Source organism: Vulpes lagopus, chromosome 10 (genome assembly GCF_018345385.1).
Source record: "Vulpes lagopus strain Blue_001 chromosome 10, ASM1834538v1, whole genome shotgun sequence".
Taxonomy (NCBI): domain Eukaryota; kingdom Metazoa; phylum Chordata; class Mammalia; order Carnivora; family Canidae; genus Vulpes; species Vulpes lagopus.
In genome coordinates, this window is record NC_054833.1 from 30,568,360 (window position 1) to 30,712,538 (window position 144,179).

Consider the following 144,179-nt stretch of genomic DNA (forward strand, 5'->3'; position numbering starts at 1 on the left):
AAAGGCTCTGGGTTTTTTAACTTGTGTCTGTCTAAACAATGAAAGTGTGATTTATACCATTTGTCAAAGCAGTGAAACAGCTTTGACATCTAAAACCTCATCTGAAAGCTGAAAAATTCAGAGAGGCTAAGTGGTCCTGTTCCTCTTACTAACCCCTGATGTACACAGTATAAGATAAGAAGAGGCTGTTGGCAGAAAAACCTCAGAGAAAGACAGAGTCCTATTTATAGTTCAGCAGTTGTATCCCTTTCACTCAATGAAAAATGGCATCCAATTATCAGGAAAGGAACTGGAAGAGACCAATCAAGAATTCAAGACATGGAAGCTTCCACACGTGACCAAGAAAACTCCTTAGCCCCTCAGACCTCAGAATTACTATGAAGCCAGAGGAGAGCGGCTTTGGAGAACAAATGCCTTTGAGCGTCAGGCCTGGAAGGTCAAAGAATATGGTAGATATTTGTTATTTGGGGCCACCCAGAATCCAAATACTCTCAAACTAGGGGAAGAAATCTCAAGTTAGGTGGAAGATAGGCCTCCGTCTTATGGAAGCCAAAGCAGCTACATGGTTCCTCTTCGCCCTTCCCTGACAGCTAGAGAAAGGACATGTGACCTAAGTGTGGCCAGTCAGAAGCTTCCACACAGAATTTAAAAGTCCAGGGTCAGTTAGAGATTATCAGGAGGCCGTTCTTGCGATGGCATGTTTTAGGGGCAGTAGTGTCCAAAAGTGTGATATCAGAAGCAGCCCCCTAAGTCCACTGCTTCCGTGGTGGGACTTTGGCAGAGTCTTGCCTTTCTTGCTGTGTGCCCCAAACTGATTTCACTAGCCTTCCGTAGATTTCAAGAACTACCATACTACTTAGCCATAAAGAAGGATAAGATCCTGCCTTTGGCAACAACATGGACGGACCTAAGAAGGTATTATGCTAAGTGAAATAAGTCAGAAAGAGAAAGACAAATACCATATGATTTCACTCATATGTGGAATCTAAAAAACAAAACAAATGAATCAACAGACAAATAAACAAAAAGCAGAATCCAACCTATAAATACAAAGAACAAGCTGGTGGTTGCCAGAGGGAAGGAGTGTGGGAGGATGGGCACAAGGGGTGGGAGAGGATGGGCACAATGGGAGCCACAGGCTTCCAGTCATAGAATGACTAAGTCATGGGAATAAAAGGCAAAACATTGGGAGTATAGTCAATGGTGACAGATGGTAGCTGTACGTGTAGTGAGCATAGCTTATTGAGTCGCTGTTGTACACTTGAAACTGATGTCACATTGTGAGTCATATACTCATTAAAACAAACAGCTACCTGATATTGTTCCAATAAATTTATTTTCTGCCTAGGTTAGTCAGGTTGTCTTCTTCTCATTATGACCAAGAACCTCACTAATGCCGAATTATAACAGGAAATACATCGGAAAAGACTCCCCTGTTGGCTTTGAGTTGCCCATCTAAGCCCATCTAAGCCCATCAAGTGCCCTTTTCCCTGGGGATGTTCATCATGTCCTCTCTGGGCAGTAAGCAGGTAACTGAGAAAACTTATATTTGTATTGGCTTCACACGTCTCCTGGGACTCTGCTCCTAACACACAACTCAAGTTCTGCCCTCTGGGAGAGGACATGCTCACACTCATTGCACACTCATGGATGACCTTGTGTCATTTGGTGTCCTCTTTTCTTATTCCCTTTATTCCAAAGCTATTTTCAGCAAATATCTGGGAGATGTAAGTGTACTCACAGGGAAGGGCCTGAGGAAGGAAGTAGAAGGGAAAGCCTTCTACCAGTTTTCACCATGGCCATCTGGTCAAGGCCTCTCCACTCCAAACCGTTTGCTGTGCCCCATGCATAATTTTGTTGTTTCTTTCCTCAAGACCTTGTTCAGGAGAGAAATCTCCCTCTAAATTCTTTTTTTTCTCTTTTTGTCCAAATTCCTGTTCAAAATCCCCTTCTTCCATGGAACCTGGCTCCAGAAATCAGGAGCTGCATAGGTCTCTAGATGCATCATGATGCATGGTGCATTTTTTTCTCCTTTACCAGGAATTTCTCACCTGCTCTCCATGGACCCAAACCCAAAAATCTCCACCTGACTAGCTCAAGTATCACCAACTCCAGGAAGTATTTGCTGACCCCTCCAGGGTGTATTAGAAGCTTCTTCACTCCCCAAACACCCAAGCATACTTCCATCGTGACACTTACCACATGTGTCCTACCCTACTTATGTGTCTGTCTTCCTGGGCAGATCTTGAGCCTTTTGGCAGCTGACACTTTGTCTTACTCATCTTCTTACACCAATACTTGGTGTGGTACTTGGCATGTAGTATGTATTCAATAAATGTTTGTTGAATGAATGAATGAGGGAGGGAGGGAGTACTGGGATCCAACCCCAAATCTGAACTTACTCTGCCCCTGACGCCTCCTGTATCAAAAAAGTAAATGCAGAATGTTCACAAAGGTCACTTCTAGCCCCAATATCTTGGGAATCATTAAACTTTTCCCTCATGAATCCTGTGAACCACAGTAATAGTCATTGCTAATATTTACTGAACAGTCAGCAGGCCATCCACATTGCCCAGCACCGTGTAGGGTCATCTCATTCGAGCCTAGCCAAAGCCTAAGCATGCTTCTGGTATGTTCATGTAGGATCTGTACAGTAACCAAGTGCCTGGAGAAACACAGCAAAAACTGGGAAACTGGCGTCCCTCTGCCTGCAAACTTCCCCTTCAGCTGGACAGATGGGCCAGAGAGCAGGGCTCACAGGACGCTAAACCCAGGTGACTAAGAGAGGGCTGAACACATGTATGGAGCAACTAGAAAAGGAGACAGCCAAGGAACGGGAAAAGAAGGGGGCCAAGCAATTGGATGTGGTTTTCTTGGCAGAAGAGAAACAAGCCAGGGGAGAAATTGGAAGGTCACAATTGTTAAACGCTTCCCTGTGAATCCTCAAAACCCCATGAGCAAAGCACTGTCATTCTTTACTGAGAGGAAGACTAAGGCCTACAGAAGTCAAGGAAACCATCAGGGCCCTGCTAAATGGAAGCAGAGTCCAAAAACTCAGGTCTGTTTGATCATCGAGGTGGGCTCATTCTTACCCAAGATGGTAAAGGTTTGACCTTAGGGAACCGTCTCTAGAGCAAATGCTCAGAGCTCTGTCTTAGAGGTTCCTTCCAGCCTGTTCTCCCAAAGGAAGCAATTAAAACCCCACAACCAGTCACAGCACAGCTGACAATTTCCAAGGGGCTTCTAATGTTATCTAGGCTAACCTACCAAGGTGGATTACCACGAAGGCAAAGAGAAGAGCTTAACTTTGGAATCTAAGAACTTGAATGCCAGGCCCCCATTAACTCTTTGTTGGTTGGTGATCTTGGGGCTTTGGAAACTGTAAAGATTAAACAAATACTAGATACTGTCATTATGGATGCTCTGAGAACCCTGGCCTTACTCTACAGTCAGGTACGATCTAGCCCTGGATGTTGGTCCCTTCAAGCATACCAACGCCTTCAAAACAGGACAGCACGTCTCAGCTAAGCCTGATACAACCTCTCCGAGGCTCCCTGGTCTGTTTATTTGTCCTACGCATCTGTTTAGTTAGAGAAACACAGCAAAAACTGAGAGACTGGCGTCCCTCTGCTTGCAAACCTCCCCTTCAGCGGGACAGATGGGCCAGAGAGCAGGGCTCACAGGACGCCGAACAAGATGCAGATGGCCAGCTGACCCAGGCAGGCAGCTCCACGTGCCGGGGGTTGAGCAATGTCAGAGACAGCTCCTTCAACGCCCCCTCACCATTGCTGTGCTGACCCCTCTGGCAAAGAGCTGATGGCTGGGATGGGCATGACGGCTGGGAAATAAACCAGCCCCAATCCTCCCCCACCACCCCCCTTCCCACACTGGCTTGATGCAGCACTGTTGTCATCAGAAGCGCCTGGAGCCTGGACTACAGACAGCCAATAGGGACCTTGCATGGATCTGGGGGGCCTTGACACTGCCGTCTATGACGTGGAGTAAGAGGGCTTGGGCTGGGTAGTCCAGATGTGCTCCGGCCTCCTGTACCTAGCCTGGGCAGACCTGAATGAGGTGCTTGGCTCTCACTCACTCCCATACCCTGGGAAGTTTGGATTCTTTACTTGGAATACCTTCCGCCCTGCACTCCCCACCCCCCAACACAGACGCAGACACAATCTCCGAACAGCACTCTTGCCAAGACAACTTGTTCTCTGGGAAGCCTGTCTAATTCCCAGGGGCAAAGTTAAATATTCTCATTTCTAACCTCCTATTGCACCCTGTACGGACCTCTACTGAGAGGCTGCATGGTGGGGTAATTAAGAAATAGACCCTAGAGGAAGATTGCTTGGGTTCAAGCCCAGCTATGCCACGAACTGGCATAAAGTTGTTGCAGGGATTGTTGAGTAGGGCTGAAGGGCAAAAGCAGAGTACTTGTAGGTGCATCTATACCATGATACACATCTGTATCCAAATGCACCGTATCCAAAGTGTATGTGTATATACATATATACGTGATATGTGTGTATATATATACACTACGTGGTATGCATGTATATATGTACACACACAATAGCACGCATGTATGTGCATACATATATATGTATGCTTATACTTTTGATTTGCTATTTATAGTTATATGACTTATATAATATATTATATATATTAATAATAAATATAATAAAATATAATAACAAATTAATGTTATTATTAGTTTATTATTAATAATATCAGCTAGCGTATTATATCCTAATACATCCATGATATACTATTCGTATTCTCCAGGACAAAGAATATGACATCATAGCATCATCTATGTATCAGTCTGAGCAGGGACCATGACCTCGATTTGACCTCATCCGTAAGCCAGGGTTTGGAACATAGTAGGTACTCAAGAACCAATTGATGAATGAATAGAAAACAAAACACTGTGGTTGCCTACCCCAACATATATACTATCAACTGAAGCTAAAAAAATCCAACTCACCACCCACTCCTCCAGAATCTTTTTAATTTCCCAGCAGAATCTCAAGTGGAACGTTCCAGTGGAGGCCTGGCTTTAATTTTAAGAGATAAAGAGAGCCAAGTGCTAGAGAAATGCGTTATCCCAGTTTTCAAGCCCATTTCTCCTTAATCCCCCAAGACTCCCACTCCTGCCTTCCCTCCCCAGCCCCTCCCAGGCTACACCCCGTGCCGTCCTGTCCTCCACCCCTGGGCGGCCCTCCTTTCCCACACAGTTGTGACACCACCGCCTGCTCTCAGGGATACAGAGGAAACCGGCTACCTCAGAGGCCAGGCAGGCTGGTGCCATTCCCACAGCCATCATCCATGGCCTTCAACACCAACCAGCTCTGCTGGAAGCAGCCCAAATGCCTCCAACGCAGAGAGTGACATCCAAACCAGAGCCTCCCGTGGCCTGCAAGGCTAGAAAGACCACACACAGCAGGACGTGCACACCCCCACCCTAGGGCCTCGCTCCCCACCCAGGCCTCACACAGACACCCACCTCACACTCTGTGCTACACACAAAAGCCCCTCTCGGGGGTATCCTGCTGCCTCTACCCCTAGACAAAAACAACGCCATTAAGTACACAGCTCACTTGACCCTGTCTCTTCCCTGAGTCTGCAGAACCTCCTGTCCATCTGACATCACAATCAAATGCATTACAGTAGGGCAGAAAGGAGAGCAGGAGCCCTAAGCAGAAATGTCACCTTCAGGGGCACCAGAGTGGTGAGGGCCATCGAGCTCTTGGCTTCGGCTCAGGTCGTGACCTCATAGTCATAAGATGGAGCCTGGAGTCAGGTTCCAGGCTCAACGAGGAGTCAGCTTGTGATTCTCTCTCCCTCGCTTTCTGCCCACCCTCCCAAAATAAATAAATAAAATCTTTGTTAAAAAATCACTTTCAGTCGTATAACCTCATAGAAAGACATGAAATTTAAATGAGCACTGAATGTCAGGTCCAACCCACACTAGGCAGTGAAAAAATCACTAGTATCCCTTTCTTTTGTTGTTGTTGTTGTTTGTTTGGCCAGAAGAATGGGGTTTTCGATAGCAGTAATCTGACAGTGTACCTTGGGAAGCTTCCACGGTCTCTCTTCCCACCCTTGCATTGCCTCAGAGCAGCTCCTCCTTGGTTTATCTTACTACAGACTTCTAAGTAAACTTTAGTTTGAAGAAAGAATATGATAGCTAAAAACTGATGTTCATGCAGCTCCTGTATCTCACTTCTTTGGTATATCCAACTGTAGGGGTTCAACCTGGATGAAGTCTCAGCGCCTCCTCTTCCCCTCCCCTCCAACCCTCTCTATGCGCGCGTGCGCGCACACACACACACACACACACACCACCCCTCCCAAGCCAATGCTTATTTGTTCTTGGCTAGGAAAGGGCTACTTTCCTAGGCTTAAATGGCAAAGAAGGCCAAGGTGGCCAGCAGTCTTTGCTCCGGGACCAATAGTTCCTCTGGGAAGCATGCCTGTACTTCCTGCATCAGGCTCCTACCTCAGCTGCAATGCGGCCTTCTGCAGCCTCCTCGGACCCTGAGGTCACTTCTTCCTTTGGGTTCCTATAAGCCCAGAACTCCATGTTGGGAAATGAGGCCGGAGGGTAGAACAGATGCAAACTTGAGGATATTATTGGGAAATAAAGGAATCTGTGGAGTAAACACTCCACTGTTTTCAAGTTTGTGTTCCCACAAAAACTCAGTGTTAGGGAAGAGGATGCATCTGACTTTCTGTAAGTTGTCATCAAATGCCACCACATGCATGACCCAGCACTTGTAGTCAGACGGGATAAAAAAGAATGACTTCCTGTCTACCAGCATCCAACCATCTCCCTGGAGACATAAGACCACGTCTGCCCTCGGGAAGGCACGTGCCAACCCGAAGCAGCACGTAATCAATGCCAAAGGAAGGAAGGAAGGAACTCAAGAGGACAGACGGAGAACCCAGGAAGTCTCCATGGAGAGATGGGACTCCAGTAGGGTCTTAAGCGCTCGGGCCAGAGAAAAGGGTGGATGGAAAGCATTTCAGAAGACAGAGAGTAACCTGGGGGAGGTGAGAGTGGAAATGAGCAGGAAGTGTGTGGAGGATGCTCAGTAGAACGGCAGAGCCACATCTGGGCCGGGCTGAGAAGAAGCGCCAGCATCAAGAGCGGCTACTGTGTAGGTTATTTATGTCAGGCACCTTGTTGATGGATTTATATAAACCATGTCTCACTATTCCTAGTCGTCCTGGGAGGTAAGTAGTGTGGTCTCAGTTTTATAGAGGAGGAGGGTGAGCTCAGAGAGCTTAAGTCACTTGCCCAAGGCCCCATCCCCACCTCCTTTCCTCAAAGACTGAGCTTTCTCTTCTTGAATCAACGAGTTCTTTGGCCCCAACCTTCATAGTTTCTACAACAGCTGGAGGAGTGTTTGCTCCTACTCAATCCGGAAAGCTTGTGAGGGCAGATTTGATGCTAAAATTCCTCTTAATTGTTTCCCCACAGCACATACCACCTTTAACAAAGCTAGTGATTTCTTCATTCATTCCATTCACTATAGTGAATACAGTAAACTGGTGACCTGAAAGAAATAGATGTTTAAAGTCTTGAATTTCAATTAACCACTGACTTAATCAAACCAAAGCTCTCCAAGAAAGTGTCAGGTGGAACTCTGTCTGGCTCAGTACAGCTCTGCTGAACTGAAACTGAATTAAATAAATGGCCCTGAGCTGCACAGAGGAGATGGGAACCTATCCATGTGCAAGGCATCTGCAGAGCCTTCATTTGATCTAATCTGAATGCCAATCTACATGGGGATTACTGTTCTCCCCCTGTGAAGAACCCCTCTGGCTCAGAGAAGCTAAGTAATTGATGTAAAATCACACAGCTAGGATGGAGCTCAGATGCAAACCTGGGATTTTGTCTGGTTTCAGGGCCTGGGTGGCTGCCACTAGAAAAATCATACTTCATATAAGGCCTACATCCCCGAGCTGCCGAAGTGGGGAGGAGGAGGAGAAAATATCCAGAGAGAGCAACTGCTCTCAGCTTATCCCCCTTCAGAGAAGCTACTGGCCATACTCCACCTCTTGGGGGGACCTTCCCAAAACATCCGTGCTCTGAGGGCTTTAGGCACCACAGAAAGACAGAGGAAATGTGAGCCCTCCTGGAAAGAGCCTTGTCCCCTGCAGTTCAGAAGATTACTCGAGACACCTCAGGTACCCACAGTACCCACCCCCTCTAGGCATTGCCCTCACCCACAGCAACATGCTCAGAAAATGGGGACAGAAGAGCCTGAGACCTTGGGCAGCACAGTCCATAAGCATTAAGGAAAAGCTGAGCTTGCTGGCAGGCAACCACGGGGAGCTTGGCCGTGCTTCCCTTAGCAGCTCAAATCCCAGCCCTGGACGCTGGGCCCCGGGAGGCGTAGGAAGAACAGCAACGCATGGCAGATATTTTCCTGAAATTCCTGGGAAGCACTGGGACAGGGGGAAGTTTAGTGTGTTTTTCTCCCCAGTTCTGGTTACAGCACTCAATGTGGCAGCCCAGTCACCCCACCCCCAAGTCAACAGCAGCATGGGCGGTGGGGGTAGGCAGTGAGAGGCTGCAGGGAACCCCGGCAGGTCCGCTCGCTCTGCTCTCAGCTCACCACCTCCTCATCTGCAAGTGCAAACTTGGGGCTGAGCTAAAGGCCAAGGAACCGTGTAAAATTTGTCATCCACGCATCCCAAATTTGTGTCCTCTTTCGAACACAAGGAGGCATCATTAATAATTATGCTGGGACAACAGATGTAAACCATAACTGGGGCAACGGGAGCATTTGGCCCCCTGGTTATAGGGCTCAGGGCAGTCTGTGTGTGGGGCTAGCTACACAGGGACTTTGCGTTTTAAGGGAAATCAGTTGATTTCAATTGCAGGCAGAGTTTTCCCAAAGATTATTAGAACCCCTGAGATTTTCAGCTCCTTCTCCTCTCTGGTGTAAAGGTTTGTAGTCAGGGAAAGCAGGTAGGAGGGAATTAAAGACACTGATTAGAAACTAAAAAATAGATTGTGGCAATTGTCCTATTATTGGCAACTCGGTTACACTGGAGCCGTTTCCCCTGCCCTGGATGGTTCCGAGTTAGCATTGACTGAAAGTGGGACTTGCAGCAGTTTTGTTGAGGCAAATGTAGACCAGAGGCCATTGCTCATGAGGGCTGTCGCAGAGGAGCCCTGGGATACCAGCTTGTCCTTCACTCCACATCCAACTCTTCCCCTGAACGTTGGCCCTGCCCTCCATCGGGGCCCCCAGGCCATCACCAGGGGCTTGGCTTGCCTGCCACCTCCTGCTTTGTGGAGCCATTAGGCAACTCAGCTTCTCAAATTGATTGACTGTATCTCCAACTCTGCCCAGGACCTCCCACATCACATGAGGACTCATTCCTATAAGAAATCTCTGCTCCGAGCAAACCAAGAACAGACTCTTAACTGTAAAGAACAAACCGGTGGTTATTGGAGGGGAGGTGGGTAGTGAGATGGGCTCAATGGGTGACGGGGATTAAGAAGGGCCCTTGTGATGAGCATTGGATGTTGCATATAAGTGATGAATCGCTAAATTCTACACCTGAAACTAATATTACACTATATATTAACTAACTGGAATTTAGATTAAAAATTGGAGAAAAAAGAAAAAAGTCTTTTCTCCCATAAGTCATAGTGGACCTGGTTAAACCCCATGTGACACATATCTCAAGAGAGATGTCTTTAAACATCTGAGCAGATGCAGGCAAATAATGTGCAAAGGCATCCTGGCCTGCTGCTATCCACACACACACCAGTGACTCCAAGGAGGGCTCAATGAGGAGAACCGGGAGGTAGAGGCAATGGAGCCCGGCCTGGTTCCAGTTCTGCCAACTAATAACTACCTTGGGCAAGTGGGTAACTCCTGTATCTCCATTTTCTCCTCTGTACTTTCTCTCACTCTGCTCCACCAAAAGGCAGACACACAGAACTGGACATTACTGCCCCCTCTGTCCCCATACTTCACCTCTGTGACTCTCCGCGCTGGCCCCAAAACCCACATCCAAGGAGCAGTGGTGGGAAAGAAGAATTAGCAAAGCCAAACTAGGCTGGGTAGGAAGAGGAGGCAGTGAGAAGCGCAGGCGAGGAGGAGGCACAAGGGAGTGTCTGTGAGGAGAGAGGTGTCCTCAGGTGGCCTTCCTCAAGCTGCCTGGCTGGGTGGCTTTCAAGGGATGGATTTCAGAGCAGAGTGTCACTTTTCAAGATGTCCATCTCACACAGGGCCAGCATCTGTGCGCCGTTGTGGTTTTGGTGAGCTGACTCACTGTCCACCCCCCTCGCCCTTACTGGCCCCTGCTTCTCCGGCCCTGCTGAAAGATGAGTGGTCAGGCTGCCCAGATGTCATCTCTTCTCCACGTGAGCACTGACACCTCAGATCAATGCATCTTTTTTTCAGAACTCAGCCTGAACTGCACCCTGCATTTTGCTAAATAGGGACAAAGACTCTGCGGGCCTCCTAAGAGCTGGTGATCTGAACATTCAGACACGCAGCAGGGCTTCCGAGGCTGTTTGGGAGCTTGGCAAATGGGATCCTCAGCAGGTCTGCTGGTTTGGCAGTGAAGAAGCAGGACCTCCATTCGTTCCAGACCCGAGTAGGTAGGGGATAGGGAGAAGATGTCCAAAGGTAGAGTCCTCAATGAGCAGATTCGGGAAGTCGATGTTGGGGTCCCTCGGTGTCCCCAGAAGGTAATCCTTTCATCAGATGCTTCAATCTCTGCAACACAAGACTCTTCCTGCACCACTCACTGAGAGACCACACTCATGAACAGATGCCCAGAGAGCAACGGGAGTTGTGGCCACACGTGTACCCACAAACCAAGCTCGACAGGCTCTCTCTCTTTTTTTAAAAAAAGATTTTATTTATTTATTTATTCATGAGAGACACAGAGAGAAAGAGAGGTAGACATAGGCAGAGGAAGAAGCAGGCTCCGTGCAGGAAGCCCGATGTGGGACTTGATCCCGGGACTCCAGGGATCAATGAGCAAACGCTCAACCACTGAGCCATCCAGGCGTCCCTAGACAGGCTCTCTACCAGATTCTGGTATTTAGGTTCTGAGACTGATCTGAGGATGATTAAAGAAATAAAGGGATTTGCCTCATGCCTACTTTGAAACTTGAGAGATCTACACTCCACAACAACTTGGTACTTGGCAATCCGAGTGCCTGCAATCTGTTTAGGACTCAGCATCTGAAAGTTTTCTTACCTAACCTTTCATTGGCCCAGCCTAAAGCCAATCAACCCTCTGCTTCAGCCCTGGAATCTGGTACCCTCCCCCCCCCCCCCCCCCCGCCAACCCTTCAGAGAGATGCCCCATTCCAGGATTGGTCATAACCAGTGGTTGTCAAAGTAGGGCTCCCAGGCCAATAGCATCAGCATTACCTGGGAACCTGTTAGAAATGCAAGTTATTGGCCCTCACTCCCAATCCACTGAAATCAGAAATTCTGCAGGTAGGCCCAATAATCTGTTTTCAAAGCCATCCAGGCTTAAGGAACCACTGGTCTAGGCTTGTGATCTTCTCTCCCTGTGTCAGGGCCAGAATAAGAGGGCAGGTTCTAGAGGCAAGGAGGCCAGGTAGAGTCCCAGGACCCTGCCACACCAGAGGTAAGCAGCCATTACCTGGAGGTAAGGTCCTTTTGCTCTCTGATGGTCTAATAGGGAGCCTGGCTTTCCCCAGGCAGCAGAAGTCCAGGAGTCTGTCCCTCCATGAGCCTAATCTCTCCCCAGATGAGTCTGACCATATGTCACTGCAAACATCGCAGCTTGCTCTACCACAAAGCAGATGTTCCTAAGAGCTCAGCCGTTTGGACAGAGTTAATGGGCAGCCACAAATCATCAGCTGGAGCCAAGGGGAGGCTGCAGGGGAGATGAGGCCACTTGGCTTGAGCTCCAGCATGAGAACTAGGTGTGTGCCTCATTTGAGCCAATATGCAGGGCATCAGCCAAATGGGAAGGTCAGGCAGGGCTCCTCCCTGTGCCAGCTCAGAGCTCAGACTGCACTGACTCTCACTACTGGAGAGATCTCAAGCCAGGAAGGATGGGATCCCAACTGGCCAGGGTCGTATCCAACTGCTTCAGTGGGCAGTATAGAAAGGGCACCATGCCTACTCCTTTCGTCCCCCTTCTTTCCTCTCCCCACATGGTCCTCCACAAAGTGCCTCACCAAAAGCATGAGTTAAGAAAAGGGCTAGGCAGGGAAGGGAGTCTAGACAAAAGATAAGCCTAAGAAGTTCCAGGATACGGGGGAGAAGCCAAGGGAGGCAGCAGCCTGAAGGGGAGCCTTCTCCAACCTTACCATCAATCTTCCCAATTGCAATCTCCCTCAGCTCTGAGCTGAGCCTGATACCAGACACCTCACTGTCCTCTATGCTGAGGCTCCCCCGGGGCAGAGCCACCAGTGCTGAGCCCTGGTCATTATCCACCAATCATGCTGAAGGCTGTGAGCCAAGCCAGCACACCAGAACTCATGCCCTCCTCTCTTCATGTCCATATTCTTCTCCACCCATGCCCATGGTGGATGGCCACTTAGATCTGAGTCTCCATCTGTGAGAGCCCCCTACTGTATCTGGGCTCAACACTGGAAACCAGTTCTACTCTTTTGGGACCATTTATCTAAAAGTGGGGGTGGGGGGTTGAAGAATAAGGTAAACTTCCAAGAGGGGTATGTAGGACAACCATACCCAGTCATTTGTCAGGAGGACAAGGGGAAGAAATCAGTTGGGATTTGGCAGATAGGGAGTGTAACTAAAATTAAAAAGATTTAAATTCTGGGTCTATTAAATGTGTAAAAGGATGCTAAAACTACAGTTTGTGAAGAAGAATCCTCATCATAAAGACTAGTACCATCATGAATGTGAGATCGATCGGGATGTGTGGACCTCACACAGTTAATGTTCCAGAAGAAATTGCACCACTCTGGGAGCCTTGGGCAGATCAATGCTATAGAAAGAGAATAGAAAAAATGAAATAAAATAAAATAAAATAAAATAAAATAAAATAAAATAAAATAAAATAAAATAAAATAAAGTAAAATAAAGTAAAGTAAAATAAAATAAAATAAAATAAAATAAAATAAAATAAAATAGAAAAAAAGAAAAGAAAAGAAAGAGAATAGAGGGTTAGGAACCCTCAATAGAGGGTTGTGAGAAAAGGTGGAAGAAGAAAGTTCCATGGAGAGAGCTGAGGATGAGCTGTCTCACCCCTATGCCATTTGCGGTTACCTTTCAACCTCAAGGCTAGTGAGATGAGGTTTCTAGGGGATTCCTCAGAATACAGTCAGTGTTTCCTGCTACTACAAGAAGATAAGAGATCTCATGTGTGAATCACTCCTAAGAAAGTAAAGATGCTGTGGCTTAGGTAGATAGAGCTATGTGATCTATTCCTGGAGAATGTTCCACGTATGCTTGAAAAGAATGCGTGTTTTACGGCTGTTGCATGGAATGTTCTGTATGTTAGATCCATCTTCTCTAACAAGTAGTTTAAATCTGATATTTCCTTATTGATTTTATCTCTATCCATTGTTTTTTTTGTTTACTTGGGTTGTTTTTAGTTTTTGTTTAAATTCCAGTTAGATGAAAAATAAATAAATAAAAAATAAAAATAAATTCCAGTTAGATGATACATAGTGTAATATTAGTTTCCGGTGTACAATTTAGTTTGCTTCAACACTTCCATACAACACCGGTACTCATCACAAGTACCCTCCTTGCTCCCCATCATCTATTTAACCCATTCCTCCGTGTACTTCCCTCTGATAACCATTAGTTTGTTCTCTATAGTTAAGAGTGTTTCTTGATTTGCCTCTCTCTCTTTTTTTTCCTCCTTTGCTTGTTTGTTTTTTAAATTCCACATAGGAAGGGCATCTGGGTGGCTCAGTGGTTGAGTATCTGCTTTTGGCTCTGGTTGTGATACTGGGGTCCTGGGATCGAGTCCCACATTGAGCTCCCCAGAGGGAGACTGCTTCTCCCTCTCCCTATGTCTCTGCTTCTCTCTGTGTCTCTCACGAATAAATAAATAAAATCTTTTTTTAAAATTCCACATAGGGGGATCCCTGGGTGGCGCAGCGGTTTGGCGCTTGCCTTTGGCCCAGGGCGCGATCCTGGAGACCCGGGATCGAATCCCACGTCGGGCTCCGGGTGCGTGGAGCCTGCTTGTTCCTCTGCCTGTGTCTCTGCCTCTCTCTCTCTCTCTCTCTGTGACTATCATACATAAATAAATTAAAAAAAAAAATTTAAAAAAAAAAATTCCACATAGGAGTGAAATCATATGATATTTGTCTTTCTCTGAATGATTTATTTCACTTAGTGTAACACTTTCTGATTCCATCCATGTCATTGAAAATGGCAAGATTTCATTCTCTTTTATGGCTGAGGAATATTACTCTGTGCGTGTGTGTGCGCGCGCGCACCCCACATCTTCCTTGTCTACTCATCAGTTAATGGACACTTGGGCTGCTTCCATAATTTGATTATTGTAGATAATGCTGCTACAAATATCCATGCATGTATCCTTTGAAATTGGTATTTTTGTATTCTCTAGGTAAATACCTACTAGTGCAACTGCTGGATCACAGGGTAGTTTTATGTTTTACTTTTTGAGGAGACTCCATACTGCTTCCAGAGTGGCTACACCAGTTTGCATTCCTACCAACGGCACAAAAGGGTTCCCTTTTCTCCACATCCTCACCAAGCCTATTGTTTCTTGGGTTGTTGATTTTAGCCGTTCTGATGGGTGTGAGGTGATAGTTCATTGTAGTTCTGAACTGCATTTCCCTAATGATCAGTGACGTTGAGCATCTTTTCTTGTGTCTGTTGGCCATCTGTGTGTCTTCTTTGGAAAACTGTATATTCATGTCTTCTGCCCATTTTTATTTGGATTATTCATTCTTGGGGTGTTGAGTTTTAGAAGTTCTTTATATGTTTTAGATATTAACCTTTTATCTGATATATCTTTTGCAAATATCTTCTCCCATTCTGTAGGCTGCCTTTCAGTTTTGTTGACTGTTTCCTTTGCTGTGCAGAAGCTTTTTATTTTGATAAAGTCTAATAGTTTATTTTTGCTTCTGTTTCCCTTGCCTCAGGAGACATATCTACAAAGAAGTTGCTGCAAGCCGATCTCAAAGTGGTTACTGCCTGTGTTCTCCTCTACAGTGTGTAGGGTTTCAGGTCTCACATTTAGGTATTTAATGCATTTTGAATTTATTTTTGCATGTGGTGTGAGAAAGTGGTCCAGTTTCATTATTTTGCACGTGGCTGTCCAGTTTTCCCAACACCATTTGTTGGGAAAGAGACATCTTTTTCCCATTGGATATTCTTTCCTGTCTTATCAAAGACTAATTGGCCATGTAGTTGTGGGTTCATTTCTGGGTTTTCTGTTTTGTTCTGTCGATCTATGTGTCGATTTTTGTGCCAGTATCATACTAGTGTCATCACTATAGTTTTGTAATACAACTTCAAGTCTGGAATTGTGATGCGTCCAGCTTTGCTTTTCTTTTTCAAGATTGCTTTAGCTTTTCAGGGTCTTCTGTGGTTCCAATACAACTTTTAGGATTCTTAGTTCTAGCTCTGTGAAAAATACTGTTGATATTTTGATAGAGATTGCATTAAATGTGTGCATTGCTTTGGGCAGTATAGAAATTTTAATACCATTTGTTCTTCCAATCCATGAGGATAGAATGTCTTTCCATTTCTTTGTGTGGAAGATCTATCCATTGTTGAAAGTGGGGTATTGAAGCCCCTCCTATAATATGTTTCTCCCTTTGTATCTGTTAATATTTGTTCTATTTAAGTGTTCCAATGTTTGATGCATAAATACTTGTAGTTTTTATGTTCACTTGAAGAATTGATCCCTTTATCATTATATAATGACCTTCTTTGACTCTTTTGACAGTTTTTGATTTAAAGTCTATTTGTATGAGTATAGCTATCCCTGTTCTCTTGTGTTTTCCATTTGTATGGAACATCCCTTCACTTTCAGTCTATATGTGCCCTTAAAGCTGAAGTGAGTCTCCTGTAGGCAGAATATAGCTGGCTCATTTTTTTAATCCATTCAGCTACTCTAGGTCTTTTCATTGGAGAATTAATCCATTTACATTTAAAGTAATTTTTTATTTTTATGGACTTATTACTACCATGTTGTGCATTGTTTTCTCGCTGTTTTGTAGTTCCTCTGTTCCTATCTTCCTATCTTGCTCTCTTCTTTTGTGGCCTAATGATTTTCTGTGATGATATGCTTTGATTCCTTTCTCTTTATCTTTTGTGTATCTACTATAGATTCTCATTTTGTAGTTACCATAACGTTTATATAAAACATCTGTGTTTTAAGCCCATAAAAACTATTTACCTTTACCAGTGAGTTTTATATTTTTACATGTTTTCATGTTACTAACTAGCATCCTTTTGTTTCAACTTAAAGAAATCTCTTCAACATTTATTGTAAGGCCAATCTAGTGACAATGAACTCTGTCAGCTTTTGTTTATCTGGGAAACTCTTTACCTTTCTTTCAATTCTGAAGGACAAAACTTCTATTGAATTATTGTATTCTTAATCTCCATGATTTTGGTTTGGGACATTTCAGTATTTTTTATCTCTTTTGAAATTCTCAGTTTGTTCCTTCATTACTCTCCTGACTTCAGTGAGCATCTTTATTACCATTAAATTGTACTCTACATAAAGCAAATCACTTATCTCCATTTCATTAAGGTCAGTTGATTTTCTTCTTTTGTCTGAAACATATTCCCCTGTTTCTTCATTTTCCTTGACTCTCTGTGCATTAGCTAAAACAGCCACCTTTCTCAGTCTTGCCAGATTAGTCTCATGTGGGAGATGAACCTCATCAATCACTCATACCTGGGCTCTTGGTTGCCTCCAAACCTTTGTGAGTGCCCAACCTACTATCTCTGTTCTTAGTCCCAGTAGATGTGCAAGTGTGAGAAATTCCCATAGACCCGTTCAGATTCCCAGGGCACTACTAATTACCTGCCCCTTCAGATCTGCAGTGTGGATTCATTAGAAACCCAACTTTCAGGCAGCAGCTGGGAAGCAAAACCAGGGTGTTAGATGTGCAGTCTAGCCTCTATGAGGAAGAAATTGGGAACTGGGTGTTTTTGCCTACTCACTCTGTGCTGAGCCAGAGGGAATAGTCATTGAGAATGTTTATGTACCCAAATAGAACCACCTCTTTGTTTTGTGTGGTCTCAGGAGATATTTTTTTTTAATATCAAGCCCCATTGACTCTCAGAGCTAGGTGATTTGGGATCCAGTCCCTTGGATAGCAACTATACTAGTTGAAGTGCTGGATATGCTGACAAGCTCCCTCCAGAGACAATCTAGATACTTGTTTTTATTGTTGGAGTGAACTGAGGGGAGACTGTGAGGAATTTACACACTTTCTGGCTCCCAGGAGGATCCTAGTTTATGGTATGTCTCAGCCTTTTTTATGTAACATTTAACATTATATTTTCTCAGGCAGCCCCAGGTGTTTCTGAATTTCTTTCAGAGGTAATTGATCCATGTGTGGTTGTCTACTCAGTCTATCTGTGGGAAAAAATCAGGAGCCTCCTACGTTACCAAACTGGTGACATCAGAGGTAGTTGCGTGGAAATCAAATCTCTTTCCCACAGATTGTCAGGGCAAGTGTGCAATATCTCTCCCAAGTATAGAGATATTAGCTTGAGAGAGAAAGAGGCAAATTAGGGCTGTCTTGTAAATGCTGTCAAGAAGTTTCACCTAATTGAAAGAGGGGCCCTGGCCTCAAAAAGATAGAGATCAATTCAGGGGTCTGTAGGACTTGAAAGCAACCACCTACATGAGGCTTTAAGTCTGGAAACATAGGCAAATAGAAATAACAAATATTACCTTACAGTACATAGCATGTTCAGTGACATCACATGATACCCTCAGTGTGATGAGGTACCCTCCCCCATTTGCAGGTGTATTGTGCAAAATTTCAGTGGATATTTTCCATTTTCATCTATTACTTTATGCTGATTTTTTGCTTCAAATTATTTATGGTTTTGATTTTCATTGAATAAATCTATGCTTTTTGCATACCCCAAAGGAATAATTGGAAAGATTCAATATTTTAAGAAAAAGAAAATAATATTGTCTAGGTTTCCTTTTTTTATGGTCTCTGTAGATTAAAAACACAGCCACTGGGTCAAGGGGTCTGCAGAGGGAGTGGTGCTGGGAATGTAGAAGAACCCACCAAAGTGCCCACAAGTAGAGAGTGCTCTACACACCACAAGCACTGAGCCACTTTGGGATATTTCCGGTCAACAAGGACCTTTCCTATGTCTTCTTACTGCTTTTTTCACCACTCTCCCCCACCCTCCCATCCACTGTGGGAACAGAAACCAACCAGGAGTTGAGGGAGGAAGATAAAAAGAAAGGGCTGGAAAAATAAAGAACCAAGCAAATACCTTACTTCCCTCCCACCGCCAGCTACAGGGGGAATCCTACCTGAAGCTCACTTGAGCCAAGAGTGTAGGAGACTTAACATTAAATCCAGTTCAAAATGATTACTGTCTTTGCTTAGATATTGCAATTTCTGAATTGATGCTGTTATAGACTTCATGTGTTGGTAAGATATACCTGCTAAGCATTTCCTTCTAAGGCAATGTAAGATTACACCAGCTGAATAATTTTTAAGAGAAAATTAAAAGTTGTATTTTGATCATGTCATGAGTTGTGAATTTTTATAGAGTATTTGTTATATTGTGGCCATTTTCCTTGTAATATCTAATATAATCCTCACAACAGCGACCCTATGAGTCTGAGTGTTATCTTCACTTCACAGCTGAGGAAGTTGAAACTAAAAGAGGTTAAGAAATTTTTCCAAAGATGCCCAAGTACAAGTGGAGAAGCTGAAACTGATCTAACATGTCTCCAATTCCAAAGCCCTTGCCTTTGATCATTTCAAGTTAGACACATTCTTTCTGCCTGTAGGTTCATCATAGTTTCTAAAATGTAGGTGTGGGAATCAGGGAGCCCCTACATGTTTGTTTGCATATCACCAAATTCCTTAGACCTCTAAATTTTGAACCCTCTTTGATAACCAGCCATTACCTTCCCTGCAGTCCAAGCTGCTTCCCCAGTAGAAGCAGGCCCCACACAGGCAACAGCATTAAAAGTGAGCTTTCAGTTCCAGCCAGGAACAGAGATGTGACGTATGAAGGGTGTTCCTTTTTTTTCTTCACCACATACTTTGGAGTTACAACTGCACTTTAAAGAGAATGTCAGATTGGTGGAGTTGGTTAAGGTCCAAGATAAATGTTAGATGTTTGTTTTTAAACCAGGCCTCCTGAGCTAAAAAAAACCAGTAAGCTTATGACAGGGAAAAATCTCCTTTTACGGGCATTCACAGGCACAATGACAGAGCTCCTCAGACTGAGGAAGATTTTCTTTTCTTTTTTTTATTAAGATTTTATTTATTTATTCATGAAGGATACAGAGAGACAAAGGCAGAGACATAAGCAGAGGGAGAAGCAGGCTCCAGGCAGGGACTCGATCCGGAGACCGCAGATCACACCCTGAGCCAGGGCTCAACCGTTGAGCCACCCAGGCATCCCAAGATTTTCTTTTCTGGTCTAGAGACTCAGTGGTACAAAGTCAGGTATGAGTTCAAAGGATCTGATCAAACTTTAAAGAAAATCCAAGTTCTTATGAAGTACACAGACAGGATGAACCCCCTGTAAAGGAGAGGACTTGCCTTAGTTTAGAAACCAGAAAAAGGAAAGAGATGACCCTGAAGCCCTGGACTTAATCCTTGACTGTAAGAACTGTTCCCCAGTACCCTCCTGGGTCAGGGGAGTCCCGAAAGGCACCAACAACCACATCAATTAAGATTCTAGCCAAACCACATAACTCTTACAGTCAACAATCCATCAATAAGCCAATAACCTGCCAGGCCTCCCAGACAGAAGAACTTGGCAATTAGCATTTCAGTAGGATCTGTGAAATCAAGTGCAGGTTCAGAACCCAGCCCTGCACTCACCATCTGTGTGACCTTTGGTAAACTGCTTGCCAAGCCCCAGTTTTCTGATCTGTAAATTCAGGGTTATACCAATGCCCATACAAAGGGTGACTGTGAGGGTTAAATTACATGATATTTGTAAAACAGCTTCCATAGTTCCTGGCTTTAAATCTTTTTATTCCCCCTGGTTTTAAATCTTAATGTTAAGTGTTAAATACATTTTCACTAATAAAGTATGAAAAATTAAATTTAAAAAATTATAAAAGCTACTTTTCCCCAGGATCCCAGTCTGCAGTTTAAAAAATTGTGATGACTTTTGTGAGGCTCAGAAGGAGGGTTAAATTTTCCATTTGTGTGAAGAGGAGTAGATAAAGTTTTCCCTATGCCTTCCATCATGTACAACTAAAAGCCTTGAACAGAATATATAAAACAAACATAAAAAGACTCTGACAGGTAGAAGGCAGACAAGATAGGAACCTAGGGAACCAGAGACAACAGAGTGGTGAGTTCCCTGGGCTTATTTTTTGCCTAACATATACCAGACTTGGAGCTAAAGATAGTGGCAAACAGATCAGAAGACAGACAAACTCCCAACAAAAGCCTTTTCTCTCTTTGGCCAAAGAACCAGGAAAAAGAAGCCAAGCAAGACACAAAACTTGCGGACAATCACTGCTTTACTCTAGCCAGATGTCACAGAAAAAAGCTGTAGCCCCACCCTAACTCTGCCAGCATAGACTCAATGGGGAGTTACTTTTCACCATCTCATTTGGCTGTAGAAAGACACCCTCAATGTCTCTGCATGGATTGTTACAAAGGTCAATAAGAGAGCCAGGAGCTTTACCCTCCACTGGGAAGTAACAAATACCTTCCCTCAAGGTGTAAGTGGAGACCAATGGGGAACTAGACTTCAAGCCCACATGGAAATAAGGAAGTGTCCCTCAATCCTGTGTCAGAGGAAATTTAGTGGAAAGTCAGGAATCACTGTCACCCACCTGTAATGTAACCAACACATCTCCCTTCCCTAGTGTCAGTGGAAGCCACATGGGAAATAGGAATTAGGTACTCCTACACCTGTCAGTCAGGAGATTTCAGTGAAGACCTAGTAAGGAGCCAGAAACCCCACCCCCTAGTCCAGCAGTAATGAAGAGTCTCACTTAGATGTCATTGGAGGTCAAGTGAGGGGCCCAGATACCTATTCTCACCTGACAAAGCAAGGTGTCCTTCCTCTGCTAGAACAGTGACTTAAAAAATAAAAGCTAAAATAGAAGGATTGGTTTTTTTTTTTTTTTAAGATTTTTATTTATTTATTCATGAGCGACGCAGAGAGAGAGGCAGAAACTTAGCAGAGAGAAGCAGGCTCCCTGCAGGGAGCCTGATGTGGGACTCGATCCCAGGACCCCAGAATCATGACCTGAGCCAAAGGCAGACATTCAGCCACTGAGCCATCCAGGTGCACCCTCCCCCCTTTTTTAAAGATTTTAAAATAGAAAGTTTAAACAATAACCAGAATCTCATAACATAATGTGCACAAAATGTGCACATTTCAACTGAAAAATCCCTCAATATACCAAGAACCAAGAAAATAATTTGAACGAAAAAAAGACAATCAATAAACATATACACCAATATAATAGAGATTGTAGTATTATCTGACAAAGACTTTAAACAGCCATCATAAAAATGATTTCATTTATAAGCATGCTTGAGACAAGTGAAAAAAAAGTCTCAGCAAAAGAAAGAAAAAGAACCAAATGGAAATTTTAGAACTGAAAAATACAATAACTCAAATAAACAATTAGTGGGCACAATAGCATAATAAAGAGGACAAAGAAAAGAATTAGTGAACCTGAAAATAAGACAATTAAAAATACCCAATATTAACAACAGAGAAAAAAATAAACTGAAAAAATATGAACAGAGCTTCAGGGACATGTGAGATTGTAACAACAAAAATTTAACATTGAAGTCATCAGAATCCTGAAAAGAGAGGAGAAAGAGTCAGTGCTGAAAGTATACTTGAAGAAATAATACCTGAAAATTTCTCAAATTTAGTAAAAATTTGAAAAAAATATAGAGACTCAAGAACCTGAGCAAAGACCCAAAGAAACCCACACCAACACACAACATAGAAAAACTTCTGAAAATAAAACTGAAGAAAAACTTCTAGAAGACAGAAGTGAAGCCTGGGTGGGGGGTGGGGGTGGCAATTGAAATGACAGTGGATTTCTCACCAGAACATGAATGCCATGAGAAGATGGCAAAATAAATTTCAAGTGCTAAACGAAAATAATTATCCCAGAAATGGACCTTCAACTCTATGGTCAACTAATCATTGACAAAGCAGGAAAGAATATCTAATGGAAAAAGTCTCTTCAACAAATGGTCTTGTGAAAATTGGACAGCCACATGCAGAAGAATGAAACTGGACCATTTTCTTATATCATACACAAAAATAAACTCAAAATGGATGAAAGACCTAAATGTGAGAACAGGAATCCATAAAAATCCTAGAGGAGGACAACAGGTAGCAACCTCTCTGACCCTTTTGCAAAACACCTCAGGTGGAAATTTTTTGCAAAACACCTCTCCAAAGGCAAGGAAAACAAAAGCAAAAATGAACTATCAGGACTTCATCAAGATAAAAAGCTTTTTGCACAACAAAGAAAATAGTCAACAAAACCAAAAGACAACCTACAGAATGGGAGAAGCTGTTTGCAAATGTGTTATCAGATAAAGAGCTAGTATACAAAATCTGTAAAGAATCTATCAAATCAACACCCAAAAAAAACCCAAAAAATCCAGTCAAGAAATGGGCAGAAGACATGAACAAGAAAGAACTAGAGAGTATTATGCTAAGCCAAATAAGTCAACCAGAGAAAGAAAAATACCATATGATTTCATTCATATGTGGAATTTAAGAAACAAAACAGAGGATCATAGGGGAAGGAAGGAAAAAATAAAATAAGACAAAATCAGAGAAGGAGACAAACCATAAGAGATGCTGAACTCTAGAAAACAAACTGAGTATTGCTGGAGGGGAGGTTGGGGGGGGGGGTGTGATAACTGAGTGATGGGCATTAAGAAGGGCATGTGACATAATGAGCCCTGGGTGTTGTATGCAACTGGTGAATCACTGACCTCTAAATAATATACTATATGTTAATTAATTGAATTTAAATTCATTAAAATTATATTTAAATTAATAAAAAAGAAAAGAATTGTCAACCCAGAATTCCTTATGTAGCAAAACTACCCTTCTGAAAAGAAAAGACATACCATGCTCATGATTGGAAGACTCAATATAGTGAGCATGTTAATTCTCCTCTAATTTATCTACAGATTAACATAATTCATATCAAATACCATCAAGGATTTTTGTAGCTATAGACAAGCTTATTTTAAAATTTATATGGAGGGATCCCTGGGTGGCGCAGCGGTTTGGCGCCTGCCTTTGGCCCAGGGCGCGATCCTGGAGACCCAGGATCGAATCCCACATCAGGCTCCCCGTGCATGGAGCCTGCTTCTCCCTCTGCCTATGTCTCTGCCTCTCTCTCTCTCTCTCTCTCTCTCTCTCTGTGACTATCATAAAAAATAAATAAAATAAAATAAAATAAAATAAAATAATAAAATTTATATGGAAAGGCAAAAGAACTAGAATACTTAGAAGAAATTTTGGGAAAGAAGAATCAACAAGGGGATGACATTATATAGACACAGCAATAAAGACTGAGTATTGTCAGAGGGAAAAACATATAGACAAGTGGAACAGAATAGAGAACCAGATCCACACAAATATGTCCAGCTAATTACCGAAAAAGTTGCAAAAACAATTCGTGGAAGAAAAGATAACTTTTTCAACTAATGGACCTGGAATAACTGGACACCCAGAGGCAACAAAATGAACTTCAATCCAAGTCTCACACCTTATAAAAATTCACTCAGAATGGATCATGGACTTAAAATATAAAAGTACCAAAAATATATATATATATAAAAGTACCAACAACCAAGTGTTGCATAGTGACAGGTGGTAACTACATTTATTGTGGTGAGCACTGCATAATGTGTAAAATTGTTGATGTAGTATGTAGTATACCTGAAACTAGTATATTTAACATCAAATAAACTTTAATTTAAAAATAAATAAACAAAAATACGAATATTTGTTTAATCAAAAACAATTCACTCAGACTGGATCGTGGACTTCAGTATAAAAACCTATAAAATTTATTCTGAAAAAATAGGAGAGAAATCTTTGGGATCTAGGGCTAGACAAAGAATTCCCAAACTTGACACAAAAATTGCAATCCACAAAAGGAAAAATGATAAATTGGATTTCATCAAAATTAAAAACATTTGCTCTGCAAAAGACCTTATCAAGAGTTCTACAGACTGGGAGAAAATATTTTCAAACCACATATCTGGCAGAGGACTAGTATCTAAAATATAAAATGAACACTCATAATTCAGTCAAAAAATAAACAATCCAATTAAAAAATGGGCAAAAGACATGAAAAGACATATGCAAGGAGGATATAAGGATGACAAATAAGCACATGAAAAAAAGTTCAATGTGATTAACCATTAACAGAAATGCAAATTAAAGCCATGAGACATCACTACATACCTACCAGAACGGCTAAAATTTTTTAAAGTGGTAAGGAGAAACGAGATCATTCACACATTACTGGTGGGAATAGAAGATGGTACGGCCACTTGGGAAAACAGTTTGGCAGTTTCATAAAGAAGTAAGAGTGCAACTACCATTTGATCCAGCAATTGCACTCCTGGGCATTTGTCCTATAGAAATTAAGACATTTTCACACACAAAAATACTAAACATGAACGTTTACAGTAGCTTTATTCATTACAGCCCAAAACTTGAACCAGCCCAGATAACTTTCAACAGATGAATGGTTAAACAAATGTGGCACATCCATACTATGGACTACTACTCGGAAGTGAACAGTAACAAAGTACGGATGTGCAACACCCTGGATGAATCCCCAGAGAATTATGCTGACTGATAAAAAGCCAAGCCTGACTTCAGGTTTTCGGTCTGGCATGTAAGGAGCTTAGAAGTCATACTCTATCCTAACAACAAGTAAAAAGCTTAAAGACATGAAAAATCAGCAACTCTTCTAAGAATAATGAGTTCACAGAACGAATTGCTGCTTCCAAAATTTGAGGAACAGACAAGTACAGAGAATTACAACTTAGGAGAACAGAAACTCACAAGCAAAAAAACTCTGTGGGAATCAGTACTGAGGCAGGAATATCTAAACTGTAATTCCAAATTGCTAGAAGCTCTTTGTGAACAAGTGTAAGAGCCAACAACTCCAGGACAACTCCCATGCCCTTGTGAGTTTTACCCCCAGGTTCTCACAGTGAATGTTAGAGAAAAATCCCCTTGTGCTTCCAGCAGAGGCAGGAGAAAAGGACCCATTTTGAAGTCCACGAGAGCATTCTTCTTAAGAAAACCTGTCCTCAAAGGTAACTATTTTACTAGAGCCTAAACTATGGAGGGTTTGGGGGTATTTTTTTAGCTTAATCCACATGAAGGAAGAAAAATACTCAATTCCAGATCACTCTAGCCTTCCATGTAGAAGGGAAGTACCCAACCCGAGTCCCTTCTAGATATCTTACCACCTAAGGGAGTGAAAACAACTGAGAAACATGTGTAAAGTTCACATTCCAGGGGCATAGACTCACTAGAAAACAGAGTTCTAATCATATGACTATAGAAAGCTTTGCTCCCCCCATACTTTACCACATTAGTAAAGGCCTATTTACTACAGTTCCTTTTGCCCAGTACATCATGTTCAGCTATCAAGAAAAAAATCATAAGGCTTACTAAAAGGCAGAAAGCACAGTATGAAAAATCAAGGCAAACATCAGAACCAAACTCAAACATGACAGGGGTATTAGAACTACTGGGAATTTAAAACAACTACAGTGGTTCCCCTTATCCATGGGGGACACATTCCAAAATTCCCAATGGATTCTTGAAATTACAGATACTATTGAATGCTATATATACTGTTTTTCCTATATATACATACCTATGATAAAGCTTAATTTATAAATTAGGCACAGTAAGAGAAAACTATAACTAATAATAAGATAGAACAATTATTAAAAATATACTGTAATAAAAGTTATGTGAATGTGCTCTCTCAAAATATCTTATTGTACTCTAACTTATGCTTCTACTTCTTGTGATGATGTGAGATGATAAAATGCCTACATAATGACATGAAGTGAGATGAATGACGTAGGCATTGTGACATAGTGTCAGGCTACCATTGACCTTCTGACAATACATCAGAAGGAGGAGCATCTGCTTCCAGACCACAGTTGACCTTGAGTAACTAAAACCACAGTTATCCTCGAGTGGATAAGGGTGGGGGAGGGGACTACTATATGATTAATAAGTTAAGACAACTTAACTAAAATAGACAGCATGCATAAACAGATGGGCAATGTAAACAGAGAGATGGAAATTCTAAGGAAGAACCAAAAAGTAATGCAATAAATCAAAAACACTGTAACAGAAATGAAGAATGTCTTCAGTGAAGTCAGTAGCAGACTAGATATGGCTAAGGAAAAAAAATCTCTGAGCTTGAGGATATCTCAATAGAAATTTCCAAAACCGAAAAGAAAAAAGAAAAAACACTGAAAAAAAAAAAACCAGAATATCCAAGAACTGTAGGACAACTGCAAAAGTGTAACATACATGTAATAGAAATACCAAAAGGAAAATAAAGGAACAGAAGAAATATTTAAAGCAACAATAGTAACTCAGAATTTCCCCCCAAATTAATGATGCCAAACACCAGAACTATAAAGCCCAGAGAATACCAACTAGCATAATTATAAAAATAAACAAACAAAAGACACTTAGGCATATCATATTCAAGTGCATAAAATTAAAATAAATTAAATAAATAATAAAAGTAAATAAAATTAAAATAAAGACAAGACCAACATATAAAAGACAATAACATATATTATAGATATTAATCCAACTATGTCAATAGTCACTTTAAATGTCAATGGTCTAAATATATTAAAAGACAGATTGTTACAGTGAATCAAAAAACAAAATCCAAAAAAAATTTTAATTAAATTAAAAAAAAATCCAACTATATGTTGCCTACAAGAAACCCACTTTAAATATAAAGACCATATATACTTAAAGTAAATGAATTTTAAAAATCATGCTGATTTAAAAATCAAAAGAAAGTGAGAGTAGCTATATTAATTTTAGACAGATTGGACTTGAGAGCAATAAAAGTAATAAGGGATTAAGAGGGCCATTACAGAAGGAAAACTGCCAAACTCATTCTATGAGGACATCACGACCTTGATCCCAAAACCAGAAAACGACTCCACCAAAAAGAATTACAGATCAGTATCTCTGATGAACATGGATGCAAAAATTCTCACCAAGATACTAGCTAATAGGACCCAACAGTACATTAAAAGGATTATTCAGCATAATCAAGTGGGATTTATTCCTGTGCTGCAAGGGTGCCTCAACATCCACAAGTCAATCAGTGTGATGCACCACATTAATAAAAGAAAGAACAAGAACCATATGATCCTCTCAATAGATGCAGAAAAAGCATTTGACAAAATACAACACTCTTTCTTGATAAAACTCTCTGCAGTGTACGGGAAAGAAGGAACATACCTCAATACCATAAAAGTCATATATGAAAAACCCACAGCAAATATCATCCTCAATGGGGAAAAACTGAGAGCTTTTCCCCTTAGATCAGGAACACAACAGGAATGTCCATTCTCACCCCTATTGTTCAACATAGTACTGGAAGTCTTAGCCTCAGCAATCAGACAACAAAAATAAATAAAAGACATTCAAATTGGCAAAGAAGTCAAATGCTCACTCTTTGCAGATGACATGATATTCTCTGTAGAAAACCTAAAAGACTCCACCCCAAAATTGTTAGAACTGATATAGGAATTCAGCCAAATGCAAGATATAAAATCAATGCACAGATGTCATTTGCATTTCTATTCACTAACAATGAAGCAGAAGACAGAGAAATCAAGAAATTGATCCCAATCACAATTGCACCAGAAACCATAGATACCTAGGCATAAACCTAACCAGAGAAGTAAAGGATCTGTACACTGAAAACTATAGAACATATTATGAAAAAAAATGAGAAAGTCACAAAGAAATGGAAAAACATTCCATGCTCATGGATTGGAAGGACAAATATTTTTAAAATGTCTGTGTTACCCAAAGCAATCTACACATTCAGTGCAAAATACCATCAACATTTTTTATAGAGCTGGAACAAACAATCCTAAAATGTATATGGAACAAGGAAAGACCCCGAATAGCCAAAGTAATGCTGAAAAAGAAAACCAAAACTAGAGACATCACAATACCTGACTTCAAGCTATATTGCAACAAAGCTGTGATCAAGACAGTATGGTACTGGCACAAAAACAGACACATAGATCAATGGAACAGAATAGAGAACCCAGAAATGGACCTTCAATTCTATGGTCAACTCATCTTCAACAAAGCAGGAAAGAATATCCGCTGGATAAAGACAGTCTCTTCAACAAATGGTGTTGCAAAAATTGGAACGCCACATGCAGAAGAATGAAACTGGACCATTTTCCTACATCATACACAAAAATAAAATTGGATAAAAGACCTAAGTGTGAGAACAGGAATCCACCAAAATCCTAGAGGAGAACAACAGGTAGCAAACTCGTTGACCTTGGTTGCAACAATTTTTTGCAAGACACATCTCCAAAGGCAAGAGAAACAAAAGCAAAAATGAACTATCAGGACTTAATCAAGATAAAAAGCTCTTTGCACAGCAAAGGAAACAGTCAACAAAACCAAAAGACAATGTACAGAATGGGAGAAGCTATTTGCAAATGTCTTATCAGATAAAGGGCTAGTATACAAAATCTATAAAGAACCTATCAAATAAAAAAAATCCATTTAAAAAAATGAGGAGAATACATGTACAGACAGACATTTCTTCAAAGAAGACATACAAATGGCTAATAGACACATGAAAAAATGATCCACATCACTTGGCATCAGGGAAATACAAATCAAAACCACAATGAGATGTCACCTCCCACAGGTCAGAATGGCTACAATTATCAACTCAGAAAACAACAAATGTTGGCAAGGATGTAAAGAAAGGGGAGCCCTCTTACACTGCTAGTGGTAATGAAAGCTCATGTAGCCACTCTGGAAAACAGTATGGAGGTTCCTCAAAAAGTTAAAAATAGAACTACCCTGTGACCCAGCAATTGCAATACTAGGTATTTATCCAAATGATACAAACTTAGTGATCCAAGGGGCACCTGCACCCCAATGTTTATAGCAGCAATGCCCATATTAACCAATGGATTGAGCCCAGACATCCACTAACAGATGAATGGATAAAGATGTGAGACAGACAGACAGACAGATAGATAGATAATGGAATATTGCTCAGCCATCAAAAATGAAATCTTGTCATTTACAATGATGTGAATAGAACTAGAGGGTATTACGCTGAGTGAAATAAGTCAACCAGAGAAAGACAAATACCATATGATTTCACTCATATGTGGAATTTAAGAAACAAGGATTATAGGGGAAGGGAGGAAAAATTAAAATAAGACAAAATCAGAGAGGGAGACAAACTATAAGAGAGGCTGAACTTTAGAAAACTAACTGAGGGTTGCTGGACAGGAGGTGTGTGCAGAGAAGGGATAAATGAGTCATGGGTATTAAGGAGGGCACTTGAAGTAATAAGCACTGGGTGTTGTATGCATCTGATGAATCACTAAATTTTACCTCTGAAACTAATAATATGTTAATTTAATTGAAATTAAGTTAAAAAAAATTAAAAGAGGGCCATTACATATATATAGGAGTTAATTCTCCAAGACATAACAATCTTTAAGGTGTATGAACCTACAGAGTATCAAACCATGTGAGGCAAAAACTGATAGAACTGAAAGGAGAAATAGAATCCACTATTATAATTGGAGATTTCAATATCCCTCTATCAGAAACTGACAGATACAGAAGACAAGAAATCAGTAGGGACAAAGTTGAACTCAAAAACACCATCAATAAACTGAAAACAATTGACATCTATAGACTACTTCATTCAATAATGGAACACAGATTTTTCTCAAGAACACACATTCTTATCTAGTTCATGTGGAATAGTCACCATGAAAGATCACACTCTGGGCCATAAAACAAACTGTAACAAATTTAAAAGAATAGGAATCAAGCACTATCTGCTCTCAGACCACAATAGAATTAAACTAGAAATGAGTAACAAAAAGATGGCTGGAAAACTCCAAATTATTTGGAGATTAAACAAAGCATTTCTAAGTTATACATGAATCAAAGAAGAAATCTCAAGATAATTTTTTAGACATTTTGAATTAAATGAAAATGAAATTTGTGGGATACAGGGAAAACCGTGCTTAGAGAGAAATTCATAGAATTGAATGTACATATTAGAAAAAAAGATTTAAAATCATAAATCAAACCTGTACCTTAGGAAACTAGAAAAAGGAAAGCAAATAAACCTAAAATAAACAGATGAAAGCAGAGATCAATGAAATTAGTAAGAGGAAATTAATAGAGAAAATCAATAAAGCCAAAAGCTGGTTCTGTGAAAAGAGCAGTGAAATTGATAAGCCTCTAGCCAGGCTAACTAAGAAAAAAAGGGGAGGCCTGGGTGGCTCAGTCGGTTAAGCATCTGCCTTCAGCTCAGGTCATGATCTCAGGATCCTGGATCAAGCCCCATATGGGACTCCCTGCTGAGCTTCTTTCTCTCACTCCTGCTTGTGCTCACGCTCTCTCTCTCTCTCTCTATCTCTCTCTCTCAGTCTCTCTCAAATAAATAAAATCTCTAAAGAAAAAAGAAAAAAAAGGAGAGGACATACAAATGAATGGGGGACATCACTACAGATCTAATAATCAATAAAAGGACAATAAAGGAATATAACGAGCAACTCTATGCCCACAACTTCAATAACCTAAATGAAATGGACCAAATTCCCTGAGCGACAAAATCTGTCAAAATTCACACAAGAAGAAATGGACAACCTAAGTAGGGTTATATCTATTAAAGAAATTGTTATCAATAATTATCTCCCAAAAGAGAAAGTACCAAACCTAGATGTGTTCACTGGTTAATTCTACCAAAGGAAGAAATTATATCAATTCTCTGAAATCTCTTCCAAAAGATAGAACCAGAGGTAATAGTAGCTCATTCCATGACATTAGCTTTACCCTAATACCAACACCAAAGATATTATAAGAAAACTGAAAATCAGTATCTCTCATTAACTTAGATGCAAAAATCCTCAATAAAATATTAGCACATAGGGCAGCCCCGGTGGCTCAGCGGTTTAGTGCCACCGTCAGCCCTGGGGTGTGATCCTGGAGACCCGGGATCAAGTCCCATATCAGGCTTCCTGCATGAAGCCTGCTTCTCCCTCCCTCTGCCTGTGTCTCTGCCTCTGTGTGTGTGTGTGTGTGTGTGTGTGTGTGTGTGTGTGTCTCTCATGAATAAATAAACAAAATCTTTAAAAAATATATTAGCAAAAATATATATATATATATTAGCAAATATAATCCAACAATGTATAAAAAGACACACCACAATTAAGCAGTATTTATCCCAGATATGCAAGCCTGGTTCAATATTTGAAATCAATTAAATATAATCCATCACATCAACAGACATATCTGATAAATGACTAATATCTAAAATATGCAAAGAACCCTAAAACTCAACAATAATAAATTGAACAACCCAATTTTAAAATGGACAAAAGACCCAAACAGACAGCTCACCAAAGAAGATATACAGATGGAAAATAAACATATGAAAAGACGTTCCACATCATATGTCATTAGGGAAATGTAAGTTAAAACAATGACATACCGCTACTTGCCTGTTAGAATGACCAAAATCGAAAACACAGACAACACCAAATGCTGGTGAGGATGTGGAGCAACAAGAGCTCTCATTCACTGCTGATGGGAATGCACAAGTATACAGCCACTTTGGAAGACAATCTGGCAGTTTCTTTCAAAACTAAACATGCTTTACCATATGAACCAGCGTTACACTCCTTGGTATTTACCAAATAAGTCGAAAACTAGGCCCACACAATAGCAGCTTTATTCATAATTGCCAAAGCTGGGAAGCAACTAAGATGTCCTTCAGTAGGTGAATGAATATATAAACTGGTACATGCAGACACTGGATATTAGTCAGCATTGAAAAGAATGAGCTATCGAGCCATGAAAACATATAAAGGAGACTTAAATGCATATTACTAAGTGAAAAAAGCTAATCTGAAAATGTTACATGTTATAGGATTCCAACCATATGACATTATGGAAAAGGAGAACTATGGGGACAATAAAAAGATCGGTGGTTGCTAGGAGCTAGTGGGGAGGGAGCGGGGAATGAATAGATGGAGCCCGGAGGATTTCAGAGCAGTGAAACTGTTCTGTGTGTTATCGTTATAATGGTGTATCCATGTTATTATACTTTTTGTCAAAACCCATAGAATATACAATACCCTAATGTAAGCTATGGACTTTATATGATAATGATGTTTTAATGCAGACTCATTGATTGTAACAAAGGTACCACTCTAGTGTGGAATTTTGATGGTGAGGGAGATTGGGGATATATGGGAAATCTCTGCACCTTCTGCTCAGATTTGCTGTAAACCTAATATTGCTCTTTGAAAGGCCTTTTTTTTTTTTTAACTACATTCTCCAATTATAAATACAGCTCTAACTTGTTGCAAAAATATTAATGGCAAAAAAATTATTGGTTTGGTTTTCTTTTTTTATTGAAGTATAGTTGACACACAAAAAGTCTATTTTTCTAAAATCTATCTCAATTTTTTTAATACTACTACCAGACAACCCAGCAGTTGCACCTCTTAGCATTTATCCCAGAGAAATAAAGACATGTCACACAAAAACCTATACACAGATGTCTATAGCGGTGTTTTTCATTATAGCCAAGAAACTTGAAACAGCCCAGATGCCCCTCAGTGGGTGAAGGTTAAACTGCTGAGCCACACCATGGAAGGTTACTCTGTAAGCAAAAGTAATAAGCTCTTGATAAGTGGAATAATACACGGGACAAGGAAACTGAAAGGTTACATATTGTGTGATTCCATCTGTATATAGAAATGGGAGACAGGTTAGTGGTTGCCAGTGGTGAAGGAGGCGAGGGAGTGAGAGGGAAGTCACTATAAAAGAGCAACATGAAGATAGCACTGATAGAAATGTTCTGTGTCACTCTCAATATCCTGGTTGTGACATTATACTCTAGCTTTGCAAGATGTTACCTTTGGGGGACCTGAGTAAAGAATATCTGGGCTCTCTGTATAATTTCTTATAATTGCATGTAAATCTATAGAGTTATTCCAAATTTTAATTCAAAACATCACAAAAGGAGAGCTGGAGAGATCCAGAAATGGAACCAACATACAGCACCCTAAAGTCATGGTGGCAGGGAAACGCAAAATGCCGTGTGGAGGTGTTACGAACCACAAGCCACCAATGCTACGTGACCTTCCCTTCCCCTGTCCAAAGAACCGTATGAAGCCTGTTCTCCCTCAAGGCTGTGAGAAGCTTTGGGGGGAGGGGTGGATGGTACAAACGATTGCTTTTAAAGGAGGCAGACAAAGAATATGTTCTATGTCAATTCAGAGGAAGGGCAGACATCTGTGGGCTACAGGCACCAGTGTGCCAAGGTGTCTAATGTGAGGTCAGCTTTGAAAAATGAGCACCAGCTATGGAAGTGGGGAAAGGGGGAGAGGACGGGAAATGAACTTGACACCCTGGTGGAACCATGGATCCCAGACAGAGTGGCTTCCTGGGGCATGCCCGGCCCAGCACCAGCTGTCTCTAAACCTCAAGCCATTTCTACCCTAAGTTAGCTCAAAATAATGTTTTGTCCTTTGCAAATAAAAAAAAGTACTGGCCCAGATATCAAAGCTTGGGCCTGGCATGTAAACACAATTAACTAAATGGTTGTCACTAAGAACATACTGAATCTGGCCTTCAGTTGCCCTCAAGCCACAGGACCAGCTTCAAGACAGGGAGGCAGTGGTACGATTACGACCGTAGTCACTTCTGCGTGATGCGAAGAAATCGCCTTCCTCTTTCTGTACTGATTTCATCCTCTATAAAACAGGAATGATAGCAAGTATAAGGTTCGTATATCGATGCCCATAAGTTCCCTCCCCCTCAAGAATCAATGTGAACGCCAACTATGTACACGCACAAAGTCTGTCCTCACTCATCTTCACATACCTTCTCCCTCCTCTCAACTCCTATGAACTTTATTTGAAACACGCTCATAACTTTTTATTTTGTGTTATAATTAGATGAACATTCTGATAGTCCCTATTAAGTTATAAATTCCCTAAGGAATTTGTTTGTTGTATCTTTGATATGATGCAGATAAAGTGGGCAGTGAATATTTGTTGAAAGAATTCATCAAGGACAAATTGAGACAATATGCTCAAGATATGAGGAAGCCTTTTTCAAAGTATAAACCATAGATTACAAAATGTAAATGCACTGCATATATATATATGTGTATATATATATATGTGTGTGTATATATATATATGTGTGTGTATATATATATATATATATATATGGTCAATTTACACAGCTGCTTTGGGCTGGGGGGTCAGTGGGGGCTGGTTATATATATATACAGATAGATAGATAGATAGATAGATAGATAGATAGATAGATGTAGATAGTCTGGTTATCCCTTCCCAACCACTTACTAATTTTGTGGTCTGGACCTAGTACCTTAACGTCCTTGGGCCTCTCACAAAGCCAGGCTCTATGGACAAGGATCATGGGGAAGGTGCAGTTGCATTCTGTTTGCTTTGTTTTTAATTTCTACCACTCCTGATTGCAAAGTAACGAAAATGAAATTTGGATACAATAAAACCCCTGTTCCCTAGGCATATAAAGATAAAAGTGAGAAATCGGAAATCATATAGAGGAAATGGGGGAAGATAAGTTCAATGGAACCACAGGTGACTATAGGTCACTGCAATTAGGCTCTACATTTAGTGCTAAGCTTCCTGGTAGCCAAGGCAAAAAGCAAAACACAATAACGTTCTTAGTTTGCTCTGTCAGAAAAAAAAAAAATCACACAGATAACAGGAAAGACAAACCCTTTCCCGGAGCAGCCTTTTGCAAGAATTATGGTGTAATTCCTTTTAAAAGTCTGATGAATAACATTGTGGGTGACATCTTCAGCTGCCCCCTCCCTGAACCACAAGGTTGCAGGAGAGCCTCAAATCCAGAGAGGCCCTGCTTCTGGGAGAGGATCGGCAAGGGCTCCAGTAAAGAACCAGCCCCCACTGACCCCCCAGCCCAAAGCAGCTGTGTAAATTGACCAGTCACATCATTATTTAATACTGTCTGATTGGGTGTAGGAAAATGCCTGCCTAAAACAACTATTTTCCATTTGGCATAAGGTTGGGCTGTTCACTCGACAATTATTTGCCATTGGATTAACTCTCTAGTAAAACAGATCATCTCTCCTGAGTGTAAAGCAAACGCCATGATAATAGCACTGGTTTCCTGTTTACTGTGGCAGAAAGGCGTGGACCAAATGCATCTAGAAAGTCATCAATTGTTTGCAAGTTAAAGGGAAGAAAGTTGCAAAAAGAGAGAGAGCTAGGGAAGTGGGAGGCTGAGGACCCAGCCACACAGCCAGGGCTTTTTGAATCTGGGTGATGGTGTACCTGGACTCCCCTTGCTCTATTCTCTCTGCTTTTATGTGTTTGAAAACACCCATATTTTTTCTTTAAAAAAAAAAAATTAAGCCTAAGAGCATTGCAACTGATACTGCAAGATCCTGGCTATGAAAAGTGATTTGAACAGGATGGTAAAGCAGGACCCAGGGGTTACCAACTATTTGCTGCCGCCATGTGACTCATCAGCTCCAGGAGGCTCCCAGCAGCTTTCTTGAGTTTACACACTGGCCTTGTCTCAGTCCTGGCTGAAGGCACCCGAGGACCCAGTGGACTTTGAATGCTTCTAGAAGCATCTCAAACAATGAGCTGTTTGTTCCCATCTGTGGCTAGGCCTTGGAGAGCTGGTCTCAACTCCCCTCAATGCTTGCAACAAGCAACTCCGACCCTCCATGGAGGTTGGGAGGGGGAAGTGGGGCACTAGCCCTGCCTGGAGGGGGTAGGGAGAGCGGGGTGTTGGCCCCCGGGGCTGGTGGCTGTGGGATGGGAAGAAGAAGAAGAAGAAGAAAGGAGCAGAAACCCAAGGAAGGGAGGGATAACTTTCCTGTCAACTCAAGACCTCTCCACCTGCAGGCCTGCCGAAGCTTCAGAATCCAGAGGAGTGGCCCACAGAGAAGGAGCGTGAAGCAGCAGAGCCGGAAACAGCAGAGGCTTCAAGGGCTGGAGGTAAATGGTTGCAACCTGGGGGCTTTGGCAGCACTTGTTGGTAAACTGTTGTGACCTGGGAGTGAGAAGCTCCGTAGAAGTGGGTGAACTCTGGGCAGCCTCCTCTTGCAGAGCCTGAAGCAGAGCCCGGAGTCTGGGTTCTCTGATACAATCTCAGGCCTACGGATTAGCCCAAGGAGGGAGTGTGGCAGGCAGCTACGAGGGCAGGCAACTAAGAGGGAAGTTCTGATCTGACCCCTCTGAACTCAGCAACCCTTGCTCCTGAGCAGCAGCCAGCTTCGCTCATCCTCCCTTTGAAGAAAGCAGAAAAAGAAAGTGCTTTGATTTTCCTAAAACAAACACTATGTTGAGTAAAGAGATAAGCCCAGCCTTGGGTTGGCTCAGGCTCCCCTGTGCAAGGGAAGTCACACTTCATATTTCCAACATGAAAGCCCAAGAAGGGCTGGGCTTAGTGCTGGCTGAAAGCTGGAGAGGCCACCAGCCCCACTTTGCTTCTGCAGAGAGGCCTATTAGGCCAAGGGGAAGTCTGCTGTGATCCAGCAATGGTGGTAACTAAGGGCACATTTCTCTGGCCGCTGGGCCTGAAGATCCAGAGCCAACAAGATCCATCAAGGAAAGAGCCAGCTCTGTCCAACAGGGACCTTGGTGGCTAGTGGTCAAGGAGGGACCACCTCCCAACCCTGGGGGGTTGGAAAAGGGACCTTGTTGGGAGAGGGACATTTTCCATGGAGAATTTGCCTGAGTAACACAAGATGGGAGACAGGGAGCAACATTTGTGGCCCCAGGGCAACAGGAGGACTCCCCGTCCTTCCATAACAAAGTGCTCCCAACTGCTCTCTGCATTCACAGTTCCATGCGTTCTTGGGGTGATAGTAAGAACAGCCAGGCACTCAGTGTTCTAAGTGCTTTTCACATGTTATCTCACTTAGCCTCACTTAATTTGTTCACTCAGCAAACCTAGCAGGCAGGTACTATCATCATCTCCATTTACAGATAAGGACACCAAAGCACAGGGAGCAGCAACAATTGCCAAGGTCACACCTAGTTCATAAGGAGCGAACTGGGCTTAGAACCTGGATCTTTGGTTCTGAAGCCTGAGCTAAATTATTATACCTCAGTTGTCTCTCACCACCACCACCAGCTGCAGGGCTTCCCCCAGGCCCTCTTAGACCACCACCCCACCCCCCACCCCCAGGTGTGATTCCCACCCTCAAGCCACTCACTTGAACTTCCTGGTTGCTTGTTTCCATTGATGACTGGTGTCACACCTGCAGGCAATGTTCACTTGCCCCAGTCGGTTGCTCAGCCCTCTCAGCTCAGCTACATGGACCTCTGCTATATAGCCCTCAGGCCATACTCCTCCCAAATCCAGAGTTTCTGACACAAAGGCTATAAGTATATATTCCTCTCTCTCTCTCTCTCTCTCTCTCTCTCTCACAAAGAAGCCAAATCCACATGACTTCCCTCAAAAGAAAGAGTGGGGGGCGGGGGGGGGGGAGAAGAAATGAACTGTTTTCCCTTTCTAGCCCAAATATTCTTTTTATTTTTTGTCAGGTTGACCTTGATAAGCCAATCTCTTCTGATTAAATGGAGGAGCCTGATGGCAACAGGCTCTGGTGTACACAGTGAGCAGATGCAGTCAGGATGGGCACACTCCCTAAGTACAAAGAATCTGGGGCGGGGATCCCTGGGTGGCGCAGCGGTTTGGCGCCTGCCTTTGGCCCAGGGCGCGATCCTGGAGACCCAGGATCGAATCCCACGTCGGGCTCCCGGTGCATGGGGCCTGCTTCTCCCTCTGCCTATGTCTCTGCCTCTCTCTCTATCTCTCTGTGACTATCATAAATAAATAAAAAAAAAAAAAAGAAAAAAAAAAGAATCTGGGGCATCTTAAGACCAAGAGAGCAAAGCCCCAGTGCCAGAACATCACGGTCACCATCTACTGAAAATGACCACAGTAGACTTGACCATGGACTGGCCAATAGGGGACCAACAAAATTGTATTCCAAGGCACAGGGGCAGGGGACAAGAATCTGCAGGAACCTCTCAGAAATAATCCATTCTACATGAAGGAAGTGCCAAAAGCCAGTCTTGTTAGGTTGGGACAATGATCTATGAAGCTATAACTTATCTCTGTGGTACAGCCATAGTCAAAGAAGATCTTAAAAACCAAAAAGAAATATTGAAAAGGAAATTTGTTAGCTCTTCCTACTTCCCTGCCCCCTTGTTGGGGAGATGGCACCCAGCAATCATAGGTATTTTTATCTACTTCTAGAGATATCCAGAATGAGCTGGAATATGCATGACGTAGTGACACTTCTTTTAAGTAATTTTCCCTGAATTTATTCTTCTTGAACTGCCTTCTAAATGTACTTTTCTAGAAAAAAAAAATAAATAAATGTACTTTTCTAAAGAGATTTTATTGCAAAAGAGAGGTTAAATAATAACAAGAATTGTTGTCACATATAGAATTCTTTCCTCCTTAGCCGGTCACAAGACTCCTGTGACTTTGGGTTGTTTTGCAGATGAAGCCACGTCTGCCTATTGTTAGGTTACTCACAGGCCGGCATTAACCTAACTACCTTTGTTCCTCTGCAGATTTTAGCATGGCACCTTTCATATGCAGTAGACTCTCTATTCAACTGGACCAGATTCAATTAACAGCATGCTAGAATTACTATCCTAGCATCTTTACGCCAAGTTGCAATGAGAGTGTTTTTTTTTTTACCATAGGAATAAAAGTAGCCAATATCTATTGGTCTTAATAGGTACCAAGCACTGAGCCTAATGTTTTATATTCATTGTCTAATGTGACTGTCATAAAAATCTTATTATATTCCCCCATTACAAATAAAGCTCCAAAGATGTAGAGAAGCTGTTACAAAGGGGCAAAGCCAGAATTTGAACCTATATTCAAATCATGAATCAAATAATCTGACTGTAGAGTGTGTGTTCTTTATATTTAAGCTAATACCAAAAATTTATTAAAAATTAATGAGGTTCAAACAATAGATAAATGGGAAAAAAATTCTCCCATAATCCATTCCTGCATAGCTACACCCCCTTCCTCACAAAGTCTACCTCTTTCTTACAAATTTCCACTGTTAAATATCTTATGTAAATCCTCCCAAAAAACATATGCACATATGTATCATATATACATTATTTATTTTCAAAATGGAATCATACTCATTATACTGATCTTCAATATTACTTTTCACAATAGTAGATACTTTTCCATATGAGTACATGTAGCCTGTTACAGGCTAAAAATTGTTTCCCCCAAAATTCATGTCGAAGTCCTAACCCCCAGTACCTCCAAAGGTCACTGTATTTAGAAATAGGAGTGATTAAGTTAAAATGTGGTCACTAGGGTCCCTAATCCAATATGCCGGGTGTCTTTATAAAGAGAAGAAAACAGGACACAGATTTGTACAGAAGAAAGACCCTGTGAAGGCACAAGGATAATAGTTCCAAGCCTTGAAGGGAAGCCTCAGAAGAAACCAAACCTACCAAATCCTTAAACTTGAACTTCTAGCCTCTGGAATTGTGAGAAAACTGCTTAAGACACCCCGTCTGTGGTACCTGTAATGGCAGCCCTAGTACACTAATACATAGTTTTATCATAGTTAAAAGCTGCCACGTAGAATTCCATTTTTTTAAATAGATTTGCTTGAGAGGGGGAGAGGGGCAGAGGGAGAGAGCATCCCAAGCAGACTCTGAGCTGAGCATGGAGCCCGATGCAGCACTCAACCTCACAACCGTGAAAACACGACCTGAACCAAAACCAAGAGTTGGATACCTGACTGCATCACCCAGGTTCCCCATGATTAGAATTCCATTTTATAAGTGTATCATAATTGGTTTAAATAGTTCCCTTTTTGATAGGCATCTAAGGCCTTCCTTCCTTCCTTCCTTCCTTCTTTCCTTCCCTCCCTCCCTCCCTCCCTCCCTCCCTCCCTCCCTTCCTTCCTTCCTTCTTTCTTCTTTTCCCCTTTCAATTACAAATAGTGCTGTAACTAACACTTCTACATATACTCTTGCACATTTATAAATGTGTGTTTCTATAGCTTAGTATCAACCAAGAAAAGTTCTCATATCAGATAAGAATCATACTTTATAAGCCCATATATATTGCCTGGAGGCTTTGAGTTTTACACACATAGAGTCTGTTAAATAATTCCTCTAGTTTTGTTGTTTTGTTTTTTGATACTAAACTGGCTTCCTGCTCTCCCTTCTATGCTGCCTGTTTCATTTTTTTTAATTTTTGACCTTTATCCTAGAGAGGGAGCTAAAAAAGAAAAGAAAAAAGTCATGTGCTTATCTTCAGAAAATGACAAAAACCCCTCAACCTTATGGAAGTCAGACAGCCTGTTCTGTCTCTAGCTTCTATTTGGGCTCTTCATCCTTAAACTTACAGAGACCACATTAAAGCATTTGGAATGCCCTGTGACCCTAATGGCCAATATGGCTATCCTTGCTAAGTCCTTCCAGGAATCGTTGTGTGTAGAGAAAGGCAGCAGTGGTGTTGGAGAATTCGCCATAGTTGGGTTCAAAGAGTTCAACACATCAGTGCAGAGACTCATTTCTGGCACAAAGACATGAGTCTTCTAGCCTCTCCTCTTTCTGTTACTTTAAAAAAAAAAAAAAGTCAATGCCATATGACTTCAGAATGCTCTTGCCCTGTTTAGAAACCAGACTCACCATTGCCATGGCTTAGCGTAAAAGTCCAACTTTCCGGGCAGGAATTCAAGCCCTCCACAGTCTGGGTCTTATCTGCTTTTAGCCACCATAGCTTTCTGGCATAGTGCCTCTGCTTCAAGACAGCTTCTTCACTACCCTGCAGAGGTCACGGTTCTCCCTGCCTGATACCTATACTCAGGTTAATTATACGGTGTCTCCATTAGACCGTGAGCTCTCTGAGTGCAGATTCTGTCTTGTATTCCATATTCCATTTCATATTCCATATTCTATATTCAGTATGCCTGGATTCAAGTGATAAAATGATAAATACTGAAAAAGGAAGGGGAGGAGAAAAAGGATAGGAAGGACACAGTGCCTAGTCAAGGAGACGACCTTCCAACGCACCCACACTCACCATCTCCCAGCCATCTCCAGCTTCTACATTCAACCTGTGCCTTCCTTTTTTTTTCTTAAGATTTTATTTATTTATTCATGAGAGAGACAGAGAGAGAGGCAGAGACACAGGCAGAGGGAGAAGCAGGCTCCACACAGGGAGCCTGACATGGGACTCGATCCCGGGTCTCCAGGATCATGCCCTGGGCTGAAGGCAACACCAAACTGCTTAGCCACCAGGGCTGCCCAACCTGTGCCTTCCTTGTCCAGCTCAACTCCTCCTCTTCTACAAAACTTTCTGGACTACTCTGCACTATTTATTTATTTCCTGAATATATGCATAATCCCCCTGGACTGGATGATAGGCCCTTTAAGGGCAAGGACCATTCTTGGGCTTCTTCCTTATATGCCACAGCTCCAAGCACACACTGCAATACAAAGATTTTGGACTGAACTGAAAACACTGTCTGACAATTAGTTCATTCTCTTCTGATGCTTGGGAAAGCAGCTGAGACAGGAACTTGGTTGTTGAAAAATTCTGTGCGATCAGAGGTCCAGGAAGAATCATTTTCATTATTTCTAGCCCTAAAACCTATCAAGCTAGCTGTTACTTACCAACATTGGTTTTCTTTTTCTTTTTCTTTCTTTAAGATTTTACTTATTTGAGAGAGAGAGAGAGAGCTTGAGCAGAAGGGTGGGGGAGAGGTAGAGGGAGAAGCAGATTCCCCATTGAGCAGAGAGGCTGATGAAGGTTCTATCCCAGGCCCCTGAGATCATGACCTGAGCCAAAGGCAGACGTTTAACTAACTGAGCCAGTGAGGCACTCTTTTCAGCAGTACTTTTTTATTTTATTTTATTTTATTTTATTTTATTTTATTTTATTTTATTTTATTTTATTTATTATTTAAATTCAATTTGCCAATATATAGTATAAAACTCAGTGCTCATCCCATCAAGTACCCTCCTCAGTGCCCATCACCCCATCACCCCATCTCTCTACCCACCTCCCCTTTCGCAACCCTTTGTTCCCCAGAGTTAGGAGTCTCTCACGATTTATCTCCCTCCTAATTTTTCCCACTCAGTTCCCCTCCTTTCCCTTATAATCCCTTTCACTATTTCTTATATTCTGCATATGAGTGAAACCATATGATGACTGTCCTCCAATTGACTTATTTCACTCAGCATAATACCCTCCAGTTCCATCCACATCAAAGCAAATAGTGGGTATCCATCTTTTCTGAGGCTGCGTAATATTCCATTGTGTATTTCTTTATCCATTCATCTGTCGAAGGATATCGTGGCTCCTTTCACAGTTTGGCTATTGTGGACATTGCTGCTATGAACATTGGGGTGCAAGTGTCCCAGCATTTCACTACATCAGTATCTTTGGGGCAAATACCCAGTAGTGCAATTGCTGGGTCATAGGGTAACTCTATTTTTAACTTCTTGAAGAGCCTCCACACTGTTTTCCAGAGTGGCTGTACCAGTTTGCATTCCCACCAACAGTGCAAGAGGATTCCCTTTTTCCACATCCTCTCCAACATTTGTTGTTTCCTGTCTTGTTAATTTTAGCCATTTTCACTGGTGTGAAATTCATGTGGTATCTCATGGACTTTCTTCACAGAGTTGGAATAAATAATCTTAATATTTGTATGGAATCAGAAAGGACCCTGAATAGCCAGAGGAATATTGAAAAAAGAAAAACAATACTGGGGCATCACAATGCAAGATTTTAAGCTGTATTACAAAGCTGTGATCATCAAGACAGTATGATACTGGCACAAAAACAGACACATAGATCAATGGAAAAGAATAGAGAACCCAGAAATGGGCACTCAACTCTATGATCACCTAATATTCGACAAAGCATATCCACTGGAAAGAGGATAGTCTCTTCAATAAATGGTGCTGGGAAAATTGGACAGCCACATGCAGAAGAATGAAACTAGACCATCCCCTTACAGCATACACAAAGATAAACTCAAAATGGTTGAAAGATCTAAATGTGAGACAAGAATCCATCAAAATCCTAGAGGAGAACACAGGCAACACTTTTTTTAACTTGGCCATAGCAACTTCTTGCAAGATACATCTATGAAGACAAAAAATAACTATTGGGACTTCATCCAGATAAAAAGCTTCAGAACAGCAAAAGAAACAGTCAACAAAACTAAAAGAAGCCTACAGAATGGGAGAAGATATTTGCAAATGACGTATCAGATAAAGGGCTAGTATCCAAGGTCTATAAAGAACTTACCAAACTCAACACCCAAGAAACAAACAATCCAGTCATGAAATGGGCAGGAGACATGAACAGAAATTTCTCCAAAGAAGACATGAAAATGGCCAACAGACACATGAAAAAATGCTCCACATCACTTGCCATCAGGGAAATACAAATCAAAACCAACGTTGGTTTTCTAATCTGCAAAATGAGAATGATCCTGGAACCCACTTCATCAAGCTGCTCTGAAGAGCATATAACATAAAAATACTCATAACCTATAAACATACATAACATACACAACGTATAAGGATTTAATTATACCAGGGTGGGACATAGAAAACCCTCCATCATTATCCACAACAGTCTTATTATTACCCCACCTTCCAAAAGGTCCAGATTTCTTTCCCCAAGGCCCAGCATAAAGAGAATGCAGTGATGAGAGCTACCCACTGGGCGGCAGTGCAGAGTTCAAAACAGATTTTGGTGTCTAGACATGGGCATGATAAATATAGGGAAGAAATGGAAATATTTCAGTGTCACGTTCCTACCCACTGACATCCAAAACTACATTAAAAGTCAAGAAAGACTAAGGAAACCACAGAGGCAATAATAATCCTCTATATTGAGATTTCTCAAATATTTATTCCCCTTTCAAAGGCTGCCTACAGATAGAAAAGAAGGTAGGCATGTTTTGGGTGGAAAGGTCCAAAAGAAGTGAAGAATTATGAAAATTTCCAAAGTATAAAGCCAGAAGATACTTCTCCTTTCGTTTCAGAAGAAATGATGGACAAAACACTTTTGAAAATCTCCCTGAAGCTGTTTTTCAATCTATGGAATTGATGAGTCTTAGAGCTTGAAATGAACCATGTCATTAATGATCGAGTCCGATACCTCATCTAACAAATGAAAAAAAAAAAAAATGGGACACAAAGAGAAAAAAAGTCACTTGCAGAAGGTCACTGAGCCCAGTGGTAGTCAAGACAGAAGTCTGGGTCTCCTGACACCCAGGGCCACGTAGAAAGAGGTAGCTTTTGAAGAAATAAGAAGAAACTGACTCACTAAGACTTAGGGCCCTGGACTCATGAAATAGGACAGACTTTCCCACTAAGCAATTAGGTATCTATTTCATTATCTCAAAGGTGATCTGTACATGTCAAGCTTTCCCAGGATGGCATGGAGAAAATAATGGTGGCCTCAACCAAAGGAATCCCATTTTAAGTAGAGATTGGGCAGCAAGGAGATTTACTCAGGTTGCCTTAAGAATGTTTTCTTACCCAGATATAGTACATAAACCTTCTCATTCAGAAAATCCACATTTTTCTCAGCCTGACTCCAATCCACTTGACAATCTAAAACAGAGCATGTTACACATTAAAGCCACAGGATTCTTTATGGGTAACATATGGAGCCATAATATCTTATAACCCAGTGGAATTGTCCCTAGAGTTAATATAACTCTGTTAACATATGTTTCTGCTATTCCCATCCTGAGATACGTGTACTAAAATACATTATGCACAATGTATGGTTAATTGAAAGATACAGGGGGTATATTAAAAAATAAATCTGTTTATATGACCTATGTTGAAATACCATACAGTTGCTTTCACACTAATGTAAGTGGACTATCTCTGTCTTTTCCTCCAATTGCTCTGTCCTTTTCCTTCCAATCTCCTATGTCTCCTTGTATGTTTTCTTGTTACCAAGCTAACCACAGATAGTAAGATTAGAGGTGGGGGGATGTGATGCCAAAAACCAAGGCAGTCAGTAAGGAGGTGTGGTAGGAAGTAAGGAACAACAGGAAAAAGAAAAGTATCAGTCACCCCATCCCTTCGAATCCTGGCAGTGCTAAATTTTAGAAACATAATCCAGAGAGGAGATCAAGAATATCCACTTTCCTCTCCCTTTGTTCCACGGTCATATCCACGTGTCAAGGGATGGTCTAATTTTATACTTCCTTTTAAAGTGAGGAAGTCATTGAGAGGGAGATCATTAATCTGCAGTTTCCTTTGACAATCCATTCACTGTCATGCCCTGTACACAGTTATGAAGACCAGCTGGCACCTGACCCTACATATTTCTGGAATTTATGTCATCCTCTCCAATTCAATTTGTCCCTAGTCCAAGCAATCATGGTCTTAAATCTGGATTACTGCAGAGGCCTCTTACTTGGTCTTCCTAGCAACAGTCTTTTCCTATCCCAGTCTGTGCTTTACTACAAACGCACCAGAGCTGTGATCTAATTAAAATCTGATCTGATTTTAAAATCTGATTTTAAAACCCTTCCATGGCTCTCCATTGCCCACCAAACAAAGCACAAACTCCTTGACATGGCACAGAAGGACCTATGTGATGAGACCCCAGCCCAACCTTGAAGCCTCCTCCCCTACCACTCTGCCCCTTGCATTCTATAGTTCAGCCACACCATACCACAATTCTGTCTCCCTTCCTAACGTTCCCACCCCTTCATACATGCTGGCCCCTCGGTGAGGAATGTCTTCCCTCCTATTTACTAACAAATTCTATTCATTCTTCAAGACCCAGCCCGAACATCCTTTCCTCTGTGAGGTCTTCCCAGAGCCACTGAACGTTATCACCATGATTGCTTCTTCTATAATCCCATAGAGCAATATGCATACCTCCAGTATAGCCCTTCCCACACTGTATCAGAATCGTTTACTTATGCCTGCCTACCCCCTAATAAAACGTGAGCCTCTTGAGAACCCCAGGACAAGTGATTTCATTCTGTAATTCATTCGATAAGTATGGAATTTAGAGTCCCGACTCTGCCGCTTACAATTTGAGAAAACACATGCTAGATCTTAACCTCTTTGGCCTGCAGCTTCCTCATACACAAAAGGGTGCAATAATTTAATATAATTCATAATGCCGTGATAAAGAATAAAAACAATGATACAAGTAAAGCCCCTAATGTAATACTTGTATATAGTGATGCTAAGTGATGTCTATTGGCATTAGATGTATGTCAAGCACTTACTAAGTGCAAGGTCAATTCAGGCCTACTCTCAAGGTCCTTAGAGTATAAGCCAAGAGACAGATAATACTTCGTGCAATGTCAGAAAGACACAGAGGATGCCAGGAAAACATGAAATGGGGCATCTACTGTTAAGGTAAAAGTCATTCTCAGGGAAAGGACTTATAAGACTTGAATCTGGGACCAGAGACAACAAGGATAGACTACTGATGTCCCCCAGGTGAGGCATGATGCTGGCCTGCAGTAAGGGAACAGCAGTAAGAAGGAACATTTAGGAAGTGGAATCAAGTCATGTGACTCAATGAATGATGAGATGTGGGGGTCCCCACCAGGGAGGAGTTTGAATGTGCACAGGTCTAGGAGAAGTTTAGGTACACAGATTGTTTTTCAAGAGCCAACACTATGCTCTTTTTTTAACTGAAGCAAGGTGAGAGCATGTGACACCCCCCTCCCCCCAGGAAACGAGTGTGAGAGAAGCCAAATAGAGGGCTGCAAGGAGCACCAGCTTTAAGGCTAAAGGAGGAAAAGCTACTTGGGAGGGAGACTGAGAGGGAACAATCAGAGAGAGAAAAGGAACCCAGCACAGAAGCAGTCAAGGAAGCAGAGAAAAGTATGTTCTTGATATTCTTAGTGCCTGGTACCTGGTAGATACACAGATATTTGTGGAATAAATGAATGAATCACTGAATTTAAATGACCCACTTAAAACTGAAGACATGAAAATTCTTTCATAGGAATTGGAACACATCTTTTATTTCACCCTCACAGTCTCCAGGGTACTTAAGATCATGGACAGAGGAGCTTTAGCATTTAGTAGAAGACTAGGGAAACCAAAGACTAGCTGACATCCATCCTATAAATGAAAGAACAGGAAGAATGCCCAAATTTCCTCAAGACTCCTAAAAGAGTCACAGAAACCAGGGAACCCAACAGCTTCACAACTGGTGGAACAGCTGGCACGATGGGCCTTCAGATGTGCTGCAACATGAGAGCTGCACAGGAAACACAGGGGAGCATGGCACAAGTCAAAAGTTACCATGAGGAAACAGAGGATGAAATTCAACGTGAGAACCTTGATGGATCCTAAAAGATGCTCTGGGGACAATTGGGGACATTTGAATTATGTGTTGGATATGTGGTGCTATCATGGGCTTGTTCATTTAACTAGTTATGATAATAGGATCACGCTTATGTAAAAGACTGTCTTTTTGTGCACCTGGGTGGCTCACTTGGTTAAGTGTCCGATTCTTGATTTCAGCTCAGGTCTTGATCTCAGGGGCTCAAACAGACAGCCCCAAAATTCTTTATGCTTAGGAACTGCATACTAAAGTGTTTAGGAGTGAAGCATCAGATACAACTTCCAAATGGTTGGACCCAAAAAACAAGTGTCTTTAGGAAGCAGTGGAAGCAAATATAGAAAAATAATAATAATAGAGGATATTATTACATAGAGGATATGTGATTGTGCATTATTCTTTCAAGTTCTACATGTCCGATATTTTTCATGATAAAAATTTGGAAAAAGAATGAGAAATGTAGTCTCCAGAACCTTGGAGAGTCATCTCCCAAAAACCGTTCTGCAATATCCAGGAAGCAGGAACCACACTGTCTCCTGAGGAGCTAGATAAAGGCAGGAGGCAGAGTGCCAGGAAAGTACAAAAAAAAAAAAAAATGGGGATACCACACATACTATTTTTTAAGACATTAAGGAGACAACTATGAGAAAAGTAACCTTAACCCACTTATATTTCAAAACAGATTGGGAAATATCTGTGAAAATTCTTTGAGAATTATTGAGCCAATATAACTAACTCCTGGTTTAGAGTATAACTAGCTGGCATTGACTGAGCACTGACTACATAACAGGCACTGTGCTGAACACATTAGCCCATTGAATTCATAGCTGTAAGAGGTAGGTACGATCATGTCCCCTCATAGATTAAAGCAACTGGAGCTGTGCACCCCAATCAAAAGTCTTACTTCCTGCCGGCATCCCCATCTACATAAACTTCTCTAACTCTGGTCCTCAAAATCACTTCTCCCTTCACCCTTCATGGCCACAGTGGAAACTGAGCCCCCCAGTTACTAGCCTGGGGTGCTACAATAACTCTTGGGGTTTCCCTACTCCCTCACCCACACCTTTGTCAATTGTTCTTTATTCCACTTTCTCTTCAGATTATCCTAATTTGAGCGTGTCATCTCTTTCCTGATGGAATCTTAGCTGATAGTAAAAGAGGGAGGCGGGGGGCCGGGGAGTGGGTGGGGAGGAACTAGAAGAATGTGAATCCTACCCAATAGTAAGGTGGATCAGAAAGCAACCAGAAGAAGGAAGTACTTCACCAACTGGAGAAGTAGCCCCTAAAAAAAGAAAGGCAAATTGGCAAAACCCTGGGCATGGTAAAACCACTTGGGAGAATAATTTGGAAATAGCCCATGATAAAGTTGAAGATGAACACACCCTATGGCCCAGAAATTCCACCCCAAAAGCTCTCATATAACACATGCACTGGGAAACATTTACAAGAATTTTCACAGCAGAATTTTTGTATTAGCAAAATTCTGGAAATAACCTAAATGTCCATCACTCATAGCCACATAATGAAGTCATATACCAGACTGAAAAAACAAGTGAAGTAGAGCTACATGTATCCATATGAATGACTCCCACAGACTAAATCTTAAGCAGAGAAATTGCAGAAGAACACAGGTTAGGTGCAGGTATATGCAGGTGCTATCCTGCATATACAGTAAAAAAAAAAAAAAAAGGCATGCAAAGCAAACCATGCATTATTTAGGGATGCAGATACATGTAGTGAAAGTACGACAGAATGGTTGGGGATAAGAAACACCAAATTCAAGATAATTTATTTTTAAATTAACTTGGGCAGAGAAGGGAGGGGCGCGAAGGGCAAGCATCGCAAGCATCCTCTGGGAGCTTCAACTCTATTGGTGATATTTTAGCTCTTACACTGGGTGCTCAGCACCTAGGCTTTATTTTCTTATTGTTTGTTCCTTCTGTATGTTTTTATTTTGTTTTTAAGATTTTATTTATTTATTCATGAGAGACATACAAAGAGAGAGAGAGGCAGAGACACAGGCAGAGGGAGAAGCAGGCTCCATCCAGGGAGCCCAACATGGGACTTGATCCTGGGACTCCAGGATTATGCCCTGGGCTGCAGGCGGCGCTAAACCACTGCGCCACCGGGGCTGCCCCCTTCTGTATGTTTTTAATATGTAATAACTATTTTAAGGAAGTGAAAGGAGAAAAAGAAAAACTTCTGGAGGTTTCCAGGGAAAATGAAGAGCCATGTGGGTTGCTGGACTCCACTGATGGTTTTACTCCTCGTCATTCCTTTCTGCCCCTTGACACTCAAAATAGTTCAAACCATTTGAGGTTTCTGGGACTTCTCTGAACTCGAGGTTCATTTGACGGCAGGGTGCTTCCAAGAGCCAACACCAGCCCTAAAAACCTCAGAAGAAGCTCCACTGGGAAACATACCAAATAAGCAATCAGTGAATAAGTGAATAGGTTTCCTATTAAGAGATTAGGGGGATCAGGGCAAGTTTGGGTTAAGAGGTCCTTTAGAAACCTTAAAACTTTGCCTCAAGAACATGCTCCCAGGTCATTTCAAGAAATCTTTCAGGGCAAAAGAAACCGTTGATTGTCTCTCTGCTTTAAGAGAGGCTGGCAACCTCCTAGAGTAGAGCAGAGTAGTGGAGAGCCCAGTTCGGGAAGGAAACAAACCCATGCTTGCATCCTGGCTCCCACTCACGAGGCCAACTTTGCACAAGGTACTTCATATTTTGAAAGCACCTATAAGGCTGGGTTGGTCAACCCCCCGAGGTTGGTTATGAAGGCCAACGGTGTTCATAGACTAGAACAGCGCCCACGCAGAGAAAGGTCTTCACAGTTCCAGAGAAGATGGGCTCCGTCATCTGTCTTGGGGCCAGCTCCCCACGGCCCGGCAGATCTCGTCCCGTCCAAAAAAGGCTCTTGAAGAGGTCATGTCACCCTCCTGAATACATTTCCTTAGGCTTCTCAAAGGCTCTCTCCTCAAAATCCTCAACACCAACACCACGACGTAAGTACCTGCTGGGTCACCCCTGGTGGAGATGATGGGTCCTCTCTGCTGACACTAGAATCCCAGTCCCACAAGGTCATCTGGACAGTTGGTCAGAAGTCCCAGACACAGTGGCCTACACCGTTGTGTCTACTAAGATTGTGGCCCAGATGGGGCAGGAGACGGGAGTAGGTGGAAGGGGACTGTTTGTAATGACTTAGAGAAGCAGTTGAAATCTCAACCTCCAACCACCCACCAGGACAATATTTTCACCATTTTCCCAAATCCAATTCTTCGTGAGGAGATTCCCTCTGTCTTCCTCTCTCTCTTGCCCTTTCTGCCAAAATAGCTCTCCTTTGGGAACAAATAGTTCTGTTTCTTCCTTGGAATGCCTCTGGAAGCCAGGAACTCTTATCTCCCTCAACAACATTCTGGCCAGTGCTCGGAATGTGATTTACATTACTGACCATGAGCACAGGAGAACAAAACAAAGGAAGGGCTTCCCAGTAGAGCACGAAGGGGGCAGGGCAGAAAGGGCTGGGGTGGGAGAGAAAGAGTGAGAACAGAGTTTCTGGGGCAGCAAGGGGTCTGCACCACTGCCCTCTGCTCCCGCACACAGCTGGGAGGAGTGAACGTGTCCCTGCAATCCTCTTGTGGGCTGAGGGTGATGCAGTGGCATCTGGAGAGCCTGAGGAGAGACGTGCTGCTCTTCTGGGATTTGTCGCTAGGACTGCGGGCTTCGGGGCGGACTCACTCAGCAGTGCTGGGGCAAGCCAAGGAGTCATGGAAAGACTCTCCAGGTCACACACGCTGCCCCTGGCACGCCAGCTCAGCCTGCTGGGGACCAGCCAGGGCTCGTTGGGCAAGGGGAGTGAGGGCCAGGGAATCAAGACCTTTTTGCAATTATTGAGGCTATTTCTCCACTGGGGCAAGAAAGCATTCCTCTCCTGCGGATGGATTACAAAGCAAATTGTTCCGGCCTCTCTTCAAAGGCCAAGAAGGTTAGGAAACTGTTCCTTCCTTCTCCAGAAAGCCTGAAAATTCAGGCAGATTGGTCTGCCCCAGATGGCTTCAGTGTGACATGCTACCCCCTTACCTTACTTGGCTCTCCCAAACCCCCTAACTGGCTGCAGGGTGGGACCCGGGCTACCCTCCTTCTTTTATTTGCTGAGCTCCTGCAACATAAGACATATGCGTTCCTCTCTGTTCCTGACACTGAACTCCTAAAACCCTTTAAATTTCCTGAGTAATAAGGGAACTAGCAGCATCTTTTGTTCTGTTGGGTCTTTGACCCTGGTTCCTGACACAGGGCTCCTAAATCCCTTGGTTTCCTGGGCGACAGGAGTGGTTTTTTGTTCTAATAAGGTGACCCTGGGTGGGCTTCTGGATAATTTCAGGATGGGGACTTGTTTCCGAAAGACCAACCCATGATTACAAGCTGAGAATTTTCGGTCCAACCCCCATCCTCCAGGGAGAAGAGAAGGGCCGGAAATTAAATTAACAATTGATCATGCTTATACGAGAAAGCCTCCCCAAAACGCCCTACGCCGCACGGTTTGGAGAGCTTTTGCATCGCTGAACACGCCAGGGGGCGGACACAGCCCACCTCCACAGCGACAGAAGCTCCTCCACTCTGGGACCCTTCCTGACCCTGCCCTCTGTCTCTCTTCATCTGGCTGTTCATCGATATCTTTTATTTATCCTGGATAATAAACCAGTAAACATGAGTAAACGTTTCCCTGAGTTTTGTGAGCCGACCCAGCAAGTTATCAAACCTCCCCAGGGGCTGTGGGAACACTCAACTTTGTAGCTAAGTCAGAAGAATGGGGTCCCTGAGGACCCACTGCTCGTGACTGGTGTCCAGAGCGCAGGCAATCTCCGGGGACTGAACCCTTAAACCTGTAGAATCTGATGCTAATTCCAGCTAGTTAGTGTCAGAAATGACTTCAATTCTAGGACACTCAATTGGTATCTGGAGAGTTGGAAAATTGGTCGGCGTGGGAAAACACACACACACACACACACACACACACACACACACATTTGGTGTCAGAAGCATTGTAAGTAGAGAAATCATTTTCGTTTACCCAGAGACCAACCCGTGGGAATCTTCCTCAGAAAGGTTTTCCTGGCAGTCGCTTCAATGCAAAACAGAAGGGGTAACAAAAATAAAATAACAAGCCCAAATATGCCAATGCCTTAAGACATTTCGCAAAGACCTTAAAGTTGCTGACTTCTAGCTCAGACGAAAGCCCTCCTGGTCCCGTCCAGGCCTCCAACTAGCTCCTCTTGTCAGGTGGGCTCCTCTGGCTGGCTCCTCCTTCCACCAGAAGCTTCTATCAGGTGCTAAAGCTTTGCCCAAGCTCCTATTCCAGCCCCGTCGCCCTGGGCCCCTGGGTCTGCAATCAGCCCCTGAAGAAGGCACGCACCCCGCGGCCCCGCCCTGCAGGAAGGGCATGAGGAGAGGCCCATTCGTCTCTGAACCCCACAATCACCTGCCGAAGTGTAAACCATCACTGTGCCTCGACACCCAGACTGCTAAGGCTGGAAGCACCCTAGATAAATATTAAATCTACCTTTGTCACTCTGCAGGTAGAAAATGGGGTCCCAAGAGATCTCAGATCTAAGACCAAGGCAAGTCTCTGGACTCCAAGTTGGGTGTCCAGAAGGGGCCACACTGCTCCCCTGCCTGTGTGTTTGCTAACGTTTTCGGACCAAAGCAGGACTGAGAAGAGGGAAACATTCCTCAAACAGAATGAAACTTTCCCTTGGGAAATGGGATTTCCTCCTAAGGTGGGCACCTGGGAGACTGCACCTAAGGGCCCCTCCAGCCTCTCCTCGTGCCTTGGGCCCTCACCACCATCCAGCCCCACAGACCTCCTTGGACCCTCCTGGGCACCCGCTCCTTCTGGCCACCGAGGCCCCAGCGTGCTGCCCCTCTGCTGCACGGCCCGCACCCCGTCCACGGAGCCATGTCCCAGCCTCCGCCAGCCTTTCCCAGACCCAGCTTCTCATTCTTGGCATCAGTTTCTCTCTCTTCCTCGCACCTACCACATCTGTCACCATTCTGGATCTTTCTTCCCGACTGTCCACTCTGCCTCTGCAGCTAGCCTGGGGGCTGTGCGGGAACAGAAGGCTGTGCCCGTCCCAATCGTCGTCGCACCGTGACCCCCGGGCCCACGCCTGGCACGTCGAGCTTGCTCTGCACATACGGCGGATGTCTGCGTGAGTGGGATGAAGTCACAGAAGCAGGACACGGGTTTTAAATACTTACGACTTTATTAGGAGCAGGCTGTTGTCCCCGCAGCAGCCAGCTCCCTGTATACACAGTATACACAGCCCAGCCAGTACCCAGGTCCTTCCGTCCTTCTGCAGCACGTGCAATGCAGAAGAACCAAACGCAAAGGGGGGCTCCGTGAGTGACAGTTTCTAGTGCCTTCGGGAGCCAGGTCCCAGGCTGGGAACAACCAAGCCCCTCAGCTCACCCCAGCCCCGACTCCCGCACGGCGAGGCTCACAAGGCCGGACTCCTCCAATCAGTGCACACAGAGGGCAGAGGAGGCAGGGGGCTCCTGACCCCAGGTCCTTAGCGGTCCGCACCCCGGTGGGGGGAGAAGCTTCTGGAGCCCCCCAGAATCCTCCTCCTCTTCCACAGACGTGAGATACCACCTTAACTTTTTATCCCATCACCAGAAACCTGTGCCTCGAGGCTTGTCTCTGCTCAGCCTTGGAGAACATGGTTGGATTAGCAAACTGGTCAAAGGTAACACAAACCTCCCAAGTTGTCTTGGTCATACTTCTTTTAAAAAGGGAAAAAAAAAAAAAAAAAAAAGGAAAAAGAAAACCATCACAACAGAAAAGAGCATGTGAGGCCCAGCTTGTGTCAGGAACAAGATAGGTTGTCCCTCCTTGAAACGATGCATAAAGCTGCTCTGCCAGGGGACCAGTCACCCCCACAGACGGCAGCTCCCCCCCCCACCCCGTCCCCCGCCCCTTCCGCACAGCCCTGCGCCACCGTCTCCTCCCCGAGGATGGGTGCACCAAGCGCAGGGTGCAGTGCTATCGTCGCCTAGAGGGAGTCCCCAGCAGCCCCGGCGCCCTGGGCTCCTTCGGATGGTGCGAGTCCCACAGTGTCAGGCAGGCAGGCAGGAAGACTCCTCTCCGCTTCACTCTTCAGGGGTGACTGCTGCCCGGCCCCGACATGCGCACCCCCGGGCCCCCGTTGGACCACCATCCCCGAGGCTAGCCTGGATGGCTGGTTTGTGGATCCTGGCTAGTAGGGGAAGCCGAGTCAGAGGACTGACCCCCGTCCCCAGGGAAGACGCTGGAACAGCTGTGCCTCAAGAAATACCCTGCTTGACCAAAGGCTCTCGAACCCCAAAGCACCTTCCCACTTGCAGCTATAGAAACACCCTGGTTTCTATACCCCCAACATGCCTCCAGGATAGATGGGACGTCCCACCGATGGCTGCCAGGTGCCTCTGGGTCAGGGCATTGACTCTTGTGTCTCCTGACACCTGTCCCCAAGGCACCTGAAGAGCGAGATCCCGCCTTCCTATCCGTAGCCGCCGTGGGTGGCCGGGCGAGAGGGAGCCGGAAGCCAGGTGTCACACACTCGGCTTTGTGTCTGGGCAGCTCTGTCTACAGAGGACAACAGCCAGGTCTGCTGGGAGCACCAGGGTCACCACTGCCCCCGCGGAGAGACAAGTGTGGGTACCCAGAGAGCATAGCCTGAGGTAGCAAACAGTGAACCCCGTTATCCAACTGCAATGCCATGTGATGTGCCCAAAGCCAGACCACACGGAGCCGTACCGGTGAAGACCAACCTACAGGCCTGTGGATGTCCAGCACCGAGCCCTCCTGGGATCTCCATGGCCCTCTTAGCGGGGACAGGACTGGGGCCACTCGGAAGGTTCTCTGAGGCAACGCAGAGCCTAAGGCAGCAGCCCTCCCTATACCTGCCTCTCAGGAGGAAGAAGCCGTCGAAACCGGGGCCCCCTCCGCATCCCGGGGTGACAGTCCCCCCAAGGCTCAAGCCCAGCCCGGGTGACACAGAACCCTTCAGGCCACTCCTCAAACTCCCTGCTTCACCACGAACCCATCCTCCCTTGGCTCTTTCCGTGTTGGCCCCATCCCTCCCGGAGAAGGCAGCAGGCTCCCTCCTGACTCCTGCGCCGTGGGCAGGGCCCAGAGGGCACGTCCGGGAAGGCCCCCGCCTGGCAGCCCAGAGGCCGCAGGGAGAAGAGGTGGCTCCCAGCGGGGCGGGGAGGCCCCGGACCCCTTCCCCGCCGGGGCCCGGCTCCAGTTACACCCAGTGGCCCACCAGCTGCGCCCACAGCCGCCACCCTTCTATTACCAGGCCGCGGGGTCAGAGGGCAGGGGCGCGGGCAGCACCACGGAGACCGCGTGTTGGACGCGCTGAGAGCCCGCGGCCCACCTGAGGCTGCCCGGCGGCCGCGGGGCTCTAAGCCCTTGCGGGCCGGGTCCCTGAAGTTCGGGCGGGCCCGGGCCTGCACCTGTCAGCCCCCCGCGGAGGCTGGGCCCGGGGGCCGGGCGTGAGGTAGACGGTGCCTCCCCGCCGGGCCAGGAGGGGGGCGCCCCGGCAGCCCCGGAGGCGCGGTCAGCACGGCCGGGCGGCGCAGAAGTCCAGCTCCTGGGGCTTGCGGCGCAGGTCGCAGCGGTCCCGGGCCAGCAGCCGCCCGCCAGGCCCCAGGCACTGGAGCGCCCGCCGCTTGAACCCGCGGCCGCAGCTCTTGGAGCAGGGTGACCAGGCCCCCGGCTGCCAGGAGGCGCAGGGCTCGCCGCAGGCCCTGGTGTCCGCAGGCCGGGGCGCAGGGCGGCAGGCGGAGGGGGGGCGCAGGCCCGTGGGCCCCCGACAGTCCACCGGGCGCCTCTGCAGGCCGCCGCCGCCACAGCTGGCCGAGCAGGGCCCCCAGCCGCCCGCCACCCAGCGCCCGGCCGCCCGCGGGCCCTGCGGCTCCACCTGGTTGGAGAGGCCGGGTGCACCGTCCAGCAGGCCCGGGGCCCCACGGGGCTCGGCGGGCGCCCTGTCCTCCCGCGGCTCCTTGGGCAGGTAGAAGGAGTAGCGCACGCGGGGCGGCGTCATCTTGCCCACGGAGAGCACCTCCACGGTCAGGGGCTCCAGGATGGGCCGCGAGGCCTGCAGGCTCTCCACCGCCGTCCCGGTGCCGCTGTAGCGCAGTAGGCTGCCCTTCACCACCAGGTCCCGCTCCACGGCCGACACCACGAAGTGCCCGTTGAGCAGGTACTTGCCTTGGCTGTTCTTGAGCGCCAGGTAGTTGTCGTCGCCGATCAGGCCCTTGTAGCCACGCTGGCGGATGTCGATGCTCGAGGCGCCCGCGGGGATGGCCACCACGAAATTGTAGCCGTGCCTGGGGTGGGGAAGGGGGCTGCGCCTTAGACACGGGGGGCCTGAGGCCCGGTTCCCCTGTAACGTCAGAGCTGATGCCCCCTGCACGGGTCGCCAGGCCCGCAGAGGGCATCGACGCCCCCCGCCCGGGTCAGGGGGCTCAAACAGGCTGCATAAGACCGTCACACAGCACCTAAAGCCACCGACCCTGGCTGTACCGCCCCGTGACCTTTTGTTCAGTACGTTTACACTGGGGTGAATTATTTTTAAATAACAACATTTATGCATTTGAGAGGGAAAGAGCAAGAGCAGAGGGAGGGGCAGAGAGAGAGAGAGAGAATCTCAAGCCGACTCCCAACTGAGCTCAGAGTCCCAACACAGGGCTCGATCTCATGACTCGGACATCATGACCTGAGCTGAAACCAAGACTCCGGCTCTCAATTGACTGTGCCACCCGGGCGCCCCTGTACTGTGCTGAATTCTAAAGCAGAGGCTAAGCACAGCTCTTGGAGCCAGGTCCACCCTCACCACTGGCCTAGCTGTTGGCCTTGGAGAAGATGGTTGCCTCACCTGTAAAATGGAGACCATGATCACACATCCCTCATTAAAGCACATAAAGCCGATGGCATGGCACCTGCCACCAGGTAAGCACTGTGAGGAGGATGAGGAGGAGGAGGAAGGACAGAAGGTAACTCTACAGGCCCTGAGACAAGGCTGGGATGAGACGCAGTGAGACACACTGGCTGGGGTCGGGCACCCAGATCAAGCCTTGGCTTGAACACCAGCTCCCTGGTGGCTCAGGCAAATCAGTCTCTCTGGGTTCCCGTGTCCTCACCAATACAATGAGGGGCTCAAACCAGATGATTTCTAAGGCTCCTTCCAGCTCCACCAATCTATGAAGGGAGCACCTGCCATTTAACCAGTGAAGCGAGTCTGGGAGTGTCTACCTTTTATTTTCCACTTGGCCTCCCCCTCAGATTCCTGCAAATGCCCTCCACTTGCAGTGCCCCAGTTCCCCAAAAAGCTGCCCCACTAGGGGCCCAGCAGAGGGCACTGTGTCCAGAGGGGGCAGCAGAGACTCCTGGACAGCCACCTAGGCCTTGGACTCCCAAGTTCTCAGAGCCAATCATATCCCTGCTCAACTGAGACCTCAGGGGCTCTGCTTCTTCCAGAACAAGGGTCAGGACTTTCCAAGGAGCACATTCCTCCTGAAAATAAAAGGGAATGTGCTGGACCTCAGAAAGCCAGGAGCCCCGGGCTGTGCAGGTGGAAATTAGAGAGGCCTAGAGATGTTCCTTCAGCTGAGCCTGCACACATCTCCCAGGAAGGGGGACTCCCTCGGTCCTAGCCACTCACTCCACTGTTGATTGCCATTCTCACCTCAATCTCATCCCTGGTCAGGGCCTTAGCCTCAGTGAGACATTGTCTCCAGGCATGTTCTGTTTTATGATCATCACCATGAACATCTAGTAAGCATTTATTATGCACCAAGTATGACGCTAAACACCTCACTTGGATTAATACCCTTAATCGTCACAACAGCACAACAGGAAATATACTCCTGTCATACCCACTGTATAAGTGAGAAAATGCAGAATTCCAGGGGTTGTGCTGTATGCTCAAGGGCATCCAGAAAATGGGGAACTGAGATTTGAACACAGGAGAGTTTTACTCTAGAACTCTAGCTAGACCCTAATGACTCTCTATCCAGTGGTGGACTCCCCAAGCATTCATCTCTGCTGGATGGATGGTTGGTTGGATGGATGGATGGATGGATGGATGGATGGATGGATAGATGGATGGGTGGATGGATGATGGGTGGTTGGATGGGTGGATGGATGGATGGATATATGGATGGATGGATGGATGGATGGATGGATGGATGGATAGATGGATGGGTGGATGGATGATGGGTGGTTGGATGGGTGGATGGATGGATGGATGGATGGATAGATGGATGGATGGATGGATAGATGGGTGGATAGATGGATGGGTGGATGGATGGATGGATGGCTGGATGGATGGTTGGATGGATATATGGATGGATGGATGGATGGATGGATGGATGGATGGATGGATGGATGGTTGGATGGGTGGATGGATGGATGGATGGATGGATAGATGGATGGATGGATGGATAGATGGGTGGATAGATGGATGGGTGGATGGATGGATGGATGGCTGGATGGATGGTTGGATGGGTGGATGGATGGATGGATGGATGGATGGATGGATAGATGGATGGATGGCTGGATGGATGGTTGGATGGGTGGATGGATGGATGGTTGGATGGGTGGATGGATGGATGGGTGGATGGATGGGTGGATGGGTGGATAGATGGATGGATGGATGAATGGATGGACGGATAGATGGACGGGTGGGTGGATGGATGGATGGATGGGTGGATGGATGGATGGATGGATGGTGGATGGATGGATGGATGGATGGATGAGATGGGTGGATAGATGGATGGGTGGATGGATGGATGGATGGATGGATGGATGGATGGATATATGGATGGATGGATGGATGGATGGATGGATGGATGAATGGATGGACGGATAGATGGACGGGTGGGTGGATGGATGGATGGATGGGTGGATGGATGGATGGACAGATGGATGGATAGATGGATGGATGGAAGAATGTCGGTCACAGAAAAGTCCAGGTGGCCTCTACAGCAAGGGCACTGCCTGTTTACCCTGGTCTAACCCCAGTCCCACCCCTTGGGGGCAGCTCCACTCAGCCCTCTTCCCCCCTCCCACTCCAGGTCCCAAAACTCACATGGGCTTGGTGAAGAGGCCTGTCACCTTCTTACAGCTCTTATTGTCACCCCCACACACCCCACACTTGTCGAATTTCTTCTTGGAGCCCAGGTTCCCGTCGCAGCCAGCCTTGATGCACTTGCCTTGGACACAGACCGAGGTGGAGTCAGGAGTACATGGTGTACCATCCACCACCTGCAGTGCCCCCCGGGGGTTGGGGGTAGAAAAGGAGAGGGAGGCAGTTCAGCCGGATGCACCCCCACAAACTTTCTCTCTGCTTTGCTCCCCTGCCCCTCGCTCACTCACCTTGGGTGCCAACACATAGAAATAGCCGGTGCCATTGGCTCGGCAGATGAGCTTGCACTTGTCCTGGGGAGAAACGCCGGAGTACTTGGGCACCCACGCCACGGCAAGGGTGAGCCGGTTGGTGCTATGGTTATAGCCATTGAAAGCCTCACACTGCTCCTCCCGGAAGCTCTTGCCGGAAGCTGAGGAGGGAGGAAGCACAGGCAGGAAGCTAAAGGGAGGGGTGGTGAGGGAAGAAGGCAAAGGAGAGAGCCCTCCCCAGGGTGCTCTCACCCTCAGCCGAGTTATCTAATCCCCGACGCCCCTCCATCTCAAAGAACTAAAGTAGGCCAGGACCAAAGGATGCAGGTCACAGACAATCCTGCATCCCCCCCACCCAGGGCACTGTGCACCTTCCATGGTAAGCTGGCCTTCAATTCCCTCTATAACAGGTACCCCCAAACAACTGGGGGCCATCAGACCTTTCAGGAATCTTTTGAAACTATTTTCAGAATGTTACTAAATGGACAAAATGAAGTATATAGGTTACAAACAATACCCACTATACAGATAAACAACTATCAGCGTATGTTGAAACGTATTTGGGATATTTGCGCCTCCTTGTTCACCCATTACATGGCAAGATTCAATAATGAGTCTAATAACCACTGTCATTTTCAAGTAGCGGTGAGAATAAATGGCATTCTGAGAAATCCCAACAACTAAACCGTCATGTGAAAATATCCGTGATTTCTACTGGCGACAGCCCCAGCTACGGCTACTAGTATTACAGTTTGTTGCCCAATTAAAAGAAATGGGGCATTTTAGATAGAAAGAGGGGTCAAAGATACTCAATCTCTAATTGAAGGAAATAAAACATCTTAAATCTTTTTAAAAAGGCGAGTAACAACAGAGAGGCGATCTCCCTCCCACCCAAGTTCATGGACCCTGGCTAAAGAATCCCAGCTTATGGAGATGGGCTTGTGAGTACTTAACTAAGAGGCCATTAGTGTGTCATTCCCTTGGGCCACTAGGGACCCAGCCTCAGCACCAGGAAGAAAACATCCCTGCCGGAGAGGAGTGGGCAAGGAAATAGTGATCCCAAGAGGCCTCTGCTCCTCTGCACTTCCAGACTTTGCCCTGGGGAAGAGAGCCTTGACTGCAGTAATCTGTGGCCAAGAAGGAGGGCGGGGGGTGGGGGGTGGCAGGAAGAGGCTCTCCCCTCCTCACCTGAGCTGGGGCAGGGCTCCAGGTTGCAGGATCGGTATTTCACTCTCACTCCCTCGCAGTACTTGCCTCCGTTAGCGGGGGTGGGGTTGCTGCACTGCCTCCGGGCCAGCTGCACGCCCCCGCCGCAGGTGCGTGAGCAGGCTCCGTATGGCTCCCACTTGGCCCAGGAGCCGTCCACCTGGGAGAAAGAGCCCATCATGCTCCCGCAGGGCTTAGGGTGCACATCCAACCCCTGCAGAGCGGCCAGGCGGCTGCAGCCCCCACCACCCCGTCCCACCGCAAAATCCACCGTCTCACAAGGGAAAAATGATGGGCAAGGGGTCAGCATACGCAGCACCCACGCAGCACCTCACCCCGATAATTAGCAAATGCCAACCGCATCCCGCTCTAAGGGGAGGCCGCTCAGGAGAGGGGCCGCCGTGGGCTGTGGCGTCAGGTGGCCAAGCTCTGTCATCGCCTCTGCCCCCACCATACGGGAGGTCTTGAGCAAGCAGTGAAAGCTCCTGAAATCTCAGGTGCTTCACCTGCCAAAAATGGGGCAATGCTCAGGTGTGAGATCAGACGATGTTTAAATGATGCAACGTGTTCGGAAGCTCCTAGCACTGCGCATACCACCGAGCCAGAGTTCAAAGTTCCTCCTCACCTATTGTTAGTGGAGTTAGTTACAAGAGTCTCTAAATCTAAGGCAGAGGCAGCCCCAGGCCTTGCCAGAAAACCTCGTTGCCATAGATATCTGAGTATTTTTATTTGTAAATGTTCCACAATCCCGACTCTCCCCAGATCTTCAGCTCAATCAGAGGCTGAACTTGAGACAATTTCGCTGTCAGAGGCTCTAGTGTTTGTGCTCGGAGGAGGCGGAGATGGGAGACTACAAAGCAATCCTCCAACTCCATTTGGCTTTGGGGTGAATTATGCAGTGTGGGTTCATTTTTTCAGAGGGTGGAGAAGGGATCGAAAATGTCTAGTCTTCATTATGTTTTTCTCAGGATGCCAATAAAGCGCGTTTCCATCCCCTGAGCACACATCGGTCGGGCCACGGAGGAAGCAGCCCAGTTGGACAAGCCTGGGATTAAAGTGCTGTCATACATCATCCCAAGCGACTAACCCGCGTGGAGCTAATCAGGAGCTGGCTGCGTGTCGTCCGAATACAACCACGCAGCGTGGTTCCTCTAGCTGCCCTTCTGAGGGATCGCTCCTGCCCCACTGTGTCAGCAGGTCTCTCGTCCCGTGAAAGAAACACTTAGCGACAGCCCTGCTTCCACCTTCGACCGGTGCCCCACCCCATTCCAGCCTTTCATGTCCGAGGAGGACACGTCTACATGTGCTCCTTCTGCCTCCCTCCTCAGTGCCTTGCAATATGGGTTTGGTGCCCATCACAGGGGGCAGCTGCTCGCTCAGAGGTCTGAGATGACCATCCCCACACTGCAAGAGTCTATGCTTAGACCTTGTTGTCACCAGTACTGTCTCCCCGGCTTCTGGGGTGGTGTTGTTGCTGTCTTTAGCCTTTTAGCCTGGTCTCACTTCTTCCGACCGGTTCCTACAGAAAACATCCCACAGAAACCTCTCCTGCCCTGCTTTGTGCCATTCATTCACCCAGTGTTTGTTGAATTCTTACTACACATCTGGCACCACGTGCAGCAAATCCCTGCCCTCAAAGGGACTGCATGCCCTCAGAAGAAAATAAAAAGAAGCCTGTGCATATAGAATGTCACGAGAGGTTAAATGCAGGTGGGAGAGAGGGAGGTAGGGAGGGCCTTGGTGAGAAGAGCTGCTCTCGTTACAGGGGATCGTGGAGGATTCGCTGCAGAGGTGATGGTTGTACAAAGGCCTGAGGGAAGTACGTGAAGGAAGTGTGCAGATATGAGGGGAAAAACATTCTAGGCAGAGGGAGGATTGCAAAGACGCTGCGGAGGGACGAGCCTGGAGTACTCCAGCATCACAAGAGCCAGAGAAGCAGGAGGTGAAGGCAGAGATAAGGCTCACCATCCCGAGCATGGAATAAAGCCCCTGAAGGGCTCTCTGAATATGTGGCATGACCTGACTGACGTTTTAAAGGATCTTTCTGGCTGCTATGGTGGGAACAGTCTGTGAGAAGGAAGGCCAGCAGCAAGGAGATCAGCGAGGGTGCAAGAGCAATAATTCAAGGAGGCTTGGTGCAGGGTGATAGCAGATGAAGATGGCAGAAAAATGGCTCAATCCTGGCTCTATTTTGAAGTTAGGGTCAACAGGAACTACTGAAATATTGGATGGACGGATGCGAGAGAAAGAGGGTTGGCACAAGCAATGGGAAGACGTTGTTGCTAAAGCAAGTTCAGGACAAGTGATCAGAAGCTCGGTCTTAGAGATGTCGTGTTTAGGATGCTTCTCGGTTCTCCGCATGGAGGCATCAGGATTCAGTGAGGCATGCAAGTCTGTAGTTCAGGACAGAGGTCTGGGCTGGAGATACAGATCTGGGGGACTTCAACCAATAAATGTAAATGGTACTCAAAGCCTTTGGTCTAGATGAATCCCCTAAGAGGTCAGTGTGGACGGCGACAAGGGCTAAGGACAGCGCCACGATGCCCAACGCTGGAAAAGCAAGCGTATGAGGAAGACCCAGTGAATGGGGACCAGGGGGAGCAGCCAGTAAGAGAGGATGGAAACCAAGACACCGTGGAGCCTGTGTTCCCAGGGGGGAGAATAATCAGCTGTGTCAAATGGCGCTAACAGGTCAGGCAATATGAGGAACGGTAATCAATCACTGACTTCAGCGGTTGTAGAGGCCATTTGGCGACCTTAGTGAGAGTTATTTTTAGAGGAAGAGCAGGACTGAAAGCCAGACTGGAATGGGCTCCAGAGAAAAATGGCAAGCCGGGAACTGGAGAGAGCAATTTCATACCACTCTTTCCAGGAACTTTGTGGTCAAGGGAGTCAGAGAGATAGATTGTGATTTATGGAGAGGAAGTAGGATCAGGAGTTTTGTTTAAGGTGGGAGGAATTACAGCAAGTATGTATCCTGATAGGAATGATTCAACTCAGCGAGGGGAAATCTGACACTGCAGAGAGACGGAGGCATTAAGGGAGCGCTTTCCTTGACTGGAGGGGATAGTATCCTAAGTGCAAAGCCCAGGGGTGGGCCTCCGGTGAGAGCGTGGACAGCTCATCCATCGCAAAGGAGGCAAGGTGGAGACCGCAGGCACAGAAGCCGGGCGGACGGCAGATGTGGCAGTGGGAGTTCTCTTCTGATTACTTGATTGCTTCTTTTTTCCTGATGAGATAGGAAAAAAGGTCACTGGCAAAAGTGAGAATGAGGAGAAAGAATGGGTAACGGAGGAGGGAGGCGAAGGCATGACACGATCGTGTAGGACGTTGGGAGGGGGAGTGCAGCAAAGCTAATAAAATAGGATATGACGCCTGAGCAGCATTGAGCCCACCTACATAGTCAGGTCTCCAGTGAGACCACCGAGCACGGTCGCGTGTCTTCCTCCAGCCACACTCACCTACACTGGCGCGCTCGAATCGGCGGCAGGTGGATTCCACCAAGGCAGTGGCTTATCCCAGCGAGGATAGCAGAGAGAGGCAGGGGCGTGGGAGCCATGAGTGAGGGAAGGAGGGACCTTAACAGGGGCCTGTGGAGTCGCAGCTCAAGAAGAAGGCTGGTGAGGGCAAGAGAAGAGCACGCGGGCCTGAAGAACTGCTGGGGCCCAAAACTAGAGGGCTGGACCACAGGGCTTTGGTAGTCAGACTGTGATTCTTGTAACTGAGATCCTGAGGGGGCGTGGGGCAGGGAGGCTGCATGATAGTAAGATAAGCTTTGTGCCCTGACCCGGGCTGATTAGGGTGCTGTCCTCTGGGGAGGGCCAGGGTGGTGAAGGGATTGTCCAGAAGAGAGACTGGGGACATAGTGGATTTTGCTGCTGATGGGCTGTCTTTCCACACGCTCCTCCGATCACACTTCCTATATCCAATATCCTCCTGGGCAACGTCTTTATCCCCTAGACTCGTCTTCTGAAGAGAAGGAGCTGATGACGGCTGGCCTGTCCTCAGGACCTTCCAGTTTAAACCCGCCAGCCTGGTGGTCAAGGCAACCCCAGACTAGCCCTAAACCATGCCCCCAAAGTTCTTTCCCATGGAGTCCCGGCCCGTCCACCCTTCTGGCTTGCCCCACCTCCCTGACTTTGCTCCATCTCTGCCTGATGAGATCATACTCATCCCTCAAGACTCTTTCCAAATCCGACCTCCTCATCAAAGTTTGTTCAGACCTCTCTAATCACCATTAATCTCTCATCCCTCATGCTCCCATGACACGTTTTCACACTTTGGTCCTGACACAGAACACACACCTCTCTGTGTCTTGGATCTCAGTGACATTTCGAGCTTCCCCCACTAGACTGTGACCCCACTGAGACACGACCCAGGTTTTCTTTCTCTTTCCGACTACCTCACACAGTTCTCTAAATACAGTGGGCTGGTGCCCAATAAATGGCTAAAGGTTTAATTAAATATATGTTTTCAAAATCCAGAAAAAGATTTTACATACTTGTGTACCAAACCCAGCTCAGGGCAGCCTATAAAGTGCTGGCGAGCGCTTATTTATTATATTGCCTATTCGTACGTAAAACCCGCAGTCAGGCCCGTCTTGGCAGCCAAGGCAGGGGTGGGGGAGGGATCATCGTCACCAGGATCAAGGGACAGGATGGACTTCTTATTCCCATCTGACAAAGTCCCAAACGCTTTGCGACCCCAACCCCAGACCTGAAGGTTTTATTATATCCAGAGAACATGTGGGGTTTGGGATTTGTTCTTATTCAACTGTTATTCCTTTCTACCAGGGGAAAAAAAAATAACACCTTTGCTCTATTATGTTTCAGCTTCAAAAAACAATCATGACAAAAACCAAAGCTGGGTTCAGGATGTAGCAAATCACTGCAGCTTGCCCAGGATCTGCTTCCTTTCAGGTCTGAGCCTGGTTCACCTCTGGCCCAGAGCTCCCGGGACACAAAACATGCTCAGAAACAGCTGATAAGGGAAGGCTGGAAGGAGCCAACAAGTGAGGAATGTTGAACGTCTAGCGTTGGGCTTTGGGTTCAGGGATCCTCCCGTGGTAGGATGAGGCCCAGAGCTCAGGGCTGGGCCCCCTGGCGCCCGCTGAGAGAAGGCTTCACCAAGTTCTCTGACCTACCATATATGTCTTGTCTCCAGTCTCAGAGTTAAGAAGGGGAGAGGACCACAGGCAGAGAAACAGAGGCACAGTGCGCAGTGTGATGCAGTCCCAGCCACACAGCAAACCCGTTCCCCCCGGAGGCCTCCAGGTGCACCCCCCGTATCCCAGCGGCCCCCCTGCGAATCCCCAGCACACTCACCCTGTACTTATTAAGGTTATGTCTCTCCACGCAGGTCCCCTTGAGGCAGAACTTGCCGTCCCCGCAGCTGGTGCCATCTGCCCAGGGGAAGTGGCGGGTCTGACACACCATCTGCCCCTTCGCCTTTCCCGTGCACCATAGTTTGGTGCAGTACTGCATGTAGGGACAGGGCTTCGAGCCCACGCCAAAGGCCAGCTCGCACTGCTGGCTCAGGGTGTAGCTGGCACCTGGCAGGTCCTCAGGCAGGGAGATGGGCTTGCTGGGCGCGTCCAGGAGGCAGTCGCCTGCAGGGAGCCAAGGGCACTCATGAGAAACGAGTTGAGAAAGGTGAGCTGTGGCTAGCCCAGAGTCTAACTGGTAGGGAGACGATGAAGCGAGGGCCAGTGGAATGGACCCCCTTGAGGGCCCGACTCTTTGGGGTCATGCACACCTTAGGTAACAGAGGACAGGTCCACTCACTCCACTGACAGCCCCGCAATCCCTCCTCTGTCATCCTGGCTTACCATGCCCGCTGTCCAGGAAGTCGGTGATGATGGCAGCGCTGCAGGCCGACCAGGGATTGGCCCGGTCAATCTGGATGAGTGTTGGGGACATCATGTGGTTGGCTCGGAGTTTCCCAAACACCTCCTCACACACTTTCACATTGTCATGGGGCATGTTGAACACGTGGCCTGCGGGGTGAGGCAAGAGGACTCAGAGGGCAGAAGGATGCGGGCTATGCAGTTTGCAAAGGAGGGGGGATCAGCCGGGGGAGCAAGAGAGCCCGTGTCAGCGCTTTTCAGGCTGGTCATTTCCACCCAGTGACAGACTGCTTTGCAAATGTCAAGATGGTGTTCTTGTGTTCTCTGTCCTGTCCATCAGGCTGTGGGGCTCAGTGAGGACAGCAGTGCATTTAAAATATTTTCCCCTCAGTGCCTAATTGATGAGATACTCTGCTGAGTCAGACAATACCGCTGGCCAACTGGGCTGGGGCAATTGGAAAAAATAAAACAAAGCCATTGCTAAGACAAACTCTGACCCTAAGAAAGGATCCCTAAGGCTTCAGGACGTCAGGAAGCAAAGACAAATGTCTATCCCTTGCCCAAAGCACCCAGTACAGACCCGGAAAGACCCTCGAGGGTCGCTCTCCTCCCTCCACCCAAGAGCTCCCTCTAGCCTTACCCAGCTCATGGGCAGTGGTGAAGGCTGATGGAAGCCCATCATCCTCGATCACAGAACAACTTCTCTTGGGGTCGCACATAGTGCCCACATCAGCCATGCCCAGCGTGTCACAGGTGGTGGCCCCACACAGGTCCTGCCGGGGTTGGGGGAGAAGCAGAAGCCAGCCAGAAATTAGTGACAGGTACAGAAGGGACCTGAAGGAAAATAAAGGCATCCTATGGGATGTTCAGCTCACCCCCATTCCCAGCCGAACCAAGACCAGCACCTTCCTAGGCAGGTCCTTTCTCCCAGGGGGTTGCAGGGCTATTCATGGAATCAACCAGGGCTGAGCAGGGAGGGCTCAGGAAGAAAGCCCTGTGGCTCTGTGAGAAGATTCAACCCAAATCCTACTCGGAGATCCTGTGGGAAGATACTAGGAGGTACGGAATTAAACCCACAAGGCCATTGCTTTATATAGAGGTGGATTTCCAAAGCAGAAAATGGGTTCCACAGCTGGGTGAGGTTCTGGTCATGGCTAACCGAGGCAGGTGGGGGCGGAAGGCAAGTGTGTTCCTCATCCAGAGTCAGCCCTGAGCAGTCTCAGTCCTCACTGAGCGACTGCCTTTGGACAACCATGAATTAAGCTCAGATTCTCAGCCAAAAAAGGTCACGGGCCAAGGACCCACCCAAGCCAGAGATGTGGCCTCCTTGGGCTGGGAGGAGGCTGAGTCAGGTGGTTACAAGCTCCTACCCAGACATAGCTCAACTGGCTGCAGAAGCTCAAGGGGGCCACCGGCTCAGCGGCCGCTAGGAAGAAAAAATAAATTAAATGGATGGCCACCTAAGACAGTCCAGTCCCTCTTTTGGCATTAAAACTCAACTTGCGGCAGAAGCTAGGACTTCCTGCAACAACCCCGATGGGAAGCACTTCCAGGAAAGTGCAAGGGCAAAATGGGGTACTGGGGGTGGATATCTCAATGAACTTACTGACTATTACGGACCAGCAATGCACCTAGGTACATACTTAAGAGCCCAGGGGTTAGAAATGGGAGAAGAAACTCATCACAATAGAGAAAACACTGCTGAACCGGTGATACTGTTATTCTCTTCATTACATCCTTGCCTTTCTTTATACTTAACAAGCAACTGCTCTATGTATCATCTCATTCAATCCCCACGACAGTGTCAGAAGGCAGATATATTATCATACGTATTTGTCCAAGGTGAAAACTGAGGCCCATGCTCATAGTTAATCATGGTGATGATTTATTAATGCTGACATCATGTGCGGACTCTGCATGCATGACCTTGTTTCATCCTCGCAACATCCCACTGGAAGAACAACTACTATTATCACCTTCCACAGACAAGGAAGCTGAAGCTGAGAGAGGTCCAAGTCGTGGAGCAGAAACATGCACTGGGGTCCGTAGGACTGGGTATCAGCACTCTTTCCACCGTGTCACAGCTGATTGCTCAGCAGCTCCTAAGTCAACTATCCAGAGAAAGAGCTGTGTGTGTTCTCCGTGGGAGCCAAGGTGTTCCCATAAACACACCCAGAGCTGTTCTCAAGTTCAGTTCTCTTTAGGGCTCTGCGCACGTGTGTGTGCATGCACATGCTGACACGGGGGGAAGGGAGAGCAGCAGACTTAGTGGGGGCCGGGGGCAGCGGAGGAAAAGTGGTCATAGTACACAAAATCAGCAAAATTTAATCCAGGGCATTCAAAAGTTTACCACCTGAGCAGTCAAACTTGGCTTCCCACGGTCAGGTGATAGTCACACCTCCTAATGAGTTAACAGTTTCTCTGGCCAAAGAACTGAGAGGGCGATCAGACTCCAGAGTACATGGGTCAACGAGGAGCAAGGCGCACCCTGCCTTCACCTGCTGTCCTTGCTCGTGTGTGGCACGTCTGCCCCTTCTGGGAACCCTCGGGGTGAACCTCAAATTCCCTCTCTTGCAAATACTCCTCCTCCTCCCTCTCCAAAGGCTCACTCTTCCAGAAAGTTCTCCTTCCCCCTAGAGTTCTGAAACCTAGAAGAGAACTGCTATCAAAACTTGGAGGGGGCGGGGAGTAGTTCACCTGACAAGCACTTTAGAGAATATGACTAGAGGAGGGGGACTGGGTCACACAGATCAGCCTATGAATGGAGGGAAGGGAGGCAGGAGACAAAGAGGGAAGGAATGGAGGTTTGCACGGGGGTAGGGGGCAGAGGGTGAGGGAACTGGGCCCATGTGTCCCTGGACACTGCAGTATAGCATCCCCACTAAGGCAGGAATCTCTGAAAACTCTCGTCTGGTGGACACAGCCCATAGAGCCCGTAGGACAAACCATGACACTGTCCTGGGGCCACCATGTGCACTCACTGCTGGCTTTGTGTAGGAGAAGGGGCCTAAGAACCAAGAAGCCTAGATTCTGGTCCTGGACCCACCACCAAGTAGATGTGCGACTTTAGGCAGGCCACTTCTCTTTTCTGGGCCTCCGTTTCCTCCTCCAGAGAAGGGCCAGTTCTCAACCAGAACCCAGACTGGACCAGTGCCTTCAGCCTCTGCTCCTGCCCCGATCCCAGAGTGCTCAGCCCCATCTGGCCCTCTAGGTTATAAAGGAACACACAGAATGATACACTTTTAGAATGGAAAGAGCCCTAAGGATGATCTTGTCTACTAACCCATGAAACTAACTCCCAGAAAAGGGAACGTCACCCACGTGGACACTCAGAACCCTCACCCTTGTCCCACTCAGCAGAAATGGTTAGACCAGATCGACAGCTCAGCCCAGCCTGGAAACAGCCACTGGACCTCCACTGCCCAGCAGCCCGCCTCTGCCGCTGGCAGGTCCGTAAAGCCAGAAACCTCCTTCCTCTCGGGGAGGGTGGATTCTCTGGAGTGAAGACATGCAGCTGCAGGCCCTTCCTGGCCAGGAGCAACCTGTTCTTTCCATCAAGAAATCCCGGTTTCCCTGGATCAAACGGAGAGGAACAAGGAAGGAGCCCGCATATTTCCTGAGGGTCAGGGTGTAGCCGAGAGGAGCCGGCCTGCAGTAACCAGTGTCTTCACCGTGGGAAGATGCAGCTGTTTGGGGTCAGAGGCTCGGCGTGTCCCTCTTCCCCCAGTCAGGGACTCAAATGAAGAATCGCTGGACCTCAGTTCTTTGAACGCCTACAGGCGGGTGTGCGGGGCAAGGCAGTGCCTCATTTGCGGCCCTGCATGTCTCCACCCTTCTGGAATGAACTCAGATGCACTCAAATTGCTTTAACCTCTTCAGCTCAGGCACTTGTCTCCAGAAATAGAAACTGTTCTGGTTCCTCCTGCCTGGAGGGTGTAGGCACTTCCCACCCAACCCCTACCTGCCTCACTATTTCTGGTAATTTGCCCCTTCTCCGTGAAGCTGCGACGGCTTTTCCAGATGACCCAAGAATCAGCTTGGCCACGAACCTAGTCCTCTCAGATTAGTGTTTTCCAACCATCCCTTTTCATAAAATAATTTAGGATTGGAGCCACAATTTGAGAGCGAGCAAGCAAGAAAGGAAGCACCTCACAGTGGCCCGATCCACATTCACCCTGCTTGCTCCCTCCACGCCCCACCATGACTCCCCATGGCCCCCCCTTCCCCTCTCCTCTCATCTCCCCTGCCATGTACCAAAATGCTCAGATTTTCCAGCAGGACAGGGTGGAGGACCCACAAAAATCAAGCACGTTGACTTTTTTCTTTTTAATGTAGGATACGTGTTCTCATGTAGCCTCCTACTCATAATGAACTCCTAGGCCTGTGGGCCAAGATCATCTTCACAGCCACACCATAGCATCCAAGTCTCATATTCATACAGCGTCAGAGCCACCCTCTCATTCTGCAGATGGGGAAACCAGAGCTCATGGACTAATATTGCTCACCCAAGGCCACACAGCTATTAACCAAAAAAATGGGGAACTGAACCCCATGTCTTTAGACACCAAGGCCAGCAGCAGTGGTCTTTGGTCTGAACCACAGCACACTAGTTAGGATATCATAATTACCATTGAAAACCACCCTGCATTAGTATTAAGACTGTACCTTTAACTTGTTTCCCATCTGAATCTTTGTCATGCATCACTGTATTTCCTTGTCCAACCCCAAATCCACTTCTGTTTGTAATCCCCAAGCAGGGGAGGGCCTCGCTTTGTTAGGAGAAAAAAAAATCTAGCAATTCTGGGTGTCTGGGCAATGTGACTAAGGATACCTGGTGAAGAAAAGAACACACCCTGGTCACGTCCATAAGCAGGTGCAGTTTTCACCAGAATATAAATTCCTCAAGACGTTCAAGATGTATTGAGGTAACCAAGACAAGAATTACCTCAATGAGGAAGGAGAGAAATCCGAAGCTCACCGGAACACCAAGATTCCTCCAGAAATCATCAGTACAAGAGAGGATACGTACCTAACATAAGGTTAGGAGGTAACAGTGGCTGAGTTACTACTCTGTGCCCAACACTGTTCTAACAGCTTTCCTGTATTAGCTCATTGAATCCTCACAAAGCTTCATGAGAGAGATGCCACTATTAGATCCCATTTTACAGATGAGACTCAGGGAAGGTAAGTTACCAGCACTGGGTCAGTGAGCCCAAGGTTAGACAGAAAGGGAGGCGCAGAGTGAAGGTGGAAATCCAGAAGCACAGCCCCAGAGCTGAATGCTCCCCTTGCTTTGGTACTGCTTCCAGTGGCGATGCACCTCACGCATGGAAAGGCTGGGCAAACTCAGGATGGCAAGACTGTCCACCCCATACTCTCAGCCCCCAAAGCACAGGTTGGCCACTGAGTGGGGAGAGGCCTGCGAGAGGCTGGCAGAAAGGAGAATGGCAGGAGTAAGTGCCCAGAACACTCCTAGAGCAATGTCTGCACCCGCTTCCCGGTTGAGCAAGCTCCTGGCTCCTTGCCCCACACCTGCATTGACACACTGACCCGGCCCTGCCGTGCACCATGTCTGCTGGCTCCTCACTGGGGCCTCTCCTTCCTCCAGGGCAAAGACCGATGGCAAAGAGCCAAGAATAAATGCCAGAAGAACCTAAGACTCCCTCTCCCAGCCCTACAGCCTGACAGCTGAAAATGCTGGATTAATGATCCCCAGGAAGGGAGGCGAACTACCTCAGCACCCAGGGCCACGCGCAGTCCTTTCGCTACCGTCGGTGCCTTCCTCCCATGAATACATACTGAACAGCAGCAGCCTGCAGGGGCCCACTGGAGGAGCTACAAAGATGTGAAAAGGTCTTGCTCAAAGGAGTTTACAAGTCAGTGGGAATGGCGAGCCCTGAGTCCATAGTTTCCATGCAAAAACAGACAAGTATGACGTATCCTTGCAAGTACAATGCTTTGAAACAGGTTATCCTAAAGGTAAGTTCTGGCAAGGGACCTGTAGGTAATTCTTCAACAAGAGCAAACATGTGCAGAGTGACCACTAAGGTGGCAACGACCGTAGCTGCCCTTAACTGGGTGCCTATTCTGGAACACTCGCTGACTTCTCCTTGACACTGCCTTTAAGTTCAGTATCACTGTCATCATCACTATCCTCCTATGGATAATGATGGAAAGTGGAGTTCGAATGGCTGATCCATTCAATGTCCATGGGTGAAAGTCAAGTGCCAGGCCTGAAACCCAGCTCCGCCTGACTCCAAGCCTGTGTTCCTTCCGTGGTACCATACGACCAACGCCAGGCATGAGGCAAGGTGCGGGGGGCGGGGGTAAGTGCCAAGAGTGATACAAACACCTACCAAGAAGTTCAAAGGTAGGAAAGAGCAAGACCAAAGGAGGGTGAAAGCCTCATTTGCCTTCCTGACTAAGCCAGCGCTGAAGAAAAAGAGAGAGAAAAAGATTCTGGTGCACGTGCCTCGCGGTGTTTATAGCAGCGTTATCTACAACAGCCAAATTATGGAAAAAGTCCAAGTGTCCATCGACTGATAAAGAAGATGCGTATGTACCTATAAGGGAATATTACTCAGTCATCCAAAAGAACGAAATCTTGCCGTTTGCGCCAATGCAGATGGAGCTACCGACTATTATGAAATAAGTCAGCCAGAGAAAGGCAAATACCATATGATTTCACTTATATGTGGAATTTAAGAAGCAAGACAAACTATCATAGGGAAGAAAGGGGGAGAGGCAAAGCAAGAAACAGCCCCTTAACTATAAAGAACAAACTGATAGTTACCAGAGGGGAGGCGGGTGAAGGAGGGCACTTGTGACGAGCAACCAGAGACCGTATGGAAGTGTTGAATCTCTAGATTGTTCACCTGAGACTAACATTACATTGTATGTGAGCTCACTGGAATTTAAATAAAAACTAGAAGAGAGAGAGAGAGAGAGATTCTGGTGCACGTTCCTTCCTCCAAACTTCCCCTCCCCCCCCCCCCCATCCTCCACTATTAACATAGGCTCTCCTCTTCGGTATAAGTAAAAGAAAGAGGGGGAAGAGCAACCACCTTCCAAGTCAGGAAGCAACCATACCCCACTCCTTCCTCTCTTCCCCGCCCCCACGTCCCCCCAAAAGTAGTGTCGAGTTTCCATTCGGTGATAAAGACTTACAAACTCTTAAATACCAAAACTACAGATGCCCTGCTCTGCTAATCTCTTCCAAGGCCTGACTTCAAAAAAGATCCTGACAAAAATTATGATCCTCTTTATTGTATTAGGAGATATGTACCAAATATGTATTATTTTATTAAGCTTTTTTAATTGAACACTAAATTTCACTGCCATATGGCAAGTCGTTTATTATAGAAAGAACTGGCCTCTATTTCCAATGAGGTTCCAGAGTGTTGTTCCACTCAGCGCGGTGTAGAGCATGTGTACGTGCCTCCTGCCCTGCCCTCCCCCCGACACACACACACACACACTCACACACACTCACACACACACACACACACAACATAGTACAACTCAAGGCCAGACCAAGAAGGTAAGTGCCAAGCTCAGGACTGAGAGGCAGAAAGGTGAGGACACGAATGAAGGAAACAAAAGAGAAGAGAAAGATGACAAGGAGCCTGCCCTGGAGAAACTCAAATGAGGAGAAAGAGAGCACAGAAAAAAATGTGGGGGGAGGTGGGGACGAGGGAAAGGTACACAGTGGTACGAAGTGCAACAGGATAAATAAAATAAATGAAGGAATAAACCGGCAGAAAAACCACAAACTGTAAACCCTACAAAACAAAGTCCGTTCAAAGGAGAAAATGTTACAAATGGCAAAGCAGACGGTGGAGTGGAGGACACAGCCTCCTGCAACCGAGGAAACAAGCTTCCTTTCCCATTGTCACCAGCTCCCATCCCAGTGCCTTGCTGCCACCTGTCCCCCTCGTCCCCCTCCCTCCGAGGGCTTCCCTGGCTGCACCCCCAAGGAGGAGACTCCCCGCTGGACTTCCCACGGAGGCCACGCGTCTCCCCCGGGGCACCTAACACACCCTCGTGTAACCGAGCTACTTCCTAGTCAGGCTCCCTGACAGTCGGTGAGTTCCTGAGAGCCGGAGGCCGCATCTTAGGACCTGTACCTCCACACCCCAGGACGATACCCGGAAATAATAGATGCTCCCCTAAGTAGTTTTAAAAAGTAGAACCAATTCACAAAGGTTAGTCAACCACAAAGTTACCCAAACAGCAGAGGGATCAGAGGTAAAGAGAGAGAAGACAGAGGGAAGTGCAGTCCTACTACGTCCCAGCCCCGAATACCCTGCCCCTGCTCCCCATGGCAACAAAAAGCCATAGAAACTTTTCTTCTCGTAGAAATGAATGTCCACCCAGCAAGACTGGCTCTAATTCTCTGCAGATCCTGGTTCCGATCCCGTGCTGACCTCACCCTGCTGTTATGAGTCTGGAGACTGATTGCTTTGCAAAATCAGATGTGCACTCCTTCTCCAGGAACATGAACTTAATCTGAATCTTTAAGCAAACTCCTCAGATTGTCAAAATACTTGTTGTATGATCAATCTTTTTTTTTTCTCCTTTGCACACAGTAAAGGCTCCTCCCTGGGTCATGTCTTCCCAGTGTTTTGATTTCAACACCCCACGCCCCTCCCTCTGCCTGCCAAAAGGCCAGCAGCGTCTCCCCCTAGCCTGGCCCAGCCCTGCCTTCAGGCACAGCATCTCTGGCGGTGGGTGGCAGGGGAGCTCTGCTGCCTGCCAGTCCTGGCGCTCCTACCCTTCCCCCTTCAGGGACCCGACACCTGGAGCTCCAGAGGAGCTGCTCTCGCCTCTCCCTCGCAGGAGGAAATACAGCCTGACCGAGCCTGACCCTTTCCCACTTCTTCATCCCTGTCAAAACCACAACAAGAGTATATCAGTCAGAAAGAGTCACTAGCCATTTTCCAGAATTTTCGGGGGGTGGGGAGACAAAGGAACGGGTGACTCTAGAGATGTCTGACAGTTCGACGTTATAGACAAGAGGTGATTAACAAAATAAGCACATTTCTAAAAACTTCATATCCAAACTATATACAGTTGACCCTTGAACAATATGAGGGTTAGGGGCCCTGGCCCCCATGCGGTCAAAAATCCACATACAAACTTTTGACTCCCCAAAAACTTAAACTAGAAATACTCTTCGGTAGACCAGAAGCCTTACCGATCGCACTTGATTAACACGTATCTTGTATGCTCTACGTACTGTATACTGTATTCTTAAATAAAGTACACTAGAGAAAATAAAATGTCATTGAGAAAATCAAAAGAAGAAATACATTTAGAGTGCTGTACTGTATTGGAAAAAGTCTACATATAAGCGGACCCCTGCAGTTCCAACCCATGTTGTTCGAGAGTCGACTGCACATATTGATCTTCATAGAAATAACTATGTATTTTATACACATGTATATTATATATAATATATATATATATATTCTGATTTTAGTTTGAAAAAGCATTGACTACACCAACATCATAATAATCTAGGAAGCTCCTATCTGATTTAAAGGACCACCACCAACCCTTACAAAGTAAAGCAAAAGTTCCTCTCGTGTTGGAGGATAGCCGGAGACTCCTCCAGGATCGCGGAGACCACATCTGCCTCCGTCGACAGAGCAGCTGCACACTCAGTTCTCATCGCATACTGTACCTTCCCCAGGAGAATTTAGGAATGAGCAGTTCCTAAGACCCTGAGAATGCAGCAGGCCCTGAAGTCTGTGCTGGCAAGGAGGAGAGAGAAAGAGAGAAAGAGAGAGAGAGAGAGAGAGAGAGAGAGAGAGAGAATGAGATTTACCCTAAAGCATAAGGCACATACCTGGATGTTGGTCCTGCCACCACAGCCTCCCCACTTTCTGGCTTCGCCCTCTAGACGCCTAAGAGAAAGACAGCTTCTAAAAGTCACATCTTGCACGTCACTGCTTCTGACCCAAGTGGTCATGCATCTTGTACCCATTATGCATGGTTAACATAGCCCCTCTGGGTCCAGCACACACCACTGGCAAACAGAAGCTGTCATGCTGCTCGATTGCTTCTTCTTCAAAAGGCGAACCCTTCTGATGGTGTGACCCATATTCCCAGCAGGAGTCCTCTTTCTTAGGGCTGGTTCCAAAAGTCAGCCTAGCCACCAAGAGGCAGAGACGGAGGTCTGTTACCCTAGAAGCAGAGAGTGACCTCCACAGGGGCATCCCAGGTAGCAGATGGGCCGACAGCTGCTTTGCCCATTAAGATATCCTGTTCTTGGCCTTTGCTTTTTTTTTTTGCTTTTTTTTTCTTTTTTTTTCTTTTTTTTTTTTTTTTTTGCAATCTGACCGCCGAGTTGGTCTGTATGCAGAGGTGGAAGCCACCTCCTCTGCAGTTTCCCCATGACTCAGGCAGTGTGTGCAGGGGCTGGGCAATGGCAGCTCTACAGACCTCAGTTGGAAGAATGAGTGCAAGGAAACAGACTCAGGCCAAAGACCTCCCTAGAGAAACCAGGTGGTGGGAGGAGAAGGCTGGGAAAGGAGGAAGTTCAATTCCAGGAGGGGACAAGCGGTGCCAAATGGGTTAGTGTGGAAGACTTCAGCTCCAGCCCAGTGTGTGCCAGTGGGGCTCTGAGTGGCCTTCAGAGAGAGTGGAGAGGAGAGAGCCCCACGGGCAACCAAGGACTCTGGGCCATCCCCGGAATGACATTTGTGATAATAACAAAACAAGAGCATGGCACAGATTCGAGTTGCAGCCCCCAAAATCAGAGGAAGCAAGTCACTTGGATGCCCGTCTTCCTCTCCAAGTCCCCATCCACGAATCTGAGAAAGTTCAAGAAGCCGAAAACGTCACAGCACCCAATCACTCCAATATCTAGGAACGTGAAGGCTCCTAGCCCCATAGCAGGGGGCAGAGCTGCCTCTGGGATCTGACCATCTTTCCCAATACCCAATACTCAGTATCCTTCCACCCCCGCCCGTGGGGTCTCCAGGTGCTCCTTGCTAAGCTCACACCACTTTGCAGGCTGTCGGGGTGGGGGGTGGGCAGAAGCTGGAACCCTACAGTCAAGCGTGGCCACCGGCAGTTGCAGCGCGCTGCTGTCACGGGCAAGCTTGCCGGCTGTGCTCCAGAGCCCACATCAAGGCGAACGGGTCACCCTGGGCCAACAAGGAAATCGGAAAATTGGGAGATCTTCCCCAACTCAGTTCCAAGTGAAGCGCGACTAGAAACTCCAAGCGCCCAACAGGTGCTCTACCTCTACCTCGACTGCCTGTTCCGAATGGCCTGGAATCCCCTCAAGGAGAAGCGGGCCGGCCCAGGAAGGTATCCATCCCCCCACTCCCACCCCACCCCACCCCACCCCATCCTCCCGGGACTGGAGACCGTCCTTCTCCCTCCAACCACCAAACATCCCGAATGATTCCCTCCATCCCAGGGCAGGCTCTGCAGGCCCGGACGCAGGATAACGGGAGCCAGGCTCTGGCCCGGGATGCCTGCGGGACCCTCCAGTTTTACGAGAGGGGAGGGGAGCCGCCCGGGAAGGCCCGCTCGGACCCCGCCAACGCCATCCTCGGAGCGCCTCCTGTCTGCCACCGGGGCGCACTGCGGCTGCGGGGCGGCCGCGTCCTGGGCTCGGGGCCTGGGCGCCCGGCCGGGGAGGCGCTGATTGGCCAGGCGGGGCGCACCCCTCCCGCAGCGCCGTCCGCCCGCCCACGTGCAGCCCGCGGCCCGCGCGCCCAAGCGCCACGGAGCCCGGGGACGCGCGGTGCCTGGCAGGGCCGACGCGGGGGTCGGAAGGGAGCACCAGCATTCCGGCTTGGGGTCACCTGCCTGCCCTCCAAGGGCGTCTGGAGAGCCAAGGGCGGCGGCCCCACGGCCACGGGGTCCTAGGAGGCGCCGGGCCGACTCACCTGCCTGGTGAAGAGGATGGCCGTGTCCCAGTACTCCGGGTGCTTGTCGCTCACTTTGTTCAGCTTTTTCTGCCAGGCGCAGAAGTTGCGCAGCGTCAGGGCCGCGTTGCCCGTGACCTTGGGCCCCGCGTCGCGGTCGCCGAGAAGCAGCACCTTGACCACGACGACGTTGATGGGGTTGAGGATGCTCGGATGGCGGTAGAGGCGCGCCGCCGTGGCCAGCAGCGTCAGCAGGTAGTGCTCCAGGTCGGCGCCGTGGAACTTGACCATGGACTCGTCCGCCACCACCAGCGTCTCCACGTAGCGCGGGATGGACACGAAGCGCTTGGCGCGCCCGGACCTCCGCCGGCTGCGACCCTCCCCGACGCCGGGCCCCCGCGGCTTGTACGGGTCCAGCGCCCGCAGGATGGCGGGGTTCCAGCCCGAGGCCACCCCGCAGCGAGAGGTGGGGTCCCCGGGGGGCCCGCCCGGGGCGCCCCGGCGCCGGAGGAGGTGTGCGCCCTGGCCGTTGCGCGGCGCCGCCTGCGCGCTGGCGTTGGGGAGCGGGCTGAGGACATACTCGGCGCCCCGGTAGCCGAACGCGCCGCGGAGCCCCCCGCACAGGCTCACCGCGGCGAACGAGTCCGGCTCGCCGTTCACGTCCCCGGAGTAGAAGCAGCGCCGCAGGTCCGGGGAGCCCGCGGCCAGCGCCGGCAGGCGGACGCCCAGGCGCTCCGTGGCGAGGGCGGGCGCCAGGAACCGGGCATCCGGCGTCAGGTGGAGGTAAAAGTCCTCCCGGAACGCTGTGATCTGCAAAATGAGCCCCTGCTCCCCGGAGTCCTCGGCGCCCCCCCGGTAGTAGTGGCGGCCGTTGATGTCCGGGTCCAGGCGGATGGGGACCACCACCTCCTGCTCGGGCTCCGAGCCGCCCGCGGGCCCCCCGGCCAGAGCCAGGCTCAGGATGCCCAGCAGGAGCATGGCTCCGGGCAGCGCACGGCGGCGCGCTCGGCAGGCTCGGCCCGGCTCGTGGCGGCGCGCACCCGGGAACCGGCGCTCCGGGGCCGCCCGCGGCTTCCAGGAGGCCGAGCGCGGGCAGGGAGCTCCTCCCGGAGCGGGGCGCGCGGCCTCCTACCTGCGCCCTCCGGAGCGAGGCGCGCCCCGCGGCTTCAGCAAGTGCAAGGACGGAGACCCGCGGCGGGGACCCGGCGGGAGGCGCGGGGCCGTCGTTCCGCCGCAGCCGCCGGCGACGCCGCGGACCGGGCGCTGGGCGAGCCTATTAAAGGCCCCCTCCTCTGTGGCCTGCCCAGTCCGCGCCCCTCCTCCCTCCCCTCCCCGCTCCCCGAGCCTGCAGCCCCGAGAGCTCCAGGGGCCACCGGGCCCGCCTCCTGCGCGGATGGAGCCACTCGGCGGGGAGGGAGTGGCGTCGAGGCGGGAGGCGGGCGGCGGGCGGCGGGCGGCGGGGGGGAGGCGTGGGCTGGCTGCAGGCACCGCGCTCCGGGCCGCGCGTCCTGCCCCAGCCACCCCCCTGCCCCCCGTCGGTTCCTTCTGTCCCGACCCGCGTGCGTGCGTCTGCTTCCTGGTCCTACCCTTTCTCCCAGCCAGGCAGGGTCCGAGGTTGGGAATGAAGCCTTCCCCCTGCCCACCCCACCCCCCCACCCCCCCGCCGCCTGGTCCCTCCCCTTGCAGCATCCCTGCTGCTCCTGCTGCTGCTGCTTCATCGCAGTGTCCCCTAAAAGACCCAGAACCCAGAACCGCCCCTGTACAAGCCCCGTCGTTGGAAGGGCAAATTTCCAGGAGCAACGGAGAAACCTCCTCGAACCCAGGCCTGTGGAGGCCCCGCTGTCGGCCCCGGCGCAGGGGCGCCCTGAGTGGCTGGTGCAGGGCGTTAAATTTTCAGGGACTTGGGCAGTCAGTCCCTCCCCACTCGGGGACCTCACAACAGGAGCTTGAGACAGGTCCCAGTGGGAGGACTTGCACCACCACATGGGCAACTGCTATCATCCAGGAGCTGGGAAGGAAAGAGAACCATTGGCCCAGCACCAACGCCCGGAGGGGATGTGGAGAAAGAGGTTGTCCTCCTGCCAGGGAGGGGCTCAGAGACTGGTGGGCAACAGGAAAATCTGCTCCTACTTCTTCCAAGAGTTTGCTGTCATTCCATCCTCGACCAGGTGTCATGGAGGGCACTGGGGCGGAAGGCTGAGTCCGGGTCAGTGGGGACAAGACCATCAAGCCATGAGTCCCCAGCTAGTTCTGAAGAGCCCTGTTTCAGGCACTGGTCCCCAAGACACTCTGTACCTCTCCATAAAATCCACTTGTCTCTCTGACAAGGAAGAAATGCAAGAAGAGGAAGGGAGGTTTTCCTAGACTCTCCTAATACCTAGAAAGTCTTTCCAGAACCAAAAGGCTCCAAGCTGAGTTTGCAAGAAGACAGGACAGGTCAGGGGGTATGCAACCATTTGACGCACAAAGCGAGGTGGGGTGGAGGAATTTGGGGATTTTTTTTTTTTTAGGGACGTGGCTGCTCAACTGAACAACTCCATTGTTGTAGGAAAGAGATGCTCGGCCTGGTCTATGGGTCAGGAGCACTTTTTGCTCATTATCTTCTCCCCTTAAGGGACCCACTCTTCCAACAGCACTGTGGGGGCCTTGGAGCAGGAAGGCTGCCCAGATACCCATAAACCTCCTGGGCCCCTCTTCGATTTGAGGTGTACGGCACTGAAATTCATTATGTGAATGAGTAAGAGATGGGTGTGTATGCTCTGTAAATGCAAGGGAGCGTGTGCGTACGGGAGGATTGTATGTGAGAGGGGAGAGGGGGGGATCCAAATTTACAAAGGCCATGTGTGTTTGAATGTTTCAAGAGAGCCTATAATTAAAGGAAAACTCAGACAAACCAAGGACAATCATAGTTGCTTATTTAGGGCAAGCAATTGTTTTCCTACACCCAGCAGTTCTGATGATGGGTTATGAGGTCTCCAAAGACATTTTACTTTCACTCCGGTGGATGGGGTTTGGTAAGGACTGTAGCATTCCATCAAGGTGGCGGGCTCGGGCAGAAGAAGGCCTTCTCCACCTGTGTGTTCTCTTCCCCTTCTCAGTCGGGGCCCGGCTGTTCTCACCACTGGGCACAGAAACCAGCCATGTGGACTTTCTCAAAGGCATGGGCACATGGGCATGCACTGAGCACTTACTCTGTGCTGAGCACCACACCAAGACTTTTATGTGCATTATCTTATTTCATGCTTGTCTCTGCCCTCTTGGAGGCTGCAGTCACGTCCAGTCATTTCTGCCAGGGGTTCGTAAGCAGGATTCGAGTATCTAGGGATATGCTGCAGGAGATTACAAAGAGCATTCCAGTAAAAGTCAGAACTCAGCATCAGACCCCATTTCCATCACTAATCGGATTCTCTGACTTAATTTTGTCAGCTGTCAAAAGAGGAGGGATTATCCTAAATCAGAGGTCTCCTCTCAGAGGACTGAATTAGAAATTTCGGGTCTATATGATATCTAAGATCACTGCCAGGTCAATTGTTGCATGACTGTGTGAAACCTCTGGAAGACAACTTTGCATGATGACTGAGAGCCTAGGCTCAGAGGACCCAGATGTGCATCCTTGATCTACCCACCTCAGTTCTGCGATCTTGGGTAAATGACTGTGCCTCCCTAAGCCTAGGCTCCTTCATTATTACAGTTGGGATCATACTACCCATCTCCTGTAGTTACTATGAAGATTAAATAAGCTAACACTTTAAAAGCGTGTAGACATGCTTGGTACATAAAAAATGTTTCTTGGGGTGTCTGGGTGGCTCAGTTGGTTGAACGTCCAACTCTTGGTTTTGGCTCAGGTCACAAACTAAGGTGCTGGGATGGAGCCCCACATGGGCTCTGTGCTGAGCAGACAGTCTGCTTCCCCCGCCATCTCTCTCTGCCCCTCATGCTCTCTCTCTCTCTCTCTCTCTCTCAAATAAATAAATAAATCTACTTAAAATGATTTCTTAAATATTATCTAATAGTTAATGTTGTCATTAGCTATCATCATCATCATCATCATCATCATTATTATTACTAAGCCTTGCTTGGTCCTCCTGACCACTGCCATCATCACCTTCTGAAGTCTTCTGGCATTCCTAAAAGGAAAGGGTTGGAAACGAAAGGGAACAACCTCTCTGGGCCCTGCTCAGAAACTTCCACGTGGGGATCCTTGGGTGGCAAAGTGGTTTAGCACCTGCCTTCGGCCCAGGGCATGGTCCTGGAGTCCCGGGATTGAGTCCCGCATCGGGCTCCCTGCGTGGAGCCTGCTTCTCCCTCTGCCTGTGTCTCTGCCTCTCTCTCTCTCTCTCTCTCTCTCTCTCTCTCTCTCTCTGTCTGTCTCTCATGAATAAATAAATAAAATCTTAAAAAAAAAAAAAAAAGAAACTTCCAATGTCACTCTGGCGACCCCACTTCCATATTAGGACTCTGCTACTGCCACCCTCTTGCTTCTCCCTGTCCACTGCCATCTTAATTAAGCTCTTTGAGAAATAAAAAGCAACTCCTTCCCCCAAAAGAAAGACGGGGGGCCTAGTTCATGTTGTCAAACCTAAATACTTTGGCTCGGCCAGTTAAGCCCTTTCCCAACTAGGCACTCCTCTTCCTGCCCTTCTGGTCTCCACCCAGGTTTGCTACCTCCTCAGAGAGACCTTCCTAGGCTGCCTGACCTAAGAAGCCCCAAATCATAACCATGATCCCATGTTTTATTTTCTCCATTTACTTCTACTTAAACCTGTATTATTCAGTTGGGTCTTTACTTTTGTATTGACTGTCCTCCCCCACACCCCATGTAGAATGAGAGCCCGATGGCATCTGTCCGACTCACTATTATATCCCCCAGGGCCTGGCACAGTGTTTGGCAAATGGGAGCTGTCCTCTCAGAGTAGAGGAAGACATTGACTCACCCTAAACCCAGCTTCATCACTCAGTCTACAGAGCTCTGGATGAGATGCTTCGTCTCTGAAATGGAGATGGATAAGACTATCTTTTAGGAGGGTTTGGAGGGCCTGACACACTGCTCCTATAGTTATTAACTGTCTTCTCTGATGGAAACCTTCGCCCAGCGCCCAAGGAGGCCCCAACCCACTTATTTCCTGGTTGAGGCAGCTGAGGTCCAGAGGGACAGTTACTTGTCTAAGGCCACCAGTAGCTGCTCTGCTTGTTTTCTCTTTACCCTTTACATGAAAACCTGGCTGTAGCTAAATTGACTGGCTTGGCTTCTTCTGCTCAGAGCTGTTGCTTCGCATAAACAATTCTTCTGTCTAGGATATCCTCTCAGCCTCCTTGATGTCTGAGTATTTCACTCTCACCTCCACTAGGAAGCCACCTAATTTAGCTCACACAGTGTAGCTTTGCTCCTTGTTTCTCAATTCTTTCAGTGTATGCTTATTCCGTTTCTAGCATAAGAATATTCCATTTGAAGGACACCTGGGTGGCTCAATGGTCAAGTGTCTGTCTTAGGCTCAAGCATGATTCCAGGGTCCCAGGATCGAGTCTCGCATTGGGCTCCCTGCAAGGAGGCTGCTTCTCCCTCTGCCTGTGTCTCTGCCTCTCTCTGTGTGTCTCTTCTGAGTAAATAAATAAAATCTTAAAAAAAAAAAAAAAAAGAATATTCCATTTGAACTTGCCATTTGTTAATTAAATGTTAAATCCTTTAACATGTGGCTCTAGCCACATTGGACTAGAATACAAACTCACCAAAACTAGGGATTCCTTTACTTTGATATCAGCCTCTGTGACAGTCCCAGAATAGAGGTTGACTGCTTGGCTGAGCCAGGTGGGTGCAGTAGGTTCCATGTAGAAAATCAGCCCAAAAGGATAATGCACTGAGGCCAGAAGGAGGCAACCGCAAGGATTTGGTTTGGAGACTTAGAATTCACTTCTTTCAGATGGTGATTATTCAATGTGAGGACCTACCTGCCTAGAAAATCAAGTATCCTGGAGCATCCCCCCAAATGGGAGGGAAAAACTAAGGAGAAAAGAGTAGGTAGACAAAGAAATAAAGCTCTAAGATCTAAGCAAGATTTTAATGGGGAAGGAAGTGACTGATTTTAATGGGGAAGGAAGCCTTCCCATTCCTCAAATTGGGGAGTATTAATTCATTGGTTTACCATGTGAGGACTTAGATTAGGTTGTCACAGAAAATAGATTTAAGAACTTACCATTTTGTGTGCTTTAGGTCTTCATCATTCTTTGACAAAGATCTCTTAAAGTCCCAGACGTGCTTAAGTGCTCTTCACAGAAACTGTGCCACAGAGCTGGGCAAAGCATACAACATGTAGAAAAGGCACGGGTTCAAGGAAGCCTCTTGGAAGACTCTGGGAGTGTTAAACCACTGAGCTGCATCATCCACTGGCTTCCACCAGTGCTGGATTCCTTGGCCAGTCTTCTCACAGATGTGGAGACAGCTGAAGCAGCTGGAGATTCATCTGAGGCCCCATGAATTATAACCCTGGGCCTGGGTCCATTCTTCTTTGCTCAGAGGAAATGTTTAACTCTATTTTCCCCCCTCTCAGCCACCCACTCTGATTTGTTCTCTGGGGCCAAGTATTTCATAGAAGTCCCTCTGGTACTTAAGTCCTGTATTTGTTCTCTTGCACTAGGAGGTTAGAACAAAGGGTCCTGACTTGGCTTGGAGAAACTCATCAAATCATAGTCCCAGATTGCCTCCCCCTCATACCCTGAATCCCCCCTTATACAGTTTTAAGTAACAGCCACGGCCCTTAGATCTCAGGCTTCTCAATTTAATAATTCATTTTATAGATTTACGCACGCACGCACACACACACCAGTGTAAATTACTTTGGAGGTTTTGGCTGTTCAGGATACAGCGAGCACTCAGGTTGGTGATGGAGGAACACCTAGAAGGGAGAAGAAATGAGTACTAAATCGTCTGCTCCTGTCTGGGGATTGAGAGAGCAGGGTTTTTTTTCTGCCAAACAATCTTGTGTCCCCTCTGCTTCTCCCAGTATACCCTCTTCCTATCACCATCAGCATCCAGAATAGTAGCTTCAAGATCGAGCTTGAACTTGAGCCTCAGGCCATCTACACCAGCAGTAGTAAAGTACCACCTCTAGACTTCAGAATGTTAGACAAGGCTCCAAAATAAAACGTATCATTCCTCCCAGGTAGCTGTGTCTTCTTCCATCAGTGTGTTCTCCTTAATAAAAATACTTGAGGGGTGCCTGGGTGGCTCAGTCGGTTGAGCATTGGACTCTTGGTTTCAGCTCAAGTCAGGATCTCAGAGCAAAGGATCAAGCCTCAAGGGTCTGCTTGCAGTGCGGAATCTGCTTGAGATCCTCTCTGCCCCTCCCCACCTCAAATAAATAAATAAATCTAGGGGTGCCTAGATTCGGGTAGCTCAGTCGGTTGAGCCTCTGATTCTTGATTTCAGCTCAGGTCATGACCTCGGAGTCATGAGATGGAGCCCTTCGACAGGCTACTCGCTGAGCCTGGAGCCTGCTTGGGATTCCCTCTGTCCCTCTCCCTCTGCTCCTCCCCTGCTCATGCTCTCTCTCTCTCTCTCCCTAATAAATAAATAAATAATAAAATTACATAAATAAATCTTTAAAAAGTAAGAACACTTAATATATACAAAAGAGTACCTTACTTGTAAAATGAGTTCCTACATATATCTGGCTTTATCCTCACAGAAGCACGCGGGGAGGGAGAATGGTGGGACGGGACTTATTATTATCTCCACTTTGGGCAAGTAAAAGTGCTGAGGGGATAGACAGAGGTCATGAGGTTAGTGAGTAGCAAAAGGAAGACTGAAACATGCTCCTGGCACTAAGTCCCAGCCCAACCTGTTCACCCTGGGCCTCACCCAGCCGCCTGGCTTCCAGCGAGACCCGCCGCCTTCAAGTGTGCACAGGCCCCTCCTCACCCCCATAGGGGCAAGGCCCTCCCAGCCCGTCACAGACTCCCACCACCCACGGTTCTCTCTTCATCTTCCTCCCGTACACACTCCACACACTCCTGGCCCCCGTGCTCACAGGCCAGTTTAAACAGGATGTGTAAGAACACAGTGACTCGCCCGGAAGCCGAGCCCGACTCTGGCTCAGCAACGAACCGGGTGGCCCCGGTGTGGCTGGTCTACCGTCTTTGGAGCCTTTACAAAAAGCCACGGAGAAGACTCGTAGCAGAGGAGTATCATTTAATTTGTCTTAAGAAAAAAAAAAAATTGTCTTAAGAGAACATTTTTTTTTCTGTTGTATGCATTTTCACTCCCTCCCCCCTACACTATGCGACCAAGGGGACTCGACTCATTGCAAGTCAGCAGAGATCACAGTTTGCTCAAAGGTGATTCTTAACCACCTGCGGAGATGTCGTAAGTCCTGCGAGACCTCATCCCTGAAAAATACCCAGGCATGGAAACACATTCAAGATCTGGCTCATAACTTGGGGAGATTTGTGCTCTCAGAAGCCCATTCTCCAGCCCCCGGGCCGTGCCAAGCCAGTCCTGCTGTGCCTAACCAGGAAGAAGCCTCTCCTCACACATGTTGTTAAAAAAAAAAACAAACTAAAAACCAGATATGGCTGGTCCGGGACCTGAGCCTAAAACACCAGCCCTTATATGACTGAGAGATCAGGAACATGCAACGGTCAAGCTGACTGCCCAAAATTGCAGATCCTCAGGCCAGGGCTCAGCCCCAGCTCCGTTTGATGTTGGGTTATTTGGGCATGCTAGTTAAATGACCCGGTCTGTCTCTGGGAACTTTGAATTCCTTACTCATGAAAGGGCAAGAATATTCTTATTATCATCAGAAGGACACAATGAGCCCACAGAGTAAATAGCATTACTTGGGTCTCTTGTAATTAGAAAGTATGATACAGTTCTCACTTCCAGAGTTTGCAATTTCTTTGATTTGTTCTGCCAAAAAAAGAAAAAGAAAAACTAAGTTGAGCTGCAGGCTCTGGTTCTCTCCCTGTAGGTAAAATTAGTGGGTAGGCCCACAGCCTGTGGAAACCCGAGGCAGCCAACCCTTCCTGTGGGCACCGGGATCCTCCACTCGAATCTCCTCCAAACAGTCTTGCCCCCTCCCCTCCACCTACTACACCCCCTGTCTTCCCCACCTCACCCTGCTTTCTGCCCTCTCCCCAATTCTTGTATATCCCCACTCCCCTTCCTCAAAATCTGCTGCTGCCTGTGTCTGAATTTGCACTCAGGTGAAAACAACCCATAACAGCTTTAAAATGCTTCCCATTCACATACATTTACACCTTAAAAGTATCAATGTTTCTTTCAAAACACAGTCCCCATGGTGGAATTTCAGACAGAGCCCACACTGCAGGGTCCTGAAGAGGGAGGAGGAAGAAAGGAGTTCCTCGGTTAAGGTTGTGCAGGTTGTACATAGTCCAACACTAAGGCGTATAATTCTTGCAAACAAGAATCAAATCACCAGCACAGCAACGGATTGCATCTCTCCACCCTGCTCTCACCCAACAGGTTGGGAGGATTCCTACTAAATCTCCCACGATGGGAGGATTTCCACTCAGTAGGCTACTGCCCTCAAATTTTTTAACTGGCTTCCCATTTACAAATGCTCTGTGGAAGGCCTCCCTCATCTTTCCCCATCTCGTGTTAACCCGGTCAGTGCACATTGTCTAATGTCAGGCTTCGTGCATACATTTTCACTCTGGAAGCAAAGTGAGTGGGCAATAGGCAGTGAGCCGTGGACATCATCGTGGACAGCCAAGGTGAGAGGAGAGCAGCAAGCCCAGAGGGCAGGGATTTCCCACTGAGGGTCCACAACGTGATATGCATGAGGCTAATAGGTCTGAGTTTTCTCTGCTCCTCAAGAACATCAGAAATTTAGGGGCAGAAAACTCTGGTATTCAACTACAGAAGAACATCAAACTAGACCTTGACCCAGAGCGGTGGTAGGAGAAAAGCTGCTTCGGGCTCTCCAGGCTCAGACCCACCTCCCACCTGAGTGGGAGCTTGGAGCCCAAGGCATCCAACAGACCCCACTCTTCTCCCACCTTGGGCTCCAAAGCTCTGCTGAGAAGCCACAGGTTACCTCTTTTATAAAGGCCTGCCCTTGCTGCTGCTTCCTTCCTGCACCTCATGCAGCCTCCTTGTCGCTGTTGAGAGCCCAGAGGTGATGGGGCTCCATAATGTTGCTTCTTAGCCAACCTGACAGGAGCAGCCCCGCCACTCGTCCAATATGTTCAAGCTGTGGTTGATGAAATTCCAAACATCAAGTTACTCCGAGTAAAGATTTCTCTTTCTCCCCTTTTTCTCTCTGAGCTACACAGGAATCTCCCTCCTCCCCCTCAGGACATCACACCCTGACATTTTGAATCAGCCCACAGCCCAACTAGTAGACTCCTAGATTACAGAGCTCCACTGAGTGGAAATCACTACATTTCCTAAAGGAAACCCAAGAGTGCTGGTTGTTTCTGGAAGGGGCCCAGATATGGGAGAAGAGACAGCAAGATTAGTCTTGCTGCCCCATTAGACAGGCAGATTTCACCTGTGCTCTTGGAAGTGTGAAGAGAGAAAAGTAGAGGAATGGGGAAACTGAAAAGATGAATAGAAATTTAAAGAAAACACCTAATTTCACATATATTCATCCAGCGGTGTGCATTCTCACTCACAGCTTCAACTACCCATCTCAGCATCTGGCTCCCGATTGTACACTCCTCGGCCCCATCACTGCTGAGCTTCCGTGACATCCCAGGGAGTCCCCAACAGACCCAGAACTAAACTTATTGGTCCCTCCTCTGCCTATGCCCTACACAACATACCTGTGTGCGCATACCTTCGTCTTCCTGTTTTCCCCAGCTTGGCCAATAGCATCTCTACCCACCTCCCCCCTCAACTAGTCAGCCTTCCACCCTCCCCACCCTGGCCTCCGCACCCATCCTGCCACATCCCCACAGGGCAAACTCCAAGAGGTCCCAGCGCATTCCTCTCCATCACCACCACCACTTCCTTAGCCCAGGCCCACACCATCTCTGGAAAGCTTGTCCTGACAGGTCTCCACCTCTCCAATCCCTCTCTTCACCTAGTCTACGGTCTACGTAATTGCTAGAACTGTCCTTCTAAAAGACAAATGCAGTCATGTTACTTCCCTGCTTAAGTGTTTAGTGAGTCTTCATCGCCCTGTGGAAGAAGGTTCTCAGCACCTAGGGTGCCCAACACTCACCCTCACACACCAGCCCAGCCGACTGTTCCAGCTTCCCTGCCTGCCACTCCTGGGCAGCACCGTACACTCCAAACCTGCAAAACTCACTTCCCCAGAGGCAAAGGGTGTGTGTGTGTGTGTGTGTGTGTGTGTGTGTGTAGAAGAGAAAGTGATCATGGCTTGAAGCTCGGCCGCCATCATAAACAACGCACTAACTATCCAGACCAGCAAGTTCATGACCAACTGAGTACAGAAACAAACGGTCATTGATGTTGATCACTCCAGAAAGGCAACAGCACCCAAGACAGAAATTTGGGGAAAACTAGCAAAATGTACTAGACCACCCTGGATGCCATCTTTGTATTTGGATTCAGAACCCATTTTGGTGGTGGCAAGACAACTGGCTCCGGCATGATTTACGATGCCTTGGGGTATGCAAAGGAAGACTTGCAGGACATGGCCTGTATGAGAAGAAAAAGACATCAAGAAAACAGTGAGAGGAGCACAAGAACAGAAGGAAGAAAGTCAGAGGGCCTGCAAAGGCCGACACGGCACGGGTGCTGGCAAAATGTGAGCCAGAGGTGGGACCAGCAGAAGTAGAGGGTCTGCAGTGACTTTATCTGTGGTGACAGTGCAGATTCTTCATGGAAGGATTAATAAACTAAGAACTTTAAGAGAGAAAGAGCTTGAGGGTGAGTGGGTGACACAGGTCACACAAACCCTATGAGCTCAGGTTCTGTTCTGCAGCGGGGCAGTGGGATTAGATGTGACATAGAGAGAACCCTGGGCTGAGAATGTACATTTTAGTCCTGAATCTCCTGTCAACTAATGTGTCTCTGAGAAGACGACCTCAGTGCAGATCCCAATTTCCCCACCTGGTAGTGAAAAGTTAGAGAAAGGATCTCCTACGCTCCACCCCTCATGTCTGTGTCCCTTCAGAACCGGTAGTGCCAGTGAATTTGATGAGACTCCAGACAGAGCAGACTGCAAGGAAGAATGTTCCAGAAAGAAAGAAAGAACGAGCAAATAACTCCCGGAACCTCAGGAAGGGGCATCGGTAGACAGATGCACAAACTGCTTCTAGGCCTAGAGCTGAAAGAAAAAATAAACTGGATTTTTAAAAATCCGGAATCAAAAGGATGCTCATTTCCTCCTCTATTCAAGAACGCTTGAAAAATAGAATGAATGAGGCCTTAAAGTTCTCGTCTCCCACCCAGTTCTGGGATCCTCTTTAACTCTCCTGCAGGTGCTCCCTCTTGTTGCTTGGACACTTCCAAAGACCAGAAAGCTCTACCTCTGCAAAGTCCTGCAGAGATGTGTGCAGGAAGAGGTACCGGGGTATTGCCTGGGAGCCCCGGCATGTGTCCCTGACTCCAAATTTCCCCCTCACACTAGAGTCACAGTGTCTGGAAGTCTACAATTAGTTGTTTATTTCTGGAGGTGTCTTAAAATTCAAACACTTTTGGTGGCACCTGCTATCAAATCAAAGTGTTCATGACAAAAAAAAAAAAAAAAGTGTTCATGACTTAGAGAATCCCCTTCCGTTGGTGAGAGCAGAGGGTCCTGGACAATTCTAAAAGGGAGACACTGAGGACGAGGGGCAACGATGCCAAGACAAACCTCAGATACTTGACATTTATTCTGCTAGGCCCGGTGGGAATGCACGGTGAGGATGACCATGGTGATGACGATGATGATGATGATGATGATGATGATGATGATAGAAACGAACCTGGTATGTGCCAAGCACTCTTCTTAGTGCTTCACATTCCAACTCGTTGGGAACAAATTCCTACAAGGTGGATGGTTTTTACAGCAAGTCTCTCGAAATAAAGACCTCGAATAAGCACCTTATCTCCTCTGAGAAATTACCCTCCATCCAAAGATCTTAGCTTCCTTCTTTCATCCCGCTTCCCTTCCCTCTAAAACAGGGAGAAAGGGTGCAGCTTTGCAAGTTAATACAATAAATACATTTGTGTGTGCGCGCGTCTGTGTCCCTGTTATCAGATGCGGTTCCTTAAACCCATTGTTCAGAGAGACTTTAGAGCCTCCGAGGAGCAGCCAGAAAAGGCGTATGTGACGAGACTCCCATCTAGTGGTTAGAGTCAATAATAAAGGGTGGGAAGAAACCTAATGTTTGCTTTACTCTTTGACTGGATGTACAGAAACCAAACCACCCTCACCACGAGGCGGTCCCAGGCCCCGGAGACATCGCAACGTGGCCAGCTCTCCCACTGTCGCCTGACAATTTGAGTGGAGAGACACTGGGCCGAGGAAGACCAGAGATCAAGGTGAGAAAAGAACAGTGGGGAGGAGAGAAGCACGGGTCATGTTAGAGACAACCTCACCACACCTCCTCCAGCCTTCCCCAGAGGCTGGCTGTAAGGGACACGATAACCACTCAGCTTCTTATTCGTGCAATTTCTGAAGAATTGCTGTCTCGGGCTCTCGTGGCATGATAGAGATTTCTAACTTTTGAAAAAGTTGCTCTGAAAGGTGGAAGAGGATAAATATCAAGTTGCAACAGTGCCACTCGCTGGCCATAATGCGGGAAGGCAAGCACGACCTAGCCGCAGTCCTCACAAGGTCCCTTGCATGTTGGGTGCCCAACACTGAACCCAGTAACCTGGCAATTAGGTCACTGAAAATACAAACGGCAGGAACAAAAAGGCTTATTTGTTTGCTTCTTGGTGTATTAAGATCCATTAAAATCTGGTCAGCAAGCAAGTCAGTGTTGACGTCACACTAAGTTTGTGTAGACTCGTTCTCAGAGACAGAGGTAACAGGACGGGGAGCACATCCATTGAACACGTATCTGTAAGCACCCAGAACGGCCAGATGAAGGTAGGAAAAGCATTCCGAGTAGCTAGCACTTGACAGAAGCCAGGAAATTGAAGTTAACGTGGCCTCAAGAATATGAATTAGTGGTTTCCCAAATACCAGGTGACGTTCCAAAGGTTCCAAAAGACAGAACATTGAGAACTAAGAAAGAATTAGATAAAAACACATAAGAATCCTTGCATACATGCTGGGGGCAACCACAACAACTTGAGGGTCAAAGGGAGTGTCGGGTGAATTGTCAGCACAAAAGTGATGTCAAAAGCCGAACAAAATCTTTCTGGGATGGGTGGATGGGTGCTCAGTAGTGTGACAGATAAAGACCAGGGAATCCTTTCTTTCTCTGTTACAGGCAACGCAGGGTTATGGCGATTACACAATAGCCAGAATTCTAGAAAAGGGACACAAATTGTGGCCAAAATAATTGTATTATTTTGTTTAGAAAGAAAGAACTGTTTATATTTAAGTACTATAACAGGCTCCTGAGAAAAGCTGTTTGTTCCCTTTTGGGGATATTTAAAAGATAAATCCTAGAATCCCTTCCAGCTCTGTAATGCCATGATTTAATCCTTGGTTCTAAATGAAGGAACACTAACTCAGTGCAGGACACTAACACCCGAGAATAATCTATTTAATTGGTAGTTTACAAATGTGACCTTGGTTAAAACCGATGTCTCCACTACTTATTAACCAAGTGACCCTAAGCAACTTACCTCACATCTCTCAACCTATTTCCGTGTGGGATGCCTTTTTCAGAGGTCTATCATGATGATAGAGTGGGATACTGTTTGTGAGCTGTTCGGCACCGTGCCCGGCCCATAGCAAGCACTCTCAAAAATGGAAGCTTCCATTTACTGAGGAGTAAGTGAAAAATTACAACGAGCCTTTAGAAGAAGGCCTGACTCAGAGTAAGCACTCAATTTTAATGAAAAGGTATGAATTACAGATGAAATTTGAAAATGATACAGCTTATCTTCATACAGGGGGTACCATAGTATTCAGGAAAAATCTCACCACTAACTACGTGTCTTTGGGCAAGTCACTAAAACCTCCGCCTTTCTGTTTCGTCCCTGCAAGATGGGAGTGTAAGTGGATTAGATGACCAGTTATGTGTCTTCCACTCTGGTTCTAGAAGGAGGTTCTAGAGAATACCAGAGCTCAGCATACACAATAACTGTATAATATATGCTCTATAAAAACTCCAGTTGTGAACTAAGACATAACCAGTGATCGACAGTATAATTAAAAACTTAAAAGTCACAATAGACCTACAATATAAAAGTACCACAAATATAAAAGTCCTTGAATTATTCAAGGACTGATTAAATAATGAATAACTGCTAGATACAGAATCAAGCACCTAGGTCTTTGACTTTCAACTTTCCTACAATTTCCTTTATATTCACACCAAGAAATTATTTCGAGCCTCTCATTCCGTAACAATCACAGAGTGACTTTAAATAATCCCGTATGGCAAGTGTGAGGACTGCAAGCTAATGCTGTTTTACTGTAACTCGGGAGTCAACACGCATTTCCTACAAAGGACCAGACAGTAAATATATTTTTGGCTCACTCAACCCTGCCCTTACAGTAGAAGAACAGCCCATGTGTAAATGAATGGCTGACTGCATTCCAATAAATCAGTAACTGCGGACGCTGAAATTTGAATTTCATACTGTTTTCAAGCATCCATCGTGAAATTTTTTTTTCATTTTTTTCCAACCATTTAAAAAATGCTAACGCCATTCATAGCTTGTGGGCCCTACAGAAAGGGGTAGTGTAGGATTCAGCCGATGGGCCCAAGTCTGCTGCCACCCCCTGCTGTAATTACATACTTTGGGAAAGAATGTGATAATGTAGGGAATCCAGAATTAGCAGAACACCCCTCTGGGATTTTCGCCGGTCGGTTGGTTGGTATTTGTTTTGTTGCACTGTTTTCATCTACCATCTTCCTAAGGGCTTTCACCACACACCAGGGACCCTAAGTGGGTCCCCGGGGCAAGGGCGCGGACTGGGTTTCAGCATAACTAAGGCAAGCCTGACACCTTGAGGTCGCTCGGCAAGTGGCAGGTGCCACCCTGGAAGTTAAGGAGCGAGGCGCATCTCTCTCCTGGGTATGAATCCAGGAGGGGGCAGCCCTGCAGACTCGACCCAGCAGTGAGCCAGCCAGCAGCTGTTGTTATTGTTGAGATGGGGCAGGATAAAGTCCCCAGATCACTGTCTGACTTCTCTCTCCAAAGGGCTGTCTTTAGGGGCATTACACTCCATTGAAAAAAATAAATAATTTCCAGAGCGCCTTCCCAACGGAGACCAGAGGGCTCAACGGGCATTCAAGACTTTCCCTGGTCTGGATAAGTCTCCGGCCTGCACTTATTAATATATTCTGGAGGAGAGAAAGGGGTATGGAGCGCGACAGCCCCATCCCTCTCCTGTCAGATGATTATTACAGAGTTTGAAAAAGAAGGGAAGTGCATAGGACATAACTGCTACCGAGAATCAGGAGTTTTCCTCTGGGGAGATGGTGATAAGGGGCTTTAAGAAGCAAAGACCAACGATCGAAACGTTACAAACAGGATTACGCATTGCTTCTCCAGGTCAGACTCTCCCAGGCTGTCACAGAGTCGTGCTGGGATGCAGCATCTTGCTCATTTTTGGAAAAGGATTGTAGAGGCCGCTCTTTCCATACCCCCCCTCCAGAAGTGTTTCACCGAAACACCCGAGCCTCGAGTTACTCCTATCTTGTAAATTATCCGGGAAAAACAATCCCATGGCTTGCTTAGCTCATCCTTTCCTCTAACTGAAAGCCATCCCTCCGTGTTTCTGGGAAAGTAGACAGAGGGGGACACTTGGAGGGAATTTGGGGGGGAGGTTGCCCCAGATTCTGGAGTCACAAATGGACTTTTGTATTTGTGAGGGCCTCCCCTTTGGAGGCGACGGGCCCTGAGGGTCTCATAGCCGCCAGCTCTATGAGCTAAAAAGCTGCAGGAAGGTCGCCAAACTGTCAGTACCCCCAGCGCAGGGCAGGGAACTGGGTGGCTGGGTGTAGGTGGGCTGGCAAAGGCCCTAAAGGTCCTGATGCAGGGGAGTCTCCCGCACTGACAACGGGGGGCAAGGGCAGAGAGGGGCGGCTGGAGAGCCTATACTTAGAACAAGACACTGGACACGGTTCAGGGCTGTCCCGTGAAACTGGGGTGCCAGTACCGGCTGCCTTTTGAGGTCCTTGGTGGAGACTAGGCCGTGCCCACTCCTCTGTCTCTGGGCCGCAGCCCCCTCTCCTCCTGGAGGCGCGGATGGCAGGCTGGGACAGAAGGAATCCGTTCTCACACATCTGCACCCCCAGCTGAGGCCAGCGCCCTGAGGGGGAGCTTGCCACCTTTCGGGAAGCCCCCCAGACACTGAGCAGCATTCCCATCAGGTTTTCAGGGCCCACCATGCAGTTCCCGAAGAGCTGCTTGCCCCGGGGGGGCAGCCGCGCTGCTGCAGCCGCGCCCCTGGTGACCCCCGCCCCCCCATACACACCCTGGGAGCTGGGCTCGGCCCTGCAGCCCCTGGACGAGGCGGGGAGCAGGGCCCGGGGGCTGTGCTGGGCAGCTGGCATTTCCCCCATCCCCAGCTCGCTGCGGAAATGTGGGTTCGGGTGGGGAGCGTGGCTGCGGCGCGACCCCTGTGTGCTCCCCATGGGACCCCCAGAGTGGCTCCGCGGGATGGGGGCGCGGGCGCGGGCGCGGGGGGGGGCGCAGGAGCCTGCGGGAGGCCTTAGGGAGCAGGCAGGGCCGGCCCAGCACCGCAGGAGTTAACGGGCCGCGCAGGGGGAAGGGGAAGCGAGCTGGAGTCGACACCGCGGAGGGGGGTGCGGGGGGGCGAGGCCCGCCGGCTGCTGATTGGTTTTACATTTCATCCAAAATTTCTCTCTCTCTCTCTCTCTCCTCCGTCGCTCCCTCTTTTTCGGTTTCTCTCTCTGATCCCAGGGGAGGGGAAACGGGAATAGTGAGGGATCAAAAATAAACCTCTTAGGTCAAAGCCGGGAGGGCGGTATAAATACGCGGGCGGCGGCGGCGGCGGCGGAGGAGCGCCGGACCCCGGCCTTGGCGCCCGCGAGCGGCCCCGCAGCGCCCCGCGCCCCCCGCGCCCCCCGCGCCCCGCGCCCCGCAGCGCCCCCCGCGCCCCGCAGCGCCCCGCGCCCCGCGCCCCGCGCCTGCCCGCGCCGCCCCGCACCTGCCCGCGCCGGGCCGCGCGCCCCCGGAGCCCCCATGCCCCGCGCCGCCCCCCGGTGGCCGCCGCCGCCGCTGCTGCTGCTGCTGCTGCTGCTGCCGCCGCCGCCGCCGCCCGCCCGCGGCGCCCCGGCCCGGCCCGGCGCTCGGGGCCCGGCCTCGGCGCTGGTGCAGCCCACGCGGTTGCCGGGCAGCGGCGCGGGCGAGCTCGCGCTCCACCTGTCCGCCTTCGGCCGGCGCTTCGTGCTGCGCCTGGCGCCCGACGCCAGCTTCCTGGCGCCCCGGCTGCGCATCGAGCGCCTGGGGGGCGGGGGGCGCGGGCGCGGGGCCGGGGCGGGGGCCGGGGCGGGGGCCGGGGCCGGGGCGGGGGCGGGGGGCGGCCCGGGGCTGCGCCGCTGCTTCTTCTCGGGCACCGTGGACGGCGCGCCCGGGTCGCTGGCGGCCGTGAGCCTGTGCGGGGGCCTGAGCGGCTCGTTCCTGCTGCGCGGCGAGGAGTTCACCATCCAGCCGCAGGGCGCGGGGCGCTCGCTGCTCCGGCCGCACCGCCTGCAGCGCTGGGGGCCCCCCGGGCGGGGGGGGGACGGCGGGGACGGCGGGGACGGCGGGGACGGCGGGGACGGGGCCGGGGACGACGAGGCCGCCCCGGGCGCCAGCGGGCCGCCCCCACCCCCACCCCCACCCCCGGGGGCCACCAGCAGAACCAAGCGCTTCGCGTCCGAGGCTCGCTTCGTGGAGACGCTGCTGGTGGCCGATGCGTCCATGGCCGCCTTCTACGGAGCCGACCTGCAGGTAGGACGCTCGGCCCCCAGGCCCCCGCCCTCCCCGGAGCCTCCAACTGCCCCCCACACACACACACCCGCGTCCAGCTCCTCCGACCACAAGAGGCGACCCCAAGCAGCCGAGGTTGGCCTCCCTAACCTCTGCCCCCTCCCCCGGGCCCTGCACTCTAGGGTGGAGGCCCGCACCCGCTGAATCTCCCGCGGGGCTTGGCACACGGGGCTCAAAGTGGGCTCCAAACCCCACCCCACCCCCGGGGCACCTGCCTCTCCCCCACAGAGGTGGACACTCTGGAAGAGCATCCATTTCTCAGCCCTCTGCTGTCTCCAGACCTGAGAGATGCTCCCCCCCATCCACACACCCGCCCCCCAGCCCCGAGGGTCAGCGGGGACCAAGGATGTGTCTGTTTCGTCCCCTCAGGGGCCACAACTGGGGCTGCCAGGAGTAAAAGATGTTGTTGGGAGGGAGTTGAACCTGGAACCTCTGCGCGCCCAGCTGGTTCTGATCAAGGGGCAGGGGCTACCTTGCCAACCTGGCACGCAGCCCCCGCGGATCCTGGCAGTGCCAGCATCAGCACAGAAAGGGAGGGGAACAGAATTTCTGCCTGGGGGCTCAGCCTGGGAAACTGAAGTTTCAGTGGAAAAGGGAGGGGAGACGGGAGTGGGGCAGCAAACTCCTCCAGTTACTGTTCCTGCGTGGTCCGCCCCAGCGGCTCTGGGCCCAGACAGGGCCCTCTGCGGAGCCTGGGCAGGAAAATTGAGCTCGGGGGACAGCTCCTGTCGCCAGACCATGTCTAACTAGATTCAGAGGTGGTGCCGAGGAGGACGCAGCAGGAGGAGCCTGTGTCCCCCTGCGCCCAACACCTCCCCCAGCGACAGGGAGGGGGCAGTACCAGGGCTCCTGGAGAGCACCGTCCTCCCTCTTCCCGGGGAGCACAAACCCAGAGGTGTGCTAGGTAGAGAAGACTTGACCTGCCACAGGTCAGAGATGCCTGCCGCTGGGATCCTGGCCACTGCCACCCCTCGGGTAATGCTTTTTTTTTTTTTTCAACAATGGCCACTTTGGCCAGTGACCCTGTTCTAGGCTCAGCCTAGGTCCGGCTGTTGGGGGTACCAAGTGCTTCCGCGTCACCTGTGCAGAACAGTCTAGATGATGCACGGCATCTTTGTGACTCTGCCATCACTGGGAAATGAATCTAGGTGGAAGCATGAGGAGAGCAGGGGGGTCAGAGGTCCACGTGGCTGCTTCTCTGGCTCCTGCAGGAACAGGCTCCTCGGCACACTGTTGTCGTATCCACCTCTCTCAGAGCTCAGTAAGGCAGCTTTGAGCCATCACTGTGGTCTTGCCAGTGGGTTTGGGGGCAGTGATGATTGAGTGTCTGCTTCCCTGACTACCCTGAGAGCAGGGGGAGGCATCAGCGGACTCCTCTGACTCCCCTTCCCCAAGCAAGGCCTCAAGGGGGGTGGCTGGCGGGGCTTCTCCCACCGTTAGGCACGTTAGGACCACCACGCCTGGCTACCAGGGGGCTCTACCGGAGAGAGGCGGGACTACAGTCATTGCAAACCCAGAGCTGAGACATTGCAAACCCAGAGCTGAGATGCTTGGGCCCCTCCCCGTGCGTGCATGGACCGGTGTCCGAACATCTGCCTAGGAACCAGGAGGTAGGAAAGACCACAAGACCACAGAAGAGCAGCAGAAAGAGTAATTACTTTTCAGGCTTCAGAGCCAAAATGTTTTCTCTGGCACCCTCCTACCATCCAGCTCTCCCAGCCCATCACGTAATTACTTAAGATCCTGGGTATTTGCCTGAAGGATGTATTTGGCTGGGCTGGGTCTTCACAGAGACACCTGGGAGTGCTTGCGCCCTTACAGATCTCTGGCCAGGTGACCGGTGCATGCTTGTCCCCTCCCCTCCCCCTCCACATATGCCATTTCTGGACCATTCACACACACCGTGCGGCCAGCCAGCCTATGTGGGTCAGAAGAGCACATCAGACCCTGTGTAGGCTGAGGTCCTCTCCCTAAGGGTACCTACTTCCAGGGCTTAACACCTGAAGGAAAAGTGCTCTCTCAGCTGGATCAGCTCCATCACCCCCCACCTTGGTCTCATTATGTCACACCCCATTTACACCCCTGCTGTCACCATGCTGGGATGGGGCATGAGGCACGGCTGCTTCTATGACCTCCCGCTGACCTCTCTGCTTCGACTGCTCACCAGCTGTGGAGATGCCACAGGATCGACTTGAACTTCTCAGCTCAGTCCCCTGGGCTTCCTAAACAGGTCCATGAGCTCAGCCAAGACCAGAACGAATGTCAAGTTCCAGTTCCCCAAGACCTTGCCTGCCCAGACCTTCTCCCCAAAATAGAACCCAGTTCTTTAAAGCAGCTCTCCAAGGAGTCTCCTGGAGACTTCATTCAGGCAGACGGAAGGCACTTTGGGGTGTTTTAACAACCAGGGGTGTAAGGTAAGGAGGAAGAGACTTTGCCCCCCTCGAGGGCTTGCATTTCCTCATCTGTGAAGCCAGATACCTGGGCTACCAGGTCATCAGGATTCACGTAAGCATTAATGAGGCTGCTTCTTGATGAGGCTTCTAGAGAGTTCGGTGCTCCTTGGGGAAGCCACCCTCTGAGTTTGTGCAGTTTGCACAGTGGTTTGCATGCATCACCTCAGCAGAGATACCCGTGAGAGAGGCAGAGGAAGATGGTTCAGCTCACAACGGAATCTGTGACTTTCGCCAGGTCACACAACTAGTGAACGGCCGGGCTGGGTCACGGCCCAAGTCTCCTGAACCCGATGGCAGTGTCGTTTTTATTGTGCAGGGAGGCTTTTTAGCACGAGGAGGGTCTGTGACTCTGTGGCTCTGCTTACCCCCCTACGCTTGTCTGTCTTGTGGGAAGGGGTCATTGAATCCAGCAGTTCAAAGATGCCAGGCCAAGGTGGGAGGCCCTATCCTGGGAAGAAACCGCCTCCAAGGCCAAGAGAAAGAATTAGCCACGCTCGAGGCAGGTCACACTGGGAAGCGACAATGAAGTTTTCCAGAACTCTGTACACTTGAGTTCACTTAATCCCTTGACAGAAGGGGCCCCTGCCTCCCACCTTCTTATCTGGTTTCAGAGTTAATGCGCTCAGACAAAGGGGGCTTTCTGAAAGGAGGGACCACCTCGGAAGAGGCCATTAACTCTGTCTGCATCCGGCTGCCGCTCGCTCGGATGCCTGGATGGACCTGTAGTGGGACAGCAGTGAGTGGGGGGCTGAGCTGTGCCCCACTCTCACACCCGAAATCCGTCCTGCTGGTGTCTCTGCTGCCGGCTGAGCTCTGAATTCTTTGCTCAGCAGAGAGGGTCCTAGGAGGGCACTCCTCGTTTCCGGAGGAGACCGGAGGATTCCCGGGATGTCCAGCTACCACCAAGTGATTTCAGGAAAGGGTTCCATCACAGCCAGCCCACCCCCCCTCCCCCATATCCTCTGGGAAAGTGACTCCCACAAGCCCTGATGCTAAAGGAACCACATTCCCCAGTGTGCCCAGCGCCTGGTTGGGGCCTGTTCTGGCATGATTATTAAGAGCATCGCCTTCACGCTCAAAAGCGTCCTGGTTTGGATAATAACAGAAGCAGACACATGCCCCACTCGCTCTGTCGCTGCCTATGTCCCCGTGGGAGAAAGACAAGTGTCATATGCCCGGAAGTTGTGTTTCCCTCTTGGCAAGAGAATGAGTCTTTTCCGTCTCTCTTCTCTGCTCCCATCAGAATCGACGATATGAAGCTCTTCCTGAAGAAAATGCCTCAATATGCAAAGGTCTTTGGTTTGCTGCTTCTGCCTCCCCCGGTATAGACGATGCCAGGGGAAAGCTTGTTCGCTGGTGTGCTTTGGGTCTGTTTTGGCTATGCCTTAGCTGTCCTGTAGGAGCAGGGATAGGTGGCAGTCAGTGTGGTGATGGAGGGTGTAGTCCCTGAAGGGTAATCGAAATGAGTTGGGTGTCCCGGAGCAAGTTCCCAGGTTCCCTGTGTCTCGATTCCTGGAAGAGTTACACCAATGTCCTGGCACTACCTTGAGGACACAATAAAATATGGAAAGCGCCTGACCCAGCGCCTGGCACATAGTAGGTGCTCAACAAAGCATCGGGAATACCAGCATCACCTTGAACAGTGGTGTTGGTCAGAGTCGGAGGGCAGTGTGGTCACAGGCCCTCCCAGCCCACCACCAGGTTAGCTCCGCTGTCCCGCAGGGAGGCCTTCCTTTCCAGAATGCTCGGCTCAGGGTGCTCGAGCGTGGCCCCCTCGTGTCAGGTAAGTGCTGATACCTTCTGAGAGCTCACACCGCCCCTGGCTGTTTGGGGAACAAGGAGAGATGAAGGACGTCAGTGCAGGAGCCTCTCTTCTCTCCCCTTGCTTCCTTACCCTCCTTTGCTTCTCACCTCAGGCCCTAGAGACACCCCCCCGCCCAGTACGAAAAGGAGGGCACCAGTTGCTGAGGCCAGAAGGTGTCCGTGTCGCCTCTCTTCCTCTCCTTGCCCTCCCAGGCGAGCTGCAGGGAGAAGCTATGGGACCCACGCGTGAAGAGCAAAGGAGCAAGGCAGGGGTGACGCTGAGCAGAAGTAGCTGCTGGAAGTGCGTGTGGCCCCGGCCCAGACTCCCACCTCCCACCGCAGTTGGCTCCTGCTCCACGGGTGCTCTGGGGGACTGATCTCCTTAGTTGTCTCACGAAGAATCCAAGAGGCCTGTGTCACAGCCTAGCTGGCCAGGGCATTTCCTTCTCTTTTTTTCAGGTGGCCTCAGGGGCACCAGTAGAGAAGGAGACCCCCTAAAAAAAGTGCCGTGTCTTTTCCTAGTGAGAATGAAGGGCAAGGAGTCCCTGAGTCATTCGAGAGCAGGGTTGTTTGACCGCCCCTGGCCGCGCTGCTCAACAGCCCTGGCATGGTCCTTGGAGGTTGTCTGCTGGGCCGGGGCCCCACTACCCCAGGGGCGCCTTCTCACTCACCTCCTTCAGCAAGCAGCCCACACCTGTGTGAGGCCCAGAGTGAGCAGTGGGCTGAGCCGTCGGGCCCTCCCCTCGACCGGCCCCTGCACCCTCTCTCTGTGGCCCTCGAAGTCGGGCCTGGCCTTGTAGCCCGGGTCCCCGCAGAGAACGGAGCTCACGGCCTCAGGGCCCCCTAGGGTCCCTACCAGGTCCTTACCCCTGGGGAACCGTAGGAGATACTGCAAACGTCAGGCATTCCTGCCATGGGTCCCTGGAGGAGCAAACAGCGGGATTGGCAGGGCCTCCCACCCCCAAAACCTCAGCAAGACAAGAGGGGAGGTGAGCAGGACTAGGATTTGGGATCTTAATAGAAACACTGGACCCCACGGTCCTTGCAGCTCTCTTGCCATGGAAATTATCTTCTGAAATAGCAACCAGAAGGACATCCAAATGCTCTCAAATCATGCTTTGTGCGGAAATGTACGCCTGTGTGCCTTGGTAACACGTGCCTGGGGACACGGCCCGTGCACGGTCCCCTCGGCCACATGGCCCCAGAGCCTCTGCCCGATCCGGTCAGCCTGGGACCCCAGACCTTCGGGACCACCGCCACCGAGCAGCTGGCATCTCTTGCGTTAACACCTTCTCGGCACAACATCGTCTCCCCCCGCCCCCGGTTTTGAGATTGTGAAATTGGGACTCAAAGGGACGAAGTCTTGTGCGGAGAGTTGCGGGTTGCCTCTGAAGAAATGCCAGGGCTTGGTCCCTGGCCCATCAGATTGGACCCTTCCTAGGGCAAGAGAGCAGGAGACTCGGCCTGACCCTGGAAGCAGTGAGGGCCTGGCCAGGAAGTAGCCTCCGGAGCTCCCAGCCCTCAGCCCTCACCCCCAGTTGCATAATGATGTGATTGCTTCTTTCCCTCAGGAATCCAGCTCCCGGAGCAAGTGCCAAGTTTCAGCTTTGCTGATAAGATGTTTACATCAGCCTAAACATAGCGAGAGTGCTTGACACGCTAAGGAACCTGCCAACCCCTGTTTGTAGGGCTTACAAAATACCTGGCTCCTTGCCTGCGAGGTGAACAGACCGATCCCATTCACAAATAATAGGATTCGTCTGGAACCCCCACACGTGGCCTCAACCGGTGGAGTGTCCCTCGTTAGCCTTTCGCCCTCTTTTCCCCTCCTTCCACTCCTACCTTCCAGAACACAGGAGAGTAAAGAAAAGAAAAGCTTAGGGGAGTTGGTGTCCCAGGGAACGGGGCGCAGGGCAAGTGAACGGCAGCTCAGCTGGCCACAATCCCGGCTGAAGGCCTGCGTGCCTCTGCCCCTTTCTCCGCTGCAAGGAATCCAAGAGGTCTCACTGCTCGAGGTCCCTGAGGCAGGAGAGTGAGCTCCATCTGGCCGCCTCCAAAGCCTTGGGACAAGCTGGCAGCCCAGGGCCAGGACGGAGGCCAGGCAGTGATGCGAACTCCCTCCGCTGGCCTGGGCAAAACTGGAAGCAGGTGTGATCCTCAGCACCTGGGCCTCGTTAGGCCCACCGACCCCCCTCAAGCCCCTGGGGTCAACCTTTTGGGGCTGTCCGGAAACCCAGCAGTCAGGCACTTGGGAAACCTAAGGTGAAGAGTGTAGGCCTCAGGGACAGACGTGCCTGGGCCGGTGTCCCGGCCTTGGGAGCTGTGTGACCTCAGCTGATTTAACTTGTGCGAACCTCTGTTCCCTGCTTTGTTAAGCCCCGGATGACAATGCCCACTTCACAGGGTTCGTGTGAGGACTTAATGAGGTGTGGGCCTGGCCGACGGGTGCAGCCTGACTATTAGGAGCGATGACTGGGACAATTCCAGAGTCGACTGTGCCCATCCTGGAGAGTCCACGTTACCCCAGCAGGCCCCGGGAAAACGCTCAACACGTTCTACTGACCTTGAAGGCTCAAATAATTGCTTCTGGACTGAGCACCGAGAGGGGATGGGATTGGCTGGCAGGGAAGCAGTTGGTGTCACGTTAAGGCAGAGTCGCCAGTGCAGCCCCCACGGAACTTTCTGGGGATGATGGAAACGTTCCGTCCACTCGGTTTAATACAGAAGCCTGGAGCTTAAAAAAAAAAAAAAAAAGAAGAAGCCTGGAGCTATAGGTGGCTACTGATGTACTTGTAGCCAGTGCGACAGAGGAACTGTAATTTTAATTTTATTGAATTTTAACTAACCTAGATTTGCACAGGCCCACGTGGCTGGTCAAGATGTTAAATGCACGGGCTTTGGAGCCGGGCCACCTGGGTTCAAGTGCTGGGTGTACACTCATTAGCTTTGTGATCCTGGGCCAGCTACTGAGCCTCGATTTCTTGTATGTAAAACCAAGGGAAATAACGCCAGGACCTCCAGGTTTTTGTGCGTCTCCGGCAAGAGGCTGGATATCCAGGGCTCAGCACCGAGCCTGGCACCGGAGACGCACATCCAGGGGTGGCGGCAGTGGGCGGCAGGCCCCGGGCCCGGAGACGTAACCCTGCCCTCTCCCTGCTGCCTGCTTCCCGACAGAACCACATCCTGACGCTCATGTCCGTGGCGGCCCGAATCTACAAGCACCCCAGCATCAGAAACTCCATCAACCTGATGGTCGTCAAAGTCCTGATCGTGGAAGATGAAAAGTGGGGCCCCGAGGTGTCCGACAATGGTGGCCTTACCCTGCGCAACTTCTGCAACTGGCAGCGGCGCTTCAACCAGCCCAGCGACCGGCACCCAGAACACTTCGACACGGCCATTCTGCTCACCAGACAGGTCTGTGGGCGGCGGGATGGGCAGGTCAAAGGGGGGGGCCCTGGGCCTCCCCAAACATGGGCTGGGGCTCCCCACTGGCCCCAGCTGGACACCAGGAGCCTCGTGTGTGGAAGGACGAGGAGGGGGTCATGGGACAAGTGTGAGGTATTTGCAAGGGAAGGAGAGGAATCTCGTAAGGGCTCTTCTCCAAAAGTTTGTGACCAGCTGTCTGCTGAGGTCATAGCGGAGGAAGTGGGCTCAGACGGCCCAGCAAATGAGCTGCAGTTGGAATGAAGACAGGAGGGCCCTCTGCAACTGTTAAACCTAGCGGCAAGTAACCGGGGGTGACCCTCAGGGTTCCTCCAAATCGGGAAGCCCCCGTCTGGGACAATTGAAACAGACAGCTGCCCGGTGGCTAGAAAGTCCAATAACGTGTGCCAGGCCCTGTTGACGCCTTGGGTCCTCACGACAATCCCACAGAGCCGCCTTTTACGACTGGGGAAACTGAGGCACCGATTGGTCACACGGCGGTAGCGCCCATAGGCAAGCTTAGGCAGTCTTGCTGCAGGGTCAGTGCTCGCAACCACTGTGCCATCCGGCCTCCCCAAACCAGCCGTGGGATGTGCCAACTCTAGGACATGAAGTCCCAGCCAGCCCCCAGGGTCGCACCAACGTAGAAAAGGAAACGGGCTTCCTCACACAGGGGCCGTTGTGAAGAAATAGGGCCTTTGGCTTAAAATTTTTCCTTTCTGGGGCACCTGGGTGGCACAGCTGGTTAAGGATCCAACTCTTGATTCGCTCCTGGGTCATGATCTTGGGGTTGTGAGATGGAGTCCCGTGTCGGGCTGCGTACTGGGCACAGAGTCTGCTTGAGATTCTCTCTCCCCCTCCCTCAATGTCTCCCCCCCCACCAAAAAAAAAAATGTCCTTCAACTCAGGAGAAGCAGAAATAGGAAGACTATCTGTTCTGTGTCTGTTCTCATGCCCTCACTCTCTCCGCCAAGCAGAACTTTTGCGGGAAGGAGGGCATGTGTGATACCCTGGGTGTGGCGGATATTGGCACGATCTGTGACCCCAACAAGAGCTGCTCTGTGATCGAGGATGAGGGGCTCCAGGCGGCCTACACCCTGGCCCATGAGCTAGGTAAGACATGCCATGCCCTGCGTGCTGTGCTGTGTCAGAGGGAACTGCCTTCCACGTCCAGGCCGGCCCGGCGTCTGCAGCGTACGCAGCTCTCACGTTTGGCCTGGTTCGACTCAGAATGTTGACAGAGTGATCTTGTGCAGAGAGATCGTGTGCTTTCTCCATCCCCTCCCTGGGCATGAGGCCATAATATTAAAATAGTGTCTTGGACAGTCACCCGGGGTCACCAGGAAAATGCCAAAAATGCAACAAAGGCTCGGGTGAAGATGCTTTGCCCAAGCTCAGCGGTAGCAGTAGGAACTCTGGAAAGAGCCGTGTAAGGAGAGTGCTGTGTGGGCGAGCGGGTCGCTGAGGTGCGCGTGATCTAGGGCAGGCGAGGCAGAAAGAGAGGCCCCCAGTGTTCCCCGGAAGGCTTTCCGCCAGAGAAAGGCCCAGAGTGCGGCCCAAAACCAAAATGTTTTTTTTTTAATTTTTTTTTTAATTTTTATTTATTTATGATAGTCACAGAGAGAGAGAGAGAGGCAGAGACACAGGCAGAGGGAGAAGCAGGCTCCATGCACCGGGAGCCCGATGTGGGATTTGATCCCGGGTCTCCAGGATCGCGCCCTGGGCCAAAGGCAGGCGCCAAACCGCTGCGCCACCCAGGGATCCCCCAAAACCAAAATGTTTAAGGAGGAAGGGGGCGGCCATGCCCGTGAGGAGCTGGTGAAGGCTTGGCCCTCTGTCGGCGGAGGGTGGCGGCCTCCAGGGGGAGCGGGGCTGGGGTGCTGGGCCGGGTGGGGGGCCCTGGGGCAGGACAGGCCGGGCCGGAGGGCAGTAGAGGCCGGTGGGGGTGGACCTCAGGTCTCTCTCACCCCAGGGCACGTCCTCAGCATGCCCCACGACGACTCCAAGCCCTGCGCACGGCTCTTCGGGCCCATGGGCAAGCACCACATGATGGCACCCCTCTTCGTCCACCTCAACAAGACGCTGCCCTGGTCTCCCTGCAGTGCCATGTACCTCACGGAACTTCTGGACGGCGGGCACGGTAGGTGTCGCGCAGGCTGCTCCTGGCTCCTTCCCGGGCGGCCACCGGCGCTGGAGGCCTGCTGGGCCCCCCCAGGCTTGCTACGCTGCTTCGGCGCTGGGGCCCCTTCTGGCTGAGCTCCCCCGAGCATCAGAGACGTTGAGGCTGGAACAGCGGGCAGAGGGGTGTCCCTTGCACCTCCTGAGCTGGCTGCCGGGCTCAGGTAGACGATGAGTCCCGGGGCCAGTAGAATTAGCCTGAGAAGGTGCCAGTGGAGGAGGGAGGTCGAACAGAGCTTGAAGGAATGGAAGACTATGGAACAGAGGAGAGAAGAGAGCGCCCGGCCGGGAGAGGTAGACCATGTGGGAGCTCGAAACGGCAAAGAGGCAGCAAGTAGGTGGGCGAGCAGCAAGGGCCGGGCAGGGATGGGGCGTGCTGGGCTAAAACAGCTGGACTGACTCAGGAAAGCAGTGAAAATGCAATTGATTCTCCCCATGATCGAAGCAGACGGGGACACCTATGATACAAAAATCACAGATCATCCGAAATCCGTCCTCTGGCGTTATTTTGTGTGCCACCGTCTTCGAAAGCCCATTCCCATCCCCAAGTATATGTGACATAGACTAGTGTCACAGTTAGCTGGCATCCCCCGGGCACATGCTGAGCGGATAGAAGATATTCTGGATAATGACCCCAACAACCAAAATTCAGTCCTAATAAAATTTTACCTACTGCTAGTCCAGAATGGGATAAGCTCGTATGGATGAGACGGTCAAAGACACCACGATGGCTGGGCCCCCCAGCCCACTGGTAGGAATTCAAGTGTGATGCAGGAGGCCGCCGGGGAGCTGAGAGAGGGAAATCCCTGCTCCTCATTCTTGTTCCTCTGCTTTCCTCCGTTTCTCAGGAGACTGTCTCCTGGACGCCCCTACCTCAGCCCTGCCCCTCCCGACAGACCTGCCAGGCCGCATGGCCCTCTACGAGCTAGACCAGCAGTGCAAGCAGATCTTCGGGCTGGGTTTCCGCCACTGCCCCAACACCTCCGCACAGGACATCTGCGCCCAGCTCTGGTGCCACTCGGATGACGCCGAGCCCCTTTGCCACACGAAGAACGGCAGCCTGCCGTGGGCTGATGGGACGCCCTGTGGGCCTGGGCGCCTCTGCTCAGATGGCAGCTGTCTGCCTGAGGAGGAAGTGGACAGGCCCAAGGTGAGGGACGGCCATTCGGGGGTGTGGGAGGATGGGATGGGGAGGGCTGTTTGCAAAGAGGAAGCCACACTTGAGAGCCATGAATTAAGAGACTTTGGGCCTGGCTGCAACTATGACTTGTAAGTAAAATCATTCATCTTTTAACAAACAGAGCAAAGCATATTTACCCAAACTCAAGAGGAGCCCTTCGAGGCTGTACTCATAGCAGATGGATGACGCCACCAGTGCGCAGGGCGTTTTGGAAAGTCCTCCTTTGGAACTGCTTTGGAGGCTTGTGGGGCTAGGTGATAGGTATGAAGGCTCCAGCACAAGGCCCAGCACGTGGCCATTCGCTAAAGGAGGCCCCCGTGAATCCCGTTATAAGCTAGATAGAGTGACAGCAGGAGATCTGAGAGCTGAGGGAAAAGGATTCGTAGCCTACCCATGTTAGAGTGCGCTCCTCTCTAGAGGTCAGGAGAGTGGGATTCATTGTGGGAATTCCATACCCACGAGGGGAGAAGGGATCGAAGCTGTCTCTGAGCAGGCAGAGAAAACTTGGCCTGGGACAGAGTAAACTTACAAGAAACACCAAAGCAATGCCAGCGAGGGTTTTCAAATGATTCGCTTCTTTGCCCTGCTCCTAATACTTCCAAACTGTGAGGCTGCTCACATTTCTCTTACTGCGAGTCACCGAGCCCTGCCTATGAAACAGCATCCGCCGAGTTTCACAGCCTGGTCCGGGCCCAGCTCCGAGTCACCAGGGTGGCCTGGGCACTCGCGCCTACAGGGCTGTCCCCACAGGCGTGTCCTCTGCCCTGAGGCTCAGGATCCTGCTCGGGCCAGGTGAGCCACCCCCTTCCTAAGCTTGAACCGGGGCAGGATCTTCAGGCCCTTGTCATCGCCCCCTACCCCTGCCCCTGCTTCAGACACTGAGCTGCTCTCCTACATCCTGACCCCCTCATCCCCCCAAAGCACATGCCTCACACGTTACTGAGAGGAGGGGAGGAGAGAGAAGGGGAAGGCACGGGGTCTGTCCAACATTCCCCAGCACCAGAGCCAAGCTCAATGCGGGGAGAGTCTGACATGGAATTATCATGGGATGATGTTCATCATCTGTTTTTAAGGGTAAGAAAAAACAGGTTATAAAACACTGTATGTAAAAAAAAAAAATCTCATCTTTATGATTATTCAGAACAACAGTGTGACAGGTTATTGCTGAAAATCACATCAGGGATTTTATTGGCATAGTGGATTTTTTTTAAGTGTTTTCTTTTTTATACTTTTCTTCATTTTTCCTTTTTTATATAAGCAAATATTATCTCTTTCATTTTTTAAAAATTATTTCTCTTTTGAAAACCATATGAACCCATCAGGAGCAAAGCTTTGTTCTCCTAGGTTGATTGTAAGGATGGAAGCAACTCTGATTTTTCTCCCAGGCCTTGGAGTGGTACCATTGGAAATTGTAGCTGGTAGACCAATAGCAAGAGCTCCCAGCAATTATTCCTTTGAACCAAGACTTCTCAACCTCACACTAGAGACATTTGGGGCTGCATTAAGGCTTGGTTGTGAGGATCTATCTTCTTCACTGTTGGATACTCATTGGATGCTTGTTGGGTGCTAATTGTTGGATGCTCATTCTTGGGTATTCATCATTGGGTGCTCACTGTTGGATGCTCATTCTTGGGTATTCATTGTTGGATGCTCGTTGTTGAATGCTCTGCAGCACCCCAACCTCTACCCACTAGAGGCCAGCAGCATATGCCCTCCCCAGTTGTGACAACCAAAATGTCTTCAAATATTGCCACACGTCCCTAGAGGATAAAATTGCTCCTGATGGAAAACTGCTATATCAGACCCAACCTTATTCACATTAAATGTTGTTTCATTCAGCAACTAATATCGAGCACCTTACTATTGGCAAGGCACTGTTTTTCACCAGGGTGAAAGAGTGAACAAGTCCAACACAGCCTCTATGTTCAAGAATCCAAGAGCCAAGCAAGCCACACAATAGTTAACAAATGGTTAGGGCAGTTTACTGAACAAGTCCCACCAGGATGAGCATGACTAGGTGAGGAGGTCAGGACCAGGGACCTCTGTGACCCGGAGAGCTCAGGTCTCCCCGCCTCTGCTCCTGACTCAGTGTGGCCTTGTGTGTTGCAGGCTGTGGTGGACGGAGGCTGGGCCTCATGGGGACCCTGGGGAGAATGTTCCCGGACCTGCGGAGGCGGAGTACAGTTTTCACACCGTGAATGCACAGACCCTGAGCCTCAGAACGGAGGGAGATACTGCCTGGGTCGGAGAGCCAAGTATCAATCTTGCCACACGGAGGAATGCCCCCCTGATGGTAAGGACCACTGACAGCCACTGCTGTTGTCACTGCAGCAGAGCCCGGCATGAGAAGTAGGGTGGCTGTCCCGGGAGGCGGAGCCTTCCTGTGATCCAGACATAAATGGACTCTGCAAAGCACCAAGTGGTAGGGCAAAGCCTAGCAGCCCCGAGACAGCTCTCATTGTGCTAGGAGAGTGAGCGAAGTCAAGGAACCAAACCGCCCCGATCTTCCACGACATGGATATAGAGACTGTCATTCCCAACCAAACCTATCAGGGAGTCGGGGGAAGCTCTGCAGAGGGGCGAGCGTCTAGGATAATAATCCTCCTGGAGGCATCTGAACCCTCGTCTGTGTGCAGAATAGAAGTGTTTTCCAAAGCAAGTGTCAGAGCCAAACCTCCACTGTCTCTCCAGCCAACATTCAGCCCGGGGTGGAGGGAGGGTTTCTGAATCTGATTCTAATGCACATTCCTTCTGAGAAGAGTTGCCCATCTTCGCCTGAGGCCGTGGAACCTCACCAGGCAGCAGCACCGCCCCTACCTCCCCTTGGCATATACTCCTGCCCCCTAGCACCCGCTAGGAAGCACACACATTAGCTCGGAGGCGGCAGGGGTAGCAGCAGAGCTGGTGAGAGGGAATCATTAGACGTTTTTCCCCACCGTCCCATCCAATTCCCCTTTGTGCAGCTCCAGGAAATATTGGCAGGCAGCAAAAGACAAGCAGAGTTTTAAGAGAGATGCATCCAAGTGCAAAGACACACTGACATTGGGTTGGTGTCTAATGAGGGAATCTGTAGGCTTTGCAGTTTTGCAAGACAAGAAGGACCGGCAATAGCATGCAACCCTGGAAACTTCGCTCTGGAATCGTGAGGATTCGCCTGGCATATGGGGCAAAGAGAGAAACAGAGAGAGGGAGAGGAGGGGATGGAGATAAGGCACGAGGTGGACAGTATGATTTCTGTTGCATGGGGATCTGCCTCTCGATCAACAAGTGGTTTTTAGTGCCTCCCGTGTGGCTTGAACTAGACTAGACGTTAGAAATGCCATTGTGCAAACGCACAAAGCATGCTCTCTGTCCTCAAAGAACTTGCAGTCCACACGCCTTTTACAAAGCAATTAAAGCCTAATCTCTGAGGCTCAGATCCCAGGTTTATGGAGAATTCAGGGGAAGGAAAAGCCTGGGCTGGTCAGAAGCTTCACAGGGACTTAGGGCTGAGCAAGGCCTGGAGGATGGAGATGGTGATGAGGTGTGGGAGGATGTGTGCCAGTGCGGTGATGGGGAGGCCTGGGAGCGGCTGGGATTCACTCGGGTGGAGTCAACCAGCATGCTAACATTTCAAGGCTACACAACAAAGGTTTATGAGATTGAAATGGTATCTGGAGGTCCTCCTGCTGGCTGTCCCATCAGGTCACCCGGGAAGCTTGTTGAAAAGGGGCCCAGGCCCCGCAGATGTGTTGAATCCGAATCTCAGGAGTAGAGCATGGCCATGTGTGCTCTGAAAAGTCTCTGCGGGCCATTCAGGGATGCAGCTAGGTGGAGAACCTCAGTAGTAAGAGCAGGTTTAATCTCAGGATTGTGAAGGGAAAAAAAAAAAGCATGTCTTACTTCTGACAGATTGTTCTGGAAGCAGCATGCAGCAGGATGGGAGAGGAGGCTGTGCACTAGGTCTCGCATGAAACTGAGAGGCCCCGGGCTGGTGGGAGGTGGACTCCGATGGCGAGAGGAGGAAGGAGACACTGAAAATCACAGACTGTCCCAAATAGTGTGTAGGACTTAACAACAGGTTGGAAATAGTAGAAGGAGATGCTCAGGTGTTCAGCAGATCCCAGGTGCCGGGCTCACAGCAGACTGCGGGGGTACCCCCAGAGGAAAACTAAACCAGTCACTGCAGGAGCCGTCTGGGGTTGGGCCTTTGCTGAGCTGGAGGCTATCACACTGCTACAAATGGAGGGGCCCTGGAGACACCCAGAATTATAGCAGGCGAGGCATAGGGACAGGTTCAGAACTAGAGACGTAGACCTGAGAGTCTTCGGCCACATGTTCGAGGTCACCAAGAAAGTCAAAACAGAGCACAATTAACGGGGGCCTGAGAACATGCTCCGTGGATCAGTCAAGCTTAATTGTCCCGTGTTCCTACTAAGTTCATCTGTTAGAATTGGTTTCTTCCCCGGATGGAAAGGCTGTTCTTCCCAGAAAGCCCAGCTCGAGGCTGCACACTCCTTTCCTTGCCACATGGACCTCGGTCGGGCGTGTCTAGGAATGTTGGGCCCAGATGACACTGGACCTGTGTCCTGGGATTGGGTCAAAACCAGGAGGAAGAAAGGGGCCCTGGATCCCAGCCTTTTGGCCACAGAGCCCTCCCCCTACGACCAGGCATGTTAACTGCGAGCCATTTCTTGCTCTTTGTAGGGAAAAGCTTCCGGGAGCAGCAGTGTGAGAAGTACAATGCCTACAACTACACTGACATGGATGGGACCCTCCTACAGTGGGTCCCCAAGTACGCGGGGGTGTCCCCCCGGGACCGCTGCAAGCTGTTCTGCAGAGCCCGGGGAAGGAGTGAATTCAAAGTGTTCGAGGCCAAGGTGAGAATCCTTCTGGAGCTCAGAACCAGGGGTTAGGGGGGAAGGCCACCGGCTTTGCCTCGGGGCGCCCCAGGCCCGTTGTTACCTCCCGCTTCCCTGCTGCAGGTGATCGATGGCACCCTGTGTGGGCCGGAGACTCTGGCCATCTGCGTCCGTGGCCAGTGCGTCAAGGCTGGCTGTGACCACGTGGTGGACTCGCCTAGGAAGCTGGACAAATGTGGGGTGTGTGGGGGCAAAGGCAATTCGTGCAGGAAGGTGTCTGGTTCCCTCAACCCCTCCAGGTGAGTCTTGCCCAGAGTTGTGTTGCCTAGGTTCTAGAAGGGTGGAAGGGGCTCCAGGATCACCTGGGCCTAAGCGAGAATTGTGGCAGCCACTTATCACCCGGGGGGCTGGCCCAAACTCCTGAGCTCTAGCTTCCTGGTAAAGCGTTGGGAGTCCCTCGATCTCAGAAGCATCCTAATGAGTCATGAGACGGGCGGGACACTTGGCACAAGGTCTGACCCGTAGAGAGGACAGTGCACGGGGCAGCCGGACGCCCTGAGGGTCGCAGTGGATCAGCTCTGAGTCCCCCAGCAGCAGAGCCACGCCGAGCAACCAGGGCCTCTGCCGGAAAGCGGCTCTTCTAGGCCTGTTTTGGGAAGGACATCTCACCCTTCACCTAAGGATGCCATCCCTTCTGCAGGTGGATCTTTCAAAAGGGGGAGGTGCAAAGAGGAGGGTCTTGCCGGCCTTAGCGCTTTCAGGAAGCTGAGCACCCTGGACACTGTCTCACATCTCAAAGCCATGTGGTCCCACAACTAGTACTGACCTGCTTTCATTTCTCTTCTTAAGTGCTTTCATTTCTGTGGCCTCATGTGATTCCCAAAATAAGTCTATCAGGTGGCCAATACTGTTATCCCCCATTTTCAGATGAAGAAACGAAGGCGCAGGAAGATGGCATGACCTTCCTGAGGTCACACGGGGGGTTAATGACAGCCAGCAAGAGAACCCGGGTGTCTCAGTCCCTGGGCTGTTTCTTTCCTGCCAGGGAGAGGAACGGCAAGGCTGTAGGTCACGTGGCCACGCTGGGTCCTTCTCTGTGTCCCAGTCTTTCCCATCGTCAGGCTCGGAGAGCAGAACCAGCCCCCAGCAGACAGCGTGGCAGTCTTCAAATTTAAACTCAAAGGGTTTAGAAAAAAGGAGCATGTGGTGTGGGATAGTCAGACACTCAGGCACTAGTCGTACGTGGCGGTGGATGCGTTCCACACCACCCTAGTCTGAGCACCGCCTGCATGGGTAGAAGGCAAGAGGAGCCTGTCTGTCCTCGATCTTTCTTTCCCCTCAGCCCGTGCGACCCAGACACTATTGCCCCAGAAGGAAGGCTCAGCATGAAGGTTTCTCCATCCCACATAAAGCCCTAGACCCACGGTAGAGTGGAAACCTGTTCCCCAGACAGCACGTTGTCGCGTCAGAGGCTCACAGCTCCTGCTGTCTGGACGCACCAGGAGGAAGGCAGCTAGCAGCAGCTTTCATCACCCCGGCTCCTGCCCTGGGGCCATGGTCACCTAATACTAGGGACTGACTGGCTCTGAGAGGTGGCGTGAGATGTCCATTCTGGTCGGGTCCCGGGGCTGGGGTACGGAACAGATTTTTCCGCACGGGTTTGAGCTCGGGGTGTGGAAGCGGCCGTGCAAAGTCTGATTCCACTGCAAGGGGCCAAAGGTGCTTGGGCTCTTGCCGGAGCCACAAGCTGCCAGGTTTGGCAGCAGCGATGCACGATGCAGCTCTGCAGACCCTTCTGGGACCCCCCCCCCCCCCACCGTGCCAGTGTGCAGACCCCACCCCATCCAAACTCCACTCGTTTGAAGCGGAGTTCCCAGGCAAAGCACAAAGCCCTGCGAATCCCGACGTACCAAACATTCGTGTCAGCCTTGGCAGCTCATTTCTTGGGAACCCCGGGGCGACAGCTCGGGGACTCCTAGCACTCTGTGGCGGCGCAGCCTGGCGGCCAGCGTGCTGACCTGCTGGGGCGCTGGGCTGGGTGGCCGTGGTCCTCAGCGTGTCTTTCTGTTCCTGTCCCAGTTACGGCTACAATGACATTGTCACCATCCCAGCCGGCGCCACTAACATCGACGTGAAGCAGCGGAGCCACCCAGGGATCCAGAACGATGGCAACTACCTGGCCCTGAAGACCGCTGACGGGCAGTACCTGCTCAATGGCAACCTGGCCATCTCAGCCATTGAACAGGACATCCTGGTGAAGGGGACCATCCTTAAATACAGTGGTTCCATCGCCACCCTGGAGCGGCTGCAGAGCTTCCGGCCCCTGCCCGAGCCCCTGACCGTGCAGCTCCTGACGGTCCCTGGCGAGCCCTTTCCCCCCAAAGTCAAGTACACCTTCTTCGTGCCCAATGACGTGAACTTCAGCATGCAGAGTGGCAAGGAGAGGGCAACCACCAACGTCATCCAGCCCCTGCTCACCGCGCAGTGGGTGCTGGGCGACTGGTCTGAGTGCTCCAGCAGCTGCGGAGCTGGCTGGCAGCGGCGCACCGTGGAGTGCCGGGACCCCCACGGCCAGGCCTCCACCGCCTGCAGCGAGGCTCTAAAGCCCGAGGACGCCAAGCCCTGCGGAAGCCAGCCGTGCCCGCCGTGAGCCGGTGGGGCGGGGCCGGGCTCGTGCTCGTGGACTGGGGCGCGGGGGTGCCCACCAGGGCAGCCCCTCTGGCGGCCCTACCTGTGCAGGTGGCGCGGCCCTCCCCAGGCCCGCCGTCGCCGCAGCCGCTCCAGGTTGGCGTGAACCCGCGATGGGGAGAAGGGGATGCGGACAGCAGGTCCCGAAGTCCACCCTGTGGCGGGTTGGGCCCCGCACGGGCTCAGGTGGAGGGCAGAGGTTAAAAGATGCACGTACTGGCCCAAACAGGAGACGCCACCTGTTTGCAAAGGACTAGCAGAGTTAAGTGAAAAAAAAAATTTTTTTTTTTCCTATTTGGTTTCCCCGATAAATAATCTACCTCAGAGGGGAAAAAAATGAGTACAAGAGAGGTATGGAGTGGGGTGGGGGGAGGACGGTGAACGCCAGAGCTCGTAGCTGCACCCCCCACTGTCTTCCGAAAGGCCCCGGACTGTCTTCAGTATTAAAATCCATCGCCTAAAGGGCTGCAGAGTCGCAGGACGGTGGGGAGCCGCAGCTTCTCAGGCTTCCACCTGCAGAGGTGGATGGATTTCAAGTATTTATGCAAATGTGTCTGAACTAAAGTGTGATCTTATGCCAAAGCAGTGGTCTGGTGTGGTTCAGTATTCCTCTGGAAAGGGCAGAGGACCCAGCGTCCGAGGACAGAGGCTGAAACTACGTCCGCTGACCCTGAACACACACAGGGGAGCGGGCACCGTGCCTCAGTTTCTCGGGCCTTCCTCCCGCTGCATCTGGCTCACTTAGGCAACTCTCCATTATAATCTAGACCAGTGGATTCTCAAACTCGAGTGGGCTTTAGGATCATCTAGAGGGACTCTAAAAACGCTGGGCCCTACCCCAAGAGTTCTGATTCAGTGGGTCATGGGCAGGGGGGGAGTTGGTTAGGGAAGGGGAGAAACCGAGAATCTGCATTTCTAGCGAGTTCCCAGGCCATGTGGAGCCTGCCGGTTTGAGAACCCCTGCTCTAGAGGAAATACCCGTCTCAGAGGTAACGGCGGCTTAGGGGATGCCTCTGGGCTCATTATTCTTGAAGAAGACTCTCCCATTCCACTCTGCAAACACCCCCATCCTCCCTGTGATATACGGGCCAGCCCGAGATCCCAGGGTCCCTTAGGACCTGAGGAATGCCCGAACCGCATCTAAGCACCATCATCCCAACGACCTCAGCTCCTTCTTTGCACATCAGAATTGATCCCTACCTCACAACCCTTCTGGCCCCAACAACTTGCAACGGTCCCACTCACCCCTTTTTATTGAGAGAGGAAAAAAAATATGCATGCATATGTGCGTGTGCGAATAGGGGATGGTGGTGGAGGGGTGCGGAGGGAGGAGCAGAGGGAGAAGCAGAGAGAGACTCTTGAGCAGACTCCAGGGCAGCATCTGAGGCGGGGCTCTGGCTCACGACACTGAGATCGTGACTTGAGCCGAAATCAAGAGTCGGGTGCTGAACCAACCGAGCCCCCGGGGCGCCCCCCTCAGCCCTTTCCACACAGATCTGCATTCCCCACCTGCCCCCTGAAACCTACCTGCAGGCCCCCAACATCCCATCTTCCACTCCGTGTCTCCCTACCTCTTCCCGGCTCAGTCTTCCGTACAGTCTAGCGTAGAGGGAACCTAGTCCTTGGTCACAAATGGGTGAGATGATCAAGAAACGACATCCTAGTGAAAAGCAGGAACATAGTATAAATTTGCATCTTCCCTTTCTGGCCACCTTTGACCCCTTTGTCCTGCGCCTTCATTTTCTCTCAAGACTCCTTCAAATAACGGGGGATCTGGGCAGAGGGCACACTACCCGCTACCCGGAGCCCTGGCGTGAGTGAGGAAAGGTGCCCTCTGGGAGGACCCACCCTGGGGGCACAAGACAAACCATGGGATTTCAGCCCCTACAGTGCCCTCGGCCCGTTGCTGCGGGCCACCGCTGCGGGCCGCACAACTGCACACTGTGGCCTTGGACGTGGACTTGACCACTTTTTGCTCCCGTCTGCTGACTCTCTAGAGAGTGGGAGGCCGGGCTTACCTAAACATAAACAAGCACACACAGGCATGCCGAGGAGGCCTAGTGAAACCAGATTTTTCCCTGCTGCGCACCAGCTTTGCTGAGACTGAGGGATGTCTCTGCCGCTCTTCATCTCCTTGCGTTTCTCATTGTCCCCAAAACCAAGGCCAAGCGTGCCCCCCGGAAACTGCCCACCCCGGGCCAGTGGTGCCATCCGTCCTGCCTGCATCGCTGGCAGGCGCAGCCTCTGCCCTGGAGTTCAGCTGGGAGCGGAGCTGCCGATGTGCAAAGCGGAATGGAATCCAGCTTGGCTCTTCCTCGCTGTGTGGGCTCGGCCAGGCTCACAGAATACATACTTGTTTGTGTCTGGAAACTCAACAGCTGCAGTGCAGGGACTCGGAAAATAGATCTGCAGGGAGAGAGAGCACACCGCTGCTCCCCCTGGCCAACCTCGACCACCCTTTTAGCCCAGAGAAGGGAAGACCACCTTTCCTCTGCTGAGAGTTTGCATTTTCCAGTGAGCACTCCCCACAGAAACCGACACCAGTGCCTCCTAAAGTCCCCGAGGCCCCGACTCGACAGGTACATTGGTCATTGGTCCGGCGGTCATTCATCTGGATCCTCCGAACACCTGCCAGAAATCTTCCAGAGGTGGTACATGAGTATCAAAGTTCCTTTCTTGCATCCTTAAGATAAGTGTGAATCCTTGCCTGGGGTTCACTCTCCGCCCCTTAGGCCCCTGTAGCTGAGCAGAGGGATTTGTGAATTTATGAAACTACGCAGCATTATTGTTCTCCAGCCCGCTGTGGCAAACCACCCTCTCCCAGGAGCGTGGTCTAGGGGTGATGGGACGATCTTCCCATTAGCTCTACACTCCACATCTTGTCCCCTGGTGATGTCCACCAGGTTCTTCGTGTTGGGGCTTTTCAAACCAAGTGGGCCTCACAATTAGGACTGGCCCTCCTTCCAAGCATCCAAACAACTAATTCTTCTTGCTTTGCTCTGGAGCGCTCTTCATTTTTTTCCAAGCCTCCTCCACCAACCAAAAAAAAAAAAAAGAACAATAGGAAAGTTCTTAAGGGTATATTGGCTTTTGCTTTGTCTTGATATTTTCAACTTGTGGTCCAGGGCAAATAGAGAGGCTTTGTCACCACCACATTCTTGAGTCTGTAGAGCGGCAAGGCGGTCTTGCTGCCACGTGCCAGGCTTTCATACCCAGCCCAAGATGCCCAGGGTCTGAGTCTCCCCTGGTTGTAGGGAAGAGGCGCAGGAGCCCACAGCAGCCTCTGTTCCCCGTGCTCTGCGTCGGATCAGCAAGCCCTTTCGCGAAGCAGCCATGTCCCCTTCGCCACTGGGAAGGAGGGATGTTTGTAAGACAGAACCAGATGTAGTCTCATGGTGAGGCTCCCAGATTTCTGCGGCCACGGCCTTGTCGCCTCCTTGTGCCACTTGGGTCAGGGGAAGCTCGATTTCGGAATACAGAGCCGAAGCAGGACATGAGGTAGGGTCGGCATGAGGGAGACCACGAAGGCAACATCTTAGGCAAGGTCAAGCCACTGTCATGGACCCTGTCCCCATCTGCCCGGACTCTGCTCTATGTCGAGTGGGAGGGATGGCCCAAGCAAGGAGAAGCAGGTCAGCGGCCTGCATCCCCCACCCACCCCAAGCAGGCCCTGCCCATGGGCGCCACGACAGGAGGTGGGGGGGAGACGGAGGAGGAGGGGGAGGAGAAGTATCAAGGGGTCCCCCCTCCTTTGGTGGCCCCCGGCCGCAGGACAGTGTGTCTGGGAGAAGGCCCTGTCCGGCCCAGCGCATTTCCCCGTGATCCTGCAGGAAAGCTGCATGTGGAATGCGTGAGGGAGCAGTCATTGGGCTGAGCTGACACTCTTGCTGGTTCAATTCAGATGATCACTGGGGTGATGTCTTGCGGTCGTGTTGGCCTCACGTCTGAAAACATTCTAAACACACTTGAGGGGACATGAATGTGGGGGCGCCGGGTGAGCAGATCGCCAGGGTGGTGGCCCCCGAGGCCCCCCTGCCTTCCGTCGGCCCTCGCCAGGCACCTGCCGGCTTTCTGGGCCCACGCCTGCCGACAGCCCTGCCAGGCTTCTCCCCATGGGTGTCCCCTCCGCGGCGTGGCTTGTTCTTCAGGAGGGAGGTGGCCTTCCCTGCTTAAAATTGCGGGCTGGCCAGCCCACGTCCCCCAAACACTAGATGAAAGGGCTCCTGGCGGACACTGCCCGGGTGCCCGGGGGAGGAAGGAGCCCCCAGGGGCAGGGACACAAGAGCAGTGGATGTGGGGCACCAAGACAGAAACACAGGGGCTCTTGGGACGACGTTCCCTGGGGCCGTGGCTCAGCGAGGAGCCCGGGACCACTCTGGCTGCTGGTCCGTGCGCCCGTGAGCTGCCCACCTGCCCCGCACACGCTCGCCCGGGAAGGGAGTGAGCCCAGAAGCCTTGCCCAGGCCGCACCGCCCCTCATTCCAAACATCTTGTAAGTCCCAAGGGCACTGGAAGAGTCCGTCCTCGGCCAAGCACAACTTCCTGCTTCTAAGAAAGGGCAGGGGAAAAAGAAAATGTTGAAAGAGGTTTTGGACACTGGAGATTTCGAGTTTCAGTAAACGCAAATGAATCAGCCACATGTGGAATAAATTTCTCCGGAAGTAAGGAAAGATGCTGTGAGTTCCCTTCGCTGGACCAGAAAGCAGGAAAGAGGTGATCGAGGTGGGAGGCACGTCAGAGGCCCACAGGGAGGAGGAGGCCAGGTGAACGTGGGGTCAGGGAGAGGCGCCGGTGATGACAAGGGTCACTGCGGGCCCTCCCAAGGCCACACCCTAAACGGCCTCCTACCTTCCAGGTCTCTTACTAGCTCCCACTAAGCCGATTCCAGGCCCCCAGATCCTTGGCGGCCTCCATATACACACATCCCCCTGCCTCTCTTTGTCCTCTGTCTCCCCCTGTGCTGCTTGGACACCGTGTTCCAGCACCTTCATCTCAGTCTCGCCAACAGCCCCAACTTCCCGGTCCCATTGACGTTCTGTGGAATTCAGCAGCAGAGCCTCACGCTCATTGTCATCATGGTAACAACCAGGCTCCACTGAGGGAAATCACGTAGGCCCCTCTCTAAAGTTACAGTCCTGGGATCCCTGGGTGGCACAGCGGTTTGGCGCCTGCCTTTGGCCCAGGGCGCAATCCTGGAGACCCGGGATCGAGTCCCACATCGGGCTCCCGGTGCATGGAGCCTGCTTCTCCCTCTGCCTGTGTCTCTGCCTCTCTCTCTCTCTCTCTCTCTCTGTGACTATCATAAATTTAAAAAAATAAAAAATAAAAATAAATAAAGTTATGGTCCTAGGACAAACTCCGACCCAAGCAGGCTCCTGCGGTCAGCTCTACTGCCGGTTCTTGGAAGTCACGGCACCCTTCCTCCTCTGTCCTCATGATCCTGCCACAGTGCCCTTTCCTGTGAGCAGAGAACCTTACTTCCTACTGCCCAGCGGTGCCAAACGCTGCATCTGCCGTGAGAGCGGGGACAGAGGGGACCGTCTCACCGTTAACAGGTCAAGACACAGATGTGAATCTAGAGGAACAACATAATTCTACTTTATTTTGGCTTCAACAGACATATTCCAATGGCTGTTAAGCCCACAGGAGGGTGAAGATGCAGGAGATAATTTCTCCACCTTGTTAAATTAATCCCTCAGCTCCTCTGAAGCTCATAGCATATCAGGTGTAGACATCCAAGACTCACACATGGCTCAATGTCCCCATCGCGCCATCCTTGTCGCTCCCTCGGTTCTCCACAGAGTAATACCTTTCCTACCCGGGGAAATGGCTGTTCTCGGCCTCGGCCCTGACAGGGTTTGTCAGCCGTTCCGGTCTGTGTAGTCACTGCTACATGGAGCTGGGTCTTCAGATCTCAAGGGGGGAGGAGGGGAAGAAGGAAAGAGCCGTCCGAGGGACAGGTCCAAGGACAACATATCTTAAAGGCCATAGGCTTTCCGCCGCGCTACCTTCGGCCTCTTGCTAGCCTGTTGTAATGGGGAAGATCCCTCTCGGCCACCTTGGCCTATCTACCAAAGGCCCCTGCTGTTTTCTTGGCTTCCGATTGTGCTAGATTTCAGGAAAGCGGGGCGGGGGGGGACCCTGCCCCACAAGAAACTGAAAGTCATCATCCAAGAATGCTCCATCTACAGCCACCAGTCCTAAGGTCTTACCTGTAGCCGTACCTGTCCTTTCAAAACCCATCCTCTCTTCCTGTTTCTGTTGCGTGGTGACTTATTTCCCTATCGCAACTAATCCCTTCTGGACACCACAGCCCCCCACCTCTTCAAGTCCTTCAGGGACCCCTCCCCCTCCTGTAGATTTAGCTTTTCCGTCTCCGTGGGTCCCCTGTCGTGAGAGTCTGAAGGGCGAGGCCTCAGCCTGCTGCTGTGGAGCCCCGGTCCCAGGTCTTCACACTCCTCTTGCTTGCTGAGCACCTGCTGCTCCTCCAAATATGCATTCTTCGCTCCCTCTGGGCATCCATATGCATTCGTCCCTCTTCCTGAAATGTCCCTTTTCCCTTTTCTCCTCTCCTCACTTCAACAAACTCCTATTATTCATCGAGCCCTGGATTCGGGGTCACTTCCTCAAAGAAACCCCCAGATCAAGTTAAACACCCTCGTGGCATTGTGCGCTTCGCATTACAACTACGCGGCAGGCTGGTAGGCCTTCCTGCCTTCACTGCTGGACCCACAGTCCGTGAGAGCCAGACCCCGCGTTGTGTTGGCTTGCATACAGCAAGCACTTCATAAATGAAAAGAAACAAATGATCAAGTTTTTCCTCTACCTCCGTGCATTTACACCACCCCCACATTCCTCTCTGCTCTTTCCACAGTCACGCTTCGGAAGATTTCTCCCCCACCCCCACAGCCCCTAATAATCCAGCTCTCCTCACAACTGCCCACGGGGACTGTCTTGCCAAGGTCACCAAAGACCTGGTGCTAAATCCAGACATTCCTCTCTCCTACTGCCTGAGTTCTGGCCCTCCTTTGTAGTTGTGGAGATCCGCAGGGATCTATTCAGTCTTCCTCAGTGATCTCATACACTCCCACAGTTTCCATCTTTTCCACATGCTGATCACTCCCAAATTTAAATCCTGAGACTGTCGGGGGTCCCCCAAGACCACCCCGTGATTTGGAGATTCACCGAAGAATTCTCAGGACTCAGCATGTAGCTCTTCTCATGGCGGAGGTTTATCACAGAGACACGGTTGAACTATAAGGGACCAAGACACAGGCGGAGTCTGGAGGGATCCACAGGAGTCTTCCCTGTGCTCTCTTCCTCCCATGAGGGACCACACAGAGCACAGTCTTTCTCCCAAACCTGCTTGTGATGTATCTGCCCAAGGAAGCCCACGAGAGACTCGGTGCCCGATGCTTTAATTGGGGGCCCATCAGGTCAGTGGCCTCTGCCTAGCAAAATTCCAGACTTCCAGAAGGAAGGTAGGTGTTCAGCGTAAGTCACATTGTCTGCACAAACAGTGCAGGGAACCAGCCTTATCAGTCAACTGCTGACTGAGACAGTCTGGGAGCCAAGCTCCCAGATACCAGCCAAGGGCCCACCATGCAGTCAGGTCTTTCTAAGGACAGCAGTGGCAGGCCTGCTGTACTTGCTCCTTTCTGGCTGGAGCTGTCTCCTGAACCACAGGCCATGTGTTTCCAACTTCCCACCAGACTCAGTGTCCTCAAACTCACCCTCCTCCTCCCAGCTGTTGTGACCATGACCTCTCTTCTGTTTCTCTCCTTCTTCCCCACCCGTCCTATCCACTGGCCCCCACCAAATGCCACCACTCCTCTCTACTCCCACTGCTGCTCAGGGTCACCTCCCCCTAGGATGGCTACAACTGGCCTCTCCCCCTCTGCTTGATATCCCTCCAATTTGATGCTCACATTATTCAGTTATCTTTCAAGCATGAAAATTGGAACACTTCATTTCTCCATTAAACCTTATAATGGGGGCAGCCCAGGTGGCTCAGCGGTTTAGCACTGCCTTCGGCCCAGGGCGTGATCCTGGAGACCCGGGATCGAGTCCCACGTCAGGCGCCCTGCATGGAGCCTGCTCCTCCCTCTGCCTGTGTCTCTGCCTCTCTCTGTGGGTGTCTCTCATAATAAATAAATAAATAAATAAATAAATAAATAAATAAATAAATAATAAAATCTTAAAAAAAAAAAAAAAAAAAAAGACCTGCAAACTCCTAAGCCACTCTCCCTCTCTCTGAGGACATGTGTGTCTTACCAGATTCTCACCAAGCCCTTTCTCATCCAAGGGCTTCACACATGTCCTTCCCCAGCCTGGGATGCCCTTTCCTCTGCCCACTCCTGGCTCCCCTTGGCTCATCCTCAAGGTCCCAGATTGAAGGTCACATCGTCAGGAAGTGCTCCCCCATTGCCCCAGTCTAAATGAGGCTCCGTTACCCTCTTTCAGAATTAGTAACCGCAAATCTCTTATGTGCATTGTTCATGCCATGCCTCCCGCTCCTTCCCACTAGACTGTAACCCCCATGAGGACAAGAACTCTTTGTTCGCCGCTGGATATCCAGAGCCAAGTTCGTGCCAGCCACATGGCTACATGCTGTCTCCACTGGCTCGGGCTGCCCTAGTGAAGTGCTATAGACTGGATGGCTTCAACCACAGATATTTCTGGAGACAGGAAGTCAGACCAGGGTGCCACTATGGTTACTTCCTGGTGAGGACTTAACTTCCTTGGTGCCAGACAGCCACCTTTCCTCGGTACACACTGATGGGGAGAGAGTGGGCGCACAGGCCCTCTAGAGTCTCCTCCCATTGGGGCAGAAATCTCATCCTGAAGGCCCCACCCTCAAGACCGCATCTAAACCTACTTCCTCCTAAAGGCACCATCTCCAAACGCCATCACACCGGAGGTTGGGGCTACAACACAGGAACTCGGGGATGGGGTCCAGAGGACGTGCTCTCAGTGTTCAGGGAACAAACGTGGGACTTGCTGACAGGGTGGTGTTTCTAAAGTGCATATTTAATCTTGTTTCTCCTTCACTCAAAACTCCCTCATGATCCCCTCTGCCTGTAGCATAACTCCCTAAGGCCTTGGCACGACATCACCCCCAGCCTCTCTGTCCAGTGTCTCTCTGGAGAGCTGCTCCCCTTTCTCCCTCGGGAGCAGGTTCAGTGCTTCTGTCTTCCACATCCCTAGCACCTCGGGGCCGCCCCCGCCCCCATCTCCGCAGTGGCACTGGGCCTTCCTTGTTCCAAGCTCCTGAAAGCACAAAGCACTGAAGCAGGGTGGCTCATCTGAGGATGCCTGGGAACCGGATGCAGTAAAACTGCCAGAAACCTGAGCTCCTAGGAGCTAACGAATTGTGGAGAGAAAACACATCCAAGGGAGGAAAGAGCCACCTGTGTGAGCTTGACCTGAGTCCCTCCTTCCTGGAGGGAGGAGGTTGGGCCAATCATGGTTTCCATCACCCAGCACTAGGTGTCACCAGTTACACAGCCCCTTGCCGCCCTAGGGAACTCCCCCCTACCTGCTGGGTGAAGCCCAGATAGTCCCACCAGCCCAGCATCACCATCACCCCTGCTGTCACACCCTGAGAAAACTAGGACGGCCTTGTCATATCTCTACATGTGTCCTTCCCAAGTTTGGTGAATGATTAAAGGGTGAGCATGGCACAGCAGACACTTGATCTGCACACATTCTTTGCCTCTCTTCCTGTCCCCCATCTTGCAAGCCCATCCCCCGATTCCATGTTAAATGCTTTCCAGCCCTGGTACTTCTCCCTCCATACTTCTTCTTACTCCCTGGACAACTGGCATTGCCCTCATCATGTTATGAACTATGCCAGTGGATACTCTATCGATGCAGGAAATAGTCCATAATTCCTCCTGTCTGCATAGCTTCACTCTATCTGCTGATGGAAATGAAATTTAGGGGAGAATTTGCTAGAACTCCAGTCTCCCATCATATTCCAAATTGAAAACTGACTCTGATGTCACATACAAGGCGAAAGGGTCAGCGTATGTGTTAGGAAAGCAGCAGGCCGAAAATCAGATGATCTGGCTTCAAATTTTGTGTCTGTCACTCATCATCTAGGTGACCGTGGGCAAGCTACATAGTCCCTCTGAGCCTCAGGTTCTTCATCTAGAAAATGTCCTGCCAACCTCAGAAAATCTGTCTAAGAATCAAGATTTAAAAAAAGGTTGTATGATGGTATTTTGGCAAATTATAATATTCTACATAAATAGAGGGAATTCAATGCCTTAAGTATTAGGAGATTGAGAGCGTCACTAGCTGGAAAAATATTCCAGTTACAATCAAACCCCTGGATTGGAGGAGAATGTGAGCAGAAAAGAAAGAAAATAATAAAATAACCTAATTTAGTTAACACTGGAACTCCCAGTGTAATTCACAGCATGATGTCACGTTGGAGAGAATTGGGGAGAACCAAAGTGCAAACCTGGACCTATTTGACTCCGTGGTCCAGGACGTCAAACCCAGTGCCAAGCTTGGCAGCATGTGGAGTGTGGATCACACTCTCTCCCCTCTGAGAGCTGAGTCTTTGGGAAATAAACACAAGATTTGAGGACCAAAATGTCAACTCTGTTTTTTTTGTAAGAGCAAAAGATTGGAAACTACCAGTTGCCCGTCCAGATGGGACTCGTTAAATAAATTATGGAAATTCACTCAATGAAATACTATGCAGCCATTTAAAAAGATGGGGGGGACCACAAGGTGTTGAACAAAATACATTGTATGCTACCAACTGTGGGCAAATGTGTGTGCATATGTTCATATGTGTTATTTGCTAAAGGGCTTACAAAGTCTGCCCTTAAGGATATATAAGACACTGAAAACACTAATTACCTCTAAAGAGGGAACTAAGAAGCTAGGAGAATAGGAACCCGAAAGGACTTTCCACTCTCTGTCCTTTTGTGACTTTTGAATTTTGAACTGTATAACGAGACGAGCTTGCATTGTGTGTGCACATATGTGTGTGCGTGCGTGTGTGTGTGTGTGTGTGTGTGCGTACATGGGCGTTATCGGACTGAAAAACATCTTGGACCAAAAGTCAATGGACTCCCCATTTCCTAATGCTTAGGTCCCCACCCTAAGTTCGGACTCCATGACCCATGTGGGAAGGGGATGAGGGAGGGGGGATCAAATCCTGACAGCATGTGAAGGACAGGAGCAACGGAGAACAGGCCACAGGCTCCAGGCAAGACAGCCATGGACACAGCACCCCTTCCCCCCCAGTCTCGACCGAGGGAAGAGAGGGACTGGAAATTTCTCCAACTGGATATCATCTCCCTGCTGTGGTGGTGTCAGGAGTGGGATGACAAGCGTCCTCCCTAACAGTACAAGGAGGGTGAGCATCAGATGGGGGCATCAAAGGCAGGTCACACGGGTAAAGCAGTGGGGCTGGGGAGGTGGATGCCCAGAAGGGAGGTGATTCGAGTCTACAAGGCTAAGTCGAAGGATTAGGGGTAAAAATAAGTGGTGTCAGGGTGTCGTGGGTCACAGACTATTCTAAGAGCCAGAAAATGAGAGGATGGCCTGGAACAGGGCCCGAATATTCTATATTGCATCCATTAGCAGGTTGGAAGAGTAAGAAAGATGTAACCTCTGGTTGGCACAATTATCGAGGATGCTGACAAGACAGGTCAATGACAACCCGCCCCCGTCCCGGCCTGACTCAGTTGGGTTCTAAGGAAGCCCCTCCCTTTCCTGCTCCCTCCCGCCCCCACTGCACTAAGGCCCTGCAGTTCGGTGTTCCAATGTTCTGTTTTACATTTGGTTTTGTTCAGCAGCAGCGCCTGCTTAGCCAATTTCTGCTGGAGGAGCCCCCGTGCCAAGAAACGACACAAGAAGAGCAAGGCCTGGGCAGGCTCAGAAAATGCCAGAGATGTTGCCACCAAGCCTCCTCCACCGAGGCTGCCAGGAGAGCTTTGCAAATGGAATCAATCTGAACGGAGCTGATGGGAAACATCTGAATGGAGGCAGCCAGTACAAACAGAAACTGCTGAGTTTCCCACTGCAGTAGCCTGGCTTCTCCTCCTATTCGCTGGCTTCTCTGTCACAGGGAGGACACACATGCTGCTTCTCGGAAAAGCCTCCGGACCAAGATGGTTAACCTTGACCTCACAGACCCCGCTGGCCCTCGAGGCCACCCAGCGCCCCGTGCGGTCCTTTGCCCCTTTGCCTCCGTCGCTCACTAGGTTTGATACGTTTTTATAAAGGGCAGGTGGGAGGTCGATTTGCTCACAGTAGGCCGCCTTCTTTTCCCTGGAACCCGAAAAGATCAGAAAACCTCACCCACTAAGCCTGTATGTCCCCTGTCACCCCCAAATAAGAGGCCCAGATACCTCCCAAGCGTAGGCGAGGTATCTAGGGTGTTCCTCTATGACTCCCAAGCACCCCGATGTCCAACGAGCCGGGGCAGCATTCACTGCAATGCATCGCAGATGAAGTTATGATAAAGGAATGTGATTGTTTCCTTGGAGCTGATGGAAAAGAGTTAGGTAATAAAACCTGGACGGAGGTTGTCTAGCAAATTCCAAGGATGGATCCTAACTAATACCTGGCATTGGTTCCTAGGCTTCTGTGTCTTCAGAGCAGAAAGGACAGTCTCAAGAGGTATTAACTGTAGATAGATGCTGTTTTGGCAGGGTCCCGTTTCCTTTCCCTGATCCCGCTTTCACCGCGCGGCCTCCTCAATTTTAAGTTAGAGCCGTTGGCCAGCTGCTCTCGTGGATCGTGACCACCGTACCTTAGCGTTGTGCTTTTTTTTTTTTAAGATTTTATTTATTTATTCATGAGAGACACAGAGAGAGGGGCACAGACACAGGCAGAGGGAGAAGCAGGCTCCATGCAGGGAGCCCGATGCGGGACTCGATCCGATCCCGGGTCTCCAGGATCACGCCCTGGGGGCGCTAAACCACTGAGCCCCCCGGGCTGCCCTTAGCGTCGTGCTTTATCAGTTTGGCGCTCGTAATGTTTAGCCAGCGTGGATCGTGCCACTTACAGATTTGGCAGCTGGGGAGCTTCGGTCCAGGCCCGGGACCACGGTGATTAATGGTGCCGTGATTCAGTATTTAGGAACCGTCGAGCCACCCGTCCCGAAACAATGAAACCATTGGTCAGGGAGTTGGTCTGCTTCTCAGGTTCTCGGAAGGATAAGTGAGCTCCGTGTTACTCTGAGCATAAACATTATGCTGACCTTGATCCAGGAATTTAAACAGTGTCATTTAATGTAAATGTTAGCGAATACCTTCTTGCTGAAGTGGTCTGTTTTCAGGATGGGTTAGGGTTTCTTCTCTACAAAAGCACTTTGGGGCCCTGGATTTTAAACTCCCGGTCAGCTCTGCATTTCTTCTCTCACTTACTTCGCCTGGCCTCCCAAGCAGCAGCACCAGCTTCTAAGGTTGAGGGAGCCCTCTGCTGATGGCTGGGGTGTAACTCCATAGGACAAAGCGAGGCAAGCCGGGCAGTCTGAACAACCCTCAGATCCCAGAGCCGTAACTTGTCTCTAGACCCGGAGCCAGGCTTCGGCTGTCAAAAGCCAGGCTCTAGACTCTTTCTCAGACTGTGCATATTGTTTCGGGTTTTATTCTTTCTGGAAGTAGAAGACACAAGGTCTGGAAAGCAGTTCTTGTCCTACGCATCAAGAGAGCTACACGTTGCTGCGCACGTTCGCACACGGGCACGGGCACAAGCACACACACGCACGCACACACACTGCAATGGATCCCCTCCAAGAAGGCTCTGCTCCGTGTGTGCGTGTCCTGAGTAACGGAGTGGGAGGCGCCTGAGTATATATAGCAGCCCAGAATCATGGGGCTGGATTTAGGAACATTCGCCCTTTGTGGTGTGTCCAGATGAAGCACTCTGATGAGACCACAGCCTGGAAGAGGAATTCTTCCCAGCAGCTGTGGCCTTGAAGCTGGAGGTTAACAGCTTAACACCAGAGTGTGGTACCCGATTCCAAACTCTAAAAATTAATGGTGATAAGGGTGGGCTGCCTGCCAAGGCCTGTGGTGTGAATCCCAAGAGAAATACCTTCTATTTTGAGACCTCTCTCAACCGACGATGTGCTGTCCTGTGCTTTGATGCATGTCCCACCTCTTTGTCTATGTGCCTCTTTCTCCAACCCTTTTATTCCTAAACTTTCTCGAGCTTTCAACCCACAGACAGTTGCGACCCAATGTAATTCACCAAAAAGAATAGTCATGTCAATAGTCATGGAGGCAAATATGTGGCTCAGATGCCAATCGGAAGAACCAAAGGTAGAACCCTTGCCTTGCCAAAGGCATCAGAGGAGGCAGAAGGGAAATGGTAAAGAGAAAATCAAACTAAACTTTTTTCTGGGCAAAAGCACAGTAAGTGCCTTTTCCTTGAGAGAGCTCCCCTGGAAAGGGAAAACAAAAGTGCAACTCGTGCCGCGTAAGTTAGCGCACACCGTCCTACAGCAGGAGCCATCTCTGGCAAGGGAAAGGATGCCACGCTCCTGGGGTGCCCAGGGGGCTCAGTCAGGTAAGCGGCTGCCTTCTGCTCGGGTCATGATCTCCGGGTCCTGGGATGGAGCCCAGGGTCAGGCTCCCCACTCGGCGGGGAGTCTGCCTCTCCCCCTGCCCCTCCTCACCCCTTCTCATGCTCGTTCACGGGCTCACTCCCTCTCTCTCTCTCTTTCTCTCAAATAAGTAAATTAAATCTTTAAAAAATAAAAAAAGATGCTAAACTCCTGCTCAAAAATCTTGTGACTCCCATTGCCCATATCGAATCTAAACTCTTTAAGAGGATATTTAAGTGTCTTTGCTTCTCCTGTTGCACCCTTCTCCATCCGTGTCTGCCTCAACACGTGTATGCACACCTGACTCTCACCTTAACTATTAAACTTCTCTCGCCTTATTTTTTTTTATTTTATTTATTTATTCATGAGAGACACAGAGAGAGGCAGAGACACAGGCAGAGAGAGAAGCAGGCTCCTTGTGGGGAGCCCGATGCGGGACTCGATCCCAGGACCCGGGGTCACGACCTGAGCCGAAGGCAGACGCTCAACCGCTGAGCCACCCAGGCGTCCTTTGCCTTATATTTTTCTGCTTCCTTTTCCATCTGTCAAGGACCTGCTCCCCCTTCAAGAGGGAGCTCAGACATCCCATCCTTGTGAAAGCTTGTCCACCTCTCCCGGACAGAATAACCTGCTCTCTCCCCTATGTGTGCAAAGGATTTTACTTATACTCTCCCTCCACCCTCACCGTTACCATGTTTATGTGTAGTCTTTGCCATTCAGTCCATCTACAATTTATAAACTGAGATCAAGTCCACGCATTCATTTTTGCATCCTCCCTTAAGTTGCCGCCTCCGGCATGTCACTCCCCAGCCTCACTCCTCCCATCAAGGGTCTGTCCTAGCAATTCCCACATAAGAGAGTCTCAATACATTGTTTGTATTCAATTCAATTCATAACCAAAAGGATTAGGCGAAAATACAGTGACTCCAAAGACAGAAGAAAGGCAGGACCCCTACAACAGGTGGCTCATCTGGAAGCTGCTCGGGATTCTGAATTCCTCCAGTTTAAGGACACTGCCTTCTACGTGTGACAGTAGAGCACTGAGAACCATTTTTGAGCAACTGTGAATTAGGGGGGAAAAAAAAACAAAATCTTTTTTAAGACACTTTACAGCCATCTGTTAGAAATTTGTCATAAAAACTCGCCAAGTATGCTGCCAACAGGAGTTCAGGGCCGCCCCCTGGCGTTGGTAGCCAGCCGCCCTCCGCGGGGTTAAACAGCCGCAGCTGAACACATCCAGCCAAGGCCTTGTCCTCCAGGGCGGTCATGACAGCGCCGCGTGGGTTTCAGAGTCTAACTGAGTCTGAGTTTAAATCCGGGTTAACCATTGTAACCTTGAGTTTCCAGGCCTCTAAGATGGAGCTAATGAAATCCCTCTTCATAGGGTTGCTTTAGGATTAAATGAGATTTTAAATATCAAATACTTTAATGACTCACAACAAGTGCTCAGTAAGTGGAAGCTATTATTACTATTACAGTAATGATTCTATAATTTAATACATTCCTGACTGTTCTCTTTTAAAATTACCTTCAACGCCCCTCTATCAGCCACACACAAAAATCATGGATTTCCCCGCCCTGGTTTGTGGCATTCCTTATTTTAAGTGCGAACATATCACGATATTCGAGTACGCAGTTTATTAATCCGATTTATCTAAAAATTCTATTTAGAGGTTTACAAAAGCCAAAGCCACCTATTTAAAGCAAAGGTTTTGCAACCACTGACAACATTCTGCAGGTTCTTAGGAAATTTCAAAGGCATTGCTCAAAATCTAAATTTTGTATAAAAAGCACTCACGTCTGATACAAACACCCCAGACATTCTGATGAGATCTCATAAAAGGTTAGACACACTGCTCCTTACTTAATCAAATCGTCAAGTACTTACTTAATATGAACTAACGGCTATTATGGGATGACAATCATAAAAAATCAGGTCTTCTGAGTTCATAACATAGAATCCCAAGAAACCTAAAACTGTGGAAGCGACCCAACATGGAAGCTGAGTTAAGCTGACATTCTAGATGGCTCCAGTGATATTCTCTGAGCTCCCTACTGGACCTGAGAATAACTTTAATTATTACCTCATATTGCACTGCTTAGCCAGAGAATGTCCTTGAAGGGTTGCTGGACTCACTAAGAAATACTGCCAAAGCTCTGGCGTTTTCAATAGGAGATTATTACTCGTTCAATCAATAAGTACTTCCTGGCCTCGCTTACGTATAAGACATTGTGCTTGAGGCCGTCAGAGCCACAGAGAAGATAATGCATGACCCCTGACCTCATGGGCTTTCCATTCCAGGGCAGACTAGAAATCCCATCTGAAATCTGTCCATTCTAATCAGTAGATAAGCCTATAGAGAATATACCATAAGTAATACGATGACTCAATGAGTGAATAGTAGAAACAAGGCACCCTGTGGACGGAAAGACACCTGCGGTGGGGGAGGTCGTGGAGGTTCGGGGATTAGACGCGGCCTAACGGCTAGAGAGGCTCTCCTCAGTGAGAGGAGACCAGCCCAGTAACGGCACAGCAGGTAAGGGCCCAGGAAAGCGGAAGGTAAAGCCATCCAGGTACAAAGAAGCTAAAGCAAGGATGCGGTTAGTTATAAGATGGGAACGGTGTTTGCAACCGGACTGTAAAGAGCCCGAGTGGCAGGAGCTCCTACTGCACGGCCAGCAAGCGACGCCCTCCTGCACGGGTTATGGGCCGTTGGGCAGGAGGTCTGGACACTGTCCACGGGCCCTTGTGACATCAGCTCCGTTGTCCCGGGGATTCACAGGTGAGTGAGTCTAAGTCTCCTGCCTTAAGAAAAAGAAGATGAGAGTTTGGGGGTTTAGCCGCACGGGTCCGTCCTCCGGCGCTCGCCCTGGCCTCTCGCACCAAGGTCCTGAGCAGCGGGCCACGAAAGCGGGAAAAGCCGGAGAAAGTCCGAGCTGCTGGTGGCTGCAGAGACATTGTTCCTGGCAGGGAGCTCTGCTCCCTCTGTGCTCGGGATAGAGCAGTGGGATTAGGTGGTTTGCCGGGCCCCAGGGCATGGTCTGCGGTGCTGTCAGCAGCCTTTCATCAAAACAGGACGGGTAACACGCAGCGCAGGCTGGTTTATGGTCGGGATATTAAATGCAGGCTTACGTGTCCCTCTATTTAGTCCTGCACCCAGGCCTGCTGGATGACTGCCATTCCATTCAAGAGAGATAAAATAAAACTCTCCCGTGTAGCACGCTGGGACACACACCACGCATTCCTGGAAGCAAGAGGCAAGAAAGGGTTTGACCTCCAACCGCAAAAAGGAATCCAGCAGGGGAAACCACAGCGGCCTAACAGACCACAAAGAGAAATCCATTCTCAGGCTGTGGGAAGCTGGTCTTGGTGAAAAGCAGTAGGTGGGATTTTTTTAACAAACCACACCAATTCTGAAGGATGGGAAGGCAAGATGAAGGGCCCTGGGGCACCACTTGTCTCATTCATATCAGCCTCATTGTCAAACTACAGTCTTGTCAAAATCCTGCCAATGGGAGACCGAGTAGTTTACTCTAACTTCATCCCCTGATTCGTCAGGCACATGGTCCGACTCTCCTTCCCCAAGAGACTAAGCCAGCTGCAACCCAAAGGGGAGCAGATCGCAGAAGTCAATGTCGTTGGTTGAGTGGCAACTGGCTAAATGGAGTTAGAAGGCCGTGGGAGATACACTGTAAGCAGCTCGCCCTGACAAAATCCACTGCTACATAGGCCTTTGATTCAGTTCCAGCCCACCAGCCTCTCATTCCTCTCAGGGACCTCACCCTTGAGCGCTCCAGACAGACCCATATTTTTACTGGCCACTTCCTTCCTAAAGCTCTCATAGATTGCGAGACCTGAATGCTTCCTCCTTTGAACTCATTCGAATTCCGTGGTACTTTGGACATATCTCCTTTTATATAATAATTTACATACACAGCTCCCCCCCCCCCCAACCATGAGCTTGTGAACTCCTCTAGGCAGGCTATAATTTCCTCCCTCTGCCTTTACCACCTGAAACATCAGAGATATTCAATAAACTCTTATTGAAACTATATACAAACTGTAAAACCTCAATGGGTTTTGAATAAATGTTGCTGACTCATTCATTGACTTTTAGAGCAAAATGGCACACTTAAGCAAAACATAAATACCGCTCAAAAGGAAGATCACGATGCAAATAGAATCCCTGTTTGGCCAGATTCTGACTCTCTCTGAACAGATGACTAGGTATTAAAACCAGTGCTGTTCACATTTAAAAATAGGCAGCGGGCCTTGGAAAGTGACTACCAACCTTGAGGAAAAGAAGCAAATATCAAGATTCTGGCCTCCAATTTCCTTCACTCTCATCCCTTCCTCTTCTCTGCCCCGGTCTCTGACTTGCATAGCTTCGAGAGTTTCCAATTCTTCTCTAGATGATTTATAGTTTCCCAAACATACCCCACACATTCCCATCTCCAGGCCTCTGCTCAGGCCTTTGCTGTGCCCGTGGAATATTTTTCCCCACAACTAACTCTCCGCGTTTTATTGATTCTTCAGTCCAACTACTTCATCCTTCATGGAATCTTCCTTGAAATCTCCTCCTAGAAGCAATTTCTCTTTTCCTGAACTCTCATAGCGTCTGGCACCCTTCTGGTGGCATTTAGCAAGCATCCTGTATATTATAGTTTTCCATGCATGTCTTCTCTCTACAATTAAAATGGAAATTCCTGAGGCCGGAAACATTTATCTCCCATAGTATCGTGCATCGTTGTACCATGTCCTCCATGAGTATTTGTTGAGTGAAGGAATGTATGAATGAATGGGGATATAGAGCAATAATAAATCATTGAATGAATGGGAGGCATTGTCAGTATTTCCCCCATTTAAGGAAAAGGAAAGTCACTCCAGAGATTTATCAGGTTGAACCTCTTGCCTTTACTTCGGTTAGTTATTATTAGTCTCACTTTAAACAGACCAGGCAACCGAGGCCAACACAGACTAAAATGTAGAGTTCTTTCTTCTTTACGATTCTGCTCAATATTGCTCTGTCTTTTCAATACCTGCCAGTGTATCATGGGATTATCTTCCCACAGATGGGGAAAGACCCCACATCTAGTTCTTTTTCTCCTCTTTTCATTAACCCCTTCTTAGTCCCATGCCTTGACAGAGGGTACAGATGAACACTTACAGTAGGATGATGTCCTGCGCATTATAAACAAGGCAGACCTGGTCTAAATAAGTCTAAAAAGCAAAGTCTTTCAAGATGGAAAGTGATTCTCAGATTAGAGTCTACAGACATGATGAGGAGGGAACCTAGATCAAAAGAAATAATCAAAACGTTCGCCTTGGTAGATAGCTCCCTGGACTTGGTCTGGAGCCTATTAACGGAAATTCTCAGGGCAAGCTTAGTCTTCTTACTGCTGGCAAACCGCCCCAGAAACATTCCAAACCACCCGGGGCCCCACCAGAGAAGCAGGCATCAAATCAAAAGAGCAGAGCACCTGCTGCTAGAGACAGAATGGACCTGGCTTAGGAGTGGCCCCAGGCCCCAAGATGTGTGAAGACCACTAAAGAGGCTAATTCTGATATAACAGGAAGAGTTAAGTCCGCTCTTGGGAAATCTCTGGCAAATGTTCTCACGATTTGATTTGTGAGAACAGCAGCTCCTGATAAAAGCCCAGAAAGAAGATAGTAGCTGTTAACACCCTTGGCCTGAGGCCTGCAACTCTTTTGACCGTCTTTCTGCACATTAGACAAAAGTACACAGAAAATGTACAGGTGGTTAGAGCAGCAGCCCAGCACCAAGAGGTAGTTCTCACCTGGCCTTTTTAAGAGCTAAGAAAGGGTGCCTGGGTGGCTCAATCGGTTAAGAGTCCAACTCCTAATTTCAGTTCGGGTCATGATCTCAGGGTCACAAGATCAAATCCTGGGTCAGGCTTCATAGTGGGCACCAACCTGCTTAAGATTCTCTCTCTCTCCCTCTGCCCCTCCCCCCTGCTCTAAAGAGAGAGAGAGAGAGAGAGAGAGGAAAAGCTAAATGATTCAGTGCCTTTGTTTCTCTTGCTGTAAAATGGGTTTGATCCTGAGTTGGGACCATTGTGCTTGTTGTAAAATACCGAGTCTATGCTCCAGGAGCTCAGGTCAGATGTCTCCAAGCCACATCAGCCTGGAATGGGATCCCTGAGAGAACAATACTCAAGGCAATCTTCTCACCTGGAAGGGGACTTCTTCCCACCCTGCCTTTCTAGTCCGGGAGCTTCTGGGCGTCTGATGTGGGCTCTGAAAGCTCCACTTCCTCCTGGCAGCCCCCACCATACACCCCATGCCCCCAGGACACTGTGCCCTTTCCCTCACTGCACTGACCCTGTGGGCACCCCTACTCTGGACCAAGGGACTAGGCCAGCCTCACGAACATGGGTGTGGTACCTAGAGCTCTACTCAACACCACTTCGCCAGAGCATGGGAAAGCTGGCCTCTTCATTTGTAGTATTTGTATTACATTCCCTTGCGAGGCTCTCATATCATCATCTAGACCCTTGAGTGAAGTATTTGGTTTTCATAATCAAGGTTCCCTGAAGGGCTGGGGTAAAAGACCACTGGAAAGGCACATATCTCACCATGTCACACCGTCTAAAGTGTCCTTATCTTAATGTTGAGGACATTTTTTAAACATGATTACTATACCTTCATCACACTTACCAAAAATAACCATAACTCCTGAATGACCTCTGCTACCAATCCCTGTGCTTATTTCCTTGATTTTTCTCCAACAGTTCTTTTTACTGTTGATTTGTTTGAATGAGGATCCAAACAAGGGTCTCATGATACATTTGGCTGTTTTCTCTCGTCAAAGAGAAATAACTCACTCTTCCTTTTTCTCTAATGCCATTCTTGATGGAGCATAATGCATACTTGGAGAAACCAGGTCATTTCCCATAGAGCGTCCCATCTTTGGGATCTAGCCAATCACATCCTTGTCATTTAAGTTCTTCTATTCCTTATATTTCCCGTAAACTAGCAGCAGTTCTCAAGACTCAGCTGGAAAATCAGGTTCAATTTTGTAGGCAGGAAACATCACAAGAGATATTTCCTGATCTAACATCTAACGAGGCACATAATGTCTAGGCTCTCCAGCTTTTCAGGAGGCTAAGATTGATCACAGGGTGTAGGTGGTGGCAGCCCGACCCTTCCACTGTAATGTTCCCCATCAACAGTTCAGCAAATAGTTTTAACCGCATTCATGAATGTTGCCTGAATCAACTATTTCATTAGAGGTGGAAAGGGGTGTGTTTTTAAAAATTCTATCACTCCTTCTGCATTTATTATTTAGAATTCTTCTATATAGAACTCACTTTTACCAAATATCCAGAAACTTTAAAATATAGTTGGCACAGAAATGAGACAATAAAGGCTTTCTCATTATTTATTCATTTCAGAATAATTAATTATTACCCAGCAACTTCCGAAGGCAGGCTATCAGCTGTATTTTGTTTTTGTTGTTGTTGTTTTAGGTAATCATTATGAACTCAGGTTTTTTATGTATTTGACAGGTTTCAATCCATTGTAGTTATAATTCTTTTTGATACAGAAGCTGTCAGATTTTGGCCAGTGAGATCCCTTCAGAGTGGGTCCTGTGTTGGTTTGACATGACCTCCAATAGTCTGGAGAGCTTCTTGCAAAACAAGTTGCCCATGGCTCATAATGAATATTTCTTGCCCAGACCTGGGATCAGTCATTTAACCAGGCAAAATGGTATTTGGAGACATGTCTCAGGAATTTTTTAATTAAGTATTTTTTAAATTAAGCAGTAATGAATACAATCGAGACTTCTTATGCAGACATATCCCTGATCTCATTGACCTTCTTTTTCTGTTGGAAGGAGATACTACCATGTTCAAGTTTATCCTTCTTGTTCAAGTTTTCATCGTTTAACACATATTTTATACATGCATATTAAATAGCATCGTTTTACAGATGTTTAAATCTTACAGAATGCTATCACACTATAAATATCTTACTTCAACCAGTTTTTTCTGACATAATTCTATTTTTTTCATAATTATCCATACAGGTAGATATATTGCTTATTCATTTTAACTGCTGCATGTTATTTCATGGTATATATTATGACAACTTTTGTCCTGCTAATGAATTCTTAGGTCTTCAAATTTTTCTATTACAAACAATACTGAAATGAATATTCTTGAACACAGCTCCCTGAGCACAGTATGAAAATTTCTCTACCATCCATTTCTAGATGTAAAACTGTTGGATCATAAGGCACAAGCACCTTCAAATTTACTAGATATAGCCAAACTACTCTCCAAAATGGTTGTGCAAATTTATATTTCCACCAGCAGTGCACAGAAGACTTCATTTTCCAACTATATTCAAATTAAAAAAAAAATTAGGGGCACCTGGTTAGCTCAGTCAGTGGAGCATCTGATGCCTGATCTCAGGATTCTAGGTTCAAGCCCCACATTGAGTATAGAGATGATTTGAAAAAAATTAAACTTTGGGGCACCTGGGTAGCTCAGTCAGTTAAAAGTCTGACTCTTCACTTTGGCTCAGGTCATAATCTCAGGGTTGTGAGTTTGAGCCCTGCATCTGACTCCTGCACTGGGCATGGAGCCTGCTTAAGATTCTCTCTCCCACTCCCTCTGCCCTACCAAAATAAATAAATAAATCGTGTTAAAGTTTTAAATAAATAAGTACATCTAAAACTAAGATAACATTGTGTGTCATATACTCAAATTTTAAACATTTTAGTAAATAAAGGGTTTCATTTTCTTCCTACATCCTCACTCAAACTTGGTATTATTAGACTTTTTTTTGTATGCGTCATGGATGTGAAATTATTTTTCTTTGGTATTTTAATTTGCACTTCTCTGATTGCTAGTGAGATTGAGATTCTTCTTGTATGTGTGTTGGCTGCTTAGGTTGATATTTCTATTGAGCATGAGAGCAAACACAGGAACCAGAGCCAGACTTCTAGGCTCAAACTCAGTTCCACCAGTTACTTTTAAGCAAATTATCAATCATTTTCTATGCTTACTTCTTCATCTATAAAGTGGGGTGATAAATACCTATCTCCCAGGGACATAGTAAAGATTAAATGAGTTAATATATCTCAAGTGCTTAGGACAGAGCCTGGCTATTACCATTATTATCATTATTGGTTTGTAGGGGCTCTTTCTATATTCTGGATATTTTTTCTCGGCCAGATTTTTTCTCGGTCAGATTTTATTTGGGAAAATAAATATATTTTCCCAAATGTCTGTATTTTTGTCTTTTTACTCTGTCTATGGTATCTTTGGCTGGTGCAGGAAATTTACTGTTAATATAATGTAATACAAATTATCCTTATTTTTTCCTATATAGTTAGAGGTTTTGGTGTAAAACTCTAAGAAATCTTTTCTTTTAAGTCTATTTATTTATTTAAGTAATCTCTATCCCCAATGTAGGGCTCAAACTCATAACCCTGAGATCAAGAGCATCACACTCTTCCAACTGAGCCAGCCACTAAGAAATCTTTCTCTACACAAGGCCTTCAAGAGCAATATTTCCTTCTAAAATTTTAAAGTTGCCTTTTTTTTTTTTTTTTTTTTTTTACTTGCAGGACTTTAACCCGCTTGTATTATGAGAGGAATTGAATTTTGTGTTTTTTTCATACAGATAATTTCCTAAGTACTACTATTGAACATTATTCATTGAACACTATTGAACATTATTATATCATTATTTCTTCACTGATTTGTAATTTTACCTTTATCAGATACCAAGTGTCTACATATGTGTGAATGTGTTTCTGGACTTCCTATCCTGTCCATCAATTTGCTTTCCAATTCTTGCACTATCCCATGTCCTAATTTTTAAGATATATTTAAAAATAAGTTTATATATCTTGTAGAACGAGTTTCACCATCTTTTTCAAAATGGCATCTGGGTTATTGGCTCCTTGCTGTTCCATGAAGTCTCCTAGATCTTGAAGAGCAGTGTAGACTATTTCTAACATGTGAGAAATATAAACAGGGAGAGACTGGCTGGTAGCTGCTCTGATGCAGAGCAGAGGCATTATAGAAATCCCACATTCCCAGAATTTATGAGCAAATTATGGAGATAGTTCCCATAGGCCAGTTGTGGGCCATAAGAAAATATGTGCCTTTGCGGGATCACCTTAGATCCATTTAAGAGGGCCAGCTTCTATAAAGAGCCAGCATCACTATGGGTGGAAACTAAGCAGAAGAGGTACATTCTTCTGCATGCGTGAAATTATAGGTGGGAAATTCCTAGAAATATAGAATCTCAAAGAAAGCCCATAGAGAGTTCCATGATACAAGAAAAAAAGTCAGATTTAAGCTTCTTCTCAGTCCAGGGTGTTCTGATACCAGTTCATAACAGTGCTGGGCAAGTAGGATCTTTCCTACTGCTCCCCTTTCTTCCCCTGCTTCAATCCTAGAGGAGTCAGAGACTAATAAGTGCATGAGAAGGAGGAAGAAACCCAGTTGAGGGAAACAAATGAGATGCATAACTGCTGTCTATTCTATTTCCATGACAAGCTTTCCACCTGCTGCAGGCTCAGGTTTGGGATGAGGATAAGCCTTAACTTTGTGATGCTATAAGTTTAACTATTACCTCTGACTATACATCTTAATTCATACATTGAGACAGTTTTTCATGAGCCAAACACTTTTTACTTGGAGTTGCCAGAAAAGTCCATGAATTTTTATTTATTCATAGGCAAGAAAGAACTAGCCGCATAAATCAGCTCGTAAGGACAATAGCAGAAAGAAAACAATGACACAGCCTGGCTATGCCCCATGAGACATAGCTTTTTTGATGTATTTGCTACCTATTATTTTTTGAAGTTCTTATTTTAATTCCAGTTAGTTAACATACGGTGTTATATTAGTTTGCTATGTACACTATAGAGATTCAACAATTCCATATATCACCTCATCTCAACTCGTGTACTCCTTGATCCTCATCGCCTACTTCACCCATTCCCCCAATCCATCTCCCCTCTGGTAACCACCAATTCGTTCTCTGTAGTTAAGAGTCTGTTTCTTGGTTTGTGTCTTATTTTTCCCCCATTTGCTTGTTTGTTTTGTTTCTTAAATTCCACATGAGTGAGATCATATAGTATCTGTCTTGTTCTGACTGATTTATGTCACTTAGCATAATACCCTCTAGCTCCATCCGATTTGTTGCAAATGGATACCTATGATTTTTATTACACTGACAAATTAAATTTGCCAGCCCTTTGTTTTTTTTTTGTTTTTTTTATAAATTTATTTTTTATTGGTGTTCGATTTGCCAACATATAGAATAACACCCAGTGCTCATCCCATCAAGTGCCCCCCTCAGTGCCCATCACCCAGTCACTCCCACCCCCGTCCACCTCCCCTTTCACCACCCCTAGTTCGTTTCCCATAATTAGGAGACTTTCATGTTCTGTCTCCCTTTCTGATATTTCCCACTCATTTTTTCTTCTTTCCCCTTTATTCCCTTTCACTATTTTTTATATTGCCCAAATGAATGAGATTATATAATATTTGTCCTTCTCCGATTGACTTATTTCACTCAGCATAATACCCTCCAATTCCATCCACGTCGAAGCAAATGGTGGGTATTTGTCGTTTCTAATGGCTGAGGAATATCCCATTGTATACATAGACCACATCTTCTCTATCCATTCATCTTTCGATGGACACCGAGGCTCCTTCCACAGTTTGGCTATTGTGGACATTGCTGCTTTGAACATTGGGGTGCAGGTGTCCCGGTGTTTCACTACATCTGTATCTTTGGGGTAAATCCCCAGCAGTGCAATTGCTGGGTCATAGGGCAGGTCTATTTTTAACTCTTTGAGGAACCTCCACACAGTTTCCCAGAGTGGCTGCACCAGTTCACATTCCCACCAACAGTGCAAGAGGGTTCCCTTTTTCCACATCCTCGCCAACATTTGTGGTTTCCTGCTTTGTTAATTTTCCCCATTTCCACTGGTGTGAGGTGGTATCTCATTGTGGTTTTGATTTGTATTTCCCTGATGGCAAGTGATGCGGAGCATTTTCTCATGTGCTTGTTGGCCATGTCTGTGTCTTCCTCTGTGAGATTTCTGTTCATGTATTTTGCCTATTCCATGATTGGATTGTTTGTTTCTTTGCTGTTGAGTTTAATCAGTTCTTTATAGCTCTTGGAATCTAGCCCTTTATCTGATACGTCATTTGCAAATATGTTCTCCCATTCTGTACGTTGTCTTTGAGTTTTGTTGACGGTATCTTTTGCTATGCAAAAGCTTCTTATCTTGGGATCCCTGGGTGGCGCAGCGGTTTGGCGCCTGCCTTTGGCCCAGGGCGCGATCCTGGAGAACCGGGATCGAATCCCACGTCAGGCTCCCGGTGCATGGAGCCTGCTTCTCCCTCCGCCTGTGTCTCTGCCTCTCTCTCTCTCTGTGACTATCATAAATAAATAAAAAATTAAAAAAAAAAAAAAAAGCTTCTTATCTTGATGAAGTCCCAATAGTTCATTTTTGTTTTTGTTTCTCTTGCCTTCATGGATGAATCTTGCAAGAAGTTACTGTGGCCAAGTTCAAAAAGGGTGTTGCCTGTGTTCTCCTCTAGGATTTTGATGGGATCTTGTCTCACATTAAGATCTTTCATCCATTTTGAGTTTATCTTTGTGTCTGGTGCAAGAGAGTGGTCTAGTTTCATTCTTCTGCATGTGGATGTCCAATTTTCCCAGCACCATTTATT

The 144,179-nt window shown here is 48.8% G+C and overlaps 2 protein-coding genes across 2 annotated transcripts; one reads left to right on the top strand and one right to left on the bottom strand.

Annotated features, from left to right (window-relative positions):
• Positions 1–54,127: 54,127 nt before the first annotated feature.
• Positions 54,128–81,095, bottom strand: ADAMTS15 (ADAM metallopeptidase with thrombospondin type 1 motif 15). The gene is made up of 8 exons (XM_041770821.1): positions 79,286–81,095; positions 68,020–68,152; positions 67,362–67,529; positions 66,859–67,142; positions 61,517–61,694; positions 60,308–60,489; positions 60,021–60,196; positions 54,128–57,258 (listed from the first exon to the last, which is right to left on the bottom strand). The coding sequence occupies exons 1-8, from the start codon at positions 80,240–80,242 to the stop codon at positions 56,487–56,489; spliced, it is 2,850 nt and encodes a 949-aa protein (XP_041626755.1). The 5' UTR covers positions 80,243–81,095; the 3' UTR covers positions 54,128–56,486.
• A 16,434-nt stretch (positions 81,096–97,529) lies between these two features.
• Positions 97,530–117,451, top strand: ADAMTS8 (ADAM metallopeptidase with thrombospondin type 1 motif 8; the record flags this gene model as incomplete). The annotated part of the gene is made up of 9 exons (XM_041772901.1): positions 97,530–98,264; positions 105,734–105,973; positions 106,960–107,095; positions 107,955–108,122; positions 109,009–109,310; positions 111,450–111,633; positions 114,027–114,199; positions 114,305–114,480; positions 116,261–117,451. Coding segments are annotated over 9 exons (2,685 nt in total), but the record flags the coding sequence as incomplete, so codon positions are not given.
• Between the last annotated feature and the right edge of the window lie 26,728 nt (positions 117,452–144,179).

Excerpts from the sequence above, each read along its gene's own strand:
- ADAMTS15 (XM_041770821.1), bottom strand. The coding sequence starts at position 80,242 with ATGCTCCTGCTGGGCATCCTGAGCCTGGCTCTGGCCGGGGGGCCCGCG. Across the intron at positions 67,530-68,019 it reads CACCACTGCCCATGAGCTGG|GCCACGTGTTCAACATGCCC; the intron begins GTAAGGCTAGAG and ends CTCACCCCGCAG. Across the intron at positions 57,259-60,020 it reads GGCCTCTTCACCAAGCCCAT|GCACGGCTACAATTTCGTGG; the intron begins GTGAGTTTTGGG and ends TCCCCACCCCAG.